Here is a 144,179-nt window from a genome sequence, read left to right as displayed (position 1 = left end):
CACTCCAGCTAAGAAGTCATGAAGACCTAACTTGAGGATTTGGATGGGCAGAAACAAACAATCTCAATGGGCTCACAGAGATACTAAAGTAGATACACAAATTTTGATGACTGAAAGAGGTAGGTGGTTGCAAAGCTAGCTAGCTAGGAATGTAACAAGTAGATCTTATTGTCACATATGGTTATATAGGTGCATAGATAAAGTTTCACATTATTAGTGTGATAATTATTTAATGTATAAGACTTAGCAGTAGATTGCACAGATATTTTGTGAGATATTGTCCTTAATGAGTCTGTGAAGATGCTTCTGTATTAGAGTATCATTTAGAGTGATAGGAGTGATACAAAAGATTATCCTCCTTAATGTGGATTGACCACACTTGGTGTGTTGAAGGCATATTAAAACAAATGCACTAAATGATAATTGGAACTTCCAGACTACTTTGAGCTTATCCTCACTCAGCTCTTTCTGCCTTCAAACAGAACTGAAACTCTGTCTCTCCCTGTATCTGGAATCTGAGATTTTGCACTGGAACTACACTAACATCGTTCTTGCGTTTTCATTTTGCCAAGTGGGGATGTTGGGCATTTTGAACCACCATAATCACATGAGCAAATACCCTGGAGTAAATCTGCCTCTCATTATATCTTCTGTCTTAACTTTTTCTGTCTCTGTGTCTCCTTCGTGCATATGCACATCATTTATATATTAGTTTCGTTTTCTGAGCATTCCAAATAATATAACTAAATTATGCCCTATTTATTTGATTTTCTATTTTGTTTGAAGTTTGCAAATTACACTTTGCAAAGATTTTTTTATATGATGTAGATCTTGTCTTGGATCCTTTAGACAATCATTTCTTTGCCAGTTTAATGTCACTATGAGTTCTTTGCCTTCCCATCTGCACCAATGTTTGCTTTTGACATAGTTAGAAAAAGCAAAACTCTAGTTCCCATAGGGAAGATTTTCATTTCTTCACGTGCTGCTTTAGTCCACTATAACTTCTGCCATGCAGTTTCCTTTGAATGTAATTTTCCTGTCTTCATTGTCTTGGTTTTCCTTCTCTAGGTATCCCTACTCATAGGAAATCCCTGATCATAATCTCTTTGTGTCCTATACAATTCCATCATAAAATACATTATACAATTCAAATATACAAATAAACTGATGATAGAAAATATGATGGGATGTAAGAGTTAGCAATTATATACCTTTAAAACAATTTTCCAACTCCTAAAATACAGGTCTTCATGAGTATTTGTTTAAAAATTATTCCAAGGTGAGTGAAAATTATCTACCCCTTGCAATAAGTGAAATTATTGTGTATTTATAATTTATATAGTGATGGTTTTCTTCACTTTACATTTTAAAAAAATGTATTTTTTATGTGCATGCATGCATGCTTCGCCTGCATGTATGTACATACATAATATACATACAATACCCATGGAAGTCATGAGAGTGCATTGGGTCCCCTGGAATTGGAGTCATAGTTATAAATGTTTGTGAGGCAGCATGTGAGTCCTCTGAAGGGTAAGCAAGCACTCTTAGCCTCTTAGCCATCTCTAGCACCAACTGTGCATACTTTTAAAGTTAAAATAAATCAAAAGAATTTAAGATGAAGTAAACTAGGCAAAAGAAATGTTTTCTTTATTGATAATAAAGAGAGAAGTCTGTACACTTTTGGAATGTGACTAAGTAGTTCCCCAAAGCTGCCTGAGTATGTTCATCATAACACACGTTTTTTTTTTTTTCCTAAACAAATGACTTTCAAGACTTGCTATTGCCTTTGTTTCATCAGATTTTGACTAATGAATGGAAGATTAAGGAGTCATAGTCATTCTGGTACTGAGTCATAAGTTGCCTCTTCACTTTCACATCCATTGAAAATAGATGAGAAAACTGATGTTTTTTAACAAAAGAATTAAATGCCACCTACTCAGTTGTTTTTTAAAATTGCATTTAGCATGTGTGTGTGTGTGTGTGTGTGTGTGTGTGTGTGTGTATGTGTGTGTGCGCGCACGCACCTGCATGTGTATTTATCGAAGCACATACCATAGCATGAGTATATGTAAGACAGAGGTCAATTTGCAGAAATTAGTGATCTCCTGTAGCCAGAAGTTTTCCTGTGTCCCACCTGACCCATGGTCAGGACAATTCTTTCTCACCTGCCAGTCCTGCAGCCACTCAGACCCAAGTAAACACACAGAGGCTTATATTATTTACAGACTGTATGGCCATTAGCTCAGGCTTATTACTGATTAGCTCTTACACTTAAATTAACCTATAATTCTTATTTATGTTTAGCCATGTGGCTTGGTACCTTTTTCAGTTCTGCCTTCACATCTTGCTTCCTCTGTGTCTGACTGACAACTCCTCATTTAGTACTTCCTCTTCCCAAAATTCTCTTCATCTGCTTACCCTGCTTATATTTCCTGCCTGGCTACTGGCCAATCAGCATTTTATTAAACCAGTATACAAAAGCATTATCCCACAGCATTTCCCCTTTTCTGTTTAACTAAAAAGGAAAGTTTTAACTTTAACATAGTAAAATTATGTATAATAGACATCATCCATCAATCTCCTGCCATGTCCTAGCTCCTGAGGAACAAATTCACGTTGTCAGGTTTGATGTGAAGCACCTCTATCCTTTGGGGCATCTTTTTGGCCCATAATGACTCAATTATTACAGCTAAAACTCCATGGACAAACATAACAGCAAAAATGCACACTTAATAGGTTATAAAAATCAACTGGGGAGAAAATAACTTATAATGAAATCCAATTAGTTTTATGTGTACTATTATTAATGTGTTTGTTAAGAAGCATTTGCTTCATTTGTATATTGTTTATCTTGCTTAAAAGTTTCAAGCTATTATAGTTTCTATGGTTTCTTAAATCTTGATATTAAATCTAGGCCATAGAGTTACTTTGCTGTTATGTTTTGTTTTTATGGATTGATTTTTTTCCTCTGTAGGGAAAGCCCATGAATGTACAGGTATTGAAGACTTGTTCTCACAGTGTAATACTCTGAGGAGGTAGTAGAGACTTTCTGAAATAGAACCTGGTGAAAGACTTTAGGATACTGGATATTTGCAAAAGAAATTGTGTGGCTTCTATTTCTTTTTCATGCCCAACCCATGAGGTGAGCACCTTTGGCCTACCAAATGCTCTTTGCCATGATATGATGCCTCAACACAGGCCTAAGAGAAGTGGAATCAACCACAGATTGCAGCTGCCAAAACTGTGACCCCATACAAATTATACCTGTTTATTAGTTTATTGTCTCGATGATAATTTCATACAGTAACAAAACTCTTACTGAAATAATTGCTAATATTGTCACTAATTATTACCAATATGCATACATTATTCTGTTACTTGCTATATGAATCTAACAAATTACTATAAACTTAGTATAACATCAAAGACTGTACAAACCAGAAATTAGGAAGTACCAGGTCAAACTACCCTGAGGACTTGATAAGACTGCTGTCCTTGTGAATACACAGAAGTTGTGATTGTCTGCACAAGAAAAGCATATGATCAAACCAGTCAACATTATACCATGGGAGGGGGGAATCTCCTGAACCACCCCCCCAGCAGAAGAGTGATTGACAGTTGATGGCTTTTGGGGAGAGAGAGTTAGTTTTCTTTGAAGATGTGCCCCTTTATAGATTGACCGTGTTCCAGTGCATGGCCCTATAATCATGTAAATATCAGCATCAAAAATGATATGAATTTTCTAATTGTATTTGACTATAAGTAAATTTGCTGTCTTGGATACTGTCTCATTTCCTAATATGTGAAACATAGACAGAAAAAGGGTGACTATTTGACATGAGAGGATTCTGGTTTTTATATTATTATTGTATTTTATTTATGAGCCTTTACATGTGTAAGTATACACACATGTGGAAATCAGAGAAAAGCTTTTAGGAGTTGGATCTTTCCTTCCACTGTGAGCACTTGGGTTTCAAATTCAAGTATTGAGGCTTATGTGGTAAGAACCTTTATCAGAAACTTTTTTGAATACAGAACTGGAATAAATGGGATCTCCATGTCACCTTATCAATGAGTCATTTGTTTTAACTTTGGTGGATGAAGGCAATAGAAACATTATGACACTTATTCATTCATCTTCCGATTGAATTTTCAAAGGTGATGAAAGGAAAAGACAGAATAAAAGTCAAACATATAACTTAGTTTGAGGTCTCATTTGTTAATATTTTTGTGTATATAAGTATACATATATAGAAAATCTTTGAGGATTTTGTAATAGATTATTTATGACTTTTGCAAATATAAGAAAGTCTTTATTTTTAGTTTTAATTTAAATTATAATAGAGGCTGAAGCCAAAGGAGAGTGGAATTATGATGAACTGCATATTGAGAGATGTTTATTAGTTTATTAAATACAGTATTTTGTTATTAAATATGCACATTTAGTACTGCAGAAAACTGAACCAGTAAGCCTTTCATAGACTGCTCAAAACAAGCTTCCTTAGACTATTCCAGAGGTGGTTTCGGGTCCCAGCTTTCCTCATTACTAATTTCACATTGATCTGCTCCACTATAAACTTTCCTGTTTCCTATTAATGTATGCAATTCTCTGATTTGATATGGTTGCTCTCTTCCATTATCTTCCTTTTATATGCTAAATTAATAATAATTTGGTTGAACCTCTTGAGAGAGGAGAAAATGTGTCTTTACCAATATGATTGTGTACAAATGGACAAGATGTAATTCAGTTTCTATTGCTTCATTCTTTGCCAATCAAGATGCAAATAAGGAAAAGAAAAAGTCCTTAAGAATGAATTTATTTTATTCTACCTTCTATTTCTTCTTAATAGGAAATATTAAAGGTTAGTTGAACTACGGAAACTTTCCTACCAAGGTGAATACTTATAGGAAGTGAGACGTAAGCATGTCTCAGATTAGTGACTATAATATGTGAATGTACAGTGTTTGTACAAGAAAGTAGGTATCATTGGGGTGTTTGTGTCTATATGCACTTGTAAGGATTTCAGGCCATCAAAGTCATCACTAAATGTAAACAAACACCTACCCTAAAATTGTCTTTTCCTTTCCCCCACTTTAGATTTCCTTCATTGTATCTCCATTGTTGACCAGGATAGAAGTAACCCTGTAACCCAGACAGGCATTAATCTCCTAGCAATTCTCCTGCTACAATGTTCCAAGTGCTGGGATTACAGGCATCAAATATTACAGCAAGTACCTCCTGTTTCTTTTGTATTTAATTCTAATTGTTCTTATTTCTCTGTTGTACATAAATTGGTTTATAACTGCATTATTTCTTAAAGTTTTAGTTTTCACTTTAGGTCAAATATTTAGACCTGTAGTCTTTTCTTGCTTTTATTAACAGGAAATATGTGATGCTTTTTCATTAAGAAAAGATACCATGAATAAATAATGAACTTCTTTCATTCACTCAATTCTTTATCTTCAGCTATATTCTGTCCAGTCTGTATCAGTGCATTAAGAGCTCTATATCTGAGATGAGCTTTGTAACTATGTACATTCCTTCATGCTTATCTCTGAGTGGTATAATGGATAACCAAACTGGAGTCACTTTCAACTTCTAAGTGTCTGTAACACTGTGTATAATCTAATTGGAATCTTGAGTGAGTTTTGAGCCAGGTAGTGTTTCAGTTTGTACATATCACTGCAGTGATATGTATTAAGATGTAGTCAGTATGTTATGAAACATATTAGGTGTGAAAATACTAACCACTGCTCCTAATTCCAGATATGAAATTCCCTATACTTCAATAGAGGTAGATCATTTCCAGAAGCAATCTTATATTTTCTGTAAGGCAGTATTTCACTGGTGGCATTTTGTTACCAGTGCATCAACACTTTGAATACTGACTCTATTTGAAGAAATCCTGCCATTTGGAATTGCTCCCTCTAGTAATGCTATTTAAATCACCCTGGGATAATGCTTCTTAATCATCATCAACTTAGTTGGAAAAATTAAAAGGATTTTCTGTTCAATTCATGCCCTCCTTTGGGTTTGTCTAGATAGCTTGTTGTTTATTTGTGATGTTTAAACAACTTTATTACTGGCATATCTTTCAGGGCATTTTAAACTATATAGTCAATGAGAAAGCTTATATTATCTGATATTAGCAAGCTATAATTCATATACACATTACTATACCTACTTATTTAATAGTTAGTTATTTTGCTTTAGAGTGGTGCTAACCCCAAATAAGATCAAAGAAGCCTTGTCTACGTGACATGGTATTATGTAGGTACTACATTGTAGGAGCATAGAGTTTGAGAATCTTTTCAATAGACTAGACTTTTGAGGCAATAAGTAATGTGCTGATTTGTCAAACAAAGCTAAGACATTATAAAAGCTAAGAACAACCATGAGAAACACACACACACACACACACGCGCGCACACATACACACACACACACTTGTTTAGATATAAAATATTTCAATTTATAAACCCTAAGTAAATAAAATGGACATTTCTGAAACAAGAAAACCAAACAAGGAATAAGTAGATACATAAACGTTGACACTAAGGTGCACAAAACACAGAAGACAAAGTCACAAGATCATACAGTGTGCTTCATCCCAGGGAGCTGTGCTAAGGTGTTGAGGTCAGAGTGAAGACTGATAAAAACTTTACAGAGATTTTTTCAGCATTAGTCAAGATAAGCTGATACAAAATTTCTAAGCCTTTAAAATAAAACTCCTAAAATCAGTCTTTCCCCATCCTTAATATCTTATCTAATTGTAAAATTGATTAAAACAGAGAGCATGGCTACATACCGTTTAAAACAGAGTTTTAAAGCATTTAGCTATTCCTTTGCTTACTGTTGTATAGGTGGGGGGGGGGACCTGGAAAAAGTGAAGCCCATAAATGGTGAGATGAAAAGTCTCATTCTATAGCCAACTTTATTCATAGAATCAATTTATAATCTGAGGGTTAAGAGGAGTCACATGAGTGAAGTGTACAATCACAAGGGTAAGCTACACATAGCAAAAACATGTTATTGCATAAAGGAATTTGAATAAATAACAACAGCCTGCTGTAATGAATAATCTGACATGAACTCACTTCTACCCCCTACACTTCGCTGGGGCATGAAAATACATTACAAGAACAATTCTGTGTTTTTGAAGAAACTGAAGTTTACAAGTTGGTTTTTCGAGACAGGGTTTCTCTGTGTAGCTTTTCGCCTTTCCTGGAACTCACTTGGTAGCTCAGGCTGGCCTCGAACTCACAGAGATCCGCCCGGTTCTGCCTCCCGAGTGCTGGGATTAAAGGCGTGCGCCACCACCGCCTGGCCGGGTCTTCTTTTCTTACAATTTTCTCATAAGCACTCAGAATTCTCCTCACATTAATTACTCTATTCTTGGATCATGTTCTGACTTCCTCAATTAGTGTATTTGTTTATTCATTCAATAAATACTAAATATATAGGTAAAGAGGTGAGATACTTATTAGATAGGAAAGGACAAAAGAGTGGCCAAGACATAGAGCACAGAGGCTGTCTTTAGGATTTATATGAGAAGGATTTAGAGGATGGTTTTGGCTTAGTCCGTGAAGTGTTTGTCATGGAAGTCTAAGAAAGGACCTGAGTAACATCACCTGAACTCACATTAAAATGTAGGGCATGGTAGTGCAGGGGAGACAGAACCACAAGGATCCCCAAACTGTGTTTGTCAGCCAGTCTAGTACAGTCAAATGAGTGAGATTCAGCTACTAGGAGACATCTGTCTCAAAAAAATAAGGTAGATAGTTATTGAAGAAAACACCAAGCAGATCTCTAGTCTGTGCACAAGCACACACATACACACACACACACACACACACACACACACACACACACAAACCACATATACATATGCACACACCACATACACATCACATATACATACATACTCACACACACATACACGCCACAAACACATACACGCACATACACCACATCACACAACACTCACACACACAGTAGAAGATACATAATATGACAAACATCTTATGATTTAACAGAGGAAATACAATCATAAGAGAAAATAGTAATAAATGCTGCATAAATATTTTTAAAAGGCTCATTAGAAATTGTTGTATAAATTTGGGAGTGGAAAGCAATCCATTCCTACTCCCATCCACTGACCCCGATTTTGTGATAGACATAGTGTCCATGGCTATAGACACAGAGAGAGATAAAGCATGCTTTTAATGTTGCATTATTGGGATTACTTCTTTTTGAAGTGCAAGAAATATCACACAAGACTTTTTATGGAAAATGTGATATTTGAGCTGCATATTAAACTTAGATAAAATCTTGACATACGGGCAAAGAGGAAAGTGCTTTCTGGGGAGGAGCAAACCCATGAGTCCCACTGCATTTGCAGATTCCTCGCTGAACTTATTTGTATTCTCCTGAAGGGTTGGGTGGATAGCGGCAGAAGGCCTGGCTTGCTTACATTGCAACCCCTTTTGAGGAAAAGAGAGACAAATGTTCTTAAGAAACATTTCATTTTATTGTTGTGCCAGGTGAAGTGAGGTTGTTTGGGACAGGACCTGGCCACATAGTACCAGGCTAGTGTAAACCTCAAGATGCTTGTTTGCCAGCCTCCTGAGTGCTGGGGATTACATTTGTGTTCCACCATGCTTAGCAACAAAACTTCTTAGAAATATTTCAACAACATTTTTGGAAATTATTGTTAATGCCGTTAAAATTGCATCATGCTTTATAGAGAGCTGGATTTATGATAGTCCTGTGTCTGCAGCATTCTATAGTAAGTAGCTGAAGTCATGTAAACATCATTATAGTACAGTGCACAAGCAATTTGAGCTAATATTTTCTTTTTAATACTTGTTCATGAGCAGATTCTATCAGCAATATTATTCAGTTGCTTTCATGTATTTGTTGTTCTTCATATAATTTATGTAAGTTGGGCTAGAGGAAAGGAATGGAGTCATAAATTCCTCTTGTGAATTTATTATTTGATGAACAACACCCGTAGACATGTTATTATAGAAACCGAGAGGCAAGGTGATGCCAAGAACTTTCTAGAAATCTCCATAAAAGAATTCAGGAATACAGGTATGAAGAAACACAGAGAAAAAAAATCAACTCTCTTTTTTAATGTGATCCTTTCCCCATGACCTTCTTGCCTTGAACATTTTGAAATTCAGTAAATGTGAAAAACTTTCTTAACCTCCTTTCTTTAATAGTGCATTGGACTGTCCCAGAATTTTAACTACTTAATTGGTTCCATGTGGTGTGTAGTCACACAAGCCTATACTTTGCACACTGGGTACAAAGCAGTGTCAACCTATAGATTAGATTTTGTGTTTGTATATCCAGTTTCTCTGTGAGCTGTCCATGACTAGCCTAAATATTTTGATTTGTTTTTCAAATTAAGACACCATTTGTATTTTTCCTTTCTTCTAAAAATCATATGAGGAGTGACCTGTTGGGTATAAATATAATGTGTGATGAATTTCAACTGGAATTTCCTCAAACACTGTAGTCTGGCTATGAGGAACTATTTACAGATTTAACATTCCTGAAAGTTGAGAAAGGGTAACAACAGCAAGGGTGGAGGGGAATGAGAGAAACTCTGTATGATTCTGAGTCTTTAGTGTATGAGACATAAGGGTTATAGGTTTGATTAAAGGCTCTTTGGCAGAGTTACAATATTTGCACGTAATATTACAGTTTAAATTTTTCTTCATATATATATTGATGCTATTAGTTATTCTGTAAGTCCCATTGCGATGGCATTAGTATATAGGTATGAGCAATAGCCCAGTTAATTACAAGTTTAATGCTGAGGAATTAAAAGACCATTCTTATGTTTTTATACTCTTTCTATTATTTTATACTAGATTAGAAATAGATTTTTAAAGCTACATATTGTGTGTCTGTATAGCAAGTGTGTGTGTGTGTGTGTGTGTCTGCACTCGGACTTGGCTGCATGTGCCAATGTAGAGTCCAGACTACTTCTTTCTGACTAATTACTTTGAAACAGGTCCTCACAATAAACCCAAAGGCTTGCCCTTTCTTGGCTAGGCTGCTTGAGTTGGCCTGCCAACATGGGGTCTGACTGTATCTATCCATATCTGGGTTTCCAGGCATGTACAGCTATGTTGGACTTTGATGTGGGTTCTGAAGATTAAAATTGGGTCCTCACATTTGCACAGTAAGTATTCTTACTGAGTCATCTCTCCAGCTCCTAAAAAAATATACTTTAAAAATATTTTATAAATGTTTTAATTTTAATGTACTGTACCAAAAGCAACAAATAAATTAATTAATAAATATTGCCACCATAGTGTTAACTTTATATTAAAAAAAGTCAATCTCCGAGGTTTTAGCTGACAAGTGTCATACACTGAGTTGACTGAAGTCCAATTTTTGCAAAGGATTTGTCCAGGGACCACATCTCAACAGTGTAATTTAAACAAGGGTAGTGTTTAAAAATCCTTTTGCCATTACAGAGCACTTTAAGACCAATAGGAAATTGTTGTGCATATATGCAAATTCGTAGATCATCTCAATGACCTTACCTCAACTACTAAGACAGCAGTTTGATTTCGTATCTCTTTTCTTAGCTTCACTACTGCCAATTACACTTTGATTGCTTTTAGGTAAAAATTTGGTTAATTAACACTCAAGTAAGTCAGGTGCCATGCCTTATTATATAGTGTGCAATTTTATCCAATTTCTTAGCATATTTTCTTATTACAAAAATTGAGGTTTTTCTAATAATTTCCAGACTTTAGAAAATTTTTAGACATGTTATAGCTTGGGAAGAGTCTGCCGTAGACTATGTGTTTTGACATACTTCCCACATCTCTTCAGTGAGAAGAAATCTTTTTAGAGAGGACATAAGTTTTCATTTTGCTTTTCAAAGAGAATGTTTCAATAAATAATATGTTTTTGCTTGAGGTAAGAAATGTTGGTCTTCAGCATCAGTAGACATGTAAATGATCTTGTCAGGTTTGATGGATGACTAGAAAGAAGTCTGAAACCATGTCTCACTTATGAGGGGTAGGAGAACAGGACTGTGGTGTAGAGATTGACCAATAGGAGACCCTGAATTTCAAACACAAGATTAAAAACAGCATGCTCTTGTTTTAGAGGTTCATCCTCAGCCTTCCTCTTTTGTGATTTTACTAAGGATACCCCATAAGGAAATCAAATTTTGATGAAGTGCCAAATATTATTGTAGAATGAGAAAGTAATTCTACAATGCAACAAAGAAGTTTTGAGAATTTCAAGCTAGGAAGATGGTAAGTTCATAAAGCATCTACTGTGTAGGAATTAGAATCGGAGTACTGATTTTCATGTGGTGGACCTCCTGGGTGTCAATAATCTCAGAACATTTTGGAAGTAGACACAGGGAATCTCTTGGGAAAGCTGGCTAGCTAGAGCAGTCAAATCAGCAAGCTTGGGATTCATTGAGAAACCTTGCCTAAGTGAATAAAGTGAAACATGGTCAAAGAAGATGCTCTACATTAACCTCTGACCTCCACCCAGGTACAGACACACATACACTTGTACATATATCCTGTGTGAATCTGCCTATACTCATACGAACATGCATGTACACATGTACATGCAACATACACATGTATACACATAAGATTGCTTAGACTAATGGTTTCATATTAAAGGTCCTGATATCATATTTTCCCACAGTATCATGAGAGGAGACATATATGATCAAGAAAAAAGCCAGGTACAGAAATGATGGACCGAAGTGTTTTCTTCTCGAAGTGGTGATCACACAAGAATCAGTTGCAAAGATAGACAATATTTTTTTTAAAGAAAAATGAAGGAAATCAGTGTCATTTTAACCTATTCCATTTTCCTGAAAGAAGAGTAAGAAATAGTATTTGCTTTTCCAAAGTAAAAGTTCAGTTAGGTTATAGAAGATTTAGACAAAGTGAGAGTGGGAAGTTTTTTGTTTTTTTCAAAATATAGATGGGCTACTTTGAACCCTAATTATTTATTATACCAGGGTTTCTGGTGTGTCACTATATAGTGTTTCCAATTACCATTAATCTATGCTATGTTCTAATTCAGGGAGATCTTTTTGATTGGACATTGTGAGACATTTAGCAACATGACTATTGAAATTCCCTTAGTTCCCATCACACTCATATTGCTTTTTCACAATTTTCTTATTTAGAGCAAGAGTTTTGGCTATGTTGTTTTGGATAGAACAAAAAGTTTGGTGCTGGAGAATATTGCTGAATTATAGTTACAGTTTGTGTCTGTGATGTGAGCTAGCTTCATGTTGCTAGATTTAAAACATTATTTTTTAAGATGGGAAGATAGTGTCCTTCCTCAACTCAAGTAGTTTCCCCTTAGCAAGCCATTTGGAAAAAATATTTATACTATAACTATTGCTTCCTTAAAAGTCTAGCAGTCACAGCAATGTGTAGATATGCCCACATCACCTCTGTTGGACTGATCCTTAAGTGGGACTTCAGTATAAATGCTCTGCTTGAAGCCTATCCTGACATATTTACAACCTCCCATCTTCATGGTTCAGTGCTGAGAAGGAGAACACTCTGCGATTCTGATTCATGGGGATTGTGTTTTGCTATAATGCTCAAATAATGATCTGTTTAAATATTTTCTTGTAAAAGACTAAAGAAACCCACTCTCCTAGCAAGGTCATCACTGAACTCAATGTCTTCAGTTTAAAAGCACATAGATGCCATCTAGCAGCTACTGTCAGGAATTTCCTACTCGGATACGCTGCTCTGTCTATGAAACTGAAAATTAAGTCAATTTGTACAGGTCTCAGTTTTAACAGTTTACTAATTTTGTGGCATATTGCATATAATTTAGAAATTTCATCACAATGGAATTGATTGGCATCTCTTAAAATAAGAATTGTCATAGGTTTATGAGTTTTTTTCTTTTTCTAAAAAGATCTGGGAGCTTGTTAATTAGACTATAATTAAGAAAACACAATTCAAATAAATTTACTGAGAAAAAATCAATATTTCTATATGAAATTAAAAATAATTAATTAGAGGTGAATTGCCTTCCTTTGCCAAGGAAATACTAGTCTTTCTAATTTTATAATGTATTAAATGAGAAGGAAGAAATTGAGAATATGCTGAAAGTGGAGTTCATTCTAGGAACATAGATGTTTCAACATTTTAATATTGTAATGAAATTTGTTCCAAGTAATTTACCATAATATGGGGATATCTAGGTACTTTTACACTATCATTCAGACAGGTAAACCCCAATCATGGCAGGGGAGGGAAATCCACAGATGCAAGCATTATACAGTATTTCATAACATGGAATTTGGTAGTAGTGATAGTAAATTATCATCTTTTTAAGAAAATTAAATAAGAAAACAGACAGGGATTTAAAATGGTGATATCCAATGTGGGTAGAATCTTATACCTTAAAATGTCTTCAAATTTCAAGAGATCTTCCCCTTTGCCATTTTTCTGTATCCATACATGATTATATTTACAGGAAGTGTGTAGTATAAGACGGTAGATCATCAAAGGTAATAAACTGCTTTTTGAAATTTATGTTGCCCTAGTACCTTAACATGTTCACATGTGAGCAGAAGCTGGTTAGAGTTTCTATTTCAGTGACATTTCTTAAGAAATGTTTGTGTGTCCCCAGACTGTCATCTGAAGTACTATATTACTGAAATTTAAATTTTAATGTCATCAAGTACAACATTTCAAAATTCTGATTTTTAAAAATCTAATCTTTTAACTAGAACAGAACTAAATTAAAGTGGAGAAAATGTTTACTTCATAGGCTGTTTGACAATTATTTTGAGAGCACGGGGCTGCTATTTGAAATGTTTTGTTTGATAAAGCTTGGTAAGCAAAAATAGTTTGGTAAACATAAAATTAGGCCCTATTCACTCACATAAAAGTGATATTTCGTCTACAAATCCAAAACATCTATATATTAAATTACTTAGTATAAAGTTTTTAACATTCTCTGTTATTTCATGTAAATATAGAGCAAAATGTCATGATGAGGTCTTTGAATGCTATCTTGAAACATCTGGAAACTGAGAATAGTTTGAAAAGCTAATAGACCTCTTTGCTCCCCTGGATTTCTCAACTCAGTGATACCAACCATTCAGAGTTTGTACTGATCTAATTGGAAAGTTTTAAACCACAGAATAATCAGAAATATCATTAAAAAAAACCCCAAAGATCAAATTAATGAAAGCAGGGATGCTTATTTTGGTAATTCATATCTTTATTTAGCAAAATATTAAAAACCAACTGCCGAAAATGATGGTATTTAACCATTAAAGATCCCAGACACATTCAGTCAATCATACAGCAGTCAATAGAATCTGCACTTCCAAATTCTCAAAGAAAGCCATAGCCCACTTTAAGTTCAGGAACTTATTCTGTACTAATTTATTAATTGTGTTTTTGAAAATATGCTTTTATAAGTCATTCAAAATTATATAGATGAGAAAATGTAGTCACAAGTTTTAGCCAGTATCACTTGAAAGTGGGAATGAAATATGTTACGACTACGGGTGCAGGAACATAAAGGGAAAAATTAAAAAAAAATACCATATAAACAAAGTGGCGACATTTAATCTGGTGTAAAATGCTTCACCACTATACCATAGTAAGCACAACATGCCATTAAGCTTGTTAAGATGGCCCTCACATGTTGTTTGGAGCTTTCAGAATGTCAGTGTCAGGACAACTATTGGTTTAGAATGAAATTGTTTTATTTTCCTCAGATCTCTCTAAATATGAAAACGCTACAGTATTATTACAGCATTATAATTTTACACCATATACTAGGGTAGGCTTTGAAATACCACAACCACAGTGATAGTTTGTAGTAGGTTACATCTTAGTTATGTTCCATTGTTTTCTTCAGTTACACAGACAATGTCAACCCATAAAATAACTTTACAAGATTCAAAACACAGCACTGAATGGCATTTATAATATGGCATCATTTTCCCAATCATGTCACGGTGCTGTCCACCAGCTAAGTAAGGAAAATAATAAATGATTTCCATCCCTTGCTCTCTCAGTTCCCTTATACCTTACTCTGGAGAACTATGCATTTCTTAGAATGTTTGGCTCTCGGAAATGACCACCCTTTATTATCAAGGCTTTCCTCACACATCGCTGGAAATATTTTTTCATCGCTCCCTGCTTTGTACCAGATGAGCCGAACGTTCACTTTCATTGCTGGATAATTTACAGAGTTCCACAGCTATATCGTAACTCATTCCTTCTACTGCCCTCCTTAGTTTAAGAGGCTTCTCACTTCCTGTGTCTTAACACAGATCACAAGAACTTCCTCGGGGGTTCCCTAATTTTCTTCAGTAAAAGGAAAGAAACACAAAGTCCCTCTCGCAACGCTTTTTGGCCACGCAGATAGTGCAGCTTTGCTGCTGTCGTGGGTTACAAGCAGCCTCCCCAATGTTTTGGACACAAACCGCAACACGTCTGCGATGGGAGTATTATTGACCAGCATCAGCTGGAAAAAGCTTCCCTGCTTTCAACAAAGAGACCGCGCACCATCTAACACAGGCTTATAAACTGCATTGTTTCTGCTGCAAACTCCCTTGGATGGCCCGTCCTACTTCAGAAGAGAACATTAAGCAGCTGGACAGCCAAATTCCCCGGAGAACCGCATTGCCAGCTACCCATATACATTATCTTCGTTCTGGTCCCTCCCCCGTCACACCAGGAGGACTCTACCTTGAAAAGCTAGCCCTCTGGTAGTTCACCTTGTTATCTTCCAAGCAGTGTGGATGCACCAGGCACCACAGGGTAGCTGAGAGAACAGTCCCCCGTTTCATTTTGGACACCCCCCCCCCATCTCGATCAGGTAATTACATTTTGCACATTTATTTCAAACGAGTCAAAATATTGCCCCTACCTTGGAAGGATCTAATCCAGCAAGTAAAGACAGAAGAAGGAGGTTGAGAAGGCTGGACCTCGCCTGCATTGTGATGTGGATTTTTGCCTCTCTTTACTCTGTTTTATGTAGCCACTCCACTCACTGCGGAGACCTTTCCCACGTCAGTTGCACTTTCTGCCTGCCAGTCAGAGCAGAGTGGAGGCAGAGGCGGCGGCGGCGGCAGCAGTGGCAGCAGCGGCAGCAGCGGCAGCCGCCCTGGGGGGCGATCATTCCGCAGGCGTCTAGGAGTAGGGAGTCCGGGAGCTCAGAAGCTGGGACCTGCTGCGGCGGGCGCTGGCCGAGGTGCTGAAGCGCCTCCACCTGGTGCGCCCTGGTCTACCCTTCTCTCCTTCTGAAAGATATCCAGCCCACCTCAAAAGTTTTGACCCAAGAAGATAAAGGGAGTTACTGCTAAGAGGTGTGGAGACCTGAGCAACGGATATGACATCACTACAGCTCCTGGGGTTTTGTAGGTGGTGGGGGTGTTTTGCGGGAATTTGTTAACCAAAGGACTCTCACGCTCCAGTTCAGCCGTGGCTGGCAACTTGAGCTGCAGATAGAGTCAGCTGTACACAGTATTATGAAACAGGCGCCGCTGCACTGGAACCTTCTGTCATTGACAGAGGACTTGATTTCAAATTTTGCTTTCGACAAAGTTTGTAACTAGACTGCCCATGTCCTTTTTTTTTTTTTCCTTTTTCCCTATTCAAGGTACATGTTTAAAGAATTACAGATTCATTTGGTTATTAAGAGATATATATGTCACTTACAAATACTTAATTGCAAAATATTTTGGGTGAGGCAGTGTGCACTTATTTTGAGGGGAATTCTGTATTGCAGGAATAAATGAAGTGACTTTGTATTTTGTTTTAGTACAGATATACTTCATTAGTCCCCTCAAATGATCTTCCCCTATATACACATTCATACCCAGAAATATAGTCTCCTTGTCAACTTGCCCTGTGTTTGTACCCGAAGAAAAAAAAATTTATGAGGGGTACCCAATGGAATAGCAGAATAAATTGTTTCTAAGTTTTGAATTAATGAAAAGATTTTTGTTTTCCAGAGCTGAGTCCTGGGTGGGGGGTCGGGGGAACTAGTCAGCAAGGAAAAGCAAGGCATCTTCAGTAAGCCTGAAACATGACTACACTCATGTTTTATTTCAGACAGTTTTATTTGTCTGAATCTAAAACAATGCAAATGTTCTCAATGAGATGACCAGGTGGAGAGGATTTGGTAGCCACCAGAAAAACCATCTTCATACAATCACACCTTCCATAATTCAGTTTTTACTGCTTTATAAAAAGTAACACTTCCTAAGAGTTAAGATATGCAAACCAGATCTATGGCTTTGATTATGTGTACATTCATATTAAACAAGACAATTTGGTTGAGGTGTCGGACACATACCGTGTTCAAAATTCGCCTCTGTATTTTCACTAAAACTACTCCATTTTTCAGTGTAAAATCAGTTAGGATTCAAATATTTAGAGCTATAGTCGTGAAGCTCTCTTATCATACTATCTCTTTTTGTCCAGATACTATTCATGTCTGCATTTGTGTATAACTACTTTGATTCTTTTTTATTTATAAAATGTAGATGACATAAAGAAAAGTACATCTGAAAATTTCATTGTGAAGGAGGGGATTGTGCATATAAAGAGACTACAGAACAGTAGAAAATGGGTAGAATCACTTAGGGTTTAATTATAACCCAATAATTGCAACCATATTTATAATTTTACATTATTTTTAGTATAAAAATTAAAAATATTTATCTTGAAATTACAGAGTTATGCCCACACTTCTGGGATAACTTTCTAAAGCATATTTATAGCTAGTTTTTTATTTACATATTTTAAAAACCTATTTCCATTCTATTATTAACATGGTATAATAAAAATGTTCTTTTTTTTAGTAATTCACATCTAAGAGTTAGAATTTTTATTCTCAGCCATATAAAATCTTTCTGTGAGACTGGAGGGTCAAAAATTAATTTACCAAGTAGTGATGGTTGAAAAACAGAATCTTTGTTGTTTTTTATCTAGTCTGTAAATACATGCTATATTGTTTGCAGACTAGATAATAAACAGTAATTGCACTACATGTATTTAGATGTATTTTTTTCATCCTAGAGTATCACAAAGCATGTAATTTATACGATGAAAAATATCATTATACATTATACATTTCACGATTAACAGGTGTTCTTTTGGCAACATTTTTTTTTTATAGAAGTAAAATACTCTGAGCTCAAGGTTCACAGTATCAGTAACCAGAGCAAGAATTCTGTGTGGACATTTGCCCCTGTAACTTTGCATTCTGTGCTTTTTGCAGTACTAAGGTAGCATTTGTAAGACGGGATTTATAACACTAAGTGTATGAAAGCTTGCCAGAAAGAACTGATAGGAAAGGATGATGATATCTAGGGTTCTAAACTAAGCCCTACATGATAATTATCTTACAAATGAAAACAGATGATCAGAGCATCCCTACAGCACGCTTCTTTTAAGAGAAACTCAGTCATTTGTAGAGAACAATCAAGTTCAGTAATAAATCAAAGCTGTGCTAAACCTGCCACGGCACAACAAAAGCTCTAAACAAAGCAGCAGAAATTCACCAAACCCTACCTCCCTCTGGCTCCTTGCTAAAATAAAACAGCACAATTGCTTAATTCTCAAAGTAGACTTCTATACCTTTTACTTAGTCACTCGTTTTGTGGCAGAGCCCTATCACATTTCCATACAATCAATTTAATGACACTGAGGTCATGATGTGCAATGTATCTGTATATGCACGGAGTATTTCTCATGTAAGGGAAAACGTCCATGAAGCACTTTGTATTTTGTCTTATCTTAATTTACCCATACATACAATTTCCTATAATGGAGAGCTTTAATTATTCATGTTAAGGTCCTTAAATTCCTTTTTTAAGAAATTGGCATATATCCACTGCATATGGTAGAAGGTCATAAGCACATTGCCATGCTGCTGATAATAAAAAATATGCTTCGAACACACGCCCCAAAATTTCTGAATTCCTTCTTTTCACCCTACCCACCCCTTATTCTCTTTTGCTCCCTAGACGGTTTCATGTACAATTTCATGTCATATTTAATACATGATTTTATGTGTCTATACAAAATGGAAAATCAACAAAAAAGAGAAAACATGTAAAATTTGTCTTTCTGAGACTGACTTTATTCAATTATTATGATAATATCAAGCTATAATCATTTTCCTGCAAAATGCTATGATTTAATTCAGTTCATGGATGAAAAAATCCATTGTGTAAATGCACCAAGTCTTTGTTTATTTCTCTGTTTATTGATACCTAGGTGGGTCCTAACTCAGCTGTTCTGAATAGTTGCAGTAAATATTGTTATGCAAATATTCCCGGGATATAATAACTTAGTGCCCTTTGGGTAAATGTTCAGCAGTGGTTTAACTGGGCCATAGGGAGGAACTATTTTTAGTATTTTGAGGAACTTCCATACTATTTCCACAGTAGCTAGATTAAATTACATTTCCACAAGCAGTACATAAAACATCTCTTTCAAAATACACATGGGTATTCTTTGGAAATTATTAGAATTACCACCAAACAAGGAAAAGACAAAGCTGGTTGATGATTTATGTTTTGTTGAAATGAGCTTTAAAAAATGTTTGAGGTTACAGAATTGTCATTTTTTAACTGAGTGCTTTCAACACTATGGGAACAAACCATCCATCAGCTTTGACAAAACCTTCATGACCATAGATACCAGGTAACAACTAGTGCAACTCTATGCAAAACAGATATTATAAACCTAATATTATTTTATTATTTTAAGTCAGAATGGTGTACTAATTAAAGAAAATAAAGTTTGACAATGATTTTTTAATTGGGCTCTGAAGACAATGTCACTGACTTAACAAATTAGTGAACCTAAGATTGTACAAAAATAAATTGATAGCCCCAGTACAAACTTATTTTTTCTTTTTTTAATTTTATAATTTAATTTAATTTTACATATCAGCCACGAATTCCCTTGTTCTCCTCCCTACCGTCCCCACCCACACTCCCTCCCCCCACCCCACCCCACATTCCCATCTCCTCCAGGGCAAAGACTCCCTTGGGGATTGAGTTCAACCTGGTAGATTCAGTCCAGGCAGGTCCAGTCCCCTCCTCCGAGGCTGAGCCAAGTGTCCCTGTATAAGCCCCAGGTTCCAAAGTGAGACAGTTGATTAGCTTAATCTGTTTGGGAGGCATCCAGGCACTTGGGATTGGTACAAACTTATTTTTTTATCTACCCACTCTGATCTACGCAACAATCATGTTCTTTTCCACCCTACAATAGTTTCTTGATAAAGATTGTTTTGGAGAAATTCACAGCTTGACATCATAGAAGTACTAGTAGATGATGAAGTGTGCTGAATTTTGCTGTAGATCATAAAGCTTGACATGGGAACATCACGAAATTCCATTGACTTTTAATTGTTCATAGAGTTTAATGTCTAGTCCTTTAGTATATAGTCAGAAGATAGAAATGTGACTGGTAAGTTTTGAGGCTAATGAGACTATGCCATGGGTCTTTTTTCTAATTAACTTTAATCTTTGCAAATCCATGAATTCAGGTTCAGCAAAGAGATGATCATTTATATAATCACAGCTGAGTGTTTAATAGGAATGCAAAGATCTTTTCAAGATGCAAATCTGATCCTTCAGAAATCCTTTAGTGGCTCCCCATTGACTTGATGACAAAAATATAAGTCCCTTAGCATAACACACAGGTTATGTGTATGGACTCAGGTCTCCCTAGAATCAGCTCACTAATAGATGAAAATATTCCAGCTCTATTGATTTACTTGTAACTCTTACAAAATGTCACGTACTCTTTTACACATCATTTCCATGAACAGCACTTTCTTCTTTCAATTTCTTTTCCTATCTTCTTTATTTTACTTCACATTTCAATTCACTCCTTACCTCCTTTAACACAGCCTTGTCACTGAGATGTGATTCCTCTTTTTGCTGTGGCACTTACCACTGTTAGTTGGAATTATGGATATGAACCTCCATTTTCACACACTAGTCATGGAATACTTTAATATCAAGAAATGTGTATTTTGCATCTGTTCCTACAACCACCACCATACTACCCAAAGTGGTCACTAAGTAAAAGATTAGTGATTGAATGAAAATCACATTTATATTTTATAGCAATTTTTGAGGCAAGGGAACTTATACCATGTATACTTGAAGAAAGATTAAAAAAAAATCATGTTTTTTTTTTTCAATTTAGGATGGCATGGCTAATGAGAGACAGAATTTGAACACAACATAACCTATCTAAATTTCATGATGCAACTAAGTAAATGAAACCAAGCTATAATCTGAAAACCCAGAGAGGTTAGGTATAGAGGAAGGGACTAGGGAGGTACATAGACCTCCCCTGAAGGAAGAAAAAGAATAGTTTTATAGTGGATTGGAGAATGGGTCAACAGAAACAGGAGGATCGGGTGGAGGAGGGGGAGATAGAGTTGACAGATGTGATGGTAGAAGACACAGCTCAATTGAAGAGGCATCTGAGGGGTGGGATGGAAACCTAGTGCAGTGGAAACTTACTAAAATATATGAAATTGACCCCAATGAAGTTTCCAAATAATGACAAATACAGAGTCCTGGTTGGCCATCTTTTGTCATTGGAACTGGCCTACATTCAATTGAGTTGTTGGCCACTGGAGTCCTGAGAAAATCCTCCAAACAATTCAAGCTATTTCCAAGAGAATAGGTTGCTTTCCACATGCTAACAGGAAGGCACAATTGCTGAAGAAAACAACCAAACAACTCATTCAATGTGGGGAGGTCAAGCTGATGCCTGCATAGAACCTGGACCCCTACATTCTAGTTTTTTGGTATGGGAAAGTACTTTGTATGCTACCAAAAAAAGGAACATAAACACCAACTCAGCCGCAAAGCCTTTGATCTGCAGTCTCTCCTGGCAGCAAAATAAGTATGGACAATGGTGAATCAGTGTTCATGGGAGTAAACAACCAATGTCTGATTTAACTTAAGGCCCACTCTCCAAGATTGAACTCATACCTAACACTGCTTGGATGACCAAGATCCAGAGACTAGATAGCCCAGAGATCTATGATAAAACCAAATACAATTCTTATAAAGAAAAGTAACAATAAGTTGAATCCTAATGATATTCTACTCTACTCCCAGATTAGTATATGCCTTATTCAGCCAAAGATGTCCTTATTCAGTCATCATCAGAGAAGTTTCCTCTTGCAGCATATGAGAAGAACAAATACAGAGACTTACTGCTAGGTATTACACAGAGAGACATTGGAACTCAGAGCTCTAAATGGGATGTCTCCATTAAATTCCAACCCCTAGACATCAGGGAACTCTGTGGAAGAGGAGGGAGGAAGTATGTAAGAGCCAAAGGGGATGGAGGATACCAGGAGAACAAGGCCCTGTAAATCAACCGAGCAAACGTTATGTGGACTCACAGAGACTGAAGCAACAAACCCAGAGCTAACACAGATCTGCACCAGGTGTTCTACAAATATGTTATAGCTTTCAGTTGATTATTTTCATGGGACTCCTTCGTGTGTGACCATGTGGTCTTTGATTCTTGTGCTTTCTGTTGGGGTTCTTTTCCTTTTGTTTGTTTGCCTTGTCCAAATTCAATGTGATAGTTTTTGTTTTAGCTTGCTCTATTTTATTTCATTGTGTTTTGTTGTTACTTCTTAGAAGTCTGTTCTTTACTGAGGAGAGACATAAAGGGAGTGGATCTGGATGAGACAGGAGGTGGGGAGGAATTAGACTATAATCAGGATATATTTATGAGAGAAGAACCTATTTTTAATAAAAGAGAAAATAATTAACTGCTTTCTTAATTTTGATAGGGGAATTAAAAACCTCATAGGTAACATGCACCTCTATTTTTGCCTATTTTCCCATGGTGGGATCTAAGAATGAGCTGAGTGAAACTTTCACTACAAGAGAGAAATCAGCAGAGGTTGGAATGACAAAATGGATTGTAGTAGAGTAAAAAAGCAGTTGATTTCCTGTCTTACATATCTGACCAAATTCTGATGTTCAGTAAGGTAATAGGACAATAAGATAGGCCGAATGGTCATGGAAAAAGATATTTCTCAAAGTCTAATGGAACTCAAGAGGCAAAGATATGCTGGGTTTCAGGAACTTACTGAAATTGCCAATTAAAAAGACAGGTACTACAAAGGACGAGAGAAAAGCAGTTCTGCTCCTAATTCTAGAGAAGCTGTAGTCTAGGTTCAACTCAGTTTATTCTTTAGACTAAAATGCGAACAGCTCAGTAATTTATCTTCAATTATCTTAGATTAACTAGATTAGATTATCTTAAGGACGATTATGTCATATGAACTGCTGGGGAAATACCAACTAGAGGATAGAAAAATAAATGAACATAGCATGGCACATCAAACTGAGGAAGGACTGAGCTCCTCCCCCTGTATAAAGGCTGGGCAAGGTAATCCAGCATGGAACAGGTTGCCAAAAACCAGCTAAGTGTCAGGATCACGTCCTGCTCTCACTACTAGGAGCCTTTCAAACAGACCATACACAACTGTCACACACATGCAGAGGGACTAAGTGTTGGTTATGCCGGCGGCGCTGCCCCTCGTGGCTGGTCACCGCCCGCGGTGGCCATGCCGGCGGAGGAGCATGCTGATTAAAAGAATCATAGCCATGGTTACCTTTTTAGAGCTTTATTGGGGGGGGAGACAGAAAGACAGAGAGAGAGAGAGAGAGAGAGAGAGAGAGAGAGAGAGAGAGAGAGAGAGACATGGGGGGAGAGGGAGAGAGGGGGACCGACGGGGGGAAGGAGCGGAAAGGAGAGGGAACAGAGAGAGAGAGAGAGAGAGCCCACAGAGGGCTCAACCGCTTTTTTAGGCTGGGAAGCCGGTGAAGGCTGATGACATAATTAAAGGACGTAAATAAGGACCAAATCCTAACATCCCAGACTTTCCCTTATTATAAAAAAGCAGGTAGATGGGACTAGGGGCGTTGTTCCTCTCAAAAACTGCTTCCAGCTGACTTTTGGACATTGGTTGGCTCTGGGGGGAATGGAGAAGGGGAGTCTTCCGAGGTCGACAGGTGTTGTGGGATATTGTCTGTCATCCGTTTGCTCTGGAGACATGTATCCCTCTTGGCTGTGGCTGGGAACTTTCTGTTTGACAAGATGATGGTGACACAGAAAAAACTTAGAGAGATGAAAAGAATCATTATTATTTTATGTTGGCATTTATCTGAGGTAGATCTGGCCTGTCCCTATGGATTTTGAAACATGTTAAGCTTTATCAGAGACAGATTATTTTAAAGCACCTGTTTCCTTTACTGGTTCAGCATCTAGGAGACAGGTGATCAATTGTTAAAAGCATCTCATAGTAATAGATGTTTACATTAAAGTCTTTGTAGCGCCCAGACGCTTTTGGGTCTGGGGGTGTAAATACCTTTTAGCTGTTACAATCTTATTTGATGATCTCTGGACTCTGGTTCTGTGGTGGTCCTGTACCATTAGCTGAACAGTGAGTTAGAACAGGGAACTGGGAAGAGAAAAGCTTGTGGTACATGAGAAATTTTTTTTCCCCCTTTGGAATTAGGGACAAGGCAAAGATCAGGGCCCTGTCTGTATGCACATGAGAAACACAGGCAGTGGATCTGGAGTGAAGCAATGAGCTTTTATTTTAGGTGGAAATCTTTTTTCATTAAGTAACTTTGAAAGTGTAATTAAATCTGGTGAGGTGGTAAGGCTGTCCTCTGTACCCGACAATAAAGGAGAGGTGGCATCCCAAAACTCCCAGGACTGAGTCAGTGGCTCTGGTGTCCAGAAGGAAAGAATCAGATCGCTTCCCTGCCGCGTTCTGGGTTCCCTGCCATGTCTGTAGCCAAGCCTAGGTCTGCTGGAGGTCTTAGCTTGATGTACCCATGCATCTTGGTGCCTGGGGGCAGTCAGCTGACTCTTTGTCTTTCTAGGTGGCACTATTAACAAGGCTATCAATGGCCTGGCAGGGCATTTGCTAGCCCATGGCCTTTTCCTCACTTAAAACAGGGACCCAACAGCTTTTGGGAGTCAGCGAGTGCCAGCACTTGGCAATTTTGTTTTTGGACTTTATCTTTTCCCTGGCACACCTTAAATGCCACAGATAACTCTTTTGCCTGTGGGGTCAGGAGTCTTGCTCTCCAGATGTTTAAGTTTTAGTCGGGGAGATCTGGGGAACAAGAGACGGATTTTACTCTATGTCCTGAATTTTTTTTTTTTTCCTGCTGATCGATGGCTTAAGGACAGCTTTTGGAAGATCTGCCAGTAGGCAGACTATAATCCGATACTTTCCAGAAGACTTGCCTGAGGCTATAAGCTGAATATTTTTGGCTGAGCCATCCTGACTACTGTAAACTTATTTGTATGGATCTTAGCCGCTTCCGGACTGGTCTGTGCTTCTCAAGGCAGTTTGAGAATGAGTGGGTGGAGTTAAGGTGAGTTAGGGCAAGTCGTAGAAGCCGCCTAAGTCCGCCCACTTGAGCCCGCCTACCGCCAGCGGAAGTCAGACAGAAAAGGTTACACTTGGAGACGCAAAAGTGGGGAAGGAGAAGAGTTTAAAACTTTAAGCCGGGCGGTGGTGGCGCACGCCTTTAATCCCAGCACTCGGGAGGCAGAGCCAGGCGGATCTCTGTGAGTTCGAGGCCAGCCTGGGCTACCAAGTGAGTTCCAGGAAAAGCCGCAAAGCTACACAGAGAAACCCTGTCTCGAAAAACCAAAAAAAAAAAAAAAAAAAAAAAAAAAGAAAAAAAAGCAGAAGTTCCCGCGACTCTGTTATGGGGCCAGGTTTACGCTGTTATGAGGCCAGGTTTACCAGTGCCCGCCCCTATCCGCCAATGTATCCGCCCTTTTGTCCCATGGCTATAGCCGAGAGAAAAAATAAAAAATTAAAATAACAAACCGGGATCAGACTACAATCTTGGGCATCCCCAAAGAGTGGAGAGAGATCCATGAATCAGCTCAAGTTTGCCATCCTCTTCGTCAAGGGATGTGAAGGGCTGCCGCTGCACCAACTTGATCACCCAGTAGACCAAGACACCATTTACTTTCTTGTCAGAAACGAAAATGTGCCATTGTTGGTGCAACTCGAGGACGACCCCCAGGGTGTCCGTCGCAAAGAATATAGCTCGGACTACGCCGCGAGAACCGCGGACTTACTGTGGTGAAGAATCATGGCGGTAGCGGTGTGGGGGTCCAGCGGAGGCGGCGAGGGACGCGCGTGCGCTCGCGGTCTCGCTGGATGGGGGAAGAGGCGGCAAGCAGCAGCAGTCAGCAGGTCCTCAGTGTTCGGTGGTGTATCCGAGTCACGGCACCAATGTTGGTTATGCCGGCGGCGCTGCCCCTCGTGGCTGGTCACCGCCCGCGGCGGCCATGCCGGCGGAGGAGCGTGCTGATTAAAAGAATCATAGCCATGGTTACCTTTTTAGAGCTTTATTGGGGGGGGAGACAGAAAGACAGAGAGAGAGAGAGAGAGAGAGAGAGAGAGAGACATGGGGGGAGAGGGAGAGAGGGGGACCGACGGGGGGAAGGAGCGGAAAGGAGAGGGAACAGAGAGAGAGAGAGAGCCCACAGAGGGCTCAACCACTTTTTTAGGCTGGGAAGCCGGCGAAGGCTGATGACGTAATTAAAGGACTTAAATAAGGACCAAATCCTAACACTAAGTCAGTCCCTTGTAGACTCCCTGTTGGTCCAGAGTCCATGTGCTCTCAAGAGCTCAGGTTAGATGTCTCTGTGGGTTCCTCCATCATGACCTTGACCCCCCTGGTGTGGTGACACTTTATTTGTGCTCTAATAAATAAAGCTTACTTGGAGATCAGAGGAAAAAGCCAGCCACTATATTAAACATAGAAGTCAGGCAATGTTAGCACACACTTTTAATCCTAACATTCAGGAGGCAGAGATTCATCAGGATCTCTGTGAGTTCAAGGCCACAATGGGAACAGAGCCAGGTGTGGTGGCACATGACTTTAAATTCCAACACTAGTTAACCACAGAGGTCTGGAGGTCTGTACAGACAGAAAGGAAGTGACAGAGGTGGGCAGAAAGAGGAAGTGATGTAGCTGGATGGAGAGAGGAAGTGAGATGGCAGGGACAGAACAGAAATAGGCGTGAGTATACAGAAAGTAGATCTGTTTTGGGCTGAGGATTTCTAGAAGTAAGAATGAATGTAACTGGCTTCTTTCTGCTTCTCTGATCTCTCAGTTTTCAACCCCAATATCTGGCTCCAGGTTTTTTATTAATAAGACCATTTAGCAAATCATGTTACACCCTGTCTCATACAATCCCTCTTCCTTTTCTTTAGGAGGATTCCCAGAGCTTGACCAAGTGCTTGGCTGTGGAACTCTGCATCTGTTTCCATCAGTTGCTGGATAAAGGCTCTCTGATGACAATTAAGGTAGTCATCAATCTGATTACAGGAGATGGCCAGTAGAGGCATTTTCTCCACTATTGCTAGGGGTCTTAGCTGGGGTCATCCTTGTGGATTTCTGGGAGTTGCCTGAAACCAGGTTTCTCCCTAGCCCTCTGTCCTGCCCCAAACTGCCTTCTCCACCCAGCCTGGCCAACCTGCTCCCTCAAGTTTCCATTTCCCCATCCCCCACCCCAACTCCAGTTTACCCAGGAGAGCTCCTCTTTTTCTCCTTCCCAGGGAAATTCATGCATCCTTCTTTTGGCTTTCTTTGTTATCTAGCCTCTGGGGGCTGTGGATTGAAGGTTGGTTATCCTGTACTTTACTCCTAATGAATGAATACATACCATGTTTGTCTTTCTGGGTCTGGGTTACCTCACTCAGAATTATTTTTCCTAGTTCCATCCATTTACTTGAAAAAATTTCACGAAGTCATTTTTTTTTCAGCTGAATTATTACTAGTTATTGTGTAAATGTGCCACGTTTTCCTCATCCATTCTTGAGTTGAGGGGCATCTAGGTTGTTTCCGGGTTCTGGCTATTAAGAATAATGCTGCTATGAACATAGTTGAGCATGTGTCCTTGTGGTATGATTGAGCATCCTTATGTATATGTTTAAGATAGGTATAGCTAGGTGCTGAGGTAGATTGATTCCCATTTTTCTGAGAGACTGCCATACTGATTTCTAAAGTTGTTGTATAAATTTGCACTTCCACCAGCAATAGAGGAGTGTTCCCCTTGTTCCATATCCTCTCCAACATAAGCTGTCATCAGTGTTTTGATCTTAGTCATTCTGACAGGTGTAAGATAGTATCTCAGAGTCATTTCGATTTGCATTTCCCTGATGACTAAGGATGTTGAACAATTCCTTAAGTTTCTTTCAGCCATTTGAGATTCTTCTGTTAAGAATTCTCTGTTTAGATCTGTTCCCCATTTTGGTATTTTGATGTCTAGTTTTTTGAGTTCTTTATAATTTTTGAGATCAGCCCTCTGTCAGATGTGGAGTTGGAATAGATCTTTTCCCATTCTGTAGGCTGTCATTTTGTCTTATTGACTGTGTCTTTTGACTTACAGAAGCTGGGTCCTACCTCAACTTAATGTGCCATGCTATGTTCAAGCCCATGGGAGGCCTGCCCCTTTCTGAAGATGGGGATGGAGGAAGAATAGGTTGATGGAAAGCTGGGTAGATGGGAGTCAGGGGGGAGGGAACTAGAGGAGAGGAGGGAAGGAAAACTGTAATTGGTATGTAAAATAAAGGGAAAAATGTTAATAAAAAGAGAAAAAAAGAAAAATAAATGAAATTTAAAAACAGATGATTTTACTAAGACGTATGGGCTGCCATCAAGTACATAGTGTGTATGTGTTTCTGATGTATGTGGGGTCCTAAATGAGTAAGAAAGGAAGAAGAAAACACACACATATCTGAAAATGAATATTTTATCTATGCTATTCAAGAAGCTTTTATTTTTATGTGTATATGGTGTATGTGTGTGTGAGTGTACATGCATGAATGCATGTGTGTGTGTGTGTGTGTGTGTATGTGTGTGTGTGTGTGTGTGTGTGTGTGTGTGTGCAGATGCTGTGGGGGTTAGAAGAGTTTGTCTGATCATCTAGAGACCAAGTAATATAATATGTGGTTACAAGCCTTCCTATTGAGTGATGTGAACAGAAATCTGGCAATTCTCTTTCATCAACATGTTTTAGTTTGTTTGCATTTGCAAGTTTTTTTCAAGGCAAGAGGTGCATTTTCCTACCTTCTTACATACACGGGCCTCTATTTTTATGAGACATTGGCATTTTAAATGTGATGTTTAGTATCAACTTTATAGATTTTTGAAAGTGTAGTTTTTTTTTTTCAGGTGTGAATTGATTAATTTGTGTATCAGTTTCTGTCTTTTAAGCAGAGTTCAAATACTTTGTAGTCTAAATAATTATTTTTTCCAAATGGCTAAGCTTTTATTTTTAGGGTAGCTGCTAGCCCCCAAGATGTATCTTCACCTGAGTGGAATGCAGGAAAAACAAAAAACAAAAAACAAAAAACAGAGTCTTTCTGAATGCAGGTCCTGTCTGGTTCTGGTGCTTCCCTATAGTCTGTCTGCTCATGTTCCCTTTTGGAGGTGTCTGTGTTCTTATCTACATGTCCTCTTTTCACATTTCAGTTCTTCTAGCTTCTGACTGTCTTACAAATAACCTGTTATTTTTGCTTATATGATGTTTATTCAGATAAATTTGGATTCCTTAGTATTTTTGTAATTTAATCCCTCTTTAGAATCTTTGGACTGCTAAGGACTGTATTTTCTTACTCATCCTGAAATTTGGCAGAGCACTGAAAATAAATTTATCTCTTTGAAAAATAAATAATAATATATCATATACAATCCTATATATTTGTATATGTAACTACATATTCATAATACACATATGCATATATTTATGTACATTCTTTAACAATTTTAGCTTCATTTGATTAACTATTAGTTCTAATACTCTTTCAAAAAGCAGAAAATTAGGCCAAGAATATATTCAGAAAAAAGCAGAAAAATTAAAAAAAGTAATAATGCTGTTTCTAAAGGATACTAGAGGCTCTATCAATACAGTGGTATTGGCAAAACTGAGAATATGTGAAGGGATTTAAATAATTACTATGGTTATACAAGAATAATAAGCAAGTAAATGATTTATTCTATCTGAAAACTACATGGCAAGAGGAAATTCAAAATATATTTATCAAATAATGTCCATCAAATTTTCGGAAACATAGAAATGTTCTTGATGGTTTATTTTCCCATATAAAGCCAGAGAATTTTTAAGAGAGCATTATATTTTTCATTTTTTTATGTTAGAGAGTTTGAAATGGAATGTTTAATATTCATTTACTGTTTCTTTTAATTAAGTCCTTCATATGATAATAAAAAAAACTAACTCAAGTGTGTACACCTACATTATTGGTGTCAACTTCTATCTTCAGACAAGTTCTCTATATATTTAATTGATAAAATGTAATAAATGTGAATATGAAGCCACCAAGTGGATAAGTATACTCACTAATATGTATCAATATTTTAATAAAATTATCAGTTTGACAATAATAAGTAGTTGCTAGTATTTCTTTGAATATTTTCAATCAAATAGTTAGTTTAATCTTTCCTTTGATTTTAAATGTGTTGGTTTTTATGACTGATTAACCTTATTTATTAAAAAGCTTCCAACTAGCTCTACAGATAATAAGTTATGCAATGCATACCTTTTTAAATTTTCAGTTTCTTTGCAGAATAATGATTGTGACACACATTTTGTTGGCTATTCATGTTTCAAATTTTACACATGAATTATAGAGATGCTTATCAGGTTAATTTTTCCTGGTTTAAATTTATTTTTTTAATTAAGAAAAACAATTTTATTCATGTTACATACCAATCAAAGATCCCCCTCTTCCCTCCTCCTGCCCCTCCAGCCTCCCCTTCCCAACCCACCCCCCATACCCTCCTACAAGAAGGTAAGGATCAGAATTCATCCTTGGTGCATGAGCAGGCTTTTTGGAGTCCACTTCCTCTGATGGGACATGTTGCACAGCCTTGAGGCAGGGGGAGGGGCTTGGGCCTGCCTTAACAGGTTAATTTGGGGGAAATAATGCACATGTTTTAGGAATACAAGTGTAACAGTCTGATCATGTTCACTACTGCTGCATCCTTGTGTGGCTCCAGGGATTGGCCAGACAGGACTGGTGAGGGAATGAGGAAAAGACAAACGCAGAGACACAGTAAAGCTGAGATCTGTCAGTTGGGCTCTATGATATAGAAACTGCAGCACCTCAGAAGACCAGGTTCATTGTATACAGCTGGATAGGAGACAGGGCTATTGCATACAGGTAAGCGGAGGAGGTGGATTTGGCTAATCTCAATAGCAGCAGTCTCCACAGGGAAGCAGTTCTTGGGAATGTAAATATCCAGGGTGATAAAGCTACAGAGGACTTTTTCTGCACACACTATTGAGATCCACCCATAGACAAGAGGGAAGATTTACCGTCCCTCTGAGCCTCACCCTTGGAGGGAACACTTTGTCAATTTTCCATGGTCCTGAGACTTTGGTCCTTGATGTGCTGTCTCATGTCAACACACACTCAGCACTTCACAAATTTAGGGATTTCTCTACTCCCCAAACACTACCATATCAAAATTCATTCATCTCATTTTATCTTGATTTTGTTATTCAGTCTCATGTTTAAACATCTTGTAAGCCTTGGCTCATCCTACCAAGGTATCACATTACACAATCACTCATCATTATAGAAATGACACATTTGTATTACTGAGTACACTAAAATATTTCCTTCTTGGGTCTCTGAGGGAGTTGAAGATTAGATAGTTGTAGTAACAGTTTTCCTTGTTAAGAAATTCACAAAAGAAACTCACTAAGGTGATATAAAATGTATAAGTTTGAAAGACATCATAAGATAGTTTTCTGTTGGTAATACAAGTTAGGATAGAAAGTGAGTTAGATGCATTTTGGACTCACCAAAGTAGAATAGATAATGGAATATTTTCTCAGAATTTATCAAATGCAAATGGACTAGACATTGTTGATGTATTTATTGCTTGTATATATGTATATAGTTATTGTACTTATTGTATATAGTTTTTTATATTAGTTATAATTTTTAAAAATTATTTTTTATTTTTTTTAAGACAGAAAAGGGGAAATGTGGTGATATTTTATTTGTGCTGAAATGTGATGATGTTTTATTCGTATGTTAATAAATAAAGTTTGCCTGGAGATCAGAGGAAATAGCAAGCCATTAACACAAAATTCAGGCAGTGGTAGCACATACCCTTAATCTGATCACATGGTCTCTATGTATTCAAGGTCATACTAGGGAACAGAGCCAAGTGTAGAGACCTGGAGGTCTGTACAGACAGGCATTGATAAGGAAGTGAGGTAGTTGGACTAAGAGCCAATGAGAGGGCAGAAAAGCAAGGCAATAAAGGTGCAGGTTGGACAGGAAGTAGCTTGCATTGGAAGCTACAGAGCTGGTGAGGTAAGGTGGTTGGTGGCTCTCACTATTTCCCTGATCTCTAAGGTTTTCACCCCTATATTTGGCTCCATGTATTTTTATTTAATAAGACCATCTAGAAATTAGTCTACACATAAAGATATATTTAAATGATAAAACCTATTGGGATGGATTGAAGCAAAACCATAAAATTAAAATAATGATGTTATTAATAATATAAATTTTATTATGATGGAATTTTTGTATGTGAATTTTTTCCCAGTTTAAAATTTTTCTTTTAGAATTTCACACAGTGTTTTGATCATATGCAACCCCTCATCCAGCTCCTCCCAGATATTCCCTTCTTTCTTTCTTTTTTGGGGGGCAGTTTCGAGACAGGGTTTCTCTTTGTTGTTTTGGTGCCTGTCCTGGAACTCACTCTGTAGACCAGGCTGGCCTCGAACTCATAGGGATCCGTCAGCTCTGCCTCCTGAGTGCTGGGATTAAAGGTGCGTGTCACCACTGCCTGGCTATTCCCTTCTTTCTATTCACTCAAACTTGTGTCCTGTTTTTCCTAACCCATCAAATATATTTGTGCTGTAGCCATTGACTGTGGCTGTGACACTTTAATACACTTCCTCATGTTGTGGTAACCCCAAAGCATAAAATTATTTCATTGCTACTTCATAACTGTAATTTTACTACTGTTATCAATTATAATGTAAATATCTGATATGTAGGATATCTGATACGTGAGTCCCAAAGGGATCATGACTCAAGGTTTAGAACCACAGTGGAGTGGAGTGAACCCACCATGGGCCAAATCCTTGTCAAGCCAACTCTCCATATCTATAGTTCCTCTGCTAGTGATGGGACTTCATACCCACCACCACTTTTCATGCTTGGACATAGTCTGCCTTGAGCTTCTAAGATAGAAGTCTGCCTTGAGCTTTGGCACACTGGTTCAATTGCTCTGAATTTATATGTGCAACTTCCCTGCTATGTCTAGCAAATACTGTTTCTTTTAAACCGTCTACAGCCTTGAACTCTTACAATATTTCCACTCCCTGTCTGCAAATAAGCTTTGGGAATGGAGGGTAGGAAATAGATGTCCTGTTTAGCGATAGATATTCCATAGTCTGTTGTCAGATTTCCTTTGTCCTGGCAGGCTGGTTGGGACAAATCTCTCTCTTACCTGCCAGTCCTGTAGCCGTTCAGACCCAAGTAAACACACAGAGGCTTGTATTAATTTTATAACTGCATAGCCATGGCTCAAACCTTTTGCTAGCTAGCTTTTACATTTTAAATTAGCCCATAACTATTAATGTATGTATTGCCATATGTCCCATGGCTTTACCTGCATCCCATTACATGTTGTTCCTTGGGCGGCTTGCTGGCATCTCCCTCGGCCCTCTTCCTGTCTCTCTTTTTTGAATTTCCCTCCTGCTTCTAAACTGCCTTGCCATAGGCCAAATGGCTTTATTTATCAACCTATCAGAGCAACACATATTCGAAGCATACAGAAATACATTCCCCCATCAATAGTCCCTTATCCTTTGCTATTTGACTTGTGGTTCTTTATGTTAATCAACATCTATTTCAAGTAGGAGCTTCTCTGATTAGAATTGAGAGGTGCAAGAATCTATGCATAAATGATGAAGCTTCAGGAGTCTGACTATTATTATACTTATTTATCAGACTAATAATAATATTTTCTTTCCTAGGCCTATGACTTATCCACTCACATACTCTTGGCCCATATTGATCCCAAATATCAGTTACAAATTTTGTAACAGGCACTAAATCCAACCAGAAAGTGGTTGGTTACTCCCATAATGTTTGTGCCAGTACTACATGTGTGGGACTATCTTGCCAGGCAGGTAGGTTGTGGTAACTTGTAGAGCTCACAGATCAGTAAGATTGGTGATTATTTTTCTCCTCTTATAGCATAGCACTTTCTAGCACTGTGAAAGCTAGCCTTTAGAGATTACGGTCTCAGGTGTTGTCCAGCTTTATTTCTCAATGTTCTTTGACTCAAGTATGTGGTGACATAAACAACAGGGTCTTACTGTCAAGTTCTTGATAGAAACAAAGACCACTGGGAGTAAGCTGTGAGGTTTGGGGCTGTCTATAGGGCCCACTGACCAGTAACTCTAAAAAGGTAACTCATTCCTATCAATGAGCATGCTGTTTCCTGACCAGTGGTATCTGGTAGAGGCATTGTTGTATAACTCTATTAAAATTCTTTTAATATAAGTGTATGTATAGATTTAGGAAGATCTATTGTATTAGATTTCTACAAGACTTTTTCAAAATGTTTTAGTATTAGGCATCCATCTCTGTATTCTTTACTCTGCCATCTCACCCCATTTAACCCTTTCCTTTATTCTCCCTTAAATGTTTCTATGATTGCTTTCCATTTTCACTACCTTAAAATCCTCTCCTTATGAGGACTTACTAATTTCCTCACCTTGAAGGGTATTCTATATGGAATATGCTCAGCTGAAGACTCAGTTCATACATGAGAGAAAACATGATGTTTGTCTTTATGTACTTCATTCAGAATTATTGTTTCCAGGTTTATACATTTACCTGTGAGTTTTATACTTTCATTTTTCTTAAAATCTGGAAATTATTTCAAAGTTCATAATTCTTATATGATATGGATGAGTAAGTGTTTATGTCATTGAAACAGGATTATTAGCATTTGATGGAGAACATATGTGTCATATCAATATAGTTGTGTAAAAAGCCTTTTTCAAGTGAAAAATATTTCAGTTATTTTATTATTCTGATGCTCAGTAAAGCTAGAAGTTCTTATAATATCCACACTTTATTTCATAAAATACATTTTATCCCTCACATGAGTACTTTGAATTTTCACCGTGTTGTTATATGAATAAGTCCCAGAATATATCATGTATTCATTTACCCAAATTATATAAATAATTGAGTATCGTTACCTTGGGGTATCTTAATCATAATTACACTGGGAACTGATGCTTTTGTTTTGTCAAACTTCAAAGAACAACAGAGAACTATCCACTTTCTATTAAAATTTGATTCAATATGAAGTATATGATCAAATTCAATACAGCTGTAATTTCAATTTCCATTAAATCATAATGGCTGTGTTCAATATGTAAGCCAACACAATTTTAATTTCAAGTAGAGAATCTCACTGCATGTGAAAATGCTAAAAAGATGCTTTTGTAAAAGCCTCAGATGAACCAAGGAAACACAATATGTATTTGTCAAATATGTGATAAGTATAAATGTTTTTAGCAATGCGCATGTGATCAAACCTGTGTTCATAATAGAAAATGGGCATTTAATACAATTGTTTGGTTAGAAAAATTGAAGGCATATAATTCATTGTGATGAAGTAAGAAAAAAAAAAAACCCCGAATATATAGAAAAAAATCACCAAGCTTTTTAAAGGTATGTTTGATGTAAAAAAAAAAAACAAAAAAACAAAAACCTTTTCTTGTCACACAAATTATACAAGAAGAATGAGAGGGGGGGGGGGCGGGTGAAGTTAACACAGTATTGGGTTGATAAAGAGTAAGAAAACAGTTTAGAAAATTGAGAATGGCGCAGTTAAAAATCTCAGAGGTATGATTAGATTAACTTATTATCACATTATCTAGTAATCCCCTATAATTTTGCACACAAATTATAGAAATAGCTAGTAAGAGAATCAGGGTAATCTTTGAAAAACTGGTGTATATTTTGCAATGATTGAAAGCAATTAAACATTTTAAGTATGTGTAAAAACAATGAGCAAAAATGTATGTGAATAAAATGTGAAGTAAGAAAAACTTGTATTATAAAAAATGTGAATGGGGAGTTCTGGAATATGATAGACAAACAAACAAAAAATATTAGTGTGGACAACTAAGAAATTGAGATTACCATAAAATTAAAATGTAGGTACTTTTCTCAAGTAGAAACTATAATCACACAAAGCGGCAATGCTTCACGTGCATGTGCATGTAGTTATCTATATCCTAAGTATAGTCATAGAACACCAGAAAGTCATCCCCTCAAAATAAGAAAGAGGAATAAAAGAGAGCAGTGATGCTGGGGGTGTTGACCTTTGCCTGTCACCCAGATCTAGGGAGACTTTAGCAAGGCAAGAGGGACCAGGTATAAAAAGACTTATCCCACTGCTATTGGCTTTGAAGATAAAGGGAGTTGTGGGCTATGGGGAACATGTAGTCTCTAGAATATGACAACAATCTGAGGCTATGGCCCACAAGAAGGTGATTCAGGCTTTTAGAAAGTATGGACTATAAATGTGCAAGCAATCTAGAAGACCTGAAAGAAGGAAGCCCAGTTTACCACTCTTTTAGTATAAGGAGTGACACATTGAAAGCCTGGAGTTAAATGACACTGAAAAAATATCAAAAGACCCTAATATGCATTACTGAATATTCCTCCCAGATACTGAGGAATAAACATTCTTTTCCTCAGCCCACGGGATACTCTCCAAAATTGATCACATATTATGACAAAAAGCAAGCTGAAAAAAATAGAGAAAAAAATGCATTCTATCTCAAAAAATGCTAGATATCAGCACCAATAAAAACTATAGAAAGTATATGATATCATGGAGAATAAACAATACACTAGTGAATAAAAACTGGCCCACTGGAGAAATCAAGAAGAAAATAAAATCCTCTTAGAACTGAATAAAAGTAAAAATAAAACTTACCAAAATCTGTGGGGCATATACAAGGATGTCATATTAGGAAAGATTATGTTAAAAGACTCTGCCTCAAAAAGTTTGAGAATTTTCAATGTAGCAACCTAATAATGTACCCAAAAGCCTTATAAAAAAGAACCCAAACCATAATTGTTTACATGGGAAGTAAAAAATACAAAATTATGGTTGAAATTAATGAAATAAAGGTAAACAAATCAATAAAAGAGTAAATTAAACAGATAGTTGGTTCTTTCAAAAGATAAACAAGACTAATAAACCCTTAGATAAAATAACTCGTAGAAAAGGAAAGAATACACAAATTAATAAAATTATAAATGCACTGCCATCATTGGTATAGATACTAACATAATTTAGAAAAATGCAAGGATATAGTTTCAAAACAAGTACTCTGTCAAATTGGAAAAAAATAAAGGAAATGGAAAATTTCATAGATGTATGTAATATATGCAAATTAAATCAATTTGAAACATAGAATTTAAACTGACCCATAACGAGCAACAATATTTAAGCAGCAATAAATAGTGTCCCAGCTAATCAAACTCAGGACTAGATGGATTTATTGCAAAATTCTACTGGAACATTAAAGAAGAATTAACACCAATGCTACTCAAATTATTTCATTCACTAGAAAAAGACAGGAGGTTAAACATCTTTTAAAAATTCTGACATTGCATTGCTAGCAAAACCAGATAAAGACAAAACAAAAAAATTATACTCTATTCTCCTTAATAAACATAGATGTAAAAACTCACAATCCAATATTGGAAAACTGAATTTAAGCTCATATTTAAAAATAATCATTCATTATGACCAAGTCAGGTGGATTATAAAAATGCAAATATGGTTCAATGTATGCGAATCAATAAAAGTTATCAACCACAAAACAGACTCAAAAACAGATCGTGTGATCATCTTATTAGACACAGAAAAAAAATCCTTTGACAAAATGCAGTGTCTTTCTATAACAAAAGTCATGGGGATGATGGGAATGGAAGGAACATACCTCAATATAATAAAAGCTATCTGTGACAAACATGTGAGACATCATGTTAAATGAAGAAAACCTCAAAGAACTCCCATTACCATCTGGAACAAGGCAATGATGTCTACACTAGCCACACATTTTTAATATAGTGTGTAAAGTATTAGCCAGAACAATATCATAAAAGTTGAAAACAAAAGGGATATAAAAAGAAAAAGAGGTCAAAGTATCTGTTTAAGGATTATAGAATTCTATGTGTACAAGATACTAAGGCTTCCTCTAAAAGATTCTTGGAGCATTTAAATAATTAGAGCAAAGTGGTTTGAAATAAAAAATAACACACAACACCCAGTAGCCTTTCTATACCAATGGCCAAAAGATTGAAAAGGAAATCAGTGAAACAATCCCATTTACAATAAACACAACCAAGTAAAATTACTGGAAATCAACCTAAACAAGGAATCAGAGACATAAGACATTGGATGATAGAAAGACTTCCAATGCTCATAAATCGGAAGAATTAATATTGGGAAAATGACTATTCTACCAAAAGCTATATACATGTATCTTGCAATCTCAATGAAAATCCTAAAGATATTCTTCACAGACAGAAAATATAAACAGAAAATACAAATGGAGACATCAAAGGAGAGCCCAAACAAGCTGAACATAAAGAGTATTGCAGAAGCAATTGTAGACCTTACTTCAAGTTATATGCCAGTCACTGTATTAAAACAAGAATAGCACTGGCACAAAACCAGACACATAAACCAATGAAACAGAATAAAAGTTTGGATATAATAACTTCAGCACCTCAGATCGATCTATCTATGTAACTATGTATCTATGTATCTATCTATCTATCTTTTTATCTATCTCTATCTTTAACTGGTATACCTACATTGAAAAAAGATAACATTTTCATCAAATAGTTCCAAGAAAATTGGATTTCAACCTGAAGAAAAATTAAAATAGAACCATCTCTTCCTTTGCACAAAACTCCAAATAAATCAATGACCTCAGCAAAGAACCAGATACCCTGAAAGTACTAAATGGGAGAAAAAGGAGGACATTTCAATTTCTATGCACAGATAATGATTTCTCTGGCTAAAATTCCAATAACACAGTAAAGAAGACCTTTTATAAACAAGTAGTATATCATGAAACTTAAAAGCATTTAGTATCAAAGGGGAAACTCTGAAGCAAATGAATCAGCAGTACATATAATTGACTAATATCTTTTCTAGATATTAATCTGATAAAGGATTAGTGTCTAGAATATATAATGACCCCAGAAAACTAAACAACACAATTTTTAAAATGGGTTATTGAAGTGAACATAAAATTCTCAAAAGAAGAAATGTAAATGGCCAAAAAACACTTTACAAAGTTTTCAGCATCTTTAACCATCAGGGAAATGCAAATTAAAGCTATTTTAAGATTCCATCTCACCTGGGTCAGAATGAACATCATCAATGCAAATGGTAAGAAATTCTTTTGTAGATGTGGTAAAAGGGGAACTCTGATACATTGTTGGTGAGAGGGTAGATTAGTTCATCCAATTTACGAATCAGTATGAAGGTTTCTTAAACAAACTAGAAATAGAATTTTTATATGATCCAAGTATACCACTCCTGGGTATACAGCCTTTTTTTAAATCCTACTACAGAGAAAACTGTGCATCCATATTTATTGCTCTACTTACAATAGCTTGAGAAAGGAATCAACCTAGATGCCCATCAATAAGTGAATGCATAAGAAACAGTACAAATACACAATGTAATAAAACTCATCTGTAAAGGAAAGTGATTTATGAATTTGTAGGAAAATGTTGTGCTCAGAAGATGTGATTTACTAAGTAAAACTTGCAGTATAAAATATGGGGTAGCTTCCTCTAAGTTACTGTTTATCGTGGTCCCAGAGATGTCCAAAACAACACAGCCTGTTGACATTTCCCTTGCTTACATACTATAACTATATAGTAAGGCTGTATTTCAGAAGACACCACAACTTTGGCTTTAGGACATAAAAATGCCAATCTCAAAATGACCGGGACATTTCCCTGCTTCTTAGAATTTGCTGTCCTGGAAGATGCTATGTTTCCTACTGGAGTAGACAAGACATTGTATTCTTACCTTCTACTAGAGCTTACATACTATAATATTGACCTGCCAGGCAGGATGTGCTTACTGTTATATTAGTGGTACAATTATTATGGGGCAACTAATCACTTTCTCATTAGATTGGAGGTCTGCTCTACAGGAGAGAATTTCATATTTGCTATTGTGATTCTAGTCAAAAGTCCATAGATAAGGATACCATGGGGACCTGGGCTACAAGCTGCTATTTTCATTTTGCTAAATGATAATGTTGTCAAATTGTTTCCTTAATATTTGTGTGTGTGCCCATAGTCTTAGGCTGCTCTCAATTTTTGTCAGAGATGATTTTATTTTGCAGTGCTCAGTAGTGAATAGAGAGATGTGTAACTGGTCAAAATACCAAGAATGAGACCTATCTCAGTCCCAAATGAGGCATACATATTAACTTCACTATCCCTACCACCAAATCTCAGAGAATGAATATAAGAGTCAGAAGCTAGAGAGGAGAGCTTTGAAATTCTGTCTTCTGGACATATAACATTGCTATTACACAATATCTGTATAATATCAAGCCATTGTAAATCCCTGCATAAGTGAGTGGATGATTACAAGGCCCTATACTCTATTGAGGAACTATTGGCAGTAGATAACAGCTATTCTTTATTTTAGGGAGTTGCCAATGGTAGGTTTTCTATGATAGAACTACTTCCTTGACAATTAATCTCGATTTAATCTATCAGTTGTAACTCTTTCAGCTCATTTCGTGATCTCAGGTATTGGGTAAACTTGATTTGGACATTTTCTCTTCTCTGTCATTTGTGAATGCTCAGATTTTCATCATATGTTGTCTTTAGAATGATACTCTTCAAATAAATCCAAGAAATATGGTATTTGAGTGACTGATTTAAGAAACTAAAATGAAATTTTCTCAAAATCTCTCTTTTTTAATTATTTTGTTATTGTTGCTGTTGTTGAGGTGGTGGTGATGGTGGTGGTACTGTTTGTCTCTGGCTTTGTAATGTGAGTGCAGTGGCCATGGAAACCAGGAGAGGGAGTAGAAATCCCTGGAGCTGCAGACACAGGAGCCTTTCAGCTTCAAGACACAGGTGTTGAGAAAAAAACAAAAACAAAAGCAAAAATCTAGTCTTCCTTTGGAAGAACAGTGAATCCTCTGACCTCAAAGTCATCCCTCCAAATAACACTGTTTTTCTCTAATCATGATCAAATTGCTATTGTACATTATAGCTGAGGCTTAAAGTTAAAACCTTCCTATAGCTTGAAAGTTTCTGAGTACTGCCAAGCCTCCTCAGTCGCGAGAGCCACTTATAAAATAATCACTCAGAAACTTATATTAATTAGAACTGCTCAGCCATTAGCTCAGGCCTACCACTGACTAACTCTTACATTTAAACTAACCCATAATTCTTTTTTATGTTTAGCCATGTGGCTTACTACCTTTTCTCAGTTCTGTCCTCACATCTTGCTTCCTCTGTGTCTGGCTGGCAACTCCTGACTTAGCCTTTCTCTTCCCAGAATTCTCCTTGTCTGCTTATCCCACCTATACTCTTGTCTGGCTACGGGCGAATCAACATTTTATTTATCAACCAAATCAGAGCAACACACATTCACAGCATACAGAAAGACATCCCCAGCAGTACATCATCACTTCTTGAGCACTCAAACAAGAGAAAAAGTAATTTAACAAATAATAAAAAGAAATTCAATTAGATTTGACTCTTCCTCTGTCTGCTATCTGTATGTATGTGTGTGTATGTATGTATGTACGTATGTGTCTCTTTTACTCTATCTGTGTATGTGTTTCTGTGTGGTGTGTGTATGTAAGAGAGAGGGGGGAGAGAGAGAGAGGGAAGAGTGAGCTTATCTGTATGTTTGTTTTTCCACTAGAGTCATGATAGCAGAGTGAACATACTTGTTTACTGCTTGTCCCTCTATTGCTCCTTTAAACACACAAGCTGTGGTGCCCTTTTTAAGTAGCATTGTATAACTTAAGGGACACAGATCCTAACAGAAAGGAGTCAATAAAACAATACAAGATAAGGGGCACATAAATGTTTTAAGGGATGAAGACTGGAGAGAGTGGAGAGTGAGCTCCAGGCAGGAAGAGGAAAGTACAAAATTCCTCCTTTTAGCTGAGAGAATTCTTCCTCTTGTTATGACTGCAGTGGGGGAAGACAAGGGGATTAATTAATGATCTGTGGAGAACAACCTGCTTCCCATTCCTCTCACACAGTCTTAGCTGACTGAGCAAAGGAGCAGGATAATTATCCTCAGGACAAAAACACGCACATATAACAGGGGTGTTCTACTATACACAGAAGAAGTATCTTGGGAGAAAAGAAGAAGCTAACCTGAGGGCTGGCAGAAAAATTAAAAGTCTTCTAATATATATTATAGCTTCACAGTCGCTATACACGCACACACACACACACACACACACACACACACACACACACACACACCACCCCCAATTCAGCCTCCCATATTATCACTTTAAAGGTCATTACTTGTGCAGCAAACTTCTACTTGTCCTACTTATTTTTTTTAATGCACCTATTGCCATAGATATTTGATACAAACTAATAAATATAACATACATAAATAAGAGTCAACAGATGCCATCACAGGTGGATTAAGTTAGACCACGGTGGTCAGTGCTTTTTCTTCCATCTTGCTCTTCTCTGTCTTAATATCACCACAGTTCTAAATTTCGGGTTCTAAATTTTGGGTTGTCTTATTTTTCTCACTTGCCTTGCTATTTTTTACTTGTAACAGCAGTGTGTTAGGAATCTCCCATAGCTTGTATCACTCAAAATATTATTTTGTTACTGTCTTTTTACTCCTTGGGATTACAATTTATGCAATTCAGCTATATTGATGTAATTAGGGTACTTATCTGAATTCTAGTATTACATACTTAGATATGTCATGTTTTAATTAGCCATGACATAAACATTGGTAAACTTTGAGATTTTTGATTTGCCACTGGTGGTTAATTCTGAACAAGTCCCTGGATATATTAATGTACATACAAGGTACATGAGAACATTTCATCATGTAAGACAAATGACCACCCCTCTCCCAGAGGCTGTCAAATGCTGGTAGATCTTCAGCTATTGTTAGGATTTTGTACCCACTTCCCTCCTCTGAGATTATGTCTGGCTTGAGTTTGCCCATGTTTTGAGCATGCTGTCACAATCATTATGAGTTCATATGTACAACTGCCCTGAGGTGTGATGGGGGAATGTCTTTCTCTATGCTGTAAATGTGTGTTACTCTGATTGGTTGATAAATAAAACACTGATTGGTCAGCAGCCTGTCAGGAAGTATAGGTGGGGTAAGCAGACAAGGAAAATTCTGGGAAGAGAAAGGCTGAGTCAGGAGTTGCCAGCAGACAGAGAGGAAGCAAGATGTGAGGACAGAACTGAGAAAATGTACCAAGCCACGTGGCTAAACATAAATAAGAATTATGGGCTAATTTAAGTGTAAGAGCTAGTCAATAAAAAGCCTGAGCTAATAGCTGAGCAGTTATAATTAATATAAGCGTCTGAGTGATTATTTTATAAGCAGCTGAGGGACTGTGCAGCTGGGTGGGACACAGAAAAACTTCCAACTACAGATGTACCTGGAAAACACTACTTCCTCTATGTTACTGAATATCTCTGGATCTTTCCTACAATCTTTCATCCCTCTTTTCCTCAAATATCTCTGAGCCTTGGAAGAAGGGATGCAATGTGAACACACCATTTGGAGTTAAGTACTCCACAGACTATTATTTCCAAATGAGGACCTCTGCCTTATGTGCCATCTGCTCATGAGAATCAAAAAATGTTCTCATCTACTGATATTGCAGTAAGTCATTAGGAGTAATTTTAATATTATGACTACTTAATAGAATAGTAGTGTTGAGCTCTTCCCTATGGCCTGTGACTATCTAGCTACAGGTTCTTGGCTCCTTTAACAATACCAGGTATGAGTTTCATCTCATAGATCAGGCCTTAGATTCAACAAGAAAGAATGTTTAATTCTGAAACATTCATGACTCCATTACACCAGTATGCATGTCTTGCCAGTATAATGATATTTATAGTTCTAATTAGATAATCAGAGGTGGTATAATGACATGGAGACTTAGACATAGTTTGTGTCTTCATTTTCAACTTTTTATTTAATTGTTTTTTTTCATAAAATATGATTTGATTATACTCAATCTTCTCTCCCAACACCTCCTGAATTCTCCTCACTTCTGTATCACCCAATTTTATGTTCTTCTCTTTCTCTTAAAACAAAACAATCAAGAAGAAGCAAACAAACAAATAAAAAGAACACACACACACACAAAAGAAAGAAAACAAAACATGGAGTACAGTTTTCCAACTGTTTCTGGACATGGAATCTACCTTAAGTATGTAGTTGATTTGCTAAGTGAAACTACATTGGAGAAAATTAATTTTCCATTTCCCAGCAGGTATCAATTGCAAATAGCTTCTTGGTTAGGGATGGGACTTTGTGTCCGTTGAGGTATGGGTTCTACCTAATGGAGTGGACCTAAAGTCCAAGCAAGTGGTGGTTAATTGCAATACATTTGTGCTACTCTTGCTCCAATGTATCTTGTAGACAGGTCACTGTTGAAGGTAGCAGGGATTGTAGCTAGATTATATTAATGATGACCATTTTCCTCTGGTAGCATGCAAGATAACTTCCAGAACCAATGCTAGTCAATAGGGGTTTAATATCTAGCAGGGCACCAGCAGGATTTTTCCACATTAGATGACATAAGAAAATGGTCTCTTGAGCAATAGGGCGAATAACTACCAATGAAAAGTCACAGTTTTATTTGTTGACTAGTTTCTAACACACTATAGAAATGGAGACTAGATTGTTTCCCTCATTTTATAGACAATAAATCTAAGATACAGAGAAACTAAACAACATACCCACCCAATATCCCTATGCTAAGTAGTGCTGATTGAGATTTGATTTCAATTCCAGAGACAGTGCCATACTTTCCAAATAACATTCCATTATCTACCATTTAAACATATTCTAAAACAAATACATTATACATTTTGTATGATAATTGTTAATGTCATTACAATATATTGTGCCTAGTCACACATGTATTATTCATTATTGAACCACTTTTTCATTTGCTGCTATTTTAAAGAATATGCCAAAATAACACTAGGCAAAATGAATGTTAGCGTTTTGTGATGTATTTTAGAATAAATAAAAGTGGATTGCATGTGATGAAATCTATTAACATATTTTCAAGTTTTGAAGACATGTTGTTTTCTTCCTGCATGTTGCCAGTGATACTGAATTTTGTCCTCTGCAGCAAGAAGCCGTTTTCCCCTGTGTCGTTAGTTTTCATTTGCCTTCAGAAAAGAAAGGGCATGCATAGCACTGGGGAGGAATTGTTTCTCTAAGATGAATATAAACTAAAGGATGAAAAGTCTTCTAAAAAATAAACCGATTTGTAGAAAATAGAGAGTCATGTTAATTCATTCTGATACCAAAAAACACATTACTCTTTGATGTACACTGTGAGATGAGTAAAGACTAATAATCACCAATGAAGAATCATTGTTTTAGTGCTTGAATGTTTCTGACACACTGTGGAAATATATACCAGATTATTCTCAAAGTAGTGATGGTGTAAAGTTATAATCAGGGACATCACTGTGGTAACTCGTATTTCATCATTGGTAAAGAACTGCTTGAGCTAAAACAAACTGGCTTGGATATTTGGTGTCCCTTGAATGATGAGATTTGAAAACAAAATGACAAATTTGTCCCCCAATACCCTCTACCCTGATCACTACCCTCCAAAGGTTACTGAAGTATTAACGAAAATAAAATCTATTCTATCTATTTTATCAAGAAAACTCCCACTCTGGACTAATCACTGGGGTTTCAGTTGGACACATACCAGAAAAACTCAGCACACATTTTGCAACTGTAAAAAAAATACATTTCAGTTTTATGTGGAAATATTTTCTTTATTATAAAATCCTTAAATTAGTGTTTAAGGTTGGACTGAAGATTGAATTTTTACTTTTCTCTGTTTCTCAATACTAGAGATAAAACTCAGGACCGAGCATATTCTGCATTTGCAACCTACCGTCGAGGTACACTCTCAGCCTAATATGGACATCAAGAGAGTTTTAAAAAACAAAATTATAGTGAGAATACATTGTGATATATTTTGAAATATTTGTTGTAACTAAAAGAATGTGGAATGAGTGCCACAGAGTTTGGCTGAGGATGTCATAGAGGTTACTCCATGGAAAACATGTATGTCTACTAATGATACTCTTATTGTAATATTGGTGGACACTAGATACAACAAACATTTAGAAACAGAGTATCAGGACATAGAGTTTCCAGCAAGAGGCCACATGGATAGCAATGCACGGTGGGAATGGTATCCTTAAATGAAAACACACACAGACACACAAACACAGCACTTACATACACCCACACACTTCCTATCTGAATTTAATTTAGTTTGTGCCCAACATGTGTATAGTACATGTAGAGGCAAGAAGAGGACATTGAATCGTGAGTAACTTGAGTTCCAAAGGATTGTTAGCTTCCAGATTGGGGATAGGAATCAATCCAGTTCCTCTGGAAGAAAAGATAGCACCCTTAATCATTGAGCCATCTCTCCAGTGCCTAAACTTAACCTTTAAGAGTTTATAAAGTATGATATTTTGACAAATAAACATATCTGTTAAGGATGGATTAAATGATAGCAGAAGATAACCATAAAAACACAATAATGAAACTAACAAAGTCTTAGAAAAGAAATAAAAACAATAATCTTTTCTAGTGTATATCTGTATATCTCCTTTCTTGAAATCATTTATATATCGTTTTACTATATGTAAATTTTTATAAATTCAAGCATATGCATCTATATTCATTTTTGAAATGTTTTGTCAATTTAAAGAAAACATTAATTAATTTGCTCATCATCTGCTTTATATAAGGGAGAGCTGTGTTTCTACTCAACGTATTATCTAGTGTTGTCTCTGTGTTAACATTCCGAGGTTACACATGCTTTTTCTTCCCCATTGTTCCTGCTCTTTATGTAATTTGTCTTTGTAAAAATAGTAAAACCAAATCTGGGTTCAATGCTACATCTCTATAGTTAGTTCTAGTACTAGGTTGTCTGAGATAGGAGGATTGCTAAGGTTCAAGACCAGTCTTGGTTATAGGAGATCTTATCTCAAGGTATAATAAATAAAAAATAAGTAAATCTGGATGGTTAGCATTTAAATATCCCTATGACCTCTCCTGGTAATTCTTTCAGTAGTATTTAGGTTACTGGTTACATCCACATGATTATGCAGCAAACATCTATTTTGATGAATTTTAACTATGTGTATAATTTAAATTAAATGGCATATATAATCAAACATTCATCAATTTTATTTAGTGTTAAGACACAATAAAAACTTGGATATTGGACAGATCAAGTTAAAAAATGTATAGAAAACATTTTTTTTTTTCGAGACAGGGTTTCTCTGTGTAGCTTTGCGCCTTTCCTAGGACTCACTTGGTAGTCCAGGCTGGCCTCGAACTCACAGAGATCCACCTGGCTCTGCCTCCCTAGTGCTGGGATTAAAGGCATGCGCCACCACCGCCCGGCTAGAAAACATTTTTCTAAGGAAGAGTTTTGTCTTCTTTATTTTTTTAATTATAGACATTAACTTTAGGTATAGTATTCCTAAGAATGACTTATTAAAGCAACTAGTAAGTAATTAAAATCTGTATTGAACTGAATTGAATGTAATCTCTAGACAAAGTAGAACCAGTAATTCTTTATTTCCCATATAGATCTAAAGGGATACCTCAAAGAGTGTGTTTTAAATAAAAGCTGCAAATTAACTAGCCTGAAAATCAACACATAGTAATACAAAAAGGCTGTGAAGAAACTCTTTGGAAACTCAGTTTGTGGCTGGCTAAATACACTTGCCATGTTAACACAAAGCCTTTCACTAAAATTCTTTACATTGTCTCTCTGTCAAGATGTCAACTTCATTCTTTCTCTACTCCATACATCTTATTAATGCAAAAATACTGAATAATCAGTATAGTATGATAGTTGGGCTAATAATATATGGGCTGTTTCTGATTTAATAGATCTTTATAAAAAGTTCTCCAATGACTTGAAATTTATATAATGTAATAAATTTAATATTTCTAGTAGAATAATTAATATACTAATTTGTGTATACAGCTGTATATTGCTGTGGGATGTTCTCCATGTCAAGTGTGTTGCTGATTGGTCAATAAATAGATCACTGATTGGCCAGTGGCCAGACAGGAAGTATAGGCAGGACAAGGAGGAGAATAAAGCTGGGAAGTAGAAGGCTGAGTCAGAGAGACACTGCCAGCCACCACGATGAGAAACAGCATGTAAAGATGCCGGTAAGCCACGAGCCACGTGGCAAGGTATAGATTAATAAAAATGTATTAATTTAAGCTGTAAGAACAGTTAGCAAAAAGCCTGCCACGGCCATACAGTTTGTAACCAATATAAGTCTCTGTGTTTACTTGGTTGGGTCTGAGCAGCTGTGGGACAGGCAGGTGAGAGAGATTTGTTCTGACTGTTGGCCAGGCAAAAAAACTCTAGCTACAGTATATTTTAAGTAATTTTGCATAATATATTAATTTGTATGGTATATTTACATTAAATTTTATGATTGCCAATATTGAAAGAATATTAAAATCATTAAATACAAAAAACTCTTCATTGTATAGCTGTTTTAAAACATGTATGGTTATTGTCTTATTGTTCTAATATATTTCAAAATGGAATTATATTCAATACAGTTATATGTCATTGTGTAAACTCAGTATGGCAGTTTTGTAGTATTCTGGATCCGTTTCCAAATCTTGTTTATTCACTATGATTTACTTCTGCCTGTGATGTTTGAGGTTTTGAAAATGAAATAGAGTTGTGAATGGGACTTGACAAGTTAGAAAACTGTCATCCAAAGAAAAGAATAACTCATAAATTATGAACTAGAAGGGGGATCAAGGCCAGTAGTACCTCTGGATTTACTTTGTGTACCATTCATTTGACAGGCTAAAAACTTTTACATATTAAGGTATGAAATTCTCAAAACCTAACACACAATTTCTTATGCCATTCACTGACAAAAGAAAGAAAACTGTCTCTCATGTTCTTCTTTCTTACCTCTGGTGTGTCAGCCTTCTTCTGCCTGTTCTTATTTTCTTTCTGTACATTTTGTTTTCTCCTAAAGTGTGTATGGAGATTGTGGAGAAAATGATGATTTCTTTTCAATAGGTAAATGCCAATATCTTTTTTAAAGGATTTCCCTTTCTTCCCTCATATGTCTGTCCTCTCCCTGTTTCTACTTCTACTTTTCCTTTCAGGTGTTCTTACAGTAATCTCCCACAAGAAATTTAAGCCAGAGCACAGGTGGTCATAGTGCATTAAAAAAAAAAAGGTGCATCAATAATCCATAATACTCAGTGGGTCGTTTTCTTACCACTAATCTGTGTAACATCACAAATATTTCACGGTACTGTTTTGTATAAAAGACTATGCGCAGAATCCATGCTTTATGTCATGTTGAGAAATGAATGCCTATCGACACACCCACTTACAGGAATTATACTTCCTGGACATTGAGTATGCATCAACTCAGACTATCCTATCAAAGGATGACAAATAAATAAGAGGTCCACCTTCCTTCTTAGAAGCAGTTTACATTCAGCAGCATAGGAATGGAGGGCACAAGCCTTGAAGGCTCCTTACACGGAACAGGCAGTGTTCTGATGGAAGGAGATACGTTTGTTGAACTGAGTGCCAAACAGAAAGAAGTTGCAGAAGAAAGTATTCCAAAGTTCTGTAGCAGGGTTTCCTGGAAGTCTGGTATGACACATATCTCAGATGCTAATAAGACTAGTGAAGCTGTTCATAATACCTATACTATGAGCATCTCATTTATAAGGGTCCTTATGCATTCAGATTATCTATAAATCTAGAAACCTATATGTATGACTTATATTCAGGGCAAGCCAGAAAATGCTTGCTGAAGTCAGAAAAAAAAAAAAAAACCTGAAAAGGACTCAAGTTGATTCTGGGCAATCTGTCATCCAGAGGAAAATCCAGCCATATTCAAAGAAATGCACTATTGAGCAATGCTCAATTTATAACATGTGACAAACAAATAAATGATATAGATATCCCAACAGGGGAATAACCACATATAGGGTAATGCAACCAGTAGAAACGGGTACATAAATGGTTATGATGAAGGAATTATCAGATCACAGCAGTTGAATAGATATTGAGAGAGTGTTTCATATGCTTAGAAATTAAACATCTAACTAAAAGGAGGAAGAAATATATAAAAAATAAAGATGAAAACAGAGTTTCTAGAGATGAACAAATACGGTACCTGAAATAAAATATATGATGGGGTTAAAACAGAGTAGATACAACAAAAAAAAGCAATTTGCTGATACAGTGATTATAATATTTTCAAATCAAGCATATAGATGAACAAAATAAAAATGGCAAAAAAATGCCTATTAGGGGATGCAGAACCATAAAAATCTAAAAAGGAGTAGGAGAATAGTCCTGTTTTGTCACAGGCCTCCTAATGACTTGTTCTGTACTCAACACATCTGTCTCTCTGTCTCTCTCTCTTCCTCCATCTCTTTGAGATAAGGGCTACAGGAAGTCTCTGAATTTTTGTGGGTAAAGGGCACAAATCTTCAATTTTTTTAAAGTGAAATTACATCTTAATCTCAGAATACAGCAACCAGACTCAGGAGGATCATCATATTTAATGTCAGTCTTGCTTACTTAGTGTGACTGTATCTTTCAAAAAAAAGATTAAAGAGCAAGTTTTTAGAAGCTCAAGATAGAACTGGTCATTAAGGGGAAGAAAGTATTAATTAATCAGAATTAATTAATTAATCAGAAATGAAATATCTTTATTCTCTTACTTGATGGGCCATTTCTACGGCTCCTGCCTTTCACAGTGGGTCAGAATGGAGATGTAGTCTGGCTCTGATGAGCATAGCCTCACAGATGAAATGTCCCAGGGACATCGTTTTAAAACTCTAATCTGGGGGATTTCCCTAGCACCAGGTTTCTTCCTAACACCCCATACTGCTCACTCTTTCAAGATGTTTCTTTCATTGCTCTCCCAGGAACCCACAAGGATGCCCCCAGCTTAGACTCCTAGCAATGGTGGAGAGGATGCCAGAACTAGCCTTCCCCTGTACTCAGATTGGTGACTACCCTAATTGTCATCATAGAACCTACATCCAGTGACTGATGGAAGCAGGTGTAGAGACCCACAGCCATGCACTTGGCCAAGCTCCTGGAGTTCAGATGAAGAGAGGGAGGGGGGACTATAGGAACAAGGGAGGAGTCAGGATCATGATGGGATCCAGGCGGTGGTGGCCCGCACATTTAATCCCAGCACTCGGGAGGCAGAGCCAGGTGGATCTCTGTGAGTTCGAGGCCAGCCTGGTCTACAGAGCGAGATCCAGGAAAGGCACAAAGCTACACAGAGAAACCCTGTTTCCAAAAAAACCAAAAAAAAATATATATATATATGATGGGAAAAAAATAGAGACAGACGACCTGAGGTAGTGTGAGCTCAAGGACTTTGGACTGACAACTAGGGAGCCTGTATGGGATTGAACTAGGCCCTCTGAATGTGGGTAACAGTTGTGTGGCTTGATCTGTTTGTGGGGCTCCCAGCAATGGGACCAGGACTTATCCCAGGTTCATGAACTGGCTTTTTGGAGCCCATCCCTTATGATGGGATATCTTGTTCAGCCTTGATGCAGGGGAAGGGGCTAGGCACTGCTTCAACTTGGTATGCTAGACTTTGTTGACAACCCAAGGGAGGCCTTACCCCCTCTGAAGAGTAAATGGGGTGTGGGATGGTGGGGGGAATGGAGAGGAGGGAGAAGAGGAGAGAGGGGGAATGGGTTGGTATGCAAAATGAAAAGAATGTAAATAAAAAAATCAGCAATTTGAATCCACAGACAGAAAGGGTATAAAGGCACCTCTGACAGAAAGCTTGGAGAAAAGGCCCTGGGGAAGGCTGTTCTCCAGACCCTCATAACACACACCAGGTGACCCAGATTGCTTGATGGAGAGATTTCACACAGGGACATAACCAGGGGAAGCCTGAGAAAGAAGTGGGCAACAAAGACACTGCAAAATTTTACTATCATAAATGTAATGTGAATTATATGGATTTAAATCTCAATTATCAGAAATCTATCTTGAAAGACTTTTAGACCCCATGGGAACCTCTAAAGTATAGACAAACATCACCCTAGAGTTACTTGAGCTTAATGAGAAAGAGTTTTCTTTGTGTACAGTGGATCTGGTGGCCACATAAGTGGAACTCTGAAGCCTTTCGAATAGTGTATGAAAAGCACCATCCATTATATTCACAGAGCAGAATGATTGGGAAAAGTGGCATTGGCAGCATGATTTTAAGAGCTTGAAATTCATGGGACCAGTTACAGCAGTCGTGGAAGCTCCACTAACATCCCATTTAGAAAACAAAACAAAACAAACAAACAAACAAACAAAAAACTCATGCAAACTGTGAGCAAGTGTTGTGCTAACAGAAAAGAAAAAAAAAAGAGTATGTGTATGGACAGACAGACAATAAAAGAAACAGTCATCCGTCCTTAGGGTCATGCTCATGTTATCCATTTCAGAGTTCTTCAGTGTTAAATATGAAGTGTGGGGCCCCCAGCTCCCATCTTGTCCTGGACTTCCCTTCTGAAGCACAGCCCCACCGGGAAGGATCCCCTTCTCTAAGACCCCTGGCAGACCCTGCAGTCTCCACGCCCTGCCCCCACGCCCATCCGCCTGAGCCCCAAGCCTCTTCCTGAGACTTAGAGGTCGGCCCCCAGCTCCCATCTTGCCCCGGACTTCCCTTCTGAAGCACAGGTGAGTGCCCTAGCTTGCCCCCAACCCCATCCCTGGGCACCAGCCACTCCGGGGAAGACCTGCCCAACTTGGCCCCAGGTTCTGGTCACCGGGCAGGTTCCCTTCTAGCCCCACCGGGAAGGATCCCCTTCTCCAAGACCCCTGGCAGACCCTGCAGTCTCCACGCCCTGCCCCCACCCCCATCCGCCTGAGCCCCAAGCCTCTTCCTGAGACTTAGAGGCCGGCCCCCAGCTCCCAGCTCCCATCTTGCCCTGGACTTCCCTTCTGAAGCACAGGTGAGTCCCCTAACTTGCCCCAACCCCAACCCTGGGCACTAGCCACTCCGGGGAAGACCTGCCCAACTTGGCCCCAGGTTCTGGTCACAGGGCAGGTTCCCTTCTAGCCCCACCGGGAAGGATCCCCTTCTCTAAGACCCCTGGCAGACCCTGCAGTCTCCACGCCCTGCCCCCACGCCCATCCACCTGAGCCCCAAGCCTCTTCCTGAGACTTAGAGGTGGGCCCCCAGCTCCCATCTTGCCCCGGACTTCCCTTCTGAAGCACAGGTGAGTGCCCTAGCTTGCCCCCAACCCCATCCCTGGGCACCAGCCACTCCGGGGAAGACCTGCCCAACTTGGCCCCAGGTTCTGGTCACCGGGCAGGTTCCCTTCTAGCCCCACCGGGAAGGATCCCCTTCTCCAAGACCCTTGGCAGACCCTGCAGTCTCCACGCCCTGACCCCACGCCCATCTGCCAGGGCCCCAAGCCTCTTCTTGAGACTTAGAGGCTGGCCCCCAGCTCCCATCTTGCCCCGGACTTCCCTTCTGAAGCACAGGTGAGTCCCCTAGCTTGCCCTCAACCCCATACCTGGGCACCAGCCACTCGGGAAGACCTGTCCAACTTGGCCCCAGGTTCTGGTCACTGGGCAAGTTCCCTTCTAGCCCCACCGGGAAGGATCCCCTTCTCCAAGACCCTTGGCAGACCCTGCAGTCTCCACGCCCTGACCCCACGCCCATCCGCCCGGGCCCCAAGCCTCTTCTTGAGACTTAGAGGCTGGCCCCCAGCTCCCATCTTGCCCCGGATTTCCCATCTGGAGGAGAAAGAGAGAGAGAGAGAGAGAGAGAGAGAGAGAGAGAGAGAGAGAGAGAGAGGAGAGCACCCATCCTCCCCCGGACTTCCCTTCTGAACAAGAGCTCCCATCCTGCCCCGGACTTCCAATTTGGACAAGAGAGCTCCCATCTGGACAAGAGAGAGAGACTTCCTGAATCTGTCAGCTCTGTCTGAACCAAGTGTGCAGATAAGGCCAAGAATGAACCACAAGGAGATGGGCAGACGTCAAGGCAGAAACACATACAACAAAATGAATAGCAATACACCATCACCAGGCCCTAGCCCTCCTCCAACACCTAGACTTGAACATCAGAAATTGGAAGAAGCAGAAGAAAATAGCCTTATGAATGTCATCATGAAGAAGCTAGAGGCTCGTATAGAGGAAAAGACAAAAAAATGTGAAGAATGCTGTAAACAACTAGAGGAAAGGGCAAACAAATTAGAAGAAATCAAAAAAGTCCTGGAAGAGAACAATAAAATACTGAAAGAAAATCAAGAAAAATCAATGAAACAAATGAAGGAAACAGTCCAAGACCTGAAAAGGGAAATAGAAAAAATGAAGAAGACACAAACAGAGGGAATGCTGGAAATAGAAAATCTGAGAAAACGATTGGGAACTTCAGATGCAAGTATAATCAACAGAATGGAAGAGATGGAAGAGAGAATCTCTAGCGTTGAAGATACAATAGAAGAAATAGATTCATCAGTCAAAGAAAACACTAAAGCCAACAAAGTCATGAACCAAAATGTCCAAGAAATTTGGGACACCATGAAATGACCAAACCTACGAATAATAGGGGTAGAAGAAGGAGAAGAATACCAACTCAAGGGCACAGAAAATATATTCAACAAAATCATAGAAGAAAACTTTCCCAACTTAAAGAAGGAAATGCCGATGAAGATACAGGAAGCCTATAGAACACCAAACAGACTAGACCCCCCAAAAAAGTCCCCTCACCACATAATAATTAAACAATTAAACGTACAGAATAAAGAAAGAATATTAAGAGCAGCAAAGGAAAAAGGCCAAGTGACATATAAAGGCAAACCTATCAGAATAACACCCGATTTCTCAATGGAGACTTTGAAAGCCAGAAGGTCCTGGACAGATGTAATGCAGACACTAAGAGACCATGGATGTCAGCCTAGACTAATATACCCAGCAAAACTTTCAATCATCATAGATGGAGTGAACAAGACATTCCATGACAAAGCCAGATTTAAACAATATTTATCCACAAACCCAGCCCTACAGAAAGCACTAGAAGGAAAATTCCAACCTAAGGAAGTCAGATACACCCTCGAAAACGCAGGCAATAGATAAAGCCACAGCAGTAAACCCCAACGAAGAAAAGTACACACACATCACCACCAAAAAATAACAGGAATGAACAATCACTGGACATTAATATCCCTCAATATCAATGGACTTAACTCACCTATAAAAAGACATAGGCTTACAGAATGGATACGAAAGCAGGACCCATCTTTCTGCTGCATACAAGAAACACATCTCAAATTCAAAGATAGACACTACCTAAAAATAAAAGGCTGGGAAAAGACTTTCCAATCAAACGGTCTTAAGAAACAAGCGGGTGTAGCCATCCTGATATCCAGCAAAATAGACTTCAAACTAAAATCAATCAAAAGAGATCAAGAAGGGCATTACATACTCATCACAGGAAAGATCCACCAAGATGAAGTCTCAATTCTGAACATTTATGCCCCAAACACAAGGGCACCCACATATGTAAAAGAAACATTATTAAAGCTTAAATCACATATAAAACCCCACACATTAATAGTGGGAGACCTCAACACCCCACTTTCACCACTGGACAGATCCCCCAAATCGAAACTTAACAGAGAAATAAAGGACTTAACTGATGTCATGACTCAAATGGACTTAATCGACATCTACAGAACATTCCATCCTAACAAAAAAGAATATACCTTCTTCTCAGCACCCCATGGAACCTTCTCTAAAATCGACCACATACTTGGTCACAAAACAAATCTAAACAGATACAAAACAATTGGAATAACCTCCTGTGTTCTATCAGACCACCATGGTCTAAAGTTGGATTTCAACAACAACAAAAACTACAGAAAACCTACAATCTCATGGAAACTGAACAATACCCACCTGAATCACCAATGGGTTAAGGAAGAAATAAAGAAAGAAATTAAAGACTTCCTAGAGATCAACGAAAATGAAGACACCACATATCCAAACCTATGGGACACTATGAAAGCAGTACTAAGAGGGAAATTCATAGCACTAAACGCCCACATAAATAAACTGGAGAAATCTCACACTAGTAACTTAACAGCACACCTGAAAGTTCTAGAACAGGAAGAAGCAAAGTCTCCCAGGAAAAATAGATGCCAGGAAATTATCAAAGTGAGAGCTGAAATCAATAAAATAGAAACAAAGAGAACAATACAAAAAATTAATGAAACAAAGAGTTGGTTCTTTGAGAAAATCAACAAGATAGACAAGCCCTTATCCAAACTAACCAAAAGACAGAGAGAGAGCATCCAAATCAACAAAATCAGAAATGAAAAGGGGGACATAACAACAGACATTGAGGAAATCCAGAGAATCATCAGGTCATACTTCAAAAACCTCTATTCCACAAAACTGGAAAACCTAAAAGAAATGGATAATTTTCTGGATAGGTACCACATACCTAAATTAAATCAAGACCAGATAAACTATTTAAATAGTCCAATAACCCCTAACGAAACAGAAACAGTCATTAAAAGTCTCCCAACCAAAAAAAGCCCAGGACCAGATGGTTTCAGTGCAGAATTGAAGATCTGGTAGCAGATCTTCAAAGAAGAGCTAATACCAATACTCTCTAAATTGTTCCATACATTAGAAACAGAAGGAACATTACCAAACTCCTTCTATGAGGCTACAATTACCCTGATTCCCAAACCAAACAAGGATACAACAAAGAAAGAGAACTACAGACTGATCTCCCTCATGAACATTGATGCAAAAATACTCAATAAAATACTGGCAAACAGACTCCAAGAACACATCAAAACAATTATCCACCATGATCAAGTAGGATTCATTCCAGGGATGCAAGGATGGTTCAACATACGAAAGTCTGTCAATGTGATACACCATATAAACAATCTCAAAGAAAAAAACCACATGATCATCTCACTAGATGCTGAAAAGGCATTTGACAAAATCCAACACCCCTTCATGATAAAGGTCTTGGAGTGATCAGGAATACAGGGAACATACCTAAACATAATAAAGGCAATTTACAGCAAGCCAACAGCCAACATCAAATTAAATGGAGAGAAACTCAAAGCAATTCCACTAAAATCAGGAATGAGGCAAGGCTGTCCGCTCTCCCCATACTTATTCAATATAGTACTTGAAGTTCTAGCCAGAGCAATAAGACAACATAAGGAGATTAAGGGGATACAAATTGGAAAGGAAGAAGTCAAGCTTTCCCTATTTGCAGATGACATGATAGTATACTTGAGCAACCCCAAAGATTCCACCAAGGAACTGATACAACTTATAAACACCTTCAGCAACATAGCAGGATACAAGATCAACTCAAAAAAATCAGTAGCCCTCCTATATACAATGGACAAAAAAGCGGAGAAGGAAATCAGAGCTACATCACCCTTTACTATAGCCACAAATGACATAAAATACCTTGGGGTAACACTAACCAAACAAGTGAAGGACCTATATGACAAGAACTTTAAGTCCCTGAAAAAAGAAATTAAAGAAGATGTCAGAAAATGGAAAGATCTCCCATGCTCATGGATAGGCAGAACTAACATAGTAAAAATGGCAATCTTACCAAAGCAATCTACAGATTCAATGCAATCCCCATCAAAATACCAACACAATTCTTCACAGACCTGGAAAGAATAATACTCAACTTCATATGGAAAAACAAAAAAACCCAGGATAGCCAAAAGAATCCTGTACAATAAAACAACCTCTGGAGGCATCACGATCCCTGACTTCAAGCTGTACTATAGAGCTACAGTAATAAAAACAGCTTGGTACTGGCATAAAAACCGACATGTGGACCAATGGAATCGAATTGAAGACCCTGACATTAATCCGCACACCTATGAACAAATAATTTTTGACAAAAAAGCCAAAAGTGCACAATGGAAAAAAGAAAGCATCTTCAACAAATGGTGCTGGCAAAAGTGGATATCAACATGTAGAAGGCTGCAAATAGATCCATATCTATCACCGTGCACAAAACTTAAGTCCAAGTGGATCAAGGACCTCAACATAAATCCAGCTACTCTGAACCTGCTAGAAGAGAAAGTAGGAAGTAGTCTTGAACGCATTGGCATAGGAGACCATTTTCTAAATAGAACACCAGTAGCACAGACACTGAGAGAAACAATCAATCAATGGGACCTCTTGAAACTGAGAAGCTTTTGTAGGGCAAAGGATAAGGTCAACAAAGCAAAGCGACAGCCTACAGAATGGGAAAAGATATTCACCAATCCCACATCTGACAGAGGACTGATATCCAGAATATATAAGGAACTCAAGAAATTAGACATCAAAATGCCCAACAGTCCAATTAAGAAATGGGCTATAGAACTAAACAGAGAATTCTCAACAGAGGAAACTCAAATGGCTGAAAGACATTTAAGGAATTGCTCAACATCCCTAATCATCAGGGAAATGCAAATCAAAACAACTCTGAGATACCACCTTACGCCTGTCAGAATGGCTAAGATCAAAAACACTGAAGACACCTTATGCTGGAGAGGATGTGGAGCTAGGGGAACTCTCCCCCACTGCTGGTGGGAATGCAAGCTTGTGCAACCACTTTGGAAATCAATATGGCGCTTTCTTAGAAAATTGGGAATCCATCTCCCCCAAGATCCAGCTATACCACTCTTGGGCATATACCCAAGGAATGCTCAACCACACCACAAGAGCACTTGTTCAGCTATGTTCATATCAGCATTGTTTGTAATAGCCAGAACATGGAAACAACCTAGATGCCCTTCAACTGAAGAATGGATAAACAAAATGTGGTACATATACACAATGGAATACTACTCAGCAGAGAAAAACAATGACATCATGAGGTTTGCAGACAAATGGATGGACCTAGAAAAAATCATCCTGAGTGAGGTATCCCAGACTCAGAAAGACAAACATGGTATGTACTCACTCATAGCAGGATACTAGATGTGGAACAAGGATGACTGGACTGCTACTCACATTACCCGGCAGGCTACCTGGAAAACAGGACCCCAAGAAAGACACAGGGATCACCCAATGACAGAGAAATGGAATGAGATCTACATGAACAGCCTGGACATGAATGGGGGTAGTGAAGGGCGAGGGTCGAAGGAAAGAGAGCTTGGGTGAGTGGGAGATCCCAGCTGGATCAACAACAGAGAGGGAGAACAAGGAATAGGAGACCATGGTAAATGAAGACCACATGAGAATAGGAAGAAACAAAGTGCTAGAGAGGCCCACAGAAATCCACAAAGATACCCCCACAACAGACTGCTGGCAATGGTCGAGACACAGTCCGAATTGACCTACTCTGGTGATGGGATGGCCAAACACCCTAATTGTCGTGCTAGAAACCTCATCCAACTACTGAGGGATCTGGATGCAGAGATCCATGACTAGGCCCCAGGTGGATCTCTGGGAGTCCAATTAGCGAGAATGAGGAGGGTTTATATGAGAGAGAATTGTTGAGACCAAGGTCGGATAAAGCACAGAGACAAATAGCCAAACAAACGGAAACACATGAAATATGAACCAATGGCTAAGGGGTCACCAACTGGATCAGGCCCTCTGAGTGGGTTGATTGGCCTGATCTGTTTGGGAGGCATCCAGGCAGTGGGACCGGGTCCTGTGCTCATTGCATGAGTTGGCTGTTTGAAACCTGGGGCCTATGCAGGGTCCCTTGGCTCGGCCTGGGAGGAGGGGACTGGACCTACCTGGACTGAGTCCACCAGGTTGATCTCAGTCTGTGGGGAAGGCTTTGCCCTGGAGGAGATTGGAATGGGGGGCGGGCTGGGGGGAAGGTGAGGGGGGGGGAGGGGGGAGAACAAGAGAATCTGTGCCTGTATGTAGAACTTAATTGTATTGCAAAATAAAAATTTAAAAACAAAAACAAACAAAAAAAAACATTGACCAAAAAAAACTGTTTCTATATAAAATGTAAAAAAAAAATATATGAAGTGTGAAGTGTCATGGAATCCTAGATTTCTTTGCTTTCATAAAACATTCCTGAAACTGGTTTCTACCCAGTTTATATCTGCATTCCATCTGATAGCAGTTGGTACTTAGAAAACATGTCTTACACATGGACAGTTTAATGTGCGGGTTTTCTTGTATCAGTTTGGCTTCCTGCACAGCAAGTGGCCCTGTAATCTTACCTTGTAGTTGTTTCAGATGGTGGACCCTTATTTTGCTGTCCCCATACATTGCTCAAAAATCTTTCCCATGGCATTCAGCATTGAAGCAATATTTTTTGTTTTTTTGGCTCTCTCTCTCTTTTTTTTTTTCAAGACAGTTTTTCTGTGTAACATCTCTGGCTGTCCTAGAACTCATTTTGTAGACCAGGCGGGCCTTGAACTCCCAGAGATCTACCCGCCTTTTCCTCTCAAGTGCTGGGATTAAAGGCATGTACCACCACTGCCCTGCATTGAAGCAATAATTTTTGAAGCAACACAGTTTTCTTTATATTTTTTCCTCAAACTTCCCCAGAGTAGTAATTATCAGATTCATCTGCTGGACAAAGTCTATAATTTTTTGTTACTTTGGGAAGAGTAGGAAAGAACCACGTTCTTATGGAATTTTCATTCTTTTCTCCTTCAAAGAAGAATGTTAATTCTATTATTTTTTTTTTAATTCAAATGTTAAACTCAAAAGCAGGTAATGCACCAGAGAGGGATGTCTGCAATTGACCAAATACTCTAAAGTGTCTAGGTCAGAAAATCATTCTGAATCAGAAGATCACTTGAGGCATCCGATTCTATCTAACCATTTTATCCTCCTTAATTGCTACTATATATAACTCACCACACCATTAGCTATAAAATTATGGATGGAACTGTTCTCTGTATCAATCAACCAGAGTGTCCAATACAAATGCCTGAGATTGGTTTAAAATCTGTATGAGAAAGTAAGTGCTTTCCCATGGGCTGCTTCACTCTGTTTTAAAATTGCACCAACCCAATAATGTGACTCATTTGCCACTCCCACAGAATAAAGGACACACCGCCAAACACCACAAGACTCCTGTGGCCAGGTTTCTAATAGTGAAGTAAATATTCTCTTTTGCAGCGGGTTTGGTTCCACACTTCTATTCCACAGTTTCGCTGCTTCAGCCTTTGTTGCAGCTTTGAATCCTGTAGGAGCAGAGACAAAGTGACACCCATGTGGTTACAATTCAGATGACTACACATGAGACCTCTATGGTGCGCCAGCGATTGTCCTGACTGTTGAGGAATCAGAACACGGACCTGGCCAATGATTTCATGAACATCATGGTGCACTGAAGAAATATATGAACAGAAGTTAATAGTTACAAGGTATTATTTGAGTTATGTTAAAAATTATTTTGGAGTTAGAGCATGTAGCTTATTATCCTAATTTGATTTCCTTTTGCTGTGATAAAACCCTGACCAAAGACAACTAGGGGAAGTAAAGTTTTATTTTGTTTTTTTTTTTTTTCTTTTTTTTTTTTTTTGTTTTTTTGAGACAGGGTTTCTCTGTGTAGCTTTGCGCCTTTCCTGGAACTCGCTTTGGAGACCAGGCTGGCCTCGAACTCACAGAGATCCGCCTGGCTCTGCCTCCCGAGTGCTGGGATTAAAGGCGTGCGCCACCACCGCCCGGCAAGTTTTATTTTGTTTACAGGTACTTGTATAACCTGGTACCACTTGCTCAGGGAGGCCTCCTTCCACAGTGCGTTGGGTCCTCCCATATTGAACAGTAATCAAGAAATGTGCCATAGGCTTACTTACAGGTGGATATGATTTTTCTCAAATGCTGTTCCCCTTTTCTCAGTTGACACTCGTGTGGGTCAAGCTCACAAAAGCCTAACCAAAACACAAATTATAAATGCTTTCCGAGGAATAAATGCATTTGTTTGAACAGTGAAGGATAAGTTTGGATTTTATAGATGTAGAAAGCTAAAAAATGTATTTTTTAAAGGAAATCCTATACAAGGATATATTTGCTGATAATATGTGAAGATTTAAAAATAATGGATATAAAACCAGGCAGCGGCACTTGCCTTTAATTCCAGCACTCAGGAGGCAGAGGCAGGTGGTCTCTGAGTTCAAAGCCAGTCTGATCTACAGAGAGAGTTCCAGGACAGCCAGAGTCTCTGTCTCAAAAACAACAAAAAAGAGGTAAATAATAATAATAAAAGTAATAACAATAGTATTAATAACAGATATACTTTTAAGTTAATATATTGTATGACTGAAGAGGATTAGTCTGCAAAATACTGATCATAGGCAACATACACCTTTGGCCTATTTGATAGTAGCATGAGTTAAGAATAGTTTAAGGATTGTAAAATACATGAGTTAATGAATTGAATGAATGGAAAAGACCAAAGGAAGGATCCCAAATCAATTATTTGTTTAACATTTAATGCTTACAGAAAAAATATTGAGCCCTTGGTATAGAATATAGTTTGATAGGTACATCAAAATGATAGATAATAAGTCCAGAGAAACTTTTACATCATTGTATGTACAACTGATTGTGGTGACACACACCTATAATTTTCTCACTGAGAGAGGGGATCAGGTAATTTTAAACTTGCCTGGGACTGTGAGTGGATTTTTCTCCAGCTTGGGCAGTTCCAACAAGATCCTATCTGAAAAAACATGTTTTAAAATATCAGAGTTAAACTTGAGTCTGAAGTTCCCTTATGCTTTATGTGGCAGCTTCATAAGTCTATTAGGCTAGTGTTAGGCTAAGATGAAATAGATATCCTTAGGTTTTCTTATGCTATTTCAGTCACAGATTTTTACTTAGGGTCAGTTATAAGCAATTATTCTGGTGAAGATTTGGAAGGAGAAGTGAAACATCTAGCATTTTGTAGGATACACAGGAAATGTAAAATCTGATGCCTACCCTTCTCACTGTGAAACAATGATGTAATGATGTAATTTTACACAGGGTCTTGTTGCTCAGAGCTCTCTCTCTCGTGTGTGTGTGTGTGTGTGTGTGTGTGTGTATGTGTGTGTGTATGTGTGAAAGGATTCTATGTATTTGGTAACTCCTTAATCAATAAAATGGCTAAATATAGTTTATATTCATATTTTGTCCATTTGAGGCCACTCTGAGTAGATTTAGAGAAATGAGAGGGTTATAGAGAAGGGGACTTTATCTTTGAAAGAAGTGTTGGTGCGCGAAGGGACAGAGAAAGGTTTACATTTGTATATGAAGGGAAACCTTATTTATTTCACACTTGTGTTTGTGAACTTAAGAGTAAAAACGTAAAAGAAAAATAAATGTGATTCCCTATTGCTATATGTTGAACGCCTCCTCTGAAATCCCAGTGTTGCCAATGCGATCATATCCAAAGATGAGATGTTTAAAAAGAGATTTGGCTGCTATGCCACTGCATCATGTGTTCTCATTATGAGATCAATGGCCACTAATTAGACTCTGGAGTTCAGGCAGCAATAGATGATCTTGTCCTACCATTTAAGTCACATGACGATGTAAATTCCTTCTTTCTACAGCAGTGATTCTCAACCTTTCTAATAGTGTAACCCTTTAATATAGTTCATATTGTGGTGACCTCCAATGATAAAATTATTTCATTGTTACATTTGATACTGTTATAAATCATAATGTAAATATCTGAAATGCAGGCTATCTGATGTGACTCCCGTGAAAGGGTTGTTTGACTCCCAAAGAGGTTGCAACCCACAGGTTGAGAACCACTGCTCTAGAAGTTGCAGTGTCAAAGCAAACCAGCTCTCATCAGACAACTCAGCCTACTAACATGTTGCTCGTGGAATTTTCAGCCTGTAAAACTAGGAGGAAATACATTCCAATTCTTTGTAAATTAGCCAGTCTAGGGTATTTTGTTATCACAACATATAACATTTCTGGTAGGATCGAAATTTTGGATCATGTTGCTCTTATGAAAATTTACCAAAATTTCTTGAATTAATGAAGATATTACTTCATCATACTCACAGCTAAGAATGTTTCAAGTGACCTACGGTGACAGATGCAGGCTGACAAAAAAGAGTTATTTTCTGTAGTGTGATGTGTAAATTTGATGCAATCTGTGTAGAGAAGACGTTTGGAGAGGGATATCAATGTATGTCATTATACAGCTTTCACTTAATTCTTTCAAGAAAGGTGTGATGAAAAATGATTGTACATTTTAAAAGAGACCAAGAATTAGTTATTATGCTAATGAATAAACTTCTAACCCATGTGGATCCTATTCAAACCAAATAGTATGTAATGTTCCATTAGAAGACACAAGAATAAATGACAGTCAGTGAGGATACTGAATCATAACGTAAAAGCTACATTGTGTTATCGGTACTCACTTTTAGAGACATTCATTTAGACTTCCTTTCAGTAAGGAAATGTATAGTGGACTTTGCTGTGATTTTCCCCTCTGAGTCTCTGGTGAGTCATTAAAGACGGATTTTTGCACTGCCAAGATCTTACTTTATATTTTACTTAATTACTTAATTCACTTTCAGTCACCGGATATCAACTTATTATCTTTGAGGATTGCTGCCTGTCCTCTGCATAGTTGGAAAGAGATCCACTCCTGAATTCCTTTATTGCTTTATCTACATTTCTTTAATGGCACATTGCAATTAACTCTAGAATTTTAATTATTCTTGGTTATGTTTTGAATTCATTAAACTATCACATATTTAAGGAAAAGATACCATTTGCACATATGTAGTCATGCAATAGTTTGTTAATGCATGCCATATTCTCTAGGACAGAAAAATATTGGTCAAATAAATTTTACAGTGATGTATATATTAAGTTTTCTTCTGTGAATTCTTATCCTACCTTTCTGTGTATTCATTCTGTGGAATCTCTAAATTCACAAGATTATCAACCCCAAGACATGTATGGTCATGCATCTCTACAGTGTAGAGCTAGATAGATTGGTTTTTCCTCCTATGATTTTTCTTCCAATCTGCTCAGTGTTCCCTTGGAAATCATTGGGAACCTGGAATATAGATTAATTTAGTGAAGAAAACTAACTGTAAACCTCCAATGACCTATTATATAAGCAATGGGATTGAGTTTTTGCTATTCTCCTCATATCAATAAATTGAATGCTACTAACCCTATGGAGATTCTCCTCTTTATGAATATGATCAATAGTTCATTAAGGTTTTGTCTTTCATTAAAATGCAGAGTCTATGGTCTAAAGTAGGAAGTATGAGATATTCTTTTTCTTGTTGATGAATAAACATGGTTACCTGACTAAGGACCTGGCAGGCATAAAGTTCTTATGGTGATTCAGTCCTACTTTTGTCAGGTTAAGGTGCCTTTTAAAGATGGTAATTTAATTCATATTTCCTAGAGTTTCAGACTTCAATTGACTTGTCTTGGACATAATTATAAGTGTTTTTTTACATCCAAAACAAAAGAGGTCACTAACTCCATATTTCCCAGTTCCATTCTGTTTTTATTGGTCTGTGGTTATAGAAAAGATATGTAAGGAGCTGTGATTCAAGCTGAGTTTCAGACTGACACCTGCTGCAACTCCCCATGCTTGTTTCCCTTAATCATAGGATCATAAAATCAGAAAGGAAAACATCTAGCTTGGGGACGTGATTTTAAACACCAACTCTTTCCCTTATGATTTGCTTTGACTCCTTCATTTAACCTCTTTCAACTTCATTTTATTCACTGGAGAATGGTGACAATAATATTATTGTAGGAATGGTTTTGAACTAGCAAACATAGTGTTTTTTTCTCATTTAAATTAGTGATTTTTCATGTCCATTATTTTCAAATTTACATTAATTTTATGAACTAATTGTATCATATTCAAATACACAAACTATGTCCATTAGTTGAGTGCTTCCTAAGACCTCTGTCATTACCATCTTGGGTATCTTTTATGCTGGCTTAGTGAGACAGACTCAGATAATTTTCTTTATTTTAGCTCTTTACTTTCCTATAGTCAATTTTGCCAATAAAGGGAATCATATCAGGATACATTTCTACACATCTCCTTTCTTAATCCTCCATTCATTTTCCATCAGTTTCACTGTGTTTCCCAGGTTGGTCTTGAAGTTCTGAGCTCACATAATCATCCTGCGTTAGTCTCCACAGTAGCTAGTATTATGAGTACCTCTCACCACATTTGCCAAATTATTGCATTTTATTTCCTCAACATCATATTCAAAGTTGTGTATAATTTGATAGCTTTTTATGCCAGTGACCTCTCCAATCATCTTATGTAAAATTTGCTCTTACTTATCTTGTGTAAGCACGCCCCTTTCCTGCTTCATATTTTTGCTTACAGCCCTCAAAACCTACCATAGTGCACCTTTTACATATTTGCTGTTTATCTTTTCTTAGTATCCACAGCTTTCTACCTACCATTTTAGATTTGCTCAATGTTTGTTTGTTTTGTTTTTAACATTCATTTATTTTACATCGTGGCTGTAGTTTCCTCTTCCTTCTCTCAGGCCTCCACGCCTCCCTGTTCCTACCTCCCAATCCACTCCTCTATAGCTTCTGTTTAGGAAAGGACAGATCTACCATGAGGATCAACAAAACATGTCATATCAAGTTACAGTAAGACTAAGCACCTCCCCATGAATTAAGGCAGGGCAAGGTGACTCAGTATGAAGAGTAGGGTCCCCAAAAGCATTTCCTACAGTGATGCTTTCTTCATGGGTATTAAATGACTTCTTGGAAAAAAGAACACTTAAAAGAGAATAATTTTCTTTCTGCCATGCTCCACTTTTTATTATTTATTTATTTATTTATTTATTTATTTATTTATTTATTTATTTATTTATTTATTTTTTGGTTTTTCGAGACAGGGTTTCTCTGTGTAGCTTTGCGCCTTTCCTGGAACTCACTTGGTAGCCCAGGCTGGCCTCGAACTCACAGAGATCTGCCTGGCTCTGCCTCCCGAGTGCTGGGATTAAAGGCGTGCGCCACCACCGCCCGGCCCCCTTTTTATTTTTAATCTGGGATGGGATCTTGTAAATACTTGAAGTGAGTCTTCCCATATCAGTTGATGTAACCAGGACAATTCTTCAGTTGAGGTTACTAACTCAGTTGATTCTAACTCATGGCAAGTTGACATTAATACCAACTATCATAACAATAAACTGTCATATTTATAATACAATTTAATTTAACACTCTAATGTATAGCTAAAGATAAAATTGTTTTAACTACTGTGAATAAATTTATAAATAAATTAAAAAAGCCATGACATGTACATAGTAAAAATTTCTTGCACACACACACACACACACATACACACACACACATATTGATGACATATAGTAACTTTATTAACTAATTGGAATTTGCCATAGGAAAAAAAATTTTGTTAGACAAAACAAATCTTGTAAGACTATAAAATATGTAAATAAGAAAATTGATTAGAAAATACATTTTCCTGTTCACAGAAAGAATTTTGATAACCATTTGATAGCAGACAACTGAAATTATATATATATATATATGTATATATACATATTTAAATATATGACTTATATGCGTGACAATGACTATGGAACACAATATTGCTTATTATGTAATTAATCACATTTTAACACTGTTGAATTATGATGTATACTCATACAAATTTTTCTACTTTGTTCTCATAACTTTTAAGAATTTATTATTACTCAACGCTAACTGTAAGAAACAAAAAGCCAGTATGTAAAAGTCTTCTGAGTTGGAGACTCTTTAAAATAGGATGAGTAGTTTTTTTTTTCCAGCTTTTGATGAAGTTGTCATACTTCATACATGATTCTCAGTTAATACTGTGACTGAAAGATGAATCTAGCATCTGATTTCTTGATTATCCAAAGGGATATTGAAAATTAACTACATGCTCTGGGTTGAACTGTAGACTCGGGAAAAGGTAACTTGAAAGGTTTTACCTGGGTAATGAATGATAGCTGTGTGAAGCTTTATCTTTTTAAATTTCAATGCTTCCATACCTCTGCTGGCCTACAAAGTTTGTCTTTTTTTCCTGTAAGCCAATTTCTCATACATAATCATAAGTATAGTTAATATATTTATGTTATCCTGATAAAATGTGTCAATAGAAGTATTTATGTTATCAGAAAAGTCTAGGATAGCATGCTTATGTGCATAATAATTTAGACAAGTTAAAACTACTTTTGATTCTTGTGAGTCATTTATTCTTTTCTTATGAGAAAAACTTAATGTACATAAATTATAAAGGAAGTCTATTATCATCATCATCATCTTGACTCTGTAATGAACATTTGTTATACTTGTTATTGCATATCTACCCACCTCTTCATTCCTCTATCAGCCTCTGAGCCTATTTTTCCTTGAACAGATAAAATTGTGCTAGAATTCTTTTTCTGTAATGTCCTATTTGTCCCTATTTGTCCTACTGGCTGGTTCTATTACATTATTATTCCCCCCCCGCCCCCCTCCCCCGCTTTCATTGTATGTTTACTTTAACACTGGAATCAAGGAGAGTAAAATTATATTAAAGCAAATAGAGATATTAGGGGTATTGAAGGACAAAATGGAGAATAGAGAAGGGTAAGAAAGAGTAATAGAAATGATGGAAATGATCAACACATTTCAATGTGGACTTGTATGGAAATGCTATAAAGAAAGATTTTCATGTAATCAGTATACATTAATAAAGAAGAATGGATCAAGTTTGTCTTTTGTATAGTATGTTAATTTTGATTGTATTTAAACACTAAATTTTAGGTTACACAATATTTTTATTATCCTGGGTTCTTCAAAAAATAGCAATTTGTGCATGCACAAATGCTCCAATTTACCTGTAGAAACAGTATTTCTTGCTGAGCCTAGAGCATAATGATTTGACTCCCTGGTTGGCCATCAAGCACCAAAGAATCTCCTATTTCCTCAGGCTCCCTACTTGGATTATAAGAACATGCTGCTGTGTGTGGCCTTTATATGTGTGCTCAGAATTCAAACTCAAGTCCTTCAGGTTACACAGTAAGCACTTAGCCAATAGAGACATCTCCCTAGACTCCAAGCCCTACTTGAGACATAATTTGTAAAGAAGTGCACAACTGTGACAAATTTCATTACGTTCTTTGATTTCACTAGTACTGTTTCATGTTTAACTGAATTCATTTGACAGTTGGCTCCTGTTTGAAGTCTGCACTTACCTGTGTTTTAGGTGTCAACCATATAGTTAGTGTTTACTCGTTGGCTTCTTTACCAAAGATCTGAATCACTTTCATTTTCCAGAGACTGTGTTGCCTTAGACCCTGTTCTCTAATATTGCCAACTAGCATTTTCTTGTGTTCTCCATCCGTTTTGATTAACCAACAAGATGAAGACTGAATGGGCTAACATTTTGGTAAATGAGCAAAAAGAAGCTTTCAAGCTCTATTCTCTTCACATAGGTCTGAATTTCTCTAATTTCGATCATATTATTTCTATTTCTGTAATTCTGATCATATTATTTCTTTATTGCTTTCATGTAGTTGAGTCTCCTTCACAAAGCTACCCCATGATTGTTACATTAGGACCATGCCTGTTCATGTAGAAGAACTCTGATGATCACTTAAAACATTGTTATATTTTTGATAAGAATAGATTTTTATGCAATATATTATGATTATGATGTCTCCAGGCTCCACTTCTCCCAGAACTTCCACACCTCCATAGACACTCAAATATGCTCTCTTTATTTCTTTAGAAAACAAACAGGCATCTAAAATACTCCTCCTCTTCCTCTTCCTCCTAAACTAATATAAAATAAAAAAAAAAAAACAAATGTACCACAATAGGGCAAAACAAATAAACAGAAAAAAGAGCCAAAGAAAAAGCACAAGAAACACACATAGAAGCAGGGACCCACACAATTACACGCAGAGAAATCCCAACAAAACACAAAAGCAGAAGCCATAATATATAAACAAAAGACTTGTCTGGAAAAAGAACACCCAGGCAAAGCATGGTAAGACACAAAGTCTCCAAAATTACCATTTGTTTTGGCTCTCTACTGCTAGGAGTGGGGCCTGTCTTTAAGCATGTTTTGTGTACCGATGAGACTCTGTTGGAGAAAACTAAGTTTTCTTTAATGAGTGGTTATCAATTAAAGATAGCTTCTGGTTAGGTAGGGATGGGGCTTGTGTCCACTTCATCTCTCAGTGCTGGGACCCCATGTGTCTTAGACCTGTGCAGGCTCTGTGCATGCTGCCAGAGTCTCTGTCAGTCCTGTGTTTAGAAGGCCTGGTTTCTTTAACCCACTCTAGCTCTTTCTGCGATACAGTCTTTCTGCCTCTTCTCTGCAGGATACTTTGAATGATTTATTAGAGACATCCCATTTAAGACTGAGTTTCCCAAGGTCTTTTATACTCTGAACATTTTGGGTTTCAGTATTTATTCCCATACCACAGGAGGAAGCCTGTTGATGGCTGAGGAAGACACTGACCTGTATAGCAGAAGAGCCATAAAAGTCATGGTATTGCTGCTTTCCATTAGCAGAAAAGCAGTTTTGATTTTTCTCAAGGTTCATGGTCTGGTCTCAGGTTCTTGGCAACCTGAGCAATGCTGGACACTGGTTCTAGCTCTTGAAGCAGGCCTTAACTCCACGCAGGTAGTCATTGGTTACTCCCACAATACTGTGCCACTACTGTATCAGTATATCTTGCAGGCAGGTCATGATTTTAGCTCAGAGCAGTTTGTGTCTGGGTTGGTGTTGACCATTATCCTCTAGTAGTGTGTAGAGTACCTTGTAACACCTTGAACAATAGTCAGTAATGGTGATGGCTTTAGGTAGGCACTAGCTGGACATCTTCATGTCTAATGAGTTAAGTGGATGTTGTTTTCAGCAATGAACCTTACCATCAGTTTGTGGGTGGCAACCAATAGCCTTGGAAACAGCTTGAATCATTTGGGAGTTTCCTTGGTAATCCTTTGGCATAACTCAATTAGATGTGGCTCATTCCTGGCAGTGATGGCTTCATTTGCTAGCAAGAGATGCCAAGTTGGGGTTTTGTCTACCCTGGCATTTGGTGATTCCATTTTTCCATTTCCATTTCTTTCATATGTATATATATATATATATATATATATATATATATATATACATATGAAATATATATTTAAGAAGCGTCTACCATAATAGGCTTTTCCATATAGTCCCTCAAATGGGGTTTATGTTTAGCTGTCCCATCCCATATTCCTCCCTTTCCCCTTTCCCCCTCTTCCCTTCTCCTTCCCATTTAATATTCTTGATCCAGTCCTGCTCAGTCTCTCCATAATTATATAATCAATTTCCCTTTCCTAGATAGATCCCTGTCCAGTCCTGTACTCTAAAACTAATGTCTATGCTTATATAGACTGCAGGCTACTTATCAAACACTTAACCCACACATAAATAGATATATACCATATTTGTCTTTTTGATTCTGGGTTATGCCACTCAGAATGATTTTTTTTCCAGGTCAGTCTATTTACCTGAAAATTTCAAGATTTCACTTTTTTGACAGCTGAATAATATTCAGTTGTACAAATGTACCATGTTATCAGATTTATTGTTATTTGTTTTATTGATCTTGGCCATTCGAGGAAATCTCTAAATAGTTTTAGTTTGCAATATCCTGATGACTAAAAAATGTTGAGCATTTCCTTTTCTTAAGTGCTTTTTAGTCATTTGTGTTTCATCTTTTGAGAATTTTTCTGCTTGGATCTGACCATCCTCCATTTTTAATTGGGTATTTGTTTTTGATGTCCTTTTTTTTGAGTTCTTTATATATTCTAGATATTGGTGCTTGATTAGATGTGTTGTTGGTAGAAATCTTTTTGTTATTCTGTAGTCTGTTACCTTGTCAGAATGCTGCTGTCCTTTGCCATATGGATGCTTCTCATAGTCACTTTTTAACCTATGATGTTTTAGAGATACTAAAACCCCTCTTAATTAATATTATATTTGATAATAGATATTAAATATCTTTAAAAATATAGCTTATTATAAATAATAGTTGTAATTGTTGCTTTTCTTACTTAAACTGGACCTCCACTAATTAAATAGATTTGGCCAAACCTTATAATAGGCAAATGTGACATCAAGGATATCTTAACGTTTTATCTGAAGTGTTATAAGAAATGCCAACCAAATAATTCTTGGGAGAGCAGAACTGAAGAAAGCTCATAGAGTTTATAGCTAAAGCAGACATTGGCCATGGGCTGAATGTGTGAGAACTTCAAAGATCGTGTTGATATCCACTTGAATAACAATGTCAGAAAAAGAGACACTTTCAGCTTTAACTTGATTTTTTAAAAACATCCATCATACTCTTTCATGGTGTAATGAAAATATGAACATTTCAAGCATCTGGGAATCTTTAATAAGGGCAGTACTTTACAAACTATATACATTTTTAAAGATGAGTATTTATTCACTTACAAAGAAATGGTATTAAATTGCCATAAAACAGCTCCATTTATAGACAAATAACAACTGTACATCATGCCAGCATGCCCAAGGTGCTCTTCCTGCTCCTGCTTTGCAGCCTGCCTCTGCCCTCTCATGGGGTAGCCTAAAGAGCTATTTACTGGTTTCTTGACATTTTCTTTAACTATTCCAATCTATTGCAGTGAGACATACTGATGTTCTGCTCTCCATATTAGTGATCATTTTCTATTCTATATTCAAAATCACACTCAAAAAAAAATTCGGAGCAGACAAGGCAACCGACTATAATGTCTCTATTAGTTCACCTTTATTTTGCAGCCAGACTCAGAAAGTGTCTGTCCGTACTTTAGAATTAAGCAACTTACTCATGAAACCCCATTAAAGAGGTGTTTTGTCTCTTTACCTCATTATTATTTGCCATCATTCTTCTTGTTTTATGTCATGATAGGAACCCAATACTTAGTACAAAATATTCACAAACTACAGAAAACATGAAAATGCTCTCTGCTAGAATACCAAGTGGAAACAGAGATTTTGCCTAGGAATAGCAATAAACTTTGCTACAGAGCATTTCAGAAAGTTGTCTTCATGGCTATTGGGAAACCAGTTCACAGATGTGTTTCTTGATGATTACAAGTCTTAGTCACTGGTTAACACAAGCATATTTCAAACGGCAGTTTCTATACTGAAGGAAACAATTTCTGTGTTGTCAGAAGTTCTCTAACCAAATGTCAATCTCTGCAAGATTTGCTGTCTGATCAACTACGACCTAAATGCATTGCAAAAGCAAATTTCTATTGTAGTGAGCATCTGCTTGTCTCAGTCCTATGAGCTGCTGGCAACTTGCTATTCATTTCTCACACTCCTGTTCAATTCTTTCTTATATGTCCTTATTTTCGTCTGGGAAAGAGTGGGGGTCCCGTGCAGAAATTCTTTTCCCTTTAAATATGGTTTTCCTTCAGCCTTAGAAGTAGTAGTAAATGTCAGCTTCAAGTGTTGCTCAGTGGTAGAGCTTATGTTTAGCAACATGCAAAACGCTGAGTTTAATTCTAACATTGCTAAATAAATGTATCGATTGCTTTTCATTTTCCACACCTCCATAAATTTAAGCTTTGATTTCATTGAAAACTGCCCATTTTACAATACACAATGAAATGTACATCTGAAATTTTCAATCCATATGTATAACTGAGGGGCCTATTTTTCATTATGAATATTTTATTTGATGTATAAAGTATACATAGTGAGGAAGGATTATTTATTTTCTCCAATTTCTTAAATTGAAATTCTCCATAAGTGTATAGAAGCTCCTTTTATGTAAAAACATTTTATTGCATAGAAATACATTTTATTTTAATGATTATGATTATAATACAACAAAATTGCACCTGAGCCCATTACTTATTTCTTTTGTAAGTTAAACACTTGGATAATCATATCCATGTATCTCTGAGGTCCACCTTTGCTAAAGTCTAAGAAAAGATGGCAAATTATATATTTTGATTTTGGTGAAGGTAAATAGAGGCAAGGGACTTGGGAGGTAGGCCATGAAGTGTTGATGTCAAGCCAAATCAATTGTCTGGGTTAATACATGTTCTATTTGGAAACAGTATAGAAATAGCAGAACATAAGAGTAGAAATCTCTGCGTTTATATTTCACAGTTGATGTGGAATTTACTACAAACCATAGCAATTCAGAGAAGATGCTGTGGTCTTAAATCATACAAAATTTTCATTGCATATCCTATTTAATATTTCTTTTGCTCTCAAAACACTATCAGCTTAAAAACAAGAAAAGAAGCCTTTTGCAAATTCCTGCCACTGTCAACATTGAATGTAGTATCTACTAAGGTCTACAATTGTGTCCATTCAAAAATAATCCATTTGGTAACTGTCTTTGAAAGAAGTGAAATGAGCAAGAAATAATTTTAAAAGAAGCATCTTTTAAGCAATTAAATAGATTGGCTATGAGGGATGCATTTCAGGTAAACAAAATTAAAATCAATATAGTATAGGGGAGATACAGAAGAATGCAACTCTTCCAATCAAAAAGATAAATAGCCTTGGCTGTGTTGTTATGTTAATAAACCTGTATTTTTTCCCAGTTTGCTCTTGGCACATTTTAACACAATGGAAAATAACTAAAGAGCAAGAAGCTGAAAAAAAATCCTGTGTTTTTAAAGACCATAGCTTGGTTGACTTTCTTATATAGAGTGCCTACATAGAGACTGGTTTATCTTGCTCTGGAAGGTTTTGCTTTTAATTCATTATGTTTACTGGATGCTTGAACTACACTAAAAAATGAAGATAAGAACAAAAGAAGATAGTTTATTCAAGACATTTTGGAAATAGCTCGCTTTTTAAAATCTCAGTACTTTTTGTCAAAAGGAGTTGAAGATAAATGTGATCAAAATATATAGTATGAAATACTCAATAAAAGCATTTATTTAAAAATACCATTATAGGCCGGACATCAGTGGGGCATGTCTTTAATCCCAGCAGAGGCAGGGGATCTCTGAGTTTGAGGCCAGCTTGGTCTACAGAATGAGATCCAGGACAAGCACCAGAACTACAGAGGGAACTCCTGTCTCAAAAAACAAAAACAAACAAACAAAAATACTAATATAGATTAATTTTCTATTTAAATTTTGTTATTTTGATTATTATAACCAAAATTAATCTTAATGGAAATTTTTGTTTGTTTTTGAGAATTTTCCCAAATGTCTAACCCTAGAAGTGGGTGTTGACTATAAATGTTCTACATTCAGTTCACTGAGACTAGGATTATAATTTATAATTTGTGTTTAAATCCCATTTTCCTTTTAGGTGCTGACTTGAATTCTGACAATGATATTAATTATGTTCATTAGTATAAGAAATTAGTTTATAAAGAAAGGTCAAGAACTCTATGAGTAGTGATAGTGATAAATGTAAATTGTTATATATCTACATAAAAAGTACCTATTATACTTTCTCACACTTTCAAGAAGAGATATTTCTGGATCATTGAATTTTTGAATTGATTTATGAGTTTATGCCAACTGTTCCCTATATCGTATTGATGCATAACTTCACTTTGCAGATATATGTCATGGCTACTGCTGAGATGACTGTCTTTGAAATCACATTCCGTGTCAGTTTCTTCATATAATAATTATGGATTTAAGTATAAAAATGGAAAGAAATGTCTCCATATCTAACAGTATCAAGCTGGTAAGTTATATTTATTGGATAACAATTATTTATGTACAAAAGGACATAACTTATTATTTCTTATTTTGAAGCTAGCACCCCCCCCCCAAAAAAAAAAAAAATCCTAGTTCCATTGGTCAAGGGCACTAATGGTCTTTAAAAATGTCATTTTCAAGAGTGTTGATTCTAAACACCTGCTACTAAAAAGGTGATTTTATCTTGTTCTCTCCATGCAAACTATTTCCACTGTGTGAAGTTTTATCACTTTTAGTTCAAAGGAAAAATATTTCCCTAACATCAAAGGAGTGTAGAATATGAGAGAGTTTTAGGGTCATTTTTTTCAGGTCAAATTTTATGTACATATTACATTCATGATTTTACATTAACAGGCTCATTTATTACAGAAGAATATTAATCACAGATCTAGTTATGGGACATCTCCCTGTTGTCACAGAAATGACAGAAATTAATAGATTGAAATCACTATCTTAATAATCAATTATTTTGTATCCAAACGATAAAGAGCAGCCAACATACAGCTGTGCTATGTGTGTGTTTTGATACTATTATATATTGTATTATTTATATTATTACATAGAGTAATATATAAAGTATATATAATTTAGTACACATTTAATTATTTATGTTAAATATACATTCAATTCATATAATTATATATGCACATACATAGGTATAAATATGTGTACATGTGTATATATGTATAAATACATACACAAAAATCATACTTTTCAAAATATGTGAAGCTACTTTGGTATTTAAATTTGATATTTATTTCTTACCCCTCTACTAAAGTACTTTACTTATGAAACGTTGTATAGACTCCAAGGGAGTGTCCTTATTGCTGTCTTTAAAAGTACTCACTGAAACGACCAAGTGGCACACAGTGTAGCAGCTGTCCTAAGACTAAAATAACAGTAATGGTGTGACACCCTGTCATCAAAAGTCTTTCTCACTAAATCCATTTGCTTTTGTAAAAATCCTTCCACTACTGCTAGACTAATTGACCTTTCTGATTTATGAGCTATTTTTATGTGAGTATTGTCTTAAAAGATAAAACACTTTGACCAATTGCCAGGTAACTTGTCCAGTCTCCTTTCATCACCCCGTTAATCCAGCACATTAAATTATTTCTAATTAAGTAATCATATTACCATGAATCTCTTTTTCAAGAAATAAAGAAAAATTATGATATCTTATAAAAGCAAGACAGGAGGAAATGATAAAGAGGTGGAAGCTCTATGGGAACTGGTTCTATTGAGTTAGGACAGCAAAAAGAAAAAGAAAGAAGTTTGAAATAATATCTTAGTTTAGAAACACAGTTTCCAAATGTGGAGACCTTTCTGAGGGCTGGAACATAATTTCACCAGGCTTATCCACAAGAAAGTTGTAAGTTTGGCTTCTGAGGAAAAGAATAGGATCTAGTTTCTAATTTTAAATGGTCTGTTATTAATCTCTGATTAAAATGTAGAATGGTGCCAGTCAAGTCATACAGACAAAAAACTTGTACTTTGATTATGTGTAATCATCAGCATAGTTTTGGATCCTGTTAAATTACTACAAGTAAAGTTTTAGGATAATAAAATTATATAAAAATAATAGCTTTGAAATATTAAAGTATTCTAGGTACAGTATTAAAATTAAAAACGAGAAATATCAATGCACTTTTTTTTTAGAAGGAAAGATTTTATTTCACTCACAGTTCCATTTAACAGTTCATCATCAAAAGTAGCTTTGCAGGAACCTAAAGTTAGGAGCTGATGCAGAGACTTTGGAGTGCTTCTTGCTTGCCATGGCTTATTCTGTGGCTTTCTTATAGAACACAGGAGTACCAGCACAAGGATGGCACCAGCCACAATGGACTGGGCTCTCCTCCATGAATTACTTATTGAGAAAATGTGCTACAGGTTTATCCACAGCCTGAACAAATGACGACATTTTCTTAATTGAGGGACCCGGTGCAGATCTTACCTCAGGTCTTAATGGTTGAGCAGTGGGGACTATACTTACTAAACCATTCCCAATCATTTTAAATGTTTTGTTTTGCTGTTATTGTTATTAGGGACTGAACACAAAGTAGTCTCCTTTCTAAGCAAACATGCTAGGACTGAACTGTATCCCCAGCCCTGGTTTTATAACTTGGTAAGTATCAGGAGTCTCTGAATTTTTTAAAGCTTATAATTAGTTTACATGTATTTTTTTTTAAGAGTTGTAGAATACCATAATCTCACCTGAGTGCAGCCATGTGTTCTTGTTCTCTAGCTCAGTCTTGATAATATTGCTTGATAATATCCTTGAATTAATTTGCTATTTTGTATCAATAACATCTCTTTTATTTACTTATTTTTTATTAAGGAATTTTTTATTCATTTTTCATACCAACCATAGATCCCTGTCACTTTCCTCCTCCTGCCCCTCCAGCACCCCACAACCCATCCCCAATTCCCTCCTCCAACAAGGTATGGCCTCCCATGGGGAGTCAGCAGAGCCTGGTACATTCAGTAGAGGTAAGTCCAAGCCCCTCCCCCTGCATCAATGCTGTGCAAGGTGTCCCACCATAGGTAGTGGACTCCAAAAAGCCAGCTCATGCACCAGGGATGGACATTGATCCTACTACCAGGGGGCCCCTTAAGCAGATCAAGCTACACAACTGCCTCCCTTATGCAGAGGGACTAGTCCAATCCCATGGAGGCTCCACAGCTGTTAGTCAAAAGTTCAAGAGTTCCCACAAGTTTGGTTGATTGTCTCTGTAGATTTCGCCATTATGATCTTGATGCCCCTTGCTCATAGAGTCCCTCTTCTCTCTCTTCGACTGGACTCCTGGAGCTCGGCCAGGTGCTTGGCTTTGGATCTCTACATCTGCTTCCACCACTTACTGGATAAAGGCTCCATGATGACAGTTAGGGTATTCACTGATCTGATTACTGGTGTAAGCCAGTTCAGGCATCCTCTCCACTATTGCTAGTAGTCTAAGCTGGGATCATCCTTGTAGATTCCTAAGAACTTCCCTAGCACCCAGTTTCTTCCTATCCTCATGATGTCTCCCTCTATCACGGTATCTCTTTTATTGCTCCCCCACTCCATCCCTGTTCAAGCTCAACCATCCCATTATGTTCTCATCTCTCATCCTCTACTCTCCATTGCCCTCCCATCCCCAGTTTACTCACAGAGACCTCATCTATTTCCCCTTCATATGGAAAAACAGAAAACCCAGGATAGCTAAAACAATCCTATACAAAAAAGCAACCTCTGGAAGCATCACTATTTCTGACCTCAAGCTCTATTATAGAGGTATAGTAATAAAAACAGCTTGGTATTTGCATAAAAACCGACATGCAGACCAATGCAATCGAATGAAGACCCTGACATTAATCCATATACCTATGAACACCTTGTTTTTGACAAAGAAGCCAAAACTGTACAATGGAAAAAAGAAAGCATCTTCAACAAATGGTGCTGGCATAACTGGATGTCAACATGTAGAAGATTGAAAATAGATCTATATCTATCACCATGCACAAAAACTCAAGTCCAAGTGGATCAAAGACCTCAACATAAATCCAGTTACAATGAACCTGATAGAAGAGAAAGCAGGAAGTAGTCTTGAACACATTGGCACAGGAGACCACTTCCTAAATATAACACCAGCAGCACATTCACTGAGAGTGACAATGTACTTTTTCTAGTGGTAGATGGGACCCCTGTTTTTGGGAAAGTGAGAAATTAAGGCAAATGTGGCCATGAACATATAAGAAAGCAAGAAGGGATATGTGCTAATGGTGGGAGGGAGGAAACGGGAGGGGGAATTATGTTATTAAAATTTCAAAAATAATACTAGAAAAGAAAGTAATAACAACAGCTTGAGAGAGTAAGCACCAAATCTGCTACATTTTTTTTAAATAAAATGAGGGGAAATGTCCAACAATCATAGATGCTCCTATAGTTATGACTATAAATATTATCCAAAACTTAGCAATCAAGCAAACTGGTAACCAGCATGCCTTTGATATATTACAGAAAGAAAGAAAGAGTTATATCAAATTTTGGAGAGCATGGTAGTTACCTCATTTTTTGGGAGGATACTGATTCTCTATATGTACACAGTAGAGTTACCTGCTAGCTTTTAAATTTCTTTTTTTTTTTTGGTTTTTCGAGACAGGGTTTCTCTGTGTAGCTTTGTGCCTTTCCTGGAACTCGCTTTGTAGACCAGGCTGGCCTCGAACTCACAGAGATCCGCCTGCCTCTGCCTCCCGAGTGCTGGGATTAAAGGCGTGCACCACCATCGCCCGGCTTAGCTTTTAAATTTCTATCTGACATAGATTCACATGTTTGTCCAATGCATATATATTTACTTCTTTATATTATTCCCAGATATTTACAACCTGTGGAACATTCAACATATTTATGTTGAACTCAGAAATCCCATACAACACACATTACACATGAATATATTTGCTTCTTTAATTGCTTGAACTTGCTAGAACATCTTAGTTCCCTGCTTATTTAATATCTTGAACACAATATTTTCCATATGTTGAATTTAATTTGACTGAGTCACAATACCAAATTTTAATATGCATACAATTTTGAGTGATAAAGTAGAAGTTTAATCTTGAAAGGAAGAACAAACAAATATAAGGCAAAAGTAGAAAAAGCATTGTAAGAATATGAAACATAGAATATCAAGATGGAAATGCCAAATATAACCTCATATAATCTTGTTTTGCAAACAAGCAGATTCCATGTTACTCTTTGGACAAGTGAAGGAAAAGATTAGGCAGAAGTGAGAACACCAGGAACTTCAGATATCAGAACTTTCAAATTAAATTTCTACAAATTATTTCACTTTCTCATATTTTTCTTTACAACATTTGGAAATTAGTGGAGGAAACATCTGTTTATTGTCAGTGTCAAACACTCAGCCCTGAAAACATTCATACAAGTTACATTATAGAGGCATATATATGTGTGTGTGTGTGTGTGTGTGTGTGTGTGTGTACTAACATATATATGCAATAACACACACACATATATGCAATAACATAATATATATGCAATAACATATATATGCAATAACAATTAGTGGAAAAGACAATAAATTTAAAGGAGAGTAGGGAGCTGAATATGAGGAAGTTGAGGGAGGGGAAGAGAGAAATCTTGTATTTAAATTATAATCTCAAAATTAAAAATATACTAAAAATGATATTTATAAAAGGACACACTGGCAGGCAAGAACTTTTATAATCTAAAACAGTTTAAAATAGTCATTTGTTGTCCTTAAAACTATTGGGTAAGAGGCAAATTTCAGTCAACAATGTGGGTTTTCAATGTTTAACTGTAGAATGAAAATGACATTCATAATTTTAATTATATTACAAGAAGATTCAATCAATAGCACCAAAATTGAGTATTAGCTGGACATCATGGCATCTCTAATCCCAGCACCCTCCACAGTCTCAGTGCAATGATTAAAAATTTGAGACCAGTCTCAGAGAAAACACAGCAAGATATTGTGTCAAGCAAAGAAATACACAACTGGTTTTGTCCGATTTGTAACATGTTGTCAAAGTTACTTGACTCTAGTATAGCACAATAAAGGAAATTCTGATATATTCCAAAGGGAGATGATTTGGAGTTACAAAACACTACTTAAAGTATCAGTCCAAAAGGGTGATAGATAAACAATGCTCACAAGAACAAAAGATTTAGAATTAATTATGAAGTGGGCATTTTCTATTGTTAGGAGAAAAACGTAAGTTTCATTTCCTGGTTTGCTCTATTATTCCAAAGAGCTGTTCTGAAAATTCCTCCCTAACACTACTTTCAAACAAACCAAAGGCAATAGAAACCCTAATTATTGGAGCTTCCCATGACCACTTCATTAAAATTCATTTTGCACAAAGCAGAACCATTATCATGCAGAAGACTTTTTTTTTTTTTTTTGCACACAATTCGATTAGAGGCAAATCTAGAAAGAAATATGGTCACACATTTATTGTCCTAGCCATTTGAAACGTTGAAAGAATCATTAATTTGAAAATAACATTCTTTTCACTCTAAAAGATTAAACATAGTGTGTGTGTGTGTGTGTGTGTGTGTGTGTGTGTGTGAGAGAGAGAGAGAGAGAGAGAGAGAGAGAGAGAGAGAGAGAGAGAGAGAGAGAGAGAGATTCTACAAACTTCCCAGTCCATGTGTAACTTGTATGTATGTTTTCAGAGTTGATCATTTGGTATTGGTTAATCAATTAATGTGCTCTTCCCTGGGGAAGAAGGTCTCTCTCACTTTCAGGATTCTATAGTTGCCTGTAGTTCTTTTTTTTAATTTTATAATTTAATTTAATTTTACATATCAGCCACGGATTCCCTTGTCCTCCCCCCTCCCACTCCTCCCCAACTTCCCCTCAGCCCCCCCCCCCCATGCCCATCTCCTCCAGGGCAAAGAATCCCCTGGGGATTGAGTTCAACCTGGTAGATTCAGTCCAGGCAGATCCAGTCCCCTCCTCCTAGGCTGAGCAAAGTGTCCCCGCATAAGTCCCAGGTTCTAAACAGCCAGCTCATGCACTGAGGACAGGTCCTGGTCCCACCGCCTGGATGCCTCCCAAACAGTTCAAGCTAATCAACTGTCTCACTTATCCAGAGGACCTGATCTAGTTGGGGCCTCCTCAGCTATTGGTTCATAGTTCATGTGTTTCCATTCGTTTGGCTATTTGTCCCTGTGCTTTTTCCAGTCCTGGTCTCAATATTTCTCGCTCATACAAACCCTCCTCTTTCTCACCAATTGGACTCCTGGAGCTCAACCTGGGGCCTGGTCGTGAATCTCTGCATCTGGTTCCCTCAGTCATTGGATGAGATTTCTAGCACGACAATTAGGGTGTTTGGCCATCCTATCACCAGAGTAGGTCAGTTCGGGCTTTTTCTCAACCATTGCCAGTAGTCTATTGTGGAGGTATCTTTGTGGATTTCTGTGGACCTCTCTAGCACTCTGCTTCTTCCTATTCTCATGTGGTCTTCATTTATCATGGTCTCTTATTTCTTGTTTTCCCTCTCTGTTCTTGATCCAGCTGGGATCTCCCGCTCCCCTAAGCTCTCTTTCCCTCGACTCTTGCCCTTCATTACCCTACTCACTTCCATGTTGTTCATGTAGATCTCATCCATTTCTCTGTCATTGGGCGATCCCTGTGTCTTTCTTGGGGTTCTGTTTTCTAGGTAGCCTCCCTGGAGTTGTGAGCAGCAGTCTAGTCATCTTTGTTTTGCATGTAGTATCCTCCTATGAGTGAGTACATACCATATTTGTCTTTCTGAGTCTGGGTTACCTCACTCAGGATGATTTTTTCCAGATTCATCCATTTGCCTGCAAATGTCATGATAACATTGTTTTTCTGTGCTTAGAAAATTGGGAGTCAATCTCCCCCAAGACCCAGCTATACCACTCTTGGGCATATACCCAAGCAATGCTCAATCATACCACAAGGGTACTTGCTCAGGTATGTTCATAGCAGCATTGTTTGTAATAGCCAGAACCTGGAAACAACCTAGATGCCCTCAACTAAAGAATGGATAAATAAAATGTGGTACATATACACAATGGAATACTATTCAGCCTGTAGTTCTTTCTATAGGAGGCAAACAGGTCTTTCCCCATCTACTTTGGTATGTCTGTTGCTGTAGTCCTTGTCAGTTCATGTTTAGGAGTCATGTTGGTGAGACTTCATGAGTCTAGCTTCTGACATTCTGAGGGAAACATAGTCTCATAGGAAAATTTCTTTCTCTGGATCATGTAATCATTTAAACTGTAAATATGGGACATTGTCTCTGAGAAGGAAGAATTGGAATATAACCACAGAACTGGAATAGGAATAAATGAGGGGTGCATTTATTAAATTTACTAATTACATAAATTTTATACAGTCATAATTAGAATTAACACGGAAATGAAGCTAACATGTGAATAGACTGGTTGATACACGGCACAATAGTTTACTATTTATAATCAAGCATACTAGGAGTATTTTTTTATTTATTCAAAGTACAGCATAATGAAGAGTTATATATAACAGGAACATAAAAGCAGAACTTAGAACATTAATAGAAAAACAATTTAATAAATAGATACAAACAATACTTCCTTATCAATACACAGAAAAATAATAATTAACTAGTTGTAAGGGATAAATAAATTATTAGTACTCTCAAAAAAGAGATCAACAAAAATCATCCACGAAATATTAACATTCAGCCAGACTTTGTGGCTCACACTTGTAATCTTCGCACTTGAGAGGCTGAAATAAGAAGATCACTGTGATATCGAGGACAGCCCAGGCTACATAGTGAGAACTTGTCTCCTGTGAAAGAAAAAAGGAAAGAAAGGAAGGGAGGGAGGGAGGAAGAGAGGAAAGAGGGTGTGGTGCTTTGAATGAGAATGGCTCTGCTCCCGTAGGTTCATAGATTAGAATGCTTGGTCACCATGGTGTGGCACTATTTGAAAGGATTCGGAGGTGTGGCCATGTTGAAAGAAATGTGTCACAGAGGATGTGCTTTGATGTTTCAAAAACCTATGCCAAGATCAGAGTCCCTCTCCCCCTTCTTGCTGCCTGTGCATCCCAGTGCAGAACTCTCAGCTGCTTTTGCAGTGCCATGACTATCTACGTGCCACATGCTCCCATCATGTAATAATGGACCAAACCTCTGAAACTTTAAGCAAGCCCCAGTTACACGCTTTCTTTTATAATAGTTACCATTGTCATAGTGTCTCTCCTTAGAACAAAACACTGACCAATACAGAGGGAGAGGTAGAGAAGGAGATAGGAACTAAAGATTGTAGCTGGAAGTTTTTCTGTGTTCTGCCTGCCCTGACGTCCCACAGCTGCATATAAAGTAATAACTCAGAGGCTTATATTAATTACCAACTGTAAGGCCTATGGCAGGCTTCTTGCTAGCTAGCTCTTTCTTCTAAAATTAACCCATTTCTATTAATCTACATATTGTCATGTGTTCCATGGCTTTACCTGCGTCCCATTACATGTTGTTCCTTGGATGATGGTTTGGCATGTCCTTTTTACTCTCCTTTCTACCTTCACCATCTCTCTCTGGGATCTTCCTGCCTGGCTCCATCCTGCCCCTGCCATAGATCAATGCAGCTTATTTATCAACCAATCAGAGCAACACAGAGTCACAGCATACAGAAAGACATCCCACAGCAAAAGATAGAAAAGAAAGTCCATTAAATGCATTGCATTTTGATTGTAAAATAGTAACAAATATTCTATGAGAAAGTTTCAAAAACATGGAAAGAATACATGAAAATTCACAAATTTAGAAATCAGTTTCAATTAGTTCCAAAGTTAAGAACTAAAAAAGTGAAAAATTTACAGCAAAACAACACAGTTTATATAAATATACCACATTTTGTTCTGTTAAATCTTTCAAATTTGTAACAATTTTAATTTAAATTTAAAGTATTTCTGTGCAGTTCATTATTCTTTAGCTATAACTGATATACTAAAGGATGGGACGTCTTAAAATAACTCCTGAGGGAAATGAGACAAAATTAATTTACTGATCAACTTTATTTACATGAAATTATGACAAATACCGAATTATGTAGAGATTATTATAAACCTAGGAGGAACAGGAAATAGATGAAAAAACTATGGAAGTTGTTGATATACTCATGTTAATTTTAATTTTCAACATACATAAGTATATATATTCAATATATACATATATATTCACATATATATATAATATTAAAACAGTAGGCTCAATATGTAACACGAATTGCTAAATGGTCTTATTAATAAAAACCAAAACCCAGAGCCAGATATTGGGGTGAAATCTGAAAGATCAGAGAAACAGAATAGGCCACAGCCAACCTCACCTCACCAACTCTTCAGCTGACTTTGTTTCCTCAGACTGAAAGCCTCTGAGTCCTCACCCAAATGGATCTCAGTTGAACTGCTCCTAAAAGCTTCTAGTTCCTGGTCCTCACACCTTATACACCTTTCTGCTTCCTGCCATCACTTTGTGGGATTAAAGGCCTGTGTCTTTCCCAAGCAAAGACATAAGATCTCAAGTGCTGGGATTAAAGGTGTGTGCCACCAGGCCTGGCTCTGTTCTTAGTGTGGCCTTAAACTCACAGAGATCCAGACAGATCTCTGCCTCCCAGGTGATAGGATTAAAGGCAGGTGTGCCACCATTTTCTGGCCTTTGTGTCTAATCTAGTGGCTGTCCTGTTCTCTGACCCCCAGATAAGTGTAGCTAGAGAATTTCTCTCCAGCTCCCTCCAAGTCCCGCCAGTCCCAGAACCCACTTATAAAATAAACACACAGACTCTTACATTATTTAAACTGCTTGGCCATTAGCTCAGGCCTATCATTGTCTAGCTCTTACTCTTATATTTAGCCCATTTTTATTAATCTTTACTTTGCCACGTGGCTCGTGGATTATCGGTACTTTACATCTTCCTTGTCCTGGCGGGGGCTCCAGGTGGTCCCTCCTTTCCTTCCTCCTTCCTCAATTCTCCTCTCTGTTAGTCCCGCCTATACTTCCTGTCTGGCTATTGGCCAATCAGTGTTTATTTATATAGAGCAATATCCACAGCACTTCCCCTTTTCTTCTTTTTTAAAAAGGAAGGTTTTAACTTTAACATAGTAAAATTACATATAACAAAACAATTATCGAGCAAGAATTACAATTACAATATTAAAGAAGATATCCTATCTATTTTATATTTGTGAGTTTAAGGTTTTATACTTAACTTATCTTTTATCATAACTGAGGTAGATTGTAAGTATCTAGTCTTCAACCACATCAAAGACCTCAGAAGGATATATTACTACCTGAGAAATGGGAGAAGGATGTAAGCAACTTTTGAGAGTCTTGTAGGGTAGACAGAGACAGCTGACAGCCTAGACAGTCATTCAAAGTTCTCTTGTAAAGTTGGGGCATCTTTTTTAACCCACAGGACTAGAGTCTCTCAGTCATTTTTTTCTGTGTCCTGTAGAATGTCTGGCAGTTTTCTCTGTAAAGCAGGAACGTGAAGGACCATTTTGTCAAGCAAAGTTCAGTGGTTACCTTTCTATGGGTTCTGCATGTCTAGTTGATCAAGCAGTCCAGGCAAGAACAGTTTCTTGCCCAAATGGCTATTTTTGCCAAGGTGAAGATAAACTCCATATAGAGTGTCTTCGATGCCCATCCTCCTCTCTGAGGTAAATCGGTGCTGCCAGGAGCAGACATGTCTCACTGTTCAGAAAGTCTAAATTTTTAAAACATTTTAAATGTCATATTTTATAGGTCTTTGAAGTGTTTGAAAATTACCTATCTATCTGAAATATATCTATGTATGCCTAGAAGACTTAGCTAACATGGCTACAAATATGATTATCATAGATGACTAATTATTAATCTATTTTTTAATTATCCATTACTTGAAGGGATCTGGAGAGAAATTCTCCAGCTACAGGTAAGTTTATTAGGGTACATAATATATCAACCACATCAATACAGCTTTCTTTTCTAAATCTTTTCTTTCTAGTTTTCCTGATTTTTATTTTATGTGTGTGGCAGATTATCCTGCATGTATGTCTTTGAACCATGTGTGTGCCTGATGCCTATGGAGTCCAGAAAAGGATACCAGATTCCCTGGAACTGAAGTTATAGATAGTTGTGATCTGCCATCTTGGCTCGGGGAAATAAACCTGGATCCTCTGAAAGAGCAGCCAGTTCTCTTAATTGCTGATCACTCTAGCTGCCCTCCTCTCTTTTTTTACTTGAGGATTTCATAGTTGGGTAAACTTTATTTGAAACATTTGCATTCTGTGTTCTGTTTACCCTTCAATTCCACCCATGTACCTCTACCATCTTCTCTTGAATTCTCTCTCTGTCTCTGTCTCTCTGTCTCTCTGTCTCTGTCTGTCTCTGTCTGTCTCTCTGTCTGTCTCTCTCTCTCTCTCTCTCTCTCTCTCTCTCTCTCTCTCTCTCTCTCTCTCTCTCACACACACACACACACACACACATACACATCTACTGAGTCCAATTAGTCCTGTTCCTATTTGCATGTGTTTAGGCCTGATCACTTTACTTTTTTACTTATTACTGGGGTCTTATCCCTGAAAAACAAAAGATAAACAAAAAAACCATGTATTATCTATCCCCCCTACTTGTTGGCCTGTAGATTTTTACCCAGGTGGGGGCCTTTTGAAACGTTCCTCCATCCAAGATGGCTTTTGTGGTCATTGAAGGTTCTGTACAGGTAGCCATAACTGTTGAGACTTGATGGGATCAACATCACCATAATTTCCAGAAGAAACTATCTGATAGCAGTTGCTCTTGTCCTTAACCTCTTACAATCTTTTTCCCTTCTTTTGTGGTACTCCCTGAGTTGTGTTCCAGATGTCTTATTGGGGCAAGGCTGTCATTGACCCACTGTCATTCATTTTCTTCATTTTGAGCAGTTGTGAATCTCCCTACTGGTCTGTAAAATGAAGCTTTTTTGACAGGTGTGAGTGCTGAATTTATCTATGTGAATAACGATGGGAGGCATTTTCAAGTTGTTAGAGGAGTCAAAGAGACCTCCTAAACAACATCAGAGTACTGTTATTGCTCTTGGTTACCCCACAAGACAGCATGTAAGACTCTATAGCTAAAGACTACACATGTGGGTCACAGGACTTGGAGAAATTAAGCTGGTATTGACTTGAAAGGTTCCTCCCAAAGGACTAGCTCTCATAGTGAAAATGGGAGAAAAATCATCAACCATCCTATACAACTACAAATCATGAGAACCCCAACATTAACGGGACTGTCAAGATGTTCCTCAAAGTTCAAAATTAGCCCTTTTATCTTGTGGGCAATCAACAACTGTCTAATTTGATGTAAAGCCCACTGAATTGAATGGAACTCATGGCTGGTACTATAAAGCTAGTGAAGAACCCATGGATAAGAGGTCATAAGCTGTGAAGGAGAACAAATTTCTACCATGTAACTGAAGTGAACTAGTTTACACTACCTTCTACATAGTTAATATAGGTTTATACTTTAAAGTAAACACTATATATAAATGAAATGTAAAATTCAACAATATTCTAATTATTAAAGGCAATTATCATTAAATATAGAAGAAAAGTAACTTACATGTAAGTAAGTGTATATCACTCTAAAATTCAATTTCTGTATAAAATAATTTAAACACACATGCAAAAATTACCTAGAGATAAATTATTTCATAGTGTAATGTAAATTATAATAATGCTTATAGAATGGTTTGAGCAAATTTAAATTATTATTATATCTGTTTGTAAAATGAAATATCTAGAACTCTAAAACACATTCTCAAAGGTGTTAATTGTCAAGAATATAGTTTGAGAAACCAAGGTTTTAAATATTCTGCAAGATATTAAATAATAATATCATGGTTTCATATAACATGTTTATTAGTCAAGTCTACATTGCTAATGATTTAAAACACAATGTGCCATGTATGCTAGTCAGATTTTCTTCCAGAGAGCAACACTTCCAACTTGAGACAAAATTTTTGAGAGATATTCTGCTAGAAATTACGGCTGAAAATTTGGGAAAATACTGGCTTTCTCAGGTTCATATTCTAGAAATACTAAAAATAATCTCAAATGAAAATGAACTAAAAGAAACAGCAGCATGGTGCCTAGTACTGGACATTGAGATATCTATACATAGTTCTGGACAACAGAGAAAGATGGAATATCACTGTACATACCCTGCTCACTGAAAGTCTTTTCAAGGAAATATTTTATTTCAGGCTTAAATGCAAAGAAGTCCACTTAATCTCTGTTTCAAACAGCTTGGTAATAGGCTAGGTGAGTTTGAAGGGAACCAAGGAGACCATTAATATTGAACCACAATGAATAAAGGAAAACTGTGGAAAATGAGCTAAGAGATATAGACAGGAGCTCAGACTGTGGCTTCCTTGACCTCACAACTGAACTCTGATTTTCATGCCAAATTCAGCGGGGAAAGATGTAATCTGATTTGCATTTTCAAAGATTAGCCTGATTGTTGTGCAGTATAAAACACTAGCAAAACAAGAATCAGGAAGAAATTACAGAAACATAAACATAAAATTATATTGAAATAGTATATAGCACATTAATGACTAGACAGTTTTTTCAAATGTGGAAGAGATAACAAGACTTTTTAATTGGTTGCATGAAGACCATGGGTAAATAAAGGATTGAATAATGAATCATAGTTCCCAGTATTTTGCTTAGCAGTTGGTTTTAGACCTGAGACTATTTACAAAAGCAAGTAATACATTCAAGTAGGACTCAGATACTATTGTTTGTGTTTTGCCTGTTAGGAAATGTGTAATTCCTAATAGGCATGATATGGCTGTTCTTTAGACTGGCAGAATTCTATACAAACTCAGAGTTGAAAGACATGGTAACGGCTGGATATAAATCTAGCAGTCATTAATTCTTAGTACTTTTTTAAAATGTATTTATTTCTTTCAGTACTATCAAGCACACCTCTGGCTTTGTATATGCAAGGTAAATATATTATCACTAAGCTACACTCTATGCCTTCTTTGTGTGACATTTAAAATCATAAAATGAACTGGCTCACCTACAAACTATAGATGAGAAAGAAAAAATAAATAAAAAATCAAAGGAAGAAGCAGGAGGAATAATATTCAAAGTAAATGAAAGAGCTGCTTCCAAAAGAAGGCAATGATTATGTTTAATTCATTTAAATGATCCTGAGGGAAAGAATAACTGCCTGTCATATTTTGTAATATGTAATTTATTGATGACATTTTGTAGAGGAGGAGAGCATGGGTACCATCTTGACAAAAGTGGGTCTTAATAGAGAGGAGACAATTGCCAAAAACAAAGGAAGGATATCTGAGAAACGTATGAGAAAATATCAACATTCACTACCCATGGAAGAAACAAGTTAAAACTACATTAAGAAATGTAACAGCCAGGCAGTGGTTGTGCACGCCTTTAATCCCAGCACTCAAGAAGCAGAGGCAGGAGATTCTCTATGAGTTCAAGGCCAGCCTGGTCAACAAAGCAAGTTCCAGGACAGCCAATGACAGCTAAGGCTACACAGATAAACCCTGTATCAAAACAACAACAAGAAAACCAACCAAACAAAAGAAAGGAAACATAACAGAAAGGATTGTAAAGGCAGATAAAGAGAGTGTTGAGCCCTGACCTCCTTCCAAACTGCATGGTCAGTGGGGTCCCTAGGCTCTACCTCTACAATGATAAATTCTCCCCAGAGTCCTAGAACTTGTCAGTGGCCAAGATGCACATCATGGAGTGTGTGGATGCAGAGAAGTAAGCTATTCAACTGTAGGAACCATCACTTCCTGAAATTTTAGAGTATTTCAAGGATCCAGCATGGCTCTGACTTTGAAATTGAGTTCAATTGCACAAATATGTTAAGATATGGACACAACAACCATGGAAAACTTCAATTAGCTTGTGCTTAAGAGTGGCAGGAAAGAAGAACATAGGATGACCACTTGGAAGAACTTGCAAACCCTATCACTGAACTCATGCAACAGATTATAAAGAATGCTACTTGGAGAATCTCTTAAGTTTGTGCCTTCAACAGATCGTATGGATTCAGAGAAACTGAGCCAAACAACTGAGTGAATTTCTTGAAGAAGTTCTCCAGTTTGAAGTTGAACTGCACAATCATGGATTTTCCATCTGGAGTGTGAAAATTTGAGCAGCACCTTCCTGCATTTTCCTACAGCAGTGGTTTTCTAGATTCGATGGGGTCTTATCGGGAAGCATGATGTGAGGCTTTACCATGAAGTTGACAAGAACTACATGTTATGAGAACAAGCATCACGAGAGAGCAAAATTTCCATTTTAAGGCATGCTCCATAATCCCTCTTTACAGAAGCTATTGAAATATCACAGTGTTTACCAAACAAGGAAGCAGTTTGTGCAAAGGTAGTATTTTCAGAAATAATTGACATTAACTCTGCCAATTCACAAGAAAATACACCCACGGAATACAGCATATTCGCTATGTGGAGCCATGAATAGAAACATGGGCTTCTGAAGGAAATATTTATTTAGTTATTTATTTTTAAACTTTTACATTTTTATTTTTACTTTTGTTTTCAGTACATTCTGGCTGAAGTTTCTCCTCACTCCTCTCCTCCCAGTCCCCATCCACCCCCTACTCCCCTTTCCCACAGATTCACTCTTCCTCCCTCTCCTTTTAGAAAAAAAAAAAAAAAAAGCAAGTTCCCAGTGATGTCAACTGAATTCTGCATAATAAAATACAATAAGACTAGGCATAAACCCTCATATCATGGCTCAGTGAGGCAACCTAGTAGGAGAAAAATAGTTTAAGGACGCATTTTTATTATGAGAATAAATTCCTTTCCATGAGAATAAATTCCCTTCCATGTGTGCAGATTTCCAGTATCCTTAAAATAAAATAAGATTGTTGTAGGCAATTAAACTTTGTCTTCAAATTTCCCTCAACACTTGTAAACTCTGGAGGTAAATTTGAAATTCTAAATTATCACAAAGTGTAACCTCATCAGCAGTGAGGTACATATGTCTCATGAGAGAGATATGCTCTGCATCCATCATGATGCACTGTTTTCTACATAAAGAAACTGATTCATAAATTCCATCTTTGATCCTTAATGCCTTGTGACTTTACATGTTGATGTACTGTATGGGCATTGTCTCTGGGATTTCTGGTGTTTATTTGCACGTCCTTAGAGTCATTATGTGCCACATAGAAAATTAATCTTGTAAGTTTATTATTTATTTGAAATTTCTAGGCAACATCACTTTGTGTTCTTATACACACATGTGTTTATTTTAAAAAGATACTTCTTTAAATTTCTTGGTCTGCAAGAACTGTTAAATTGCTTGTTTTGGCAATCTAAAGTTAAAGGACTTGCCATTTTTTTGTTTGCTTTGTTCAAAAAATAAAAGAGGAAGGAAAGACTGAGTGATTTTCTAAGGATTTTATTAGATTATTCCAGTGAGGGATACCAAGAAAATGTGTTTTTGTCATTGCTAAATATGCCATGTAACATTTTATATTTAGTTGTTCCAGGTGTCTTTTATAAGAAGAGGATAAATAATAATATTTATGGATCCAAAAAGAAGAAAGAAAGAAAGAATTATCAACTATTGTGAATGTAGCCTAAGGAATCCTTATGAAGCATAAGTGAAAAGTAAATCAGGCTATCCACAGTAAAATCAACATGGGAATTCATTGGAAAGCTAAACAATGGATCTAACACATGACTCAAATATGCCACCAGGATATTTATTAGATAACTCTAAGTCAACATTTTGCAGAGATCCTTGCACATCAATGTTTATTGTGTCACAATATTCATAATAGCTAAGACATAGAACTAATTTTGGTGTCCATAAATAGGGGAATGGATAAAAAAAAATGTGTCATCTGCACACCATGTATTTTTCTCAGTCATAAAGAAGAATAGAGTTATGTGTTTTGCAAAAAAATGGATGTGAGATAATCATATTAAGCAAATTGTCAGTTTGAGAAAGATATATATTAAATATTCCCTTCCACATATGGCTCCAGGATTTTATATAAATATGTAAAATTATGTTGATTTTATGTCATGAAATTAGAAATGATATTATCTATAAAATTAGAAGAGAAACTGCCCAGCTGAACCAAGACAACTATTTAAAGAGAGGGCAAAGGGTAGTAGATAGAAGAGGACTGTGAGGAACCCACTTCATATTCTTGTATGAAAATGCCTTTACATAACCCAGTACCACCCATAGCAAATATTCACCAATAAAAATGATGATTGAAAAGAGAAACACAGGGAAGAGAAACAGGAAGGAGGACAGAGGGAGAGAGATGAGGAGGAGGAAGAACAGCAAAAGGAGAGAGAGAAAAAAATAGAGAAAGAATATAATCTCTACACATCTTCTTTGAACTCAAAGAAAGGCTTCCTCTTTTTTAATTAAAATTTTTTTATTCATTTTACATACCAATCAAAGACCCCCCTCTTCCCTCCTCCCGCCCCTACAGCCTCCCCTCCTAACCTGCCCCCTCATTCCCTCCTACAAGAAGGTAAGGCCTGCCATGGGGAGGTACATTTAGTAGAGGCAAGTCCAAGCCCCTCCCCATGCCTCAAGGCTGTGCAAGGTGTCCCATCATAGGTAGTGGGTTCAGAAAAGCCTGCTCATGCACCAGGGATGGATTCTGATCCTACTACCAGGGGACCCCTTATGCAGATCAAGCTATACAACTGTCTCGCTTTGCAGAGGGCCTAGCCCAGTCCCTTACAGGCTCCACAGCTATTGATTTTATGAGTTCCCACCAGTTTGCTTTGGTCATCTCTGTAGGTTTTCCCATCATGATCTTGTTGCCATTGCTCATAGCATCCCTCTTTTCTCTCTTCCACTGGACTCTTGGAGTTTAGCCTGGTGTTTGGCCTTGGATCTCTTCATCTGCTTCCATCCATTACTGGAGAAAAGTTCTGTGATGACAGTAAGGGTATTCACCGGTCTGATCTCTGGGGCAAGCCAGTTCAGTTCAGGCACTCTCTCCACTATTTCTAGTAGTCTAAGCTGGGGTCATCCTTGGGGATTCCTGGAAACTTCCCTAGCATCCAGTTTCTCTTTATCCCCGTGATGTCTCCCTTTATCACAGTATCTCTTTCATTCCTCTCCCAGTCCATTCCTGTTCCACCTCGACCATCCTGTTCCATTATGTTCTCATCCCCCATCGCCTACCCTCCATTGCCTGCCCCTCATCCCGAGTTAACTCATGGAGATCTCATCTATTTCCCTTTCCCAGGGCAATCCGTGCATTTCTCTTTGGGTCCGCCTTGTTAACTAGCTTCTCTGGAATTGTGGGTTGTAGTCTGGTTATCCTTTATTATACATCTAGTATCCACTTATGAATGAGTACATACCACATTTGTCCTTCTGAGACTGGGTTACCTCACTCAGGATGATATTGTATCGATTTGCCTGCAAATTTTATGATATCATTGTTTTTCTCTGCTGAGTAGTACTCCATTGTGTATATGTACCATGTTTTCTTAATCCATTCTTCAGTTGAGGGGCATCTAGGTTGTTTCCAGGTTCTGGCTATTATGAATAATGCTGCTATGAACATAGTTGAGCATGCATGTGTCCTTGTGGTATGATTAAGCACTCCTTGGTTATATGTCCAAGAGTGGTATAGCTGGGTCTTGAGGGAAGTTGATTCCCAATTTTCTGAGAAACCACCATACTGACTTCCAAAGTGGCTGAATAAGTTTGCACTCCCACCAACAGTGGAGGAGTATTCCCCTTGCTCCACATCCTCTCCAACATAAGCTGTCTTCAGTGTTTTTGATCTTAGCCATTCTGGCATATCTGGATGTCAATATAAAGAAGATTGCAAATAGATCCCTATCTATCACCATGTACAAAACTCAAGTCCAAGTGGATCAAAGACCTCAATTTAAAACCAGTTAAACTGAACCTGATAGAAGAATTAGGAAGTAGTCTTGAATGAATTGGCACAGGAGACCACTTCATAAATATAACACCGGTAGCACAGACACTGAGAGCAACAATTAATAAATGGGACCTCTTGAAACTGAGAAGTTTCTGTAAGGCAAAGGACACAATAAATAAGACAAAATGACAGCCTACAGAATGGGAAAAGATCTTCACCAACCCCACATCTGACAGAGTGCTGATCTCAAAAATATATAAAGAACTCAAGAAACTAGACATCAAAACCAACAATCCAATTAAAAAATGGGCTCCAGAACTGAACAGAGAATTCTCAAAGGAATAACCTCAAATGGCTGAATTTAAAGAATTGCTCAACAACCTTATTCATCAGGGAAATGCAAATCAAAGTGACTCTGAGATACCATCTTACACCTGTTGGAAGTCTTCCTCTTGAGGGAGGGTGCTACTTGAATCCTTAATAGCTCTTTAGTCTCTAGAAAACGATGACATTTCTCCCTTTTTTAAAAACGAACAAATAAAAAATAAAACAAAAAAACTTCAATCACTTCTTTTTTTAAACTGGAAAAAATTTCAATTTGTCCCATTTGATTTTATTTCCTCCATAGATGTTATAGTTTCTCTGGATAAATTCTGTACTTTTTTTTCTCTAACCCTGCTATTTTATCTAGTTGCCATCTCCAAAGACTCTTTTACTTTTCAAAGGTGTGTTTTGTAGCATCAATAGTTAAGAAAAATTGCTTCACCTAAAGGCTTTTAGACATACTTTTTTTTGTTAAAAGGAGTTTATAAATTCAGAATTCTTTACCTTTATATACATTATATCCTTGAAATGATCAAATATGTATTTTTAAGGCTCATACTTAGAATTTATGTAACGCACAAACTTATAACTGTACAGTAATTCTTGCTTTTCCTATGTGAACAGTTTGTTAACTCTCTTTGTTTCTTATGTCAAGAGTTGCTCGTGAGTTTGGGTTATGTCTCAGATGCTTGTCTCATTTGATGTCATCTCCTACGTATATGTTAGCTGAAGTTTTTCTGCGTTTGGTCTTCCATCACCTGCATCCATTGTTTTAGTTCATGTTATTAATAGTGTGCAAAACATACAAACCAGTGAAAGGAGGGGAAGTCTATTCAGGCACTTAATTTCCCTTCACCATGGCAGAGAAGTCTGGAGGCAAGATTTTATGTCAGGGTTTCTTCACATGGTGGTAGAGAGGAAGCAGAGGCAGGTATAGTGGGGCTGTGGGCACTGTAACCCCAAAGTCTCAGCCCTCCTGACCTGCTGCACCCAGTCAGGCTCTGTATCTTTAAAGGCTCTACATAACCTCAAGAAAACCCATGAGCTAAGGACCTAGAATTCAAACCAGGAGCCTATTCAAGACATAACAAGTGTGCCTTCTGCATTCATACAATTACATCAAGTGTATGCAGTGAAATTATTGTTCTCTGAAAATATTACTGCTTTAAATATTTATTTATTATCGATTGATTCTTGAGGACAATTGTTACAATATGCAAATCCAAGATTTCCCTTCAAAATAAGCATGCAAATTACAAAACCTTGTCTTAGAACATTCTGTGTGCATGTTACAACATATGTAGGCTTCTTTATACAGTTATATCTGCAATCCTAATTAAAAGCAATGTGAAAAAAAATCAGTGCATTTAAGTTGAAAATAGCTTGTGCTTATCCAGAGATCAAGTTTTCATTGTTATTTGTATACATTGTTATTTATGATCTATGGTCTCTGAAATAATTTCGCTTATGATGAGAAAATATATTCAATGGCTCAGAGTTCTTTCTGTGCAAGCATGATGACCTCAGTTCAGCATGGCACTCCTGTTTCAAGGGAGTTAGGTGGAGGATTAGCATGACTTTTTTTCTTTTTTCTTTTTTTTAGATTCACTTATTTATTATGTATACAGTGTTCTACCTACATGTGTCCTTGCAGGCCAGAAGAGGGCACCAGATTTCATTATGGGTGGTTGTGAGCCACCATGTGGTTGCTGGTATTTGAACTCAGGACCTCTGGAAGAGCAGTTAGTGCTCTTAACCACTGAGCCATCTCTCCAGCCCGGGAGCATGACATTTGACACCCTCCATTAGGCTCACATATGCACTTGTATATGTATACATGCCATACACATATACACCATAATCAGAAACATACATACACATAGACTCACACATAAAAACAAATACCAGAGATATTTATAACACATACTGATGTGCTATGAGATACACTTTTGATTAATTATTATTATTATTATTTACCATAGATTCTCAATATTTTTAAGTATAAAGACAAACTGTGGTTAACCCTCTTATAAAGTCAATGTTAGAGCAAACATGTAAAACTACATGTTTAAAACTGTTAGAAAATAGAACAATTTTAATTATGGGATGTATTTTATTTGTGTGGGAAGTCAACACATGAAGACAAACACATACACCTATACATGCATGTACTCTACATATGCAAATGTGGTTATAATTAAAATGAAATACGATGGCTTATTCTAAGGCTGAATGTGTTACATTACTTACCAACTTTCCTCCATAAAGGAGAGAACTAAGACAGGAAGCTTACGTACCATATTTAAAAAGCTTCTGGTATACGTGTTAGTTTTGTCTTGCAATGAAACAATGCCACAGGCCTGGCAAATTATAAACAGCAGAAGCTTAATGAGGTTGATTGTTACTGAGGCCAGGAAGGTGCCAAGAAGTATGACAGCACCTTTTCTTTTTGCTATATCATAAATGGTTATTGGGGAGCTGAGTTCAAGCCAAAGATGAGTGTAGGGCAATAGGGAGCTTTTCTGGAATTCCAGTCTTGAGATATCTCACCCCTGCAATAAAAATGTTAGGGCGTTAATCAGAAACAACCTTGGGACAGCACTATTAGAAATGAAATTACGTATATTTCTTCTTCCTCCTCCTCTCCATCCTTCTCCTTTTTCTCACCTCCCTCCTGCTTCTCCTTCTTCTCCTTTCCTTCCCTTTTTTTCGTTTTTCTCTTTGGGATAGTTTTCACTTTTAACCCAAGCTAGCCTTGGACTTATTAAATAGTACAGCCTTGGACTCTCAATTCTTCTTCCCCAGTGCTTCATTCCATGGACTAGGATTAAAGGTGTGAATTGCCTTGCAAATCTTTGGTGATTGAATTGTCACCTATGCAATAGAGGTAACATGCAAGCCACAGTTGTACAGAAACAGAATTAAAAGGGTGGGAATTTGTTTTATTAGCTCAGAAAAGTTAGAAAGATTGAAGTTCACTATTTCTATTATTTCATCATAGCAAAAATTATCTCCAAACAGAAAAAAATTATTACATAATGCATTGTAGAAAACAGAATCATTTATAATTTGTTCATGTGTCTAGATCATAATGACTGACATGTCTCAGTGACTGGAGAACTTCTTACTGTGGCTATGGTGGAATTTGAGCAAGTTATGAAGCAAAAGAAAAGAGAGAGTGAGAGAATTGTGAGCCTGAAGGTGAGCCATTAACCTTCTCCTTTCAAAGAATAAATAACAAAGCAGAAAACTCAACTGTGTGCATGAGAAAACTCCATCTGAACTTGATCTAGAAGCACATTTATAGAGAACAGCATCCCATGAGGTATCACTATAAATTCATTATGAAAAATTATGTCAACTATTTTAAAACAATTTATTGGCATTCAATGATATTGCCATGTGAATTGGAGAAAGTTGTCTTATTAGTCAGATGTTTTGAGTATATGAAATATTCAATTAAGCTAGTGTGTTTGCAAGTGTGTGGTGTGTATCATAAAAAATGATGACCTGATTAAGATTTGTTTAATATAGTTGCATTTATTTACAAATAGCTACACAAAATGTATTATTTTTTATAGATAGTCTTATTTGATATTTTAATAACTGTCCTTAAGAGGAGGTCCTACTTTTAATGAATTATTTGTTTTTCATTTGAAGAGATTTCTTGTTTATCGCTTCTAAAAGGAACAGACAAAGGAACACAAAAACAGCCTTTCTAGAGAAATGTATGTCAGTTCTGTGTCTTTCTATCCCAATGACATGGAATGGAAGAGGTGGTGGTGATAATCCCCATTGAGGGAGCCTAGGGGCTGCAGCAAGAGGTCATATAATCAGGTAGTACTACTTTATCCTACAGGGAGCAGACTCAGGTGGGGTAAACTTTGGACCAATAGGAAGAGGTGGCTTTCTAGTAATCAGGTAGAAATCACATTGGATACTGCAGAATCTGTTGCTTGGTGGCCCTGTTAATGGAAGGGGACATGAGGTGACAGTTATCACAGCAAGTGTTCCTCATCCAAGCACTCTGGGAGCAGGTACCAAACCAAGGCCCTGAAACGTTTTCATTCAGACAAGTTTCTTCCCCTTTCTAAATGGAAACTTCAACTATTTTGTTTTCCCTTAGGTAGAAAGGAATGAAAACATTTTCCCCTCCTGGGGTTCTCAACTCTGAATTCCAATTTACTTCCTGTAGTTTCCTTTAGTAAATTTAGAAAATAAGAGCTCAGACTAATCTTCCTGTCAACCACTTTTCTTCTGATTGTTAATACTCTGGCTTTAGGACTCTATCAACAAGATTAGAGATAAGACAGTTTACCTTACTTTCCCGTTCTCTGAAGCAAATATTACAGTCACACAAACCTATTGACTGCTATTTTTATATCTTAAAAATTGTTAGATTGGTGGTAAATGCTTGGAAGCATGTTAAGCTAATCAAACCTTGATTTTAGCCTTGTCATGGCCCCATTCAATTTTGTGTTCTACAGGGCAAAGATTTCTAGTGAAGTAATTGATTATAGCAACAGTAGAAAACGCTGTATCTCTGCTCCCTATTATTAGTTTGGAAAACAAAGATTTAGAAAATTTGAAAATATGACAAGTCTTCTTGCCTCTTATTTTCACATAATTGCCCCTTGACCTTGCCACGAAAGTTCCTACCATAGAATAGGCATGGGATTTGGAGTTTGATTCTGGAAAGCTGAAGCATTCTATTAAACTCAGAAGATTCCTCTCAGCAAGTCTAGAACTCACTGTCACTGTCTTTAAACTGGTGACATATTTATATGCATTAAAGAGATTGTTTCAGGATAAAACTTCATATTTACTAATGTGGGTTAGGAGAGGGGGAAGAAGATCCAAGAAAACAATTTACTTAAAAATGCCAGCATGGTGTCTAACACACTGCTTGTTGATTTGCAAATAAAATATTTAAAAATCACCATAAGTGAATCTTCTCCTGAGTGTTTGGAGAAACTATGCCTAATGTACTTTTCATGCAGGCTAGAAAAATGGCTTAATATGCCACTGTCTTGCTGTTAAAATGTTTTTTGTTTTGTTTATTTATTTATTTATTTATTTATTTATTGGTTTTTTTTTGAGACAGGGTTTCTCTGTGTAGCTTTGCGCCTCTCTTGGAACTCACTTGGTAGCCCAGGCTGGCCTCGAACTCACAGAGATCCACCTGGCTCTGCCTCCCGAGTGATGGAATTAAAGGCGTGCACCACCACCGCCCGGCTTGCTGTTAAAATGTTTATTCCTGAATCCATAAAGATGTGCCATGGGCTTCACTGCCTATGTTTAATAGTCTTTATATCTGACTTGTGTCCGCCCATTGAGGTTGATCTGTAGGACAGCTTCTTTTAGGACAGCTTGTGTCAGACACACTCTTTTAGACAAAGAGTGAATGCTGTATCCAAGGGACTTCCTCAGAGTGCTTCTGAATTACATAAAATGGATTTCTAACTTGTCTCTGCATCTACCCAAATGTCCACTTCCTTCAGACTCTATTTATAAAGGTTAAGTTTGAATTTCCCAAACTTTCCATTCTTAGTTCTTAATGTGATCTCAATTACCAGAATCATGGAGTTCACTAATTTGTTTTTTATTCTGTTTTGTTTTTCATACTACTAAAAAACTAAACCAAGTCTTAGCATCTTGTTACAATTTTTATATTAAGCAAAGTTAGTTCTATTTCCTGTAGACACACTCTGGATATTATTAGGAGGGAAGGCTCACATAGTATAAAATTGTAGTGTTCTATTTCAGTCACATTTTCCTTTGTTCATTTTTTAACTTTAAAAAAATATTCACACTCTTTGCACAGGCATAGTTTTTTCATTTAAATGAAGACAGTATTTTTATACCCCCTATAATAAATATTTTTGTAAGAATTTTAGGTATAAAGCCAGGCAGTGGTGTCTCATGCCTTTAATCCAGCACTTGGTAGGCAGAGGCAGGCAGATCTCTGTGAGTTCGAGGCTAGCCTAGGCTACAGAGTGAGTTCCAGGAAAGGCGCAAAGCTACACAGAGAAACCTTGTCTTGAAAAACAAAACAACAACAACAAAAAAAAAAAAGAATTTTAAGTATCATTGCTATTTTTATTAATTAAAAGAAGATGCTGAACATGTTATAAAAATTTTAAGGAACATAAAGAAAAATTAACTTCACCAATGAAAGCAGAAAATAATTTCTTCTCTTGCAAAAATCAACATTTGCCTTCAAGTTGATGTTCTCTGTCACTATTAGAGGCTAGGCCAATTCCTTTTTATATGTAGAAATATTATACACAAAATTTTTATGATCAAAAATAAAACCTTTGCTTAATTTTTACAGCATTTTTCTAAAAGCATGTGCTTGTTTATCTACATCACAGAAATATCAGACCAGGTTGTTACTGGAAACAGATCTACTAATTAGGAGAAAGATGAGTGATGACCTTCATCTTAGCTATCCAAATACCCGTTAGTTTGTGTCTGCACAGGAGAGGGTTGTGAGACTGAACAAATGTTCCAGCGGCTAGAATTCAACTCAGTTCTAAATTATCAATTTTAAAGTTAGTTAAGTTGGAATGAAGATACAAAATTATTTCTGTAAAAACTGTCCATGATAAGAAATCTTTGATGTTAAGGAAAATTTAACACTTGAACCTGCTCTTAACTAATAATAGATATGTCAGTCAGCCATTGACAAATATGTTTACAATATTGTGTAAAACATTGGGAAGTCTGCAAGGCAGCTGAGTAGCAGACATATGTGAGGGTACACAGGGTGCATTTGTTAAATCATAACAAGTGGAGAAATTTTCATAGATGAACATAAACAAAAAATAGGCAAAACGTAAAATCTGAATTCCTTTGGGCTAAATATTTCAATGAAGGTTCTAACTTCTGGACTCAGGAATTATGGGATCATTTCCTTTTTCTAGTCAATGTAAACTCTAGGAATTGGAAGCTTACTGCACATGATATGTATTTGATTGTGCAGGTGGTGTGGACATACAAGGTTCTTTGGACCCACACTCAACCTATTAGAATAAATCTAACATGTTAACAGTGGTGGAATTTTGAGTTCTCTGGAGTTTCTCCTTTTATTTAAAAAATATAATTGAGTGTCTGATACACAATAAAGGCATGGGAATCACTTATTAGATCCTTCATTTTCCTACCTGATATTCTCAAGCATATATACCCATCATGCTTTCTCAGTATCTCCTCTCTACAGTCACTAACTTCTCTACCTAGATACTGGAATATTTCAGTGTGGAATTTTAGAACATGAGCCAGAGATTTCATTTTCTATTCTTTTTAGCCATTCTACACCTTGCTACAAGGATGTCTCTAAGCGTAAGTCCAGAGTCCCAAACCAGAAATTGATATTCAAAGCTTCCTTTAGAGAAAATAACACATCCCTAATTGGGAGAGGGGACTTTTAAGCCTAGAGGTATTTGAATGTCAAAAAAATTACTGGATAATAAAAGCAATTTGTGGAAGTTCTTCTTGCGATATGGATATATACGAGAAAGTTGAACTATTGTGAATTTACCACATTTAGATTAAAAATATTGCTCAGCTTTCTAATTCTAAGTTATTTCCCAGATTAGATTCCATTACCTCCTCTGAAAACAATCATTGACTCTAATCAAGAAGGTCAGAAAGCATCTTTCAAGGCAGCAATCAACACCAGTTGAAGAAGTATAAAAAGAAACCTGATTTGTGAATTTTTCTCATTGAGATTTGCCCCTGGGAACATTAGCTTCACATCATGGACACTCAAGTCTTAAAGTGAATGTATTTGACCTAGTGAGGACAGCAAAGGGCACATTTGATGCTAAATATTGCTGAAATGCCACTTGAGAAATTGACAATTTAGAGATCTCAAATAGACTGTACCCATTTTAAAAGAAACAAAGACATGTTTTTAAACAGCAGTCACTTCAGTATTTTGAAACATAGTTCTGTCACCAATAGGCTAGTTTATAATTATTGTCACATTAGGCTTTGGCTGTGTCTTTATATACTGCTACTGGCCATTGCATATATCAGACCCTCCCAGGGAAATGGGCATTTGAAGAAGTGTATGGCATCATGTGTGTTTTCAAGATTACATTTCCAATAAAATAAGGATCAAATATTCTCATCTTTGCGGTCATTAGAGGATTAAAGAAGACCAAATGTTAGCAATATAGACAATTTTATACAATATCTGTAAAGGCAGTAAATTTTAAAGGCATGGTTGTAGATGTAACCAACCTTCTTATTAAATAAGAAACACAGAACCAATGCAAAGAAGAAAGCCAAGAGGTCAGAGCTAAGAGCTAAAACCTTACCCTTCCTCCTGCAGTGGTCCTACCTCTCCAAACTAACTACCCCTGTGTTAAAGTCTTTATATAGTGTTTCTGTTCTGCCTTCTCATTGGTTGTAAACCCAACCACATGACTGCCTCGTCACGGCCTGTCTGTATAGGCCTCCAGGTTTTCCTTGCTTGGTATTGAGATTAAAGGCATGTGTGTCCAATAATGGCTGTATCCCTGAACACACAGAGACTTACCCAGCTCTGCCTACCAAGTGCTGGGATTACAAGTGTACGCCACCACTGCCCTGCTTTCCTATGGCTTGCTAATAGCTCTGACCCCTGGGCAATTTTATTTATTAACATACAATAACATTTTAACACAAATAAAATATCACCATACATGGTAGATACTTTTATGTTTTCTCCCAGACAGTGGGTGATATTTGGAGGATATATGCAGGAATTTGTATTTTTAAATAAAAGGAGGGATTGCAATCTACCTCAGTGGGTAGAGTGGTTATCTTGAATGCATGGACCTTGATAGTATATTCAACACTGTATAAATTGTGTGGTGGTATACACTCATGTGTTAGTTTAAAAGAAAATGTCCCCCAAAAGGAGTGGCACTGTTAGGAAGTATGGCTTTGTTGGAGTAAGTGTGGTCTTGTTGGAAAAAGTGTGTCACTGTGGAGGTTGGCTTTGAGGTCTCATATATGTTCAAACCGCGCCTCATGAGACAGTTCACTTACTGTTACCTGTCCAAGACAAGGAACTCTCAGCTGCTTCTCCAGTACCATGCTGACCTGCACATCACCATTTACCACCATGACGATAATGGACTGAACCTCTAAACTATAAGTGAACCACCCAATTAAACATTTCCGTTTATAAGAGCTGCCATGTTCATGGCATTTCTTCACAGCAATCGAATCCCTAAATAAGACAACTCATAATCCCAGAATCCTGGTAGAAGGCAAGAGGATCAGAGTTCAAGGTTGTTCTTAGCCACATATTTACATTCAAAGCCATTGTAAACTACAAGTGACCCTATGTCAATAAATAAATAAACAAATAAATAAACAATAAATGATATCTAAAATAATAAATAAAATCATATTTAGTATTTTTATAAAAAATTAACAAAATGATAATCATCTAAATTAATCCACAAGAATTTGAGTTGGAAATGCCCACCTATGAAATACCATATTGTAGTTGTATTGAATAAATACTCTTAAGTAGTTACAAAATCATCTAGTTTTAAAATCCAAAGAGTAGGGAGTTACATGGATTGACTATGATTATACTAATAAGCAAAATAGTTCAAGCCTTCCAGTGGCTACAGTCACTTATATGTCCTGAAGAAGAATTCCAGCAAACAGAAAAACTCTCTCTTCAAACTTAGCTGTTTGTTATATTAAAGTCATCAGAAACCTGCTGTGCTGTGGCAGAATCAAGGTGTCCACAAATCAATGCCTCAGGTTTCCCCTGTGCTGAGGAAAGGACTTTGTGAACTCAGTTTGGAGATGCCTCAAATCCATTCTTCAATAAATAAAACAGAGTATTAGGAAGTTACTGAAAATCATTTCTTTAAGAAATATCTAATGGGACAGAAAACTTTTAGTATATAATGGCAAATGAAAGTAAGGTTGCAAAATGACATGTGAACTTTTTCTTTAATTATTTTTAAATTAAGAAGAAAAGATTAGAGACTGGCTAGGTGGGACTGTAGGTGAAGATGCCTGCCATCATGTCTGATGACCTGACAACCTCAGTTCCGCAGGGTGAATGTATAGGAACAAACTGACTCACTCAAGTTATCCTAGGATACTTACAACATGCACACACACACACACACACACACACACACACACACACACAGTAAATATAAAAAAAACACAAATTTATTCCATGAAATTAGTGATACTTTTTACTAAAGTTGTAGTATTTCTTTCACAGAAAATATCTTGATTTTTCAATATTTACTTTGCATAACATACGAATTAAAATATACTTTAATTTTGGGGGTTTAAAATTTCTATTTTAAGCAATAAAATGTTACTACTTTCAGTAACAGTTCCAATATCATTTTTTATTAAATTGTATTTCATATCATTAGCCAATTAATAGTAACATAGATATCAGTCATTCCTTTAGGAGGTAGAATGGAGAATTTGTGAAAAGAAGTTGAAATCAAAGAGTCTACTTGTTTATATATGCATACTTCTTAAATAGAAAGATGAATATTAGTATTCAACTAATTATTTTATTTTTTCCTTATGTTAAAACATGTTTTTTTCTCATATAATATACCGTGATTATGGTTTTCCCTTCCTCGACTCCTCCCAATTCCTTCCCACCTCCTACTCCTATTGGATTCATTCCCTTTCTGTCTCTCCTTAGAACACTAACACACTTCTAAGGGATAATAATAAAACAAAGTAGAACAAAAATTATCACATTGGAATAGGATATAACAAACAAACAAAAGGAAAATAGCCCAAGAAAAATTAGAAGAAACAGTTACAGACACAGAGACCTAATACAATAGTACAGATATTCAGTTTATTTCCATCTAACATCTTCTGGGAATGGGTGACCACAAATATGAGTATGTTTCAGAATGTATCTTTATTATGTAAATTAAAATGCATTCATCTTTTTAAAGATTTGTTTTCAATTGTGTGTGTGTGTGTGTGTGTGTGTGTGTGTGTGTGTGTGTGTGTGTTGTGCATGTAGAAGCCAGAGGAAAATAACAGGTGTCTTTCTTCAGGTGTCATCCACCTTATATTTGATACCAGGTGTTCTATTTGCCTAGAAATCACCTGCTAGTCTACACTGACTGACAAGAAGCCTAATGTCCCACCTGTATTTCTGCTCTCAGTTATGATTACAAATGTTTCCACCACCCCTGCCTTAAAAATAAACAAACAAACAAACATGGTTTCTTGGGAAGCAAACCAGAACCTCATACTTTGAAGGCAAACACTTTAATAACTGAATTATCACATAAGTGCATGAATTTTATTTACCTTCAGCTAAATGACAGCACTGTTTCATTGTGAAATATCATCATAAGTTGAATGTTTTACAATATTCTTCCCAATACATGCCCTGCAACTCATGCCATTTTCACTTGTGTCACTGACAATTGTACCTCCTCCTTTCACTCCGAGTCTTCCCACGCTTCTCACTCTCTGATATATGTTTCCTAAGTTTGACACCTTCAAAAAAACACCATCCACGTTTTCTTAGTCTAAATTCAGATCATGTAGAACATGAAATACTTGAATTATTTTCTTTTTAAATAATTTTCATACAGTTATATGTGATTATGTTCACCCCATTATCTTCTGTTAAACCCCTTCAGTTCCTTCTAAACCCCTTCTTCACAATAAGTTCCCCAATGTCTACTTCATTGAAGAAAATGACCTTCCCCATTGTAGCATGCAGAGGAAGCTCCAAGTGAGTGATGTCCTGAGTGAATATGTATGTTCATGTGGGCATGACATGTTTAGAATTCCAAGGCCATTTGGCCCATGTGGAATTGGAAAAGCTGTTGCCCATGTTGGTCAGGGTCAAGAAAATGTCAAGCTTTCCTCTAGAGTCTGAACATGAGTGTTCATGAAGAACTCATCAGAGTTTCAAAAGACTAGAGACTGATTTCCTCTGAATGTTGACAAACTAAGACTGCTTCCCTACAGAGTCCTCTTGCTGAGACTAGACCTATGTTGGACCTAATAAACAAGTTCAGACAGCAGCTTTAGAAAACTCCATCTAATCCCAGCTTCACTCTACATGAGTCTGTGTGTCTATCTTTTCTTCATTACCCCTTTCTCTAGCCATAGTTCGTGAACCCAAGTCACTGGGAATGATGCACTTCCTCTCAAGGGAACCATTAACCATTAACTCAATAGCTCCCCAGGAAGTGGTAGGACCAGATCTTGTGAGTATCTCTTCAGTTTCTGGCAGAATGTTGAAAGACCCAGTATTGTGCAGATATCCATTGCTGCTGTGTGTTCATGCAACAGCAATATTCTATTTGATAGTAGCTTGTTTGACTATCATGATTTTGTATTTTCTCTTGAGGCCAGTGGATCTATCTGATTTCCACTCAATGTCAGCCTGATATTGATGCTGCCAGGTAGTTGAATTCAGTTAACTTCATTGTTTTGTAACCACACAGTCAACTACAGCATATGTATACTTTGCTACAGCTATTTCTGTACCTTATTGTAGATTTTTTTTATCTGTATGCCTATCTCTGAAAATGCCTGGAATCCTCCAAAGCAAATATTTTGCTTTTTAATTGTCTCTTCAAATGCATAGAAATGAATAAATAATGGATTTAATAAAATGTTTGAAATGTATTTGAAAAAAAATGTGATAAAAATTTCTTACAGAGAATCTGGTTTGACCTTACAAAAATATACATAGCAGACGTCTTCACACCTAAATATTATCAATTCCACTGACATTGCCCATTTAATAGACTGCAAGTTGACAGACCATATAAAGGTTTTACTTTTATGCTCATTCTTTTATATTTATGATGAACTGTTAGATAGCAATCCTTCCAAATTTGTGACCTATCCATTTTATTAAAAAACGTAACAAGTATAGCTATTTAAGAAGTACTAGAGGCAATGTGACAAAAAGAGGATGTACGGATGTCCTTCAAACCTTAATAACAACAAATCTCTTAGGATTATTTTCCTTTTGAAAGCAATTACTATTGGTAAGTAAAAAAGAAGTAAGAAAAAAGAAGGAAAGGCAATTAGGCCAGTCAGCACAGGTAAGACCCCCCCATTGCCCTCAGAACCTGCCCAGTCCCTTGATTTGGAGCCCAAACACCCAAGCTGCTGACACTCACCCTCCAGCTCCCCCCACCCACCTGACCCCTCTTCAGTAAGCTTGTTCCTGCACAGGTGGACATCTACTGCTCAGGTGCAGGCCACTCCAGTCAGAAAAGGTAAGAGCCCCACCTGTACTTGGAACCTTCCCACGCCCTTGGTTCCAATCCCAAAATCTCACCCCACAGACATCTGTTTCTATGCCCCAGGGCTACCCATGCCGCCATGCCTCCAACAGATGCTGTCTACATCAGCAAGAACAGGTACAAGCCCTGTCTGTACCCTTCCACTCCTTGGGTTTAGAGCCTAAAGACCCAAGCCAACATGGCCTATCCCTGTTGCCATGACCTACCCGTACATGGCAGGATATCTTCTCCTCAAATGCAGGCTACATCAGTCAGAACAACAGAGATACTCTGTTTGACCACAGGCTACACTAGCTACCAGAAATCCAGACCCCAATTCTGACTGAGATTCCCTGCTGGACCAGAAATACAGACCACAAAGACCAGAAGACCAAAGAGGAAATAGTAATCAAGGAACAAAACACCCATCCAACAAAAACAAACTCAGAATTTGGCTCCAAGACCCATATTCATAAGAAACCTAGACACCTTTGTAAAAACACAAAGAACAACATCCATGGCTATACAGCACCACCAGAGTCCAGCTGTCCTACTAGAGCAGCCCTGAAATATTCTAAGTAACCATACAGGAACTACAGACACAAAAAACACCAACAGGATACAGGAGATGAAAGAAAGACTCTCAGTTGTAAAAGATACAATAGAAGAAATTGATGAATTGGTCAAAGAAAATATTAGTTCTCACAAGTTCTTGACAAAACAAAAAAAAAAAACAAAAAAACCACCCAGGAAGTCTGGGAAACTATGAAACAATCAACCCTAAGTGTGGTATTGTATTCCCCCAAATATTGTGCATGCTAATAAACTTATCTGGAGTCAGAGACAGAGCAGCGACAATATTAAACATAAAGGATAGGCAGTGGTAGCACACGCCTTTAATCCTGGCATTCCAGAGGCAGAAATCCATGTGTTCAAGGATACAGACAGGCATGGTGACTCATCATGCCTTTAATCCCAGGAAGCAAGCCTTTAATCCCAGGGAGTGGTGGTAGAAAGCAGAAAGGTAAAAAAGGCGTGAGGACCAGAAACTAGAGGCATTTGGCTGGTTAAGCATTTGGCTGGTTAAGCATTTGGCTGGTTAAGCTTTCAGGCTTTTAGCAGCAGTTCAGCAAAGAGCCATTGGGATGAGGACACAGAAACATCCAGTCTGAGGAAACAAGACCAGCTGAGAAGTTGGCCAGGTGAGGTTAGCTGTGGCTTGTTCTGGCTCTCTGATCTACCAGCATTGACCCCAATAACTGGCCTTGGGTTTGATTTTATTAATAAGAACTTTTAAGATTCCTGCTACACCTAAGAATAACAGAAATAGAAGATGTTCAACTGAAAGGCCCAGGTAATATTTTCAACAAAATCATAGAAGAAATAATTTCCTAATCTACAGAAAGACATGCTTTTAAAAGTACAAGAAGCTTACAGAACACCAGATAGGTTGGACCAGAAAACAAAATCACCCACCATCATAATAATCAAGATATTAAACATACAGAAGGAAGAAAGACTATTACAAGTTGCCAAGGAAAAAGGTCAAGTAATGTTTAAAGACAGAACTATTAGAATTACACCTGACTTCTCAATTGAGACTCCAAAGTCACAAGGGCCTGGACAGATGTCTTGAAGTCTCTTAGAGACCACAGTTGCCAGCCCAGACTATTATACCCAGCAAAACTTTTAATTACCACAGATGGAAAAAACAAGATATTCAATGACAAAGTCAAATTTAAATATCTATCCACAAATATAGCCCTACAGAAGAAACTACAAAGAAACTCCAACCCAAGAAGATTAACTACACCCATGAAAAAACAGGAAATAAATAATCTCACACCAGTAAAATCAAAATAAGGGACTCCCATACACACACACACACACACACACACACACACACACACACACACAGAGCTACCACACCACCAGCACTACTAACAAAATAACAGGAATTAGCAATAAAAGGACATATGCTAAAAGAATGGATATGAAAACAGGATCCATCCCTCTGCTGCATACAAGAGACACACCTCAACATCATCAAAGATAGACATTACCTTAGAGTAAAGGATTGGAAAAATATTTTCAAGGAAAATGGACCCAAGAAGCAAGCTTGTGTAACCATTCTGATATCTAACAAAACAGACTTCCAACAAAAATTAATCAAAAGAGATGGGAATGGACATTTCACATTCATCAAAGGAAAAATCCACCAAGATGACATCATGGTTCTGAATATCAATGCCCAAACACAAGGGAATCCACATTAGTAAAGAAACATTACTACAGCTTAAATCACACATTGAACCCATACATTAATATTGGGAGACTTCAATATACCACTCGAACCAATGTACAGGTCATCCAGACAAAAAACAAACACAAAAATAACAGAGATAACAGACATTATGACTCAAATGGACCTAACAGATATCTACAGAACTTTTCACCCAAACACAAAAGAATATACATTCTTCTCAGTATCTCCAAAATTGACTACATACTTGCTCACAAAGCAAAACTCAACAGACACAAAAACAATTGAAATATCCACTGTATCCTTTTTGACCACCAGGGATTAAAGCCGGATTTCAACAACAGAAATAACAGAAAGCCTACAAACTTTTGGAAACTGAAAAACCCTCTACTGAACGACTATTGGGTCAAGGCAGAAATAAAGAAATGAAAGACTTCCTAGAATTCAATAAAAATGAATACACAACATACACAAATACTATAAAAGTACTAAGAGGAAAGTTCATAGCACTAAGTTCCTTCATAAAGAATTTGGAGAGATCTTTTTTATACTAGTGTCATAACAGCACACTTGAAAGAAAGCTTTAGAACAAAAAGAAGCAAACACATAGAAGAGAATAGACAGGAGGAAATAATCAAAGTTCCAACACAATTCTTTATAGAGCTTGTAAGGACAATACACTACTGTTGGATAATGCTCTTGTACACTGTCAAGATTTGTCACTCAAATTGGTTTAATAAAATGCTGATTGGCCAGGAGCCAGGCAAGAAATATAGGTGAGGTGAGCAGACTAGGAGAATTCTGGGAAGATGAAGGGCAGAGTCAGGAGTTGTCGGCCAGAAGAACAGGTAGCAAGATTAGAATGTCATATTTAGAAAAGGTACCAAGCCATGTGGATAAACATAGATAAGAATTATGGGTTAATTTAAGTGTGAGAGCTAGTTAGTAATAAGCCTGAACTAATGGCCAAATATTTATAAATAATGTTAAGCCTCTGAGTAAGTTATTTGGGAAGCAGCTCCTGAGTATTTGAGTACAGGCAGACAGGAAAGAAACATTCTGCCTACAATATTCAACTTCATATAAAAAAAAAGACAGCTAAAACACTGCTGTAAAATAAAAAGAACAGGGAAGTATCACCATCCCTGATTTCAAGCTCTACTACAGAATTATAGTAATAAAATTGAATGGTATTGGCACAAAAACAAACAGATCGATCAATGGAATTGGATTGAAGACACAGATGTAAATAAAACACCTATGGGTTTTTATTTTTGATAAAGAAGCCAGAAATATACAGTGGGAAAAAAGCATCTTCAACAAATGATGCTAGTCTAACTGGATGTCAGCATGTAGAAGAATACAAATAGGTCCATATGTATCACCCTGCACAAAACTCAAGTCCAATTTAATCAAAGACCTCAATGTGAAACAAGATACATTGAACCTCATAAAAGAGAAAATGAGGAATAGCTTTGAACACATTGTCACAGGAGACAACTTCCTGACCAGAACAACAATAGTGAAGGCACTATGATCAGCAATTACTCAATGGGACTTTATGAAACTGAAAAACTTCTGTAAGGCAAAGGACATCATCAATAGGATAAAAAGGCATCCTAGAGAATGGGAAAACATTTTCATCAACTCTGTAACTGACAGAGGGCTAATTTCCAAAATAAATAAAGAACTCGAGGAACGAGACATCAACATACCAAATAATCCAATTTAAAAAACATGGGATACAGATCTAAATGGATAATATGCAACAGAAGAATCTCAAATGATCAGGAGGCACTTCAAGACATCCTTAGCCATCAGGGAAATGCAAATCAATATGACTCTGAGATTCTATCTTACACCTGTCAGAATGGCTAAGATCAAAGAGACAAGTGACAGCTTATGTTGGAGAGGATGTGGAGCAAGGGGAACACTCCTCCATTGCTGGTGGCCTACCTAAAGGGCACTTGGTCAGCTATGTTCATAGCAGCTTTATTCATAATAGCCAGAAACTGGAAAAAAAATTAGATGTCGCTCAACCAAAGAAAGAATAAAGAAAATATAGTACATTTACACAATGGAATATTACTCAGCTATTAAAAATCATGAAAATTTCAGGCAAATGGATGCAACTAGAAAAAACATCTTGACTGAGGTAACTCAGATTCTGACAGACTAACATGGTATTTACTCAGTTATAGGTGAGTATTAGCTATAAAGGATAATCATGCTACAATCCATAGACCCAGAGAGGCTAGGTAACAAAGAGGGCTCAAGGCATGAACCCCTCTGGGCAGGGGAAATAGGACAGATTGTGTGGGTAGACTGGGGGAGTGGGTGAGGATGGGAACAGGTGGGATCAGGCAGGCAGGGGAAGGTGGAGGGTGAGTACTGGGTGTGACAACTGGAATTGTGTGGTATTTCGGGGGTGAGTTAGAAACCTAGTGCAATGGGAGTTCTCAGGAATCTACAAACTTTGCCTTACATAAGACTCCTAGGAAGTAGGGGGTGGGCATAAGATCCTGAAACATCCATCTCCTGTAACCAGGCAAGACTTCCAGTGGAGAGCTTGTGACACCAAATCAGCCACAAAACCTTTCACGTACAATTTCTCCTGCCTGCAAGATGAACTGTGGTAAAGATGCCACAGAAATTCTTGGAGTAGCCAACTAATGACTGGTCCAGCTGGAGACCTGTGCTATGAAAGGGATTCCACCCCTGACACTGCTTGGAGGGTCAGGAACCAGAGGCTGGATAGCCCGGAGACCTAGGCTAGATTCAAACATAATTGGGGAAAAAAGTCAATGAAATGATTTCCTAATGATATTATGATATACTCATAGATGGGTGCCTATTTCAGTTGTCATCAGAGAGGCTTCATCCAGCAACTGGTGGAAAGAGATCCAGAGACCGACAGCCAAACATTAGGTGGACTTCAGGGAATCCTGTGAAATAGCGGGAGACAGAATTTTAGGAGCCAGAGAAGTCAAGGACCACAAAAGAAAAACCACAAAATCAACAAACATTGGATCATAGACGCTGAACTAATAATCAGAGAGCCTGCATGGGTCTGACTTAGGGACTCTGCATATAAGTTATGATTTTGTAGCTTGGTGTTCTTGTGGGACTTGTAAGAGTGGGAGCAGGGGCTGTCTCTGACTCTTTTGGATGCTTTTAGGACACTATTACTCTTACCGGGTTGCCTTGTCCAGCCTTAATATGAGGAGAGGTGCCTAGTCTTATTGCAATTTGAAATACTATATTTGGTTGATATTCTCGGGAGGCCTGCCATTTTTTGAAGGGAAATGGAGTAGGTGTGGATCTGAGGGGAGAGTGGAGGTATGGGGAAAGAGAAATGGGAGGGGAATCTATGTTCAGGATGTAATATATGAGAGAAAAATAAATAAATTTTAAAAAGACGTGATTAAGGCACTCTTATTGTAACAATTATGACTTCAGAGTCTTCTATATATGTATTATTTCCCAGACATAAACACATCAGTGATGAACTGAAACACCTCTTTCTCTTGTGTCTGTATCTTTTCACTTGTTGCATATCTCCAGAACACAGGCAGAATAAAAATACTTATCTTGTCCTTGAAGTCTACCCATGCCCTTACAAAGCAGGGAAACTCTAGCTCTTGAAGCAAAATGTAAGAAAAAGAGTTTGTTGTGGTTTGATCTAAGTATAAAGAAAAATTTAATTACCAAGTTGTAGGAAATAGATAAATTGTTAAGTGGATTAAGACACGTAAATATAATATCTTCTAGTTTCATAATAGATGTTATAATGAAAATATGTAAATCACATCACTAAGTTAACTGGATCCATTAAGTAAATGACATGAAAAACAGGTTAAGTTAGGGAATGGAGTTTTTTTTTTTTTTCAATACTTAAGAGCACTACTGTTCTTCCAGTGGCCTGGGATTCAGTTCCCAGTACTCACATGACTGCTCACAGCCTTTGTAACTTCAGTTCCAAGGAATCTGATGTCCTCTTCTGAGGACATCCTTGGGTACCAAGAATGCAAGTGCACAGATACATGCAGGAAAAAAAACCACCCACTCACATAAATATAATTAAAAAAATTACTATTATAAAAGAAGTTGGGTTATGAATGGGAATTCATGTTCCCGTAGGCCTTTTATTTATTTATTTATTCTTAGTCTATAAGATATGTAGTAAATAAGGCACAGTTTCTGTTGTATTTATTTTTTTAATCTTTGTGTTTTTAAAAATATACATTCTTCCTTTGAGGATGATATTATAGAATATATGCTTATTTTTTTCATGAAGTGTGGAGGTGGTTGGAAAGGTTAACTTAGGACAAGTGCTCCTGCTGTCCCACCAACTTATTTCACAAAGCAGCCATTCACATTCTGTGGGCACTGCTGCTCTTTGAAGCCCTATGGTCTGACCTCATAGGCTGCACTCTGCTATCACTTGAAATAAGAAGCACTTTATCAATGTCTGCACACTGCTTGACCTCTTTTTTTCCAAGCACTGTTCCCTCCCAGAATTTTTCCAATGAGCTAATAGGGTCACGAACAGAAATGGATCTAAGGCACTTGAAAGCTTCCTAATTCCGCTGTTCAGAGGTCTCATTTTTTTTAAGCATCAAAACTCTTTATACCAAATGACAAAAAATAGTAAGAAGTTAAACATATAAAAGTGGAGCATGTCTATTTGAAGCACAGGCGTTCTCCCTTCATTTTTAGCAATTTTGTTCCTGTGGAATTTCTAAAATTATTTTTTAACAACTCCTTGTCTTCATTATTTGTTTTTCAAAGGTAACATGAAATTTTGAAAATTATAGGAAAGAGGAGCCAGTGAAAGAGAGTGTAGATATGGTTTCTGCCTTTTCCAATATTTAAATATAAGACATCAATATATTATGAGGCCCTTACTGTGTCTGCATGCTGCATACTGAAGTGGCTTGTGCTGTGGATTCCTGTCTGAATCCTCACCCTTTCTTCTGAGGTCAGGTTTCTACCCCTGCCCCTATCAATGTAATGAATGGATGAGATAAAAATAATCTATGAAGGGAAAGAGGTTATTTATTTTGTATGTATGTGTGTGTATTTATGGGTGTGAATGTGTGTGAATGTGGTGTTGTCTGTGATACATGAATTTGTGTGCAGCTCTGCATTCAGGAGTGGGTATGTGGGTGCAAAGGCCAGACAAGGAGGTCAGGTGTTCAGTTCTGTGCCTCTCTGCCTTATTCCCTTGAGACAGTGACCCTCACTAATTCTGAAGATAGGCAGGCTGCCAGAAACCTCAGTGGTCCTCTACCTCAAGAGCATGGTGTTAGATGGTCACCCAATCACAACTCATTTTTATAGGAGTTCAGGGTCTTTGAACTCATGTCTTCATACTCACCCAAAAAGTGTTCCTTCCCATTATCATCTCCCTAGTCCCAAGGGTTCAGTCCTGAGTACAGTTTTAGATGTTTTAGAGATCATCTTTTTGCTTCTTTCTTCTGAGAATGTAACAAGGCAATGCATAGTCATGGAAGTGTATGGCAGAAGAAATTGCTCAACAATGGTTAGTGAGAACCAACGAGAAAAAGAAGAAGGTGCTAGGTCTTATATCTCTTTTAAAGGCATTCCCACAATGACTCTTCCTCTTAAGAAGCCCCACCTTTTAAGTATTCCACCATTTCCCAGCAGCACCATGGGCTGAAACTATACTTTTGAGTATATATACTTACTATACTATACTTAGGAGGAAATTTATCAAAAATGGAGCAGATAGCATTATTAGAAATTCTGTAGTTGACTAGTGGAAAACCTTTTTAATTTCAAACCTAAGGTTTTTACTTAAAAGTTGTTGATCAATGGAAGGATGATCTACACCTCTCATCCTCAGCTTTTGTATGGAGAAACAGATAATAATAATATAGAAACATAAAATATGCAAAATTTATCATGAATATAATCTGGGACACACTTTTCTCAATATTAATCTTGACAATGATTTTGCAGAGATAGAGATCCTTCCTCTCTCATACATTTGCCTATTGAGTTGTTACCAAATGCATATGTAGGACAAATTTTTATATATGTTATATTTTCAGAAAAGTTCAGTGACGGGAGTTCAAATTTCATTACATTTATGAAAGTAAATATGCAAAATTACCTGTTCCATGAATTGTAAACGGAGGTATGAAAAACTCAGCTCCTTAACATGCACAGATTGAACCCACAGCAAACTTTGGAATTGAAATGCCAGACCAAATGCATTCTTTCTTGTCATTTTCCTGTTTCTTAAAAGACATTGATGGGTATAACTAGGGACTATCAAATAAAATGGATACATTTCATCTGAAGCTCTTTTCAGTTTTGAGTGGCATGTCATCCTGTCCTCCATTAAAAAAACACCTATAAATCCTGAATAAAAATGAATAACACAACTGCTTCAAAGAGTTGAAAAGAAGTAACAGCAAATGTTAAATCTCAAGGGAGGGAAATGGATATTTTTTTTTTCAAAATATGAAATGAGGGGCAGTGAGATGACTCTCCATGGATCCTCTATATTGACCTCACAAGGTTCTGGAAGCATTGAAGAAAAGAAGGGGCAGATAAAATGTAATAGCTAGAGAGGAAGGGTGATGTGTAGCAAACAGATGTCTCTTGGGCATGATATAGCCTTTGTACTCATAAAATGACTGCAGGTATGGTTGTTTTCAAGAGACACACATACAGTTCAGCCCATTCACTTTTCATCAAAGATGGGTAGGTTTCCATGAGGCATCATTCCTCCAAGAGGGACTATTGACATTTAATGACTTATGAGGATGAATATCCTTTAGTGCTGTACCCACTGATAAGTTGCCTATATTACAGTAATTAATCTCCCACCCACACTTGTACAAGCAAAACTAACAAAACTCAGAGAGGTACAAGCAAAAAGAAGATGGGAGAGTAGGAGAGGAGCTTGTTCAGAAGGGCTTCAGCAGGAGAAGGAAGGTGAAAGAATAGAACAGATTAAATGATTGAAATTCTTTATAGTCATGTATGAAACTGTCAAAGAATTAAAAAATGTAACACTTTGGCTTCTGCACATGCATGCATGCACTCACAGACACATGCACATGTATAAAGACACACAGACTCACAATGAGAAACATAACATATTGTCATATAGCACAATTATCTAATAAAGATTTACTATTTGACATTTTGCACAGACTTGGTACAGGGGGGAGGAGGTTGGACCTGCCTCAGCTGAGTGTGCCAGGCTCTGCTGACTCCCCATGGGAGAACTTGACTTGGTAAATGTGGGGATGGGGAGTGGATTGGGGAGGAAAGATGTGGGGTAGGAAGAGGGAAGAGGTAGGGATCTGTGATTGGTATGTAAAGTGAATAGAAAATTTCTTAATAATAATTAAAAAAAGAAAACAGTGTATTAGAGAGAATAAAGAAAAAAACATCTCAATAAATGCAAAAAAATTTGTGTGTGTGTGTGTGTGTGTGTGTGTGTGTATTCCTTTACCATTTGTTTTGGGATAAAGGTATTCATGCCTATACTAAAAATTCATATTTCAAATATATATGGGTCTAAGTTTTAATTTTATTCTGTCCCACTGATCTATTTATATCTCCTATAGAACATATTTTTGAATATGATAACTTAGAAGAAACAATATCTGGGTCTATAGGTCAATTGCAAAACATTTGCTAAGCATGTAGCTCCATAAAGGGGATCATGAGGTCAGGTCATATACAGCATCCAACTTTATGTACTGTATTTGTATACATAGATACGTTAGTTTATATAGGCTAATATCTAGTGTATACGCTAATATATCTACAGTATAGTTTTTAAGATTAAAAAATTCATGTAAACACTTAAGCATTTTATTCTACTTCCAGGTCCAATACTCTTTTTACTTTAAGATATGCTTTTATTTAACATATCACCGTAAAAATCACTCTTAGGAAAGCCAAATTGTCGTTGCCTTGGTTGCTTTCACTAATCCCCTCCATCTATCCTTTGAAATGGTATTTATAGACATAATAAGAAGAAGGTAACAGCTATTGAATAACTATTCTGTGCCAAGCATTGTGCTAAGTGCTAGTTTATATTATCTCATTTTATTTTAGTGGGATTCTATTAACATCAAAACATCATTAAGAGTAAAGACTGGAGTTACTGAAGGTATCACAAGTAATTGTAAACAAGTTTAAATTATAAAGATGCCTATAGTATAATTAGAATGTGAAGTTCTTTATATAAAAAACCCAAATAATACAAATTAGAATATGCACATTTTGAAGAGCAGTTCTCTGCAGGGAGAGTGAGAGTTCAAAGATGTACACATTTGCCAATTTCTGAGAATTACTCCAGGATCCGCAGACATTTGACTCAGCAAATCAGTCAATTATTAGTTTTCAAATTTAGCATATTCCTAAAATTTTTTTTTCTGAAAATTCTTCCAATGTTTTCTTATACAAAATGTCTTTTCTTCTTTCAGACTTCACTTCACTGTAATCTCTTTGTAAATATCCAATTCACCCTGTTCAGTGTCTAATTTACATCAAAGTCATCCTTTGAGACCTAGTCCCTGTGTCCTCTTCCGTGTGCAACACGTAAAACACATTTTGAACATGAACATTTGACTTTATCTTGCCATTGAGATAATAAGATATATCATTCCTATTCCTTTTCCTGAAATAAATTTTTGTTTGGGCTGGCCCTGTGTACATTCCTGCCTTGTTCCATGAAGATCACAGTGCTGAATAGCTACTGACCAAAGGAGTCTGACCCCACAACACACTCGGATCACCTTGAGCCAGTTTTAGCTATGAATAGCCAGTATCAGTTTAATTTTAACTTACCACGAGCTCAGATCAGCTGTCTCCGAGGGTTCCCCCATCACTACCTTGACACCCCTTGCTCATACAGTCCCTCCTCTCTCTCTTCAACAGGACTCCTGGAACTCAGCCCGGTGCTTTGGACCAACAGACAGGGAGCCTGGATGGGACCAACATAGGCCCTCTGTGGGTATGTGACAGTTGTATAGCTTGTTTCTGTCTCTGTCTCTGTCTCTGTCTCTGTCTCTGTCTCTGTCTCTGTCTCTGTCTCTGTCTCTGTCTCTCTCTCTGTGTGTGTGTGTGTGTGTGTGTGTGTGTGTGTGTGTGTGTTTGGGGTGGGGGACTCATAGCAGTGGAATGAGGAACTGTTCCTGGCACTTGAGCTGGCTTTTGGGAATCTATTTCCCATGCTGAGTTGCCTTGTCCAGCCTTAATGCAGGGGGAGGAGCTTGGTTCTGCCTCAACTTGATATGCCATGCTTTACTGACGCCCATGAAGGTCTGCCCATTTCTGAACCTAGATTGAAGAGTGGATGGGGGGATTAGAAGGGAGGAAGGGGAGGGAACAGGAGGAGTAGAGGGAGGATGTAAAATAAATGAAAAAAAAATTAATAAAAACAAGGGGCACAAATAAAAGCTACTCTTGAGAGCCACTTGAAACTTATAAGATTTTTTTTTTGGTCAATATTCATTATTATAGAAAGAGCATGCTAATATAAGACTCCTCTCATTTGTAAAATACTGGGAATGTGATTTATATTCTATCTATATTAGATATTCTTACGTTGAATTAAAATATATTACATTTGGGGCTAGAGAGAGAGCTCAGCAGTTAAGGGCACTTGCTGATTTTTGCAGAGGAGCTGGGTTTGTTTCCCACATTGTGGCTATTAACTGCCCATAACATTAGTTCCCAGATATCAAATGTCATCTTCTGACCTCTGCAAATTCCTAAATTCACATTATACACATAAATTCATGCAGCTTCCCCCACCTCCCACCCCTGCACAATAGAGAACTTGGGTTCAGACTTAACTAGTTAGAATATAAACAAACCATGTCATTCACCCCAGCCTTTACACATGGTTTTCTTCTAACTCCTCTTCCCAGTTGATATTTATATTAGGTACTGTGTAAACCAGAATCAAGAGATTCATCATTAACTCATCCTTTCTCCATTTACATTCCATCCAAGTATTAAGTATTTGATTCTACTTCCTAAATGTCACTGTCATCATTTCCTTTGTCCTTGTCACCTTATTTTATACCCAGTCCTTATGGTTTATTTTCTGTCCTGTCTCCTGGCCCCTTCTATGTGACCAGGATCCTAGTAATTGATTTTATTAAAACCTTCTATATATCTGCCTTTGTGTGCTATTGCTTTTGCTGAGAGATCTTCAGACTTGCCTCCTCCATCCCCACAGTCTGGCTTTGAATAGAAAGTGAGGCTCTTAGGGGAAAGAATCTGCTTTTATATATTGAGGCTGGATGGAGGGAAGTAGATATGGAGGAGAGGGATGGTGTGGGGGGGCTGGAAATAGCTGAAGGAAAAGAAACTGTGGTGATACTTTATTTGTGATGAAATGTGATATTTTATTTGTATGTTAATAAAGTTGCCTGGAGATCAGAGGTCAAATAACCATTAAGCAGAAGTCTGGTGATGTTAGCACATGCCATTAATCCATCACATGGCAGGCAGAGTATCTGTGTGGTCAAAGACACAGCCAAGTGTGGTGACACGAGCCTTTAATCCCAGTACCAACCATAGAGACCTGGAGGTCTGTATAGACAGGCAGTGATGAGGAAGTCATGTGGCTGGGTTTAGAGCCAATGAGAAGGCAGCACAGAAAGGCAATAGAAACACAAGTCAGGGAGGAAGAAACTCTCTGGGGAAGCTACTGCAGGTGGTAAGCTAAAGCTAGCTGTGACTATTGCTCTGACATCTTTGGCTATTTCCTGTGTTTCTTATTTACTAAGACTGTTTAGAATATCGTCTACAAGAAACTGTAATCTAGATGTATTGTTGAAAGGAGAATGTATTTTCAATACTAATACTAATACTAATACTAATACTAATACTAATACTAATACTAATACTAACACTAATACTAATAGAATCTGTCTTTATGCTTCCACCTCTGCTACCCCTTCCTTGCATGATCTGTAAAATGTTAATCATAATTGTTTTCTGTGTCTTAAAGTCCTTGAGCTGCATTAAATGCTCTGCCTCTTATAAACTTCCCACTTAAATGTCTTTTAATTTGGTTCAATATTATCTAGAACTTAGAGTCATTTTTCTAATTTTTTTCCTTTTAAAATATTTTTATTTTTCGAAATGTTGACACGTTTATACAACATATTTTCATCACAGCCATGCACCACTACCTCCCTCTACTCCCCCTCATGACTCCTCCCCTGTGTCTCCCTCCCAGTTTCATGTCTTCCTTTTTATTGTTTTTTTTCACATTTTTTAATATTTTATTATGAGATTTTCTATTCATTTTATGTATCAACCTCAGATTCCCCTGTCCTCCCTCCTCCCACCTCACAGTCTTTCCCCCCAACCCACCCCCAATTCCTACCTCCTTCAAGGCAAGATCTCCCATGGGGAGTCAGCAGAGCCTGGTACATTCAGTTGAGGCAGGTCTAAGCCCCTCCTCCCTGTACCAAGACTGTGCAAAGTGTCTCATCATAGGCAGTAGGTTCCAAAAAGCCAGCACATGCACCAAGGACAGGTCCCAGTCCCACTGCCTGCCCCCCCCCCCCCAAACAGTTCTGGCTAAAAAACTGTCTCACTTATCCAGAGGACCTAGTTCAGTAGCATGGGTGCTCTTCAGCTATTGGTCCACAGTTCATGTGTTTCCACTAGTTTGGCTAGTTGTCTCTGTACTTTTTCCAATCATGGTCTCAATATCTCTTGCTCATAGAATCCTTCCTCTCTCTCATCGATTGGACTCCTGGAGCTCCACCTGGGATCCAGCCATGGATCTCTGCATCTGCTTCCATCAGTCACTGGATGAGGATTCTATGATGACAGTTAGGGTATTCAGTCATCTGATCACCAGAGTAGGTCAGCTCAGGCACCCTCTCAACCATTGCTAGTAGTCTATGGTAGAGTCATCTTTGTGGATTCCTGGGGACCTTCCTAGCACTCTGTTTGTCTCTATTCCCATGGTGTCTTCATTTATCATGGTTTCTCTTTCCTTGTTCTCCAAACCTGTTCCTGATCCAGCTTGAACCTCCTGCTCCCCTAAGCTCTCTTTCTTCCGACCCTTGCCTTCCATTACCCCCACTCACTCCCAGTTTTCTCATGTAGATCTCATCTATTTCTCCATCGCTGGATGATCCCTGTGTCTTTCCTAGGGTCCTCCTTATGGAGTACTACTCAGCAGAGAAAAACAATGACATCATGAGGTTTGCAGGCAAATGGATGGAACTAGAAAACATCATCCTGAGTGAGGTAACCCAGACTCAGGAAGACAAACATGGATTGTACTCTCACTCATAAGTAGATACTAGATGTAAGACAAAGGATAGCCATTTTTCTAATTTATTATGAAAATTCCTTCTTCAGAAGATTCTTCAGAGTGAAGCTTTCTCTCACTGTATACTCTTATACACAGACTAAAGATTCCTTTCTATGTATTTTCCTGTCTTAATTGTTATCTTATTTCCTCCCTTATGCAAAGTTATTGGGTTGCACACATGATGTTTTGTTCTAATATAATTACATTCTATGTTCTCTCTTACTCTGAACTCTCTGTGGTCTATGATAAAATGTGCACATTGCAGGTTCTACAAATAAATAGAGAAGTTTATAATATTTTATTTAAGTTTACTGATTTTCCCGTAATTTAAGCTACGGTTATTAACATATGGCTCGCTCTGGATTTCTCCAATATAATTTGCCAATATATTTGACTAAAAACTTTAACTTATTTTGACAGACTCTAACATTACATCTACATGCAAAATATCTGATGCCTGTTAAAGTAAATTTTATTCTAACATCCATGGAAATCATGCAATGATATTGAATACTTGGGGATTAAAAAAAACATGAAATGTGAAGTACCTGATATACCCTGAAAAAATAAATAGTTTTCACAAGTTATGGAGTAATAATACCAAAATGATAGTTTTGTCTAATTTAGTATAATTACATAGAACAGCAAGACATTTACATCACAATAAAGCAAGACAAGATGCTTTATTCATCTTGAATAAAGCAAAGAGAACTATAAAAACACAGAGGCACATCAGTCATAATGAGAAGGCCTTGCTTTCAGGTTTAACTTAGAGTACCCAGTGATGGCCTTTGCCTCCAGGGCTAAGATTCTGAGCTTTGTTGAGAGTTCTACAAATGGTATAGCTCTTATCAATTTTCATGGTAGTGAAAATTGATATCCTTTAGATGCAAGGAGAGTTTACCAACATGGCAGTATCATACTTGGACACATCTCTGTGCCATGGGAAGCTCTTGTAGGTCATAAGCCAGCCACTACAGATCCCTGGTGCCAGGGAAGGTGCAGGCAACTTAAGCTGGCACTGAGAGAATTGCTTGTGCATCAGTAATGTGCAAAGTGTAACCATAAGGAAAGTCCTTTTCTTCTGTCATAGCCAGCCAGCACTCTACTAAGAACTAACATAAGGAATTTGTCAAAATCAAGTCCAGAGTTCCTTGTGAAGTGTAAATCTATAGATAAATGCCACAATTATTGCCTTCTTTTTAAAGGTAAGAGTGATGACTCTTTGAAAATCTTGGTAAAGTCCCTAAGCTAACGCATCTTTGTAGATAAGTTCACTATGAGAAGTTATGAATGTAAGCTGTAGAAACAACCTACAGCATATTTATTTTACTATCTAATAAATTAAAAGATTAATTGACTTCTTAGAAAGACCTTTTTACGCACCGTATTCTCTCTCCTTCAATGAACCCAAAAGATAAACATTTTCACCTTGGTTAATAAATATTGTCAAAATTGTTTAAGACTAGATAATTAAATTAAACTAATATAACACAATGTATCCAATGGTGATTATGTGAAATAGCATTAGTGTTTATGGTTTTATTTTTGATACTAATTAACAAAAATGGAATTATAAATGTAAATACTGTGTTTTTAATATGAGGTCCAACTTTAAAACTTGGTTTACGTTTCTATATTAGATATGACCACTTTTATCTTTTGAGAGACAAAAATACATAATGAAAATGTAGTAAGAAATCCTTAAACATTACTGTTCAGAGTAATTAAAAATTGATTTCAATCTCTTTGGGATTTCATGATACATGATTAGAAATTTCATGTTTGGTTTTTTGCAGTGTTTTACTATTAGGTCTCTCTATAAGTAGTTTTTACTTTGAGAATTTAAGTGTGTTCCAACTATATGAAAAACACTTTACCTGAATTTCTTTTTCTGAGATTATTAGATGATAAATCCTATGTGTATGAAAAGCATTTCAAACTGGATTAAATGTAAGGAATATTTATAGCTAGTATAAATTTCTTACCTTAGTTAGAAAGATACTGAAAATTAAAATAACATTATTCTTTCACATATTTTCTATATCTGCATGATATAATTACTCTAGGTTTGAGATAAATTATTATTTTATTTATTTAACAAAATAAATATTTTATGTTATCAATAATTTTGAAAAAATAGATTGATTTTTTCTTTCTTAAGATATAATAATATTTGGATTCCTTTTTGAAGGACACATTGCTTGCTTAAAGATAAATAACTATTGGCTGCATGTCCACATGTAAAAATAAAGAGACTAGAAACAGACACACACGATTATCTTGTCAAAGTGTGTGGCAAATCTAGCTCATCTGATTATATTGATCATTTGTTTATGTGATTTTCAAAATTAATGTGAAATCTTATTTCCCCTCACACTCTCAAAATGAAACTTTTGATTGCTGTGAAAATCCCTCCAGTTACCACATCTGGTAGCATTTCTGTGTAATGTATCATTTATACTACAGAATTTTATAACCACATAAAAGGCAGTGGGAACTGTGGCTACTCTGAACATGGGACTCTTTTAGAGATTAAAACACTTCGAAGTACTAACATTTACAGGAAAAGGCAGCATCCAACATCTAGATTCTGGTGAAATATTCTATTATGAATATGACCACAAGAGCAGACTAAGATCTATACAATTTTATGAGGTTCCTTAACTGTATCTTAAAAATTTAGAACTGACAGTAACTATAGATTAAACTTCAAGAAGAGAGGTTTGCCAAGACACCTTTTTCATTTATATTGTAGTGTTACCATGTGCATCATGAGTGTGTTGAACTTCCCTTATGTTTTGAAAGCTTCCCTTAAGGCCTTACTTCCCATCTCACTTACTTCACAGATGTGAAGTGTAACCCTAAACATGTTCTTATGAAGAATGATCTGCAGACAGAGGAGTTTGATTTTGGATATTGCCTTACTCTTTGTTCCTTTGTTTTGTTGTAATTATTGAGGTTTTAATTATGTTGACGTTTACTCTTCCAAACTTGGGAATATTTAGTTGTGTCACGAATGATTGGAATGCTTAATGTGTATCTTCACTAACATGTGAAGTACCACTTTGTCACAGAAATTTTCATAAATTTGTTTCACACCTCTTATAAGTTGCCAAGCTTTTGGTGTAGGCACTTCTAATTACATGGCCCCTAGCACTTACAGAAAATTTGTCCTAAAAATAACCTGTAATTATCTTATAGCCATTGCCCACAGTCTCAATTATCTAGGATGCACCACAGAATTAGGAGTAATTCTAAAAATCTTTTCATGCAGCTTTTATAACTGACAGCCTGTCCACTGAAATACATACTTTCACTTATCACAGAATGATTTAGCACTTAAAGATTGCCTCATTTTTTTAGTATATATAACAATAAAGTAAGCATATATAACTGTGAGAAGTAGGCAATTACAGTTTAGAATAACATGGTGTTTTCAAAGTTATCATACCAAGGGCTATAATTGACTCTGAAGACAACAGGCCTATTTTGAGGGGTATTCTGAGGGAAACAGATGGAGAAGTGATGTTATGATCTAGGAGGTAATTTTTGAACACAGGAAAGTGTGCTTAAGTTGAGACAGGTTCAATGTGCTAAACAGTGGTTATTGAAATAGATTTAAATCAGTCCTATATAGAGATCTGGAATTATAAAGTTTGGAGTTGAGGAAGTTGTACCAAATTTTGCAGAAACAATAAATCTTTGCATCCCTATCAGTTATTGTATCAAAAAAAGAACAAACCAGTTGCATTCCCAGGATAAGTATCATCTATGAATAATCAGAAATTACATTTTCTAATATCTGGTGTAGAAAGTGCTTCTGAGGAGGGACTTTTGGGAGAACATTTTAGACATTTCTAATGTAGCTGGAGAACCCAATGTGCTACTTTCGTTACTTGAATGTTTTTAAAAATCATTTATTTAATTATTTATTACATATGTGTGGGAGGATGCACACCATAGACACATCCACCTTGCATTCTCCCACAGTCATTTGTCTACCCTCATACAGGGATGTTCAGAAGATGACTAGCAGGGGGAGTTGATCCTCTTCTTCCACTATGTGGGTTCCAGTGTCAAATTCAGGTCTTCAGGCTTGGTGGCAGACATCTTAAACTGCAGAGTTATCTATCTCAGTAGCCTTGTGGTTTTTGAATAGTTGTACACTGCTTCAATTCATGTCCTTGGTGATAATTTCAAGTACAACAATTTTAGGATACAAACGGGAGTCCTGTAAGTAGCTTAAAGGCATTCATCTTTAGGAATGGGTTAATGTCACTGTACAAAGGCATGTGAGTAGGTTTCTCTCATTATTTTCATGATGATAACTATGAAATTTTCATCATTCTAACCAGTCATAGAGTATAATGTTCAAATTGTCATACCAAAACTAGAAATCACACAAATTATGGGTATCACGTCTTTGGAAGTCCCTGTCTACAGAGCAGTGAAGAACTCAATAAGTTCTATTAAAATGAAGTGGCTGTTGGCATTCCACTATGGCAACACAAGGAGGCTAAGACAGAAAGAAAGTAATATTACTATACCAGTATTTGGAAACAGAAAAGTGACTTTGGAATTGGTTCATTGGTAAATATATATGTATCAGATATAGTTTTGATATGAAGGCTGGGAAGGACTGCATTGCTGTGAATAGTTGGTTAAGGGAGTTTCAGCAGGGGGGTTAGAAGAAGAGTAATGAAGTTTTCAGAGTTTAAGTGATCACGAGAAGAATATGGGGCCTGGTTATTTATAGACCCAGTCTTAAGTCCACCTCAGCAGCTGTAAGGTAGAGTTTGCAAGGGTTATGTCTTTCTCTGAGGATGACAATTTTTTTCTTGTCTTGTACCTCTCTTTGATCTCATACATTCTTTCCACCATGTCTCTTTGACTGAGATATTATAAGACATGTTTAAAAGTGTTTACTCAAGGTTTCTATCTGACAAATTATTATTCTACTATTTTTCAATAAACCATGGTCATCTAATTTTAGTGGCTATCGTAATGAGTCTTTGTCTGTCCTGCCAGCCAGCTCCCAAAAATAGCAGGGAGACATATTAATTATGAAAACTCACCTTTTGACGTAGGAGTATCTCAACTAGTTCTTAGAACTTAAATTAGCCCATTTATATTAATCTATACTCTGCAACACGGCATTCCCTCTCTTCCATCTGGCACCTCTTGTTTCCTCCCTGTGTCTGGCTGGCAACTCTGCCCTGCCACTTCCCAAAGTCCTCTCTGTCCTCAGAAGACCCTCCTATACCTCCTGTCTAGCTATTGGCCATTCAGCTCTTTTTCTACACCAATCAGCAACCTGTCTTCACACAGTGTACGAATATTTCTCAATATTTACCTTTGTTTCTAAATAAAAAGGAAAGGTTTTAACATTAACATACTAAAACTATATATAATAAGAACAATTATCAGGTAAGAATTACATTCACAGTGTCTAGTCTAGTTTGTATTTGGTAAATTCTGATACAAAGTTTTCTGCATAATTCACTTTCTATCCTAAATTTTTTACCAACCCAAAACTATCTTTTTAGATCTCAAAATATTTTCTCAGATAAACAATGTAAGCTTTTACTTTTCTCACACTTAAAAGTTTTATATTAGTTTTGTAATTTTCTTTTCTGAATTTGGTAATGAGGAAAACTCTAACTATAATTATCTCATCTTCAACTCCATCAGAGATGTGAGAAGGACATAATATTACCTAAGTAAACAGGAAGTGCAGAGCTGACAAGTTCCAAAACTATAGAAATGGCAGAGACATCTGGCTACCTGAACAGTTACCCAAGGTTGTTATGCAACTTTGAGACATCCATCTTCAGCCTATAGGTCTAGAATATCTAACACATAATCACAACAACTCTTCCAGGATCAGGGCTGTTTTCACATTAATGAAAATGACTATGCTACTCCAGGGCTTTCTTCTCCAATTCTAAACATTTATTCCAGAAAATCTCATTTTATCTTATACTTATAACTTCTTATTAATTGGTGATATTTAGATTCCAGTTAAATGTATTCAGAAAGAAGTCAAAATGGTCCCATTGGTCCCCTCATGTACAACACTAAGGGATTAAATAGCACCAAGTTGAATAGATTAAAAACATGAACAAAGATAAAGGCAAAGTTTCTGAGCCACAGGAAATCTAAGAGAATACAGAAAGTACTTCGTTGTATAAGTGAGCATGTATCATAGAATAACAGATACTGGTCATGAAATCTAATCTTTCCAGGGGTCAGCACCCTCACAGAACAATTTCAACTACATGTTTCTTTAATGGAAATGCAACCTGTACTCATCATTCAGACACTTCAGTGTAGAACTATGGGGATTACAGAGACCCAGCTCATTTCCTTGGGAAGATATGAGGTATCTGGTTATCTATTAGGTAAATAATTTTGTTAGAGTTCTGCTCTCTAAATTTAAGTCCTAGATAAGAAGCAGTGCATGTTATGAAAAAATACTATACAATTATGCATAACATATATAAATTATGGTGTGACATATCATAACAGATCTGTCTCTATGAATGTGTGGTCAGAAATTTTAAATGTTTTTCCTAAATTATAATCCATTTATTGAAATCCATTTACTCCATTCATAAAAGTATTTTAGTAAAATGATATTGAGGATAAGTGCATCTTGCCTTTGGTTACACTAATATGTAAACTTAGATTTGATAAATAGTTTTTTAAACTTTGAAACAAAATAATGAAGAGCAACAAGTGAGGTTTGACTTCTCTTTCTTAGCTATAAAGAACACTTTGGACTTGGAAGTAGAATTCATTTTGAATTTAATGAGAATATCTTTCTTAATCAGTAATTATGAATAAAATGACTAATAGGTATGCATATAGCTAAACATATTCTCATAAAAATTTTAATTTATTGGTAGCTTATGTGTTATGCAGAGAGCATACATTAACCATCTGGAAATTTTTAATTTTTTAAAGAAATTACATAAATTAAAATTAAGTTCTTTCAGAGAATTTTGCAGAAAATGTTAGTTATATTCTTTCTTAAGGGAGAATTCTAATTCATCATAATATTCACTATATACTCAGGTATATTTCAAATGATATATACTTAAATGAACATTCTAGTTAATACATACAATATCTGCTACATACTGAGTATTCAATTCCTCCTCCAATCTTGATGAAGTCTTTTCAAAATAAAAGTATTCTAGGTATTTTAATATATCATATATTCATAATTTATAATTTTCCATAACATTTAGTATTACTTAAAGAAGCATTTAATGCTCATTAAATAGAATGAAATAGACTTTACCTGTTTTAGATATGTAATATATTAATAAATATTTTCAATCACTAAGAGAAAAGTTACAGAATATGTCACTTCTCAGAACTTATTTGTAAATCCATTTTGCAATGACTTAGTGATATGACTATTTCCCATAAGATATGCTTTGAGATACATTTGTATGTTATATAAATAAATAAATCCACACTAACCCCCTTTGGTATGTAAGAATACACACTATGGGAGACTTATTTGTGGACTGGGAGATACTTGAAATGGAGATTGAGAAATAGCTAATGAGAATGGACACATCTGGGACATCACAGCAGCTACTTATAAACAAGGGCAGTTGTGTAACTAAAGCAGACTTCTTTTCAAGGACTCGGTCACCATGCATTTTCACTTGATCTTAGCCGTGCTAATGACTTTGTGATCTCTGATTATGAGAGTTGAGTGAAGCAATGCTGCATTGGTCCAAAAGTGGATAAAATAACTTGATCTACATTTCCAACAATACATATGTTTGCCCTATTTTCTCTTGTTTCTCTGTCAATCTGTATTTTCCGTTCTTTCATGTGAAACTCACAATATGCCATTTTAAAAACTTTTATCCTGTTGTATCTGATCATATCCCAAAACTGTGATTTTTATCTTCATATCTAAGTGTTGGATCTTTGTCAAAGCAGAGAAATATGAACTCTTTTTTAGTATAATTATTTGACTTAAAATTCAATTCACTGATTATATCCAGTGATTATGTATTTCTGTATCATTAACAAGAGATTTTGAAAATTAGAAACATCTTACTCATTTACCCATTATCCATACTATTGGCAATAACAATGTATAGCACTATTAAGATAATTAATATAAATTTAATTGATACACATATTAACTAATTATTAAATTATTAAGATCTAAATGAGATAACCACTGTGCTATAAGATTACTTAAAACTTAAAATTTTAAGATTCATAGTAGTTACTCTATCATTTGAACAAGTCTATAACATAAATATGTGTATGTATATATGGGGATATATATATATATATATATATATATATATATATATCCCCAAAGACCTGACATGTTTTTAAAAAATCAAGTTTTATAAATTAAAATAAAAATGAATATTTTCTCATTAAATAAAATAACTTATCTTTAAGTTAACTCATTTTACTAGTGCATATTAATTATACAGAATAATGGATTAATTTTGACATTTTCACATTTTCAAATAATACACTAATTATATTTGCACGTTCTGTACTCTCCTTTTCTCCCTGATACCCTTATCATTTATTATCTCTCTCCTACTTTCATATCATTTTGTTTGTTTCTTAATTCTCAATTCATGGTCTTACTAAGTAGCTTAATATAACACTCTTTGCCACCTATATTAGCCTTAACCTTGTATTCAGCTTGCCAGAATCTTGAATTCTGGAATTATAGGCATTTGCCGACCTATATAGAACCTTAAAAAATGCTCCAAATATGAAAGAAAAAGTGTTGCATTTCTCCTCTGACTCTGGCCTATTTTAGTTAAAATATTTCTAGTTTCTTTTACCTCTTTCCGAAAATGTCTTGATTTTGTTCTTCATGACTAAAAAATACTTGTCTATATACATTTAAACATTCTCTATATTCATTCATCTGTTCTTTATGTGTGTCTATTCTTATTACATAATTTAAATACTGTGAATCATGCTGTGATAAACATGGGTTCATCTCTACTATGCATGGTCCTTTATTATGTGATAGATGGGTAACATGGAAGTTCTATTTGTAGTTTTTAGAGGACCTCTAGACATAGTGGTGATCTTGTTTTTTTTTTAATTAAGATTTTTTTTCATTTTACACATCAATCAAAGATCCCTCTCTTCCCTCCTCCTGCCCACCACCAGCCTTGCCCCTCAACCAACCCCCCCATTCCCCCCCACAAGAAGGCAAGTGCTCCCAGGGGGAGGCACATTCAGTAGAGGCAAGTCCAAACCCTTCCCCCTGCCTCAAGGCTGCACAAGTTGTCCCATCATAGGTAGTGGGCTCCAAAAAGCCCCCTCATGCACCAAAATGGATTCTGATTCTACTGCCAGCCCGCCCCCTCCCCCCAAGCAAATCAAGCTGCACAATTGTCTCACCATGCAGAGGGCCTAGACCAGTCCCATGCAGGCTCCACAGCCATTGATCCAACTTTCATGAGTTCCCACTAGTTTGGTTTGGTCGTCTCTGCAGGTTTCCCCATCATGATCCTGATGTACTTGCTCATAGAATCCCCCTTCTCTCTCTTTGACTGTTCTCCTGGAGCTCTGCCTGGTATTTGGCTGTGGATCTCTGCATCTGCCTCCTTCAGTTATTGGAGAAAAGCTTTGTCATGATAGGGTATTCACCGATCTGATTACCAGTAGCACAGACACTGAGAGCAAAAATTAATAAATGGGACCTTCTGAAACTGAGAAGCTTTTGTAAGGCAAAGGACACAGTAAATAAGACAAATGACAGCCTACAGAATGGGAAAAGATCTTCAACAACTCCACATCTGACAGAGTGCTGATCTCCAAAATATATAAAGAACTCAAGAAACTAGACATCAAAATAACAACAAATCCAATTAAAAAACGGGCTATAGAGCTAAACAGAGAATTCTCAAAGGAAGAATTTCAAATGGCCAAAAGACATTTAAGGAATTGCTCAACATCCTTAATCATCAGGGAGATGCAAATCAAAACAACTCTGAGATACCATCTTATACTTGTCAGAGTGGCTGAACTTCTATACATTCTCATTAAAAGCATATAACACACCCTATTTACCTATCTTCTGGCCAGCATTTTTTATGTTTTTACTCTTCCTGCTATCCATCTGACTGGGTTGAGAATTAGCTTGTAGTTTAGAAATAAATGTTCCTGATAGCTAAAATTCTATGTTGTTTTCTGGTTACACACTAAATTCAAAATCTGCTACATGCATTATCTAAGCAGAGGTAATCTTCCCATATAATTATGTTCAATCTTATGTGTCAGTTTGGACAAATAAGAGATTATGATATTTCTGCTTAAATAGTATTTCTGTGCACATTTGAGGTGATATACCCCAAAGACGTTATTATTGGCAACAAAAAACCTAATAAGGAAGATTTCTTCTTCCAAGTGTTGATGGATCGTGAACATTCTTTGAAGGTTTTAATAGAACAAAAGCATGATCTGTGGATTAATTTACATTCCTTCCTGAGTGCCTCTCCCTGCTTTGAATCTTCAGTTCTCTGACTATCTGATGGGGCTCCAAATTTTACACCAGCAACATTCTCCTCAACCACAGTTTCTAAACTTTTGATTTTATTCTGGAAGTTACATTACCTGCTTCTCTGATTTTTAAGCCTGTAGTTTGTAGACAACTTATATGCCTAGATTTTCTCATTCTGCAGTCTTCCAATGGCATAGAATACCTGAGTCTCATAATCTCATCACAAGAAGATAGAAAGACTGTTCATGTTCATGGACTAGTGTAATTCCTATTAGTTAAATGGATGTATTACTGAGAGTAATCAATAGATTCCACACAATTTCCATCAAATGCTAAAAGACTCTTTACAATTCAAACCATGAAAACAAACATTGATGTTTATGTAGAAACACAGAAGGCCCACAATAGTCATGGCAATTCTACAAGAAAAAAAGAAAGCAATTCTGGTTATTAGTGTTCAGTTTCAAAGAATGCCATAGGGTTTACTAGCAAAAACAGTACAGTGTCAGTGTGCATGCACACATATATAGAGAGACAGACAGAGTGCTGCATCCTTCCTGACTATGGAACAGTCTTGAATGGAGGAGTGAAGATTAAGAAATAATGGATATGAAAATAGAGATGTAGATGATGTAAAAGAAAAAGACAGGCACACAGAATAGCATCAGGAGGCTCTAAGTCTATACCACAGTGGCCCTGAGTTTATTTCTCAGAGCCTTTTTATACCCAAAGCAGGGGAGGCAAAAGGCCTCCCTCTCTCAAGGACAGTATGATTCAAGGTACAAACAAGTGTAAACAACTCCTTAACTCTCAAGTCATCTAGTAACCATGCCTTCGGCTAAACATCCTGTTATCTAACCTTGAAGAGTAAGATACCTGGTAACCATGTCTTTGGCCAAACATCATTAATACAGCCTTAAAGAGCAAGGAGAAGCTTGAACTCTCCTACCTTGAGTCAAGATGGAATCAAGCAACAAACTGGAGTCCTTTGTGGGCTTCCACAAGAGAGAGAGGCAAACACACACAGAGACAGGGAGAGAGAGAGAGAGAGAGAGAGAGAGAGAGAGAGAGAGAGAGAGAGAGACAGACAGAGACAGAGAGAGAGACAGAGAGAGACAGAGACAGAGAGACAGAGACAGAGAGACAGAGAGAGACTTTGACTATCTCTGGAGGTGCCAAAAAAGACACTGGAGAAAATACAGCCTCTTCAGCAAATGAAATTTAGTATTTAATATTTTAGTTACAATTAAAAGGATCCATACTAAATCCAAACTAAGTATCATTACAGTAACAACTTAGTGAATAATTGTAATCAGTAACTTCTCTGCAGCATGTGCTTATCTATTTCTTACTTCAACTAATTTGAAACGTCTTAAATGAGATGACCCCTATGAAAAGCAACTTCATCAGTGAGAATACAGGGTGTGTGAACAGTCAGTTTATAGGCTCTACTCATTACCCAAGTGATGTAGATCAGAACTAGCCACCAAGTTTCTTTTTCTTAATTTTTGAAATAAGTTATTTTTTATTGATACTTTTTTAAACTGGTAGCGTTTGGTTTTATCTAAGGTCTTTGGGCTATTCTTTGATTCTTGATTACCTAAGCAGTGTTGGGTTTAGGTTATATCTAGTGGAGTGGGCCTTAAGTCAAATCAAACATTGGTTGGCTTCTCCCATAAGTTCTGTACCACCATTACCCTAGCATATCTTGCAGGCAAGATAGATTTTTAGGTCAAAGATTTTGTGCTTGAGTTGGTGTTTTTCTTTTTTGGTAGCCTACAGCACACCATTCCATACTGAAGACACTACTAGAACGTAGGGGTGAAGGCTCTATGTAGGCGCAAGCTCTATTTATCCATGTTCAATGAATGGTGTATGTAATCTAATGATATTTTGCCATGCCCACAGATCAGTGCTTTATTCAGCCATCATCAAAGAAACTTTATCATGGAGCAGATGCAAACAGATGCATAAACTCACAGCCAGACATTATGTGAAAAGAGAGTCCTTAGAACACTCAAGTCTAAATGGGATGACTCCATCAAATCCCACTACTCAGCACTCAGGAAACTCCATGGATTAGGAAGCAGATGGAGTATAGAAGCCAGAGGGGATAGAGGGCACCAAGAGGACAAGTTCCTAGGAATCAACTGAGTGATGCTCCTATAAAGTCACAGAGGTTGAAGCAGCAGGCACAGGGCACACAGGTCTGTACCAGGTCCTCTGCTTATATATTATAGCTTTCAGCGTAGTATTTTTAAGGGACTCTTGCTGTGAGATGATCTTTCTGTATGCTGTGAATATGTGTTGTTACCACTGGTTAATAAAGAAGCTGCTCTGACCTGTGGCAAGGCAGGTTATAGCCAAGCAGGAAATCCAAGCAAAGATACAGGGAGAGGGAAGGCACAGTGATGGAGGTGCTTAGAGCCACCAGGGGAACAAGATGTAATGGAACTCATGAAAAGCCACAACACACATGGTGATACATAGATTAATAGAAATGGGTTAATTTAAGATGAAAGTTAATAATAAGCCTGTGCCATAGACCCAACAGTTTATAGTTAATATAAGCCTCTGTGTGTTTATTTGGGACCAAGTGGCTGAGGGACACAGGAAAGCTTCTGGTTACAGACTCCTGCATGTATCAATGAGTGGGCATCTGATTCTTATGGCTGCCCTTGAAGTTCTTCTCTTGTGTTGCCTTGTCCATCCTCAATGTAATGGTTATTTTTTAATCTTATTATATTTTATTTTGTGTGTTTGTTTGTTATTTCTTACAAGCCTGGTCTTTTCAGATGAGAGACAGAAAAGAAGTGGATCCAGATTCGAAGGGTGGCAGGGAGAAACCGAGAGGAATAGAGGGAAGGTAAACTTTAATCAGCATATGTTGTATCAGCAAAGACTCGGTTTTGAATAAAAGGAAAAAAAATAATTTTTAGACATTTTCATTGCATGAAACAGAACATAAGAAGCAAGAACAAATCCAAACAATTAGAAGTAGTTCTCAGGACACGTTCTTCTAGACCCTGAAAATGCACATACAGTATTCCATTTGGTTAAGTGAGACTGGACAGTATGATCATGCTTTATAATACATTATGAGTATTCGCCAACTCAAAATTGGCATGCTCTGTGAGTACTTTGATAGCCACACTGTCTCAATATGTCAGACAAAATTGCAACCCTTCCTTAGTAACAAGATTTTCATGGTTACTGTTGTGATCAAGTAGATTCCCATGCCACAGTATAAATTCTTCCTTACATCCTCTGGCTTCAGGTTAGGGCTCACTCCTTGTTACTAAGCATTTTCCCCTTTAAACAAATATCTAATTACCTGTGACAGCATTATAACACCATACAGAGTATTTTTCCTTATGCCAAGTCCTTTGTATTCTGCTTATTTAATCTTTCCATGTAATTCCCAGAAAACACTGTAAGATTTTCACATCTGTAAATTTTATCTTTTGTAAAATGTCAGATAATTGGACTGATGCACTATAAAATCAGGTTTCCTTTGTCTTTTCAGGGCTCAACAGCTCATTTCTTCTTAGTGTTAAATAATCTATTTGTTTGGATTACCCAAATTTCTTCTTATATTTCCCTCATCTAAGGCGCCGTGGCTGCTTCTAATCTTTAATAATTATAAATTAAAGCTGCTATGAATATCTGTGTGCAAGTTTTAAATGACTTCTGATAAATATCAGAGTTTAGTAACTAGATAATATGCTAAGAATGTATTTGGTTAGTAAGAAATTGCTGAAGCGTCTTCCAAAATGGCTTTATTTTTTGCATTTCCAGGTACATAATCTTGTTCAACATCCTTACCAGTATTTAGTATAGATCATATTCTTGATTTTGTGCATCCTATTATATTCACAGTCTCTTTTAACTGTATTTCTATGAAAATATATGATATGGGCCATAATGCCATGCCATCATGCCATATGCTTTTTTACCCTGTGTACTTGGCATGCATGGACTTCAGATTGGTAATCCAACTATGAAGAGGTGATTTATATAAATTATTTGTTTCTCTGCTTACTTGTATCAAATGTTTAAATACTAATGTCTAATTTATAGCACAAATAGGAGGACAACAACCATCTACCTGCCACATGTGAGGTTATTAATAGATAGTAACTATCAATATTCATTACAGCAAAGATACAATGTGCAGTTATAGTATTTTCTGTAAATTATTATTCCAAAATTCATTAGTTTTAAAAGTGTTTAATCCTCAATTTTCTCAACATAAGTTGAGCCTTCTTATATTTGTTTCATAAGTTTATTCTGAAGAAGAAATAATATGAAAATAAAATAATTTGATAAATATTAAAACCAAATATATAATAATTCATTGTTAATAGTAACACCATTTACTTATTTTCCACTCAGAATATGAATTCATTCCTATTAAGTTTCCTTTATATGGGCTGATCTATGTGATAGCCTTAGGGTGGGCAATATTAACCAATTGTTCATAGATTATAGGATCACAAAACTTCTAAAGCCTAATCTCACTTAAACAGGAGAAATCTCTCTGCCAGAAATGGAGAAAGCCAAAGGGATACTATTATTTAAAGGGATACTTATCACAAATAACTAATAGAACTTTAATAAATGAGGAAACCTACAACAATAAATTCTCAGCTTGAGTAGTCTTGAAGTGTAATACAATAAAAAAAAATCTAACTTCAGGTAAGCATTTGAGATATAACTATAAACACCACACTTCTGCTTATTCTGCTCTACTGAGGTGAAGAATCAGTAACTAGCAAAGAAATAAAAAAAAACTATTTTTTTCTCTTCAGCATCTTACAGTGGAGACAAAAGATCATTCCATAGTGCCAGGAGGAAAGTTTTGTAAAGATTCCTCCTCATTAATAAATACCAAACAACTTTCATGCATAGAATCAACTTTTAATCAGTTGCTGCAAACTAAGCCACAGATTGCTCTGTACATAGGAAAATGATATACTACCTGTAAGGACAGATGTCCTCTCTCTATCACAGAACAATTCAGTCTGCATCTCTGCAGGTGTGACTCATTTTAAAGAAACTCTCTGAGTTTAGTATGGCTCTTGTCTCTCCTAAGGTGAACAGCATGTCATTTTTGCAAGCAAAATCTCATTGTGCTATTACAGTAATAAATTCATCCTTCTGAACTACTTAATCATAGAATCTTAGTAATGATTTATTTTCTCTCAGTGAAGTATGTGGTAGGATAGAGGAAAGAAACTCTTTAGGTCCTTCCTTGATGAAACTTTATATATTTCAATAAGTAATTAATAACGGGAAGTTTTCCAAAAAAGTAGATTGAATCTCAATATTCAGGAGAAAGGAATGAGAAAGGAAACAAGAGTTTGAACTAGTAACCCTACCGGGGAGTAATGTCCAATCTGAAAGCATGCGAGATAATTGGCTCTTTGAATTTTTTTATTAGCTTCTATTCAGCAGTGCCAATTATAACATTGTAAGAAGAAAGAATAATGGAAAAAACACATAAGTACCAAATGTTTGTTAAATAGACCAGGAAATAAGGGGCTTGATTAGTAGGAAGGATATGAAGTTCAAGAGCATTGAGACTGAGAATGCCTATCTCAGATAACTACCTTCGTTATCCTTCAGTGAATGAAGATTTGTTCTCCATTTCTCTATGTAAATGCCTTTGTTTGAAATTGCAGAAGTCCTCACTCAGATAGCTCAAGTCACAATTCAGATAGCCCCCATCTCTCTCTTCACTACTCTCTCCTCTTATTTTTTAACACAGAACAATGTACACAGCAACATTATGCAGTACTGAGGTTGTTGGACAACTTAAAGGTCTGGTGAATCCTGGGAGTCAAGAAAAATTCTTTATGAGAAAGCATTGATGTTTCAGAACAGGAAATGCGATACAAATAAACAGTAATAGATGAATATTTTCAAGATGCCATGGCACCCATCAAAGCCCAGGCAAACGGAATTAATTATTATTCTCTCTCTTTGGTTACTGCTGCAAAAATCAGATTCAGTTTGCTGTTCGTTCTATTTCTCTAGAGAAAGTAATTCAATAACCCAGAATGTGTTAGGGATTTCCATAAATGTCGGTTTTTCTGAAAATCCAGGGACTTCACATGTAGAGACCCTACCAAGGGGCAATGAGCACTGATATCCACGTGAGTGTCATGAATATACTATCATTATTCTGCAGCTTTGCACAGATGATCGCAGGTTTTTCTCTGTAGAAAGAAATTAGTTACTTTTGAGTGCAGGAGACACAGCAAGCAACAAATGTGGCAAGATCAGATACATTTGGCTAAGTAATCACAGAATCCTAAAGTATTGTAATGTAATTAGCAATAGTTTTGCAAAATGATACTAAAACAATAGGAAAACAGCTGGTTAGCCAGGCTTTAGACAATCTTTTTGGAAAGATGTCTCTGCCCAAAAAAGATACAGGGAATAACAGTTAAGTAGTCTTTTGGAAATGATTAACAATTACTGCTTGATTGACTTCAGCGCTGCTGTTAAAGAACGGAGTTTAATACCTGTGCTGCAGTCCGGAGATTTCCAGTTAGAAAAGAAGAACACTGGTTTCCTGTTCCATTAGTCACTGAGTCCAAAGTTTCCGACTGTTTCTGGGCTGTCTGAGAATGCATAAAACGGTGTCACTGTGAATCTCCTCAGCATCTCCTAAGTTATTGTGGAGAAATCGTTTTCATTTCCTTTTTGCCTTTTTTATTCTTCTTTCATATATTACATCAGGGCCACAGTTTCCCGTTCCTCCTCTCCTCACAGAACCTCCTCCCAACCTCCTCTTTCCTCTACATCTGCTTCTCCTCCTTCCCATTCAGAAATGGCCTTCCCAGGGATATCAAGCAAACATGGCCTATCAAGTTATAATGGAAATCCCACCTACCTTCATACTTCACACCTTGTAGGCTTAGAATTGTTTTTTGACAAAATTATATCCTTATGAAATCTTTGCATAAAGTAATCTGACATGTAATGATTTATTAATGTGTTCTTTTCATTGCTTCTGTTTGGGAATGGCAGCACATTGTCTCAAAGGCAATATTATCTCAAGAAATAAAAAGAGAAAGTTGGGGCTGGTGCAGCCACAACCCCTGTGGGATCCCAACTGCTGTTTTGAAGGACAGAATTGTTCACATAGACAGACAAATTTAAAACAAGAATTGTGAATGTGTGTTGCCCAGGCTCCTTTGTTTCCTTCTTTCTTTCTTTCTCTCTCTCTTTCTTTCTTTCTTTCTTTCTTTCTCTCTCACTCTCTCTTTTTCTTTCTTTCTTTCTTTCTTTCTCTGATTGAATGAAGTGTGATTTCCTTTTTAACAACAAGAAATTTTGGTGAAATATGTTAGCAAGGTAAGATAAGATATACATTGTATGGCCTAATTTTTTCTTTAAAATAAAATTCAACGTTTTATTGCTGAGACTTTTAGTTCACAGTATTGAAACTTGGGAGTGTCTACTCTTCTGAAATGTCATGCAGAGGTTTTAGAGTTTCATTGAATAAAAGGGACATGATGTCATTGAGCATTAATAATGTCCTAATTTCTAGATTAAAAGAAGTATACATACATTTGAAAAATAATGGAGTCTATATTAAATATCACCCTAGACCTTAGGGCTATAATTCACCACATCCCACTTTTTCAACCATGACCTCCAGGACGGTTTTATTTTACTGAATCTTGATCACCCATTATGCAAAGCATAATTGCAACTAAGGGAAGTAAAACGATATTAATCAGGGATAACATTGCAATGGACTTTGACCCTTAGGTATAAATCTAATAAATGTGTAGCTTTTTTCCCCCATAACATAATGAGTTCTTCCTTATATCATTACTCATGGGACCAATGTGAAATCATAATAGGAATATTTAAGGCAATTAATGAGACAGATAAGAAATGATTGTATGGTTTTAATTTCCTAATCACTTTAATGTTCCAAATTAAGGTATACATCAAGATGTGTCCATTAAAGCTATCAGTCAGATCCCTTTAAAACAATGTGATGAAGGAGTAAAAGTAGAGGAAATCAGATAAAATTAAGTGAAGAAAATGTTAGTCTGAGCACCAGAGAAGCAATATCCAGATGATTAAGTCAGATAGATTGTGAAAGTCTATTAAGTGAAGAGGTTGGGAGTACTGTCTTTCAAGCCATAAAAACAGACTGCACTATGCATGCCACCAAAGGAGCCACTTTTCATTGTCTTGACTGGATACACCGATGTCATCTTACTCTCTGCTTCTAAGCAATCATATAATTTGTCTATTCCTTCTTTTCTGAGACTGTTCATCATTTCTTCAGTGATTCAAATTCAAATTTCTGTTAACCCTAAATAATTTAGGTCCTCTCACAGACATACAAAAATGATAATTTCAAAAAAAATTCACTCAACTTATATTCATCATAAAGATTACACGAAATAAGTTGAAAAATGATGAAGCAATTGATTAACAAGACCATGTGGTCTTTGGAAAAATATTGTATATATTTTGGATACACATTGTTTCTTATCATCATTTTTGATGGACTGGTATGTCATTTATTTGCTTCACATTTAATTGATTTATCAAAGCCTGCTTTTTCTAAATGAATTGTGAAGAAAGCAGAGAATGTGAACAATCTAAGAATTTGATAATTATATTTTCATTAAGGATCATACAGATAATTAAGGGGCATGCTAAATTGTAGCTTACTTTTCACTAAACTCTATCAAATAGAATTTGAGGAATTTACTATAGGCACCTGGATGTTTATATACCTGTCAGAAAGGAGATTCAGCATGAAGAAAAAGTGTGAAACCTTTTTTTTGTTTTGTTTTTGAGACATAGTTTCTTTGTGTAGCCTTGAGTGGCCTTGAACTAGCTCTTTAGACCAGGCTGGCCTCCAACTCACAAAGATCCACCTGCCTCTGCCCTCAAGTGCTGGGATTAAAGGTGTGCACTACCACTGCCCGGGTAGTGAAAACTCATTTAAGAAACAACAAAATTATTTTTAAATACTCGGGAGGCAGAGGCTGGAAGATCTCTGTAAGTTCAAAACTTGCCTGGTCTACAAAGCAAGTTTCAGGACAGCCAGAGCTAATTAACAGAGAAAAAAACAAAACAAACAAACCAACAAAAAACAATAAAAATATTTTAAAATACAACATTCATACTTTACTGTGTATTCAGTTGTAGCAAACACACTTACCATGTGCGAAGTGATGATTTCAGTTCCCAGCATTGCAAATTAATAAAGCCCAGAAGGCCTCAACTCTACTTAAAAAACTATAGACAACTGAGGAAAGCTGTTAGTGGGAGAGGTGGTCTTTACCAGGGAAGAGCATACCAATTGGTTCTCCGGAGTTAAATATTCAGCCCTGAAAACATTCATACAAATAAAATTCTATGTACTGAACAGATTATATTTAGAAACATGTATATTTCTCTGTATATATTCTAATTTATATACACACATATATATAGAAAGACATATTTACGTATATAAATATGCATACAAGGTGAGAAAAAGAGATCATGAATTTGAAGGAGAATGGGGAATAGTATATGGGCAGGTTTAGAGATACAAAAGGGAATAAAGAAATGTAATTTTGATATTTTTAAAATAAAGAATAAAAATAAAAGTAATAAAAATAAAATACTCTCAAACTTACAAAATAAACAAATAGAAACTGAATTTGCTGATATATGGTAGACATAAACTTGATTTGACTGAAAATCTAAACAGACTGACTTTTCTGATAAAAACACTTTTCAGTACTATTTTCCCACTAATAGCTCACTAAGCAGAATTGTATTATCAAGAGA

At 36.8% G+C, this 144,179-nt stretch overlaps 1 pseudogene; it reads left to right on the top strand.

The window, feature by feature from the left end:
- Nucleotides 1-26,201: 26,201 nt before the first annotated feature.
- Nucleotides 26,202-92,213, top strand: LOC131913847 (TIP41-like protein; annotated as a pseudogene).
- Nucleotides 92,214-144,179: the final 51,966 nt, after the last annotated feature.

This window comes from Peromyscus eremicus, chromosome 6 (assembly GCF_949786415.1).
Source record: "Peromyscus eremicus chromosome 6, PerEre_H2_v1, whole genome shotgun sequence".
NCBI lineage: Eukaryota > Metazoa > Chordata > Mammalia > Rodentia > Cricetidae > Peromyscus > Peromyscus eremicus.
Note: the sequence above shows the minus strand (reverse complement) of the source record. Positions and strands in the feature narration are given on the sequence as shown.